The sequence below is a fragment of the Zea mays genome, chromosome 6, assembly GCF_902167145.1.
Source record: "Zea mays cultivar B73 chromosome 6, Zm-B73-REFERENCE-NAM-5.0, whole genome shotgun sequence".
NCBI classification, from domain to species: domain Eukaryota; kingdom Viridiplantae; phylum Streptophyta; class Magnoliopsida; order Poales; family Poaceae; genus Zea; species Zea mays.
The window spans coordinates 32363813-32507991 of NC_050101.1; the positions used below are offsets into that span (position 1 = coordinate 32363813).

At 46.3% G+C, this 144179-nt stretch overlaps 1 protein-coding gene across 1 annotated transcript; it reads left to right on the forward strand.

The window, feature by feature from the left end:
• Window positions 1-11439: 11439 nt before the first annotated feature.
• Window positions 11440-12043, forward strand: LOC118472290 (serine/threonine-protein phosphatase 7 long form homolog). Its single transcript, XM_035960270.1, has 4 exons — window positions 11440-11487; window positions 11580-11788; window positions 11871-12002; window positions 12040-12043. The coding sequence occupies exons 1-4, from the start codon at window positions 11485-11487 to the stop codon at window positions 12041-12043; spliced, it is 348 nt and encodes a 115-aa protein (XP_035816163.1). The 5' UTR covers window positions 11440-11484.
• Window positions 12044-144179: the final 132136 nt, after the last annotated feature.

The window sequence follows — 144179 nt, forward strand, 5'->3', positions numbered from 1 at the left end:
TAAGAGGTGTAGTGAATGCTTTGAAAAGGGGCACTTGATTAGGTCATGTCCCTACATTAAGAATGGCTTGATTATTAACAAGGATGATAGACTTTGTTTTAAATGCTCTAAGAAGGGACACTTGCTTAGATCTTGTCCCCATTTAAAACAAAAAGGCATAGGGTTAGAAAAGAAAGTTTTTACTAACCATGTAGCAAGCAACAAACAAGGAAAGAAGAAAACTTCAAAACTTGAAAAACGCCTATGCTACACATGCCGAAAGAAGGGACATCAATGCAAGGATTGTCCCATTGGTAACAATTCCACTCCTAGCTTGTCAATTAATTCTCATGTAACTAGGCAACCCAAAATTGCAACTTGTGCTAGAAAGGTAATAAGTTTACCTAGTGCTAACACAAAGAACTTCTGGGTTCCTAGATCTTTGTTGACTAACCGTGATGGACCCATCAAGCGATGGGTACCAAAATATGCTTGACAAGCTTTGCAGGAAAAAGGAGATGATATGAAGTCTTTGGGGTGCTTGAGAGAGTTCATTCAATTCTTATCAACCTAAGCCATCAATCTTCAATGATCTATATACATGATTGACCCAAGGTTATTTTTCAAATTGTTGTGTCTTAAACTCATATCATCTCGAGGAAAATATTATATGTTGTAGGAAGTGAACAGATATCATATGCGAAAAATCAAGGCCTACAGCATGGAGGAAAGCCAAAGGATGGTAACACTTATCTTTTAAGTATTTAAAATATCATTTCTTATGTGTCTTGTGTAGTCACATAGAAAAATTGAAGCACTTCAAATGTCTTTAAATTGATATTACCATTCCTTGAAGAATTTCCTCTCATATGGTAGTTTGCACATTCATCATTTCCATACTATGGCAATCTACATGTTTTAATTTATTGCTAGTATGTCATGGCATATCCTTCCTCTAATTATCTTGTTATTGCCATGATTCTAGATGTAGAGAGATATTTCATGTTCTTAAAAGAATAAGGTGTCATGTAAGGAATTCAAATCCTTAGGACACTTGTAAAAGGAAAACTCTCTCTATAACTAGAATAGTGAGACTAATGATTTCTATCTAAGTTTCTCTTTGGAAGCATGTAATCTAACATGAAAAGAAAAATCAATCCAATGTTTTATGATGTATTTCTACTTGCTCAAATTGGATATGATTCTTTCACATTTATCGCTTTCCAAATCATGAATTAGATTTATTCCTATAATCTCAAAGGATTATTTATGCTTGTTTTATAAGTTAAAATTGAGCATAACATCATCTATGGATAATCTAGTTCATGCTATGGAGTTTCCATGTTTTGGTAATCTAGCTTCTCATTCCTTATCAAAATGATTACAAAAAATGGAAACTAGTGCTTGTGTTGCTACTAACATTTCTCTTGAGTTTAATTATGAAAATCTACAAGAGAGAAAGTGCACAAGCCTCATGGGTTGAGCGTCACCCAAAGGAGGAAAGGTAAAAGCAAAGGTATGGGAACTCATCTTCTTAAGTTTGGTTCCCATCTCAATGGGTATTTAATCTAAATTATCATATTCTACCCTTGTGAGGAATAGATTCTTTATTGGACCGAAATTAACTAAGTATGCATTCAATATCATTTTCATAAATGCGCTTGTCCATTAGAATCTAATTCATGCCTTTACTATATCCATTTTCATATTGATGCGCTTCTAAGTCATGATAAAAATGTAATATGAAAAAGTAAAATTCCTTGATTGATCAAAAATGATTAAAAAGGTGCTCATTCCTCTTTTCTGTTAATGTGCACTAACGTTAAGGAATTTACTTCATGTCTATGTGACTCATGGATGATGAATTATGCTTATTTCCTATCTAAAAATCATCCATTACTATATACTCCCCTGTATTACCAACATTCTTCTTGAGTATTTTCAATAAGTTTGAAAGGAAAAAGAAGCCACTGCAAAGGGAGGACTCTCAAATGAAAGAGGAGAACATCAAGAACAACACCACCTACTTCCACGAAACAATCAATGGTGTGGTTGTGAGTACTCTAAATCTTTCATAATGAAAATACTAGGCTCAAGTTGTTTATTACAAATTTAATGAGCCTTGATCAAGATGTATAATGGTTCTCCCTATTTGTCTTCCAAGTAAATACATCCATTCAATTCATTCAAATTCTTGATGCATATCTTTAGAGGGAGCCTCTTTCTATATCTTGATTATGTTGAGACTATTACTTTATCTTAGTAATTTCATATAGTCTCTTACATGAGAATAAGTTTCTCATATAGTATGCTACTCCACATCAATCCAACTTGTTAAAATAATGTCGCCTTTATCTAGGATTGTTGCTTTCATTGCTAAAGTAGCATGCTTATTGGATTCTCCTATATTAAGCTTAATTCCTATTCCAATATGTTCTCTCTTGATCGCATCCATTGTTTGTTTGATCATAGAATAACATCAAATGACACTTAGTGCCTCATATTCTTTCCAACCGATACCTCTCTTGATATGCACTAAGTTAAAAGGAGAATTCATGATTCATTTATACAATTTGTGATCCACTTAATATATGTTAACCATGACTTAGAAAAGGATCACTAGTTGTAAGAACTCTCTCTTGTGCAAAATATTTTCACACATTGTCATTGAGCATAGGTCTTAAGCAAACAAGACTAAGGACAAAAGCACAATGAAGAGAGCGTCTACAAGTAAAGGTACAAAACGGGTAAAACTTATTCCTATCATTTGCATATGTACCTAAAATCTTCCTCTTATATACACTCTTTGCATATCTTGTATAAAAGGAAGAGAAAGCATGTCCTTTGCATTTATCCCTGCTTCATACCTAGTTTAACCTCTTAAAATTTCACTCATGCATTATTGCATCTTTAACTAGATGAAGTGGTTCTATTGTCAAAGAGCTTAAAGCTTAACCTTGTAACGAGGATAAGCTACCTTTGTTCCAAAGGTGGATGGTCCTTAAGTCTCTTTGAAATTTTTAAAGGAAAATGCTTAAAATGTTTGCAACATGCTTTCATAAGTGCATAAACTGTCTTGAGCATCACACATATACTATGACACAATGCACTTCACTTTCTCTATGATATAGACTTGTTCTCATTAACCTAATTATGTGCACTTGGCATTTAAGGCCAAAATATGTATTCCTCTCAAGGCACATATTTAGGGGAAGAAATCTATATTATATAGAACTATGATCATGCTTAATTGACATATCTCTTGATCATATCTCTTTCATTTTGGTACAAATGCATATATCCTATTATTCCCGTACCATGACTACGACTAATATGTTTCCAAGTATATTACTATGCTAAGTCGTAGATTGAAAGGGAAATGGAGTCTTCGGCGAAGACAAGGCTTCCACTCAACTCTATTGGTATTATCTACCCTTCGCCATCACTCCATACTATCTCTCCTCATTGGTATAATCTTTCACTCATATATTATTTACCAAAGGGGGAGACAACTTATAGAAGGGCTCTAATAATTCCGTTTTTGGCGATTCATGCCAAAGGGGGAGAGAGTATGAGCCCAAAGCAAAAGGACCGCACCACCACCCAATTTCAAAAACTTAGTGTTTTCCGAGAGTATTTTTCAATTGGTATCCTATTGTGTTCAAAAGGGGGGAGAAAGTAGTATTCAAAAATTGATGTCTTAAAACCCTCTTGAACTCTAAGAGGAGGATTTAATCTAGGGGGAGTTTTGTTTAGTCAAAGGAAAAGCATTTGAAACAGGGGGAGAAATTTCCAAATCTTATGATTCATTTACCTTTGACTATTTACAAAAGACTTTGAAAAAGAATTTCCAAAACATTTGCAAAAACAAAACTTGAGGTGCAAGCATGGTCCAAAATGTTAAAAACAAAGAAAAGCATCCATGTATATTTTATGAAATGAATATCTCTTATATATTTGCTTTGGTTTGTGTTGGCATCAATCACCAAAAAGGGGGAGATTGAAAGGGAAATAGGCTTTAAACCTTTTCCTAAATGATTTTGGTGGTTGAATGTCCAACACAAACAATTGGACTAATTAGTTTGCTCTAGATTACATGTTCTACAGGTGCCAAAGATTCAACTCAAAACCAATAAAAAGAACAAGACAAGGTTCAAAAGAAAGGAGCATAGAGAAACCGAAGTGCTCCCTGGTATGGCGCACCGGACTGTCCGGTGTGCCACCGGACAGTGTCCGGTGCACCACCGGACCGTGTCCGGTGCACCAGGGAAGATTGTCTTCAAACTCTTCACCTTCAGGTTTCTCAGGCGCAGCCCACTATAATTCACCGAACTGTCCGGTGCACCACCGGACAGTGTCCGGTGCTCCAGAGTGAAGCGGCTCTGAACTGGCCAGCTTCGGGAAAATGGGAGGTCGCTCCGCTAAAATTCACCGGACTGTCCGGTGTGCCAGCGTTGCAACGGTCATCTACGCGCAACGGTCGACTCTGCAAAGTGTACAGTTGAATTCAGAGTGTCAGAGCAGAAGTCAGAGGGGCACCGGACTGTCCGGTGCTGCACCGGACTGTCCGGTGCCACATGAGGACAAAGCCTCCAACGGTCGACCAGCTCCAATCTCAACGGATAGGATGACGTGGCTGGCGCACCGGACATGTCCGGTGTGCACCGGACTGTCCGGTGCGCCCATCGCCAGCAGCTTCTCCAACGGCTACAAAATTGGAAGGTGGCTATAAATACCACCCCAACCGGCCACTTCAAGGCAAGGGAGCCCAAGCAACACTCCAAGTCATCTAGTTGACATACTCAAGCCCTCCCAACCACATATATTCATTGATCCATCCTATACACAAGATTTAGACCACTACAACCAACACAAGTGCCACAAAAGAGAGAGCAAGCAAAAGAGAGCTACTCATTTGAGTTTAGCACTAGTGCCTTGTGAGATTCATCGAGAGATAGTGTGTGCTTCATCTTTGTGTTCATTTGCGCGTGGAGTTTTGACTCCCATTGAACTTCCTCCAAAGTTTTGGAGGCTTGTAAAAGCTAGCAAGAGACACCAAAGATTGTGGTGATCCTTGTGGGATCGAGAGTGATCCTTGAGAAGAAGAAGAGCTCACCGATCCTTGTGTGATCGGGGGAGAGAGGGAAAGGGTTGAAAAAGACCCGTCCTTAAGTGGACTCCTCAACGGGGACTAGGCCTTCGAGGGCCGAACCTCGGTAAAACAAATCACCCGTGTCCTTTGTGTTTATTACTTGTGATTTGTTTGTTTTCCCTTGTTCTAAGTTTTCTTGCACCATTATTTGCTAATATCATTTGGTGTTGCTTCAAGATTAAATTCCCATTTAGTGAAGCAACACGTTGCAAGAAAGAACTTGTCCTAGTGCTCTTCTCATCTAAAGGCTTCTTGCTTTGTTATTCTATAACTTATTAGTTGTATTGATTTATCACTCCCCCATTATTTAGCAATACTCTTTCCAAGCAAGAACTTAGTTTATATACTCCTATATTTGTATATCTTGTTCTAACCACTAATCAAGGGATCTAGTTGGGGGATAAAGTTTTAATTTTCAGGTTCCGCCTATTCACCCCCCCTCTAGGCGACTTTCAATGGCGCTCTGCCTCATCACGATGCCTGCACCTTCATCTCAGATCCGTCTCGTAGTTCTCGGCACCCACCAATCCCACCATTGGTACCCCTCACTCCTCCTAGTTAAAGTTGATTTTGGGATTCTACAATTTATTGTGATGAGGCTTGCTCCCAGTAGCACTCCAACAAGTTCTGTCTATACTTGAAAAGTCAAAATGATGAGAAAGTATCCATATACAATCTCCAGATGTTCAATCTCCTTTAGTTTTGTTTGCTGTGATTGATGTAAAGCAATACTCCATATTAGTGTTCCATACATTCAGGTGAAAGTCTAGGCATGGATTCTCTACTGCCATGATTACTCAATAGTTGTTTATTTCATCGCAGATCGCTTTCTAAAGCTCAAGATGTTAACAGTCAAATGTGTGGATGCTAGCAAGGACTGATATTCTGTAGCACTATGTTCTTAATTGACTCATGGGATAGGACAAACACATGTTTACTGCCATGCCATGATGATGACTCATGGGAAACAAGGAGCAATAGAGTAGAAGGTCAAGTTACAAAGGATCTCAATCTCGTCGTTATCCTTAGTGTTTGGTTAGTATGGAATCATTGAAATCGATGTGTCTTTGATGGGATTTCTCCAAGCCTGAATGATGTTCTGTCAGTTGTGAAATGTGGAGATGCTTTTGTGGAGTTTGGCACCTCTATTGACTTAGCTTAGTGATAGATACATCGGTTAGAGTTTGTTCTCAGTTTTAAATCCAAATTATTTTGCTATGTATTACATTTGTTAGAACTACTTGCATATGGGTTATTTTTGGGCAATTAATTGTGCTTGAATGGCCAAAAGACACATGTGGCCCTACAGTGAAATCTACACCATCTTTCGTTGGTCCTGGGTGGGGACCTATTATCAACACAAAAATGTCTCCTGGCCTTCTACCTGAAGGTTCACAGTTACCCTTTTTGTGTGCAAATTAATCAGAGCTAACACCAGGCTACTTGTGTAAGATATGTCTCTCGAATTTGTAACCATTAATTGATGTCTTTTGCTCTTTAGATTAGCATGACACAGTTTGGCCAACATGTCACCTCTTTTCACGTGGAACACAAAACAGGTAAATGTGTATTTATGGTACTTTAGACCCTTTCAATAAGATAACCAAAAGCACTCTCTGTTTAACCCCTATTATTTGCTCTGTAGAATTAGGTCCCAGCTCCATTATAACATATAAAACAAAAATGCTAAAGTTCAAACTTACCTCTTCTAAGGTTACGTGGTTGATCCTGATGCACCAAGTCCAAGCAAATCAAAGTACGAGAATATCTACACGGTACGTCCACACTTTTCTTTTTGAGTAGCAGCAGGTACAATACGCGCGACATGCAAGTTTTTCTTCCTATGTAAAACAGATGGCCTTGTGTGGATGCCATTCATATTCTCTGGAGATGTACTATTAAAACATATACTAGAAAGAGATCATATATTCTCCTCAATTCTCTCTAATCCTCGTGCATCCAAACAAGCTCGTGAAGTAGTTCTAAGTTATAAAAAACTAGCAGCGGATGTCATCTGATTGCAGCTACTCGTAGGGACATTTGATACTTTTTCATAGAAATTGCTAAACTTTTCCTTATGCATGTAAGAAAGATCATATATATTATGTATTTTTTAAGAAAAATAAAAAACATATATATTATGCGTCTACAAAACCACTTTCATTTATATACGTTACAAATACATGACAATTCAACATGTGTGTGATGTTTGTCGGTACGTATATATGTTTCACTACAGGAAAATGGCAAAGGTCCGTTGGCCGCCGTCGGAAACAAGGGTATTTTCGACTCTTTAAGGCTGAGGGACAGGTACCGTCGGACATAAGATTTCGGCCATCGGAAATAGCTTATGTCCGACGGTTTAGGGCTTATGTTCGACGGTTTTGACCATCAGAAATGGTCTGTTTTACTGTAGTGCTTTGGCAGTCGGAAATAGTCTTCTAGTTGTTTGCTTGTAAATTTGTTTTTCCGGTTCTAATTATCTCGTGAATCATTTATATTCTCATTTTATATATACTTTCCATTCCTACTTTTGCAAATAATTTTCTATCTGTTTGCTGGTAAATTTGTTTTTCCAATTCAAAATATCTCGTGACTCATTTATATTGAGCAGGTGTTTACAAATAATGTTCTCATCGGCTCATGCTCATGTGGTCTTTTAAGCCCTGTTTCTACATGGACGTCGGCCTCGCTTCTGCTGTCACCGCGCTCTGGACCTACATCGATGTCGCACACCTCGCGCACGTGCTCCTGCAGTTCTGCCTCATCTAGTGCGGCAAGCTTGTCCGATACGCCTGCGCCATCGCCGCGCACTACGCCTGCTCCGTCAAGGGCCTCTACTTCGACCTCTTCATCATTAGGGGTGGAAACAGAGCTTTCAATGCACGATGGAGGTGCGCGATGTGATCAATATTATCCATGCTTGATAAATAATGACAATGGTGATGGCCATGATATAGGTCAACATGGTATTGATCTTTTTTGGAGTTTTAGGCTATCATGTTGTTTGCTGGAATGGAGATATTTCATTGTTCACTTGGTTCTTGTGACAGAGTTAATTACCTTATTTCGGTGCTTTCTTAGTACCCTTTTTTCTGAGATTTGAGTTGTAAATAACACTTTCCCAATCATGTTGTCATTATAACTCAATGATATTATTAAAATCATATATAGAAGTCTATATATTACTGATGGTTGTAATGTAACGATGAAATAGCTATATTAAAATAACAAAATTTATGTATGGATAGAATTACAAATGGATTCCGAAACAATGTCTCATAACAATATAACACACATTTATATATAAGTTATCGTATTATTATACATTCCCATTGCAACGCACGGGCACTCACCTAGTATCTATTAAGAGTAACTCCAAAAGAACGTGTAAACTAACTCCTAAACAGGTATTAGTCAAGAATATTGATTTTTCTTACAACAGCTCCCTCATTCTTCCCCTAAAAAATTAGCGTCCCGCATCCACAGCCTCATATTTTGGTGTGTTCCATCCCTCCCCAATCCATTCATCAACGTATCGGATCATCCACAACCTCGCGATGACTGTACAGATTGCACCACATGTCACATTTAAAGGAACTGTTGGAGTACCCATCATGATTCACTCTTAAAACTTTTTAGCCTACTCTTAATAATCAGTTTTTTAGATAAAATTTTTAACATCCTTTTGAAGTTGTTAATAGTGTACACCACATTACAGCCCATGCCCCCGCCTCTCGAATTTTTTGTATTTTAGCCCTTAAACAGAAGTAAAATCACGTTTAGACCTAAAAAAATTTTAAATGCAGTTTTGGACCCTTAGCTCGGCGCCACAGCCTGTGGCGCCGAGGTAACACAGCTCGGCGCCACAGCCTGTGGCGCCGAGCTTCGTGACGTGGCTGTCCTGCGTGGCACCTAGCTCGGCGCCACAGATCTTGGCGCCGAGCTAGGAAAAATCCGCAAACAACCTTCTCTCTGCGCGTTTCTTGTCTTCTCTGCTCATTCGAAATCAAGCCGCCGCCGCCGCCTGCCGTCCACAACTCACGCCGCCGCCGCTTGCCCCAGCTCCGGCGCCGCCGCGAGCTCCGCCCTCGAGCTCTTCACGCCGGCCGCCCCGAGCTCCGCTGGCCGCCGCCGCGAGCTCCGCCCTCTTCACGCCGCCGCGAGCTCCGCCCTCGAGCTCGGCCCGAGCTCCGCCCGAGCTCCGCCGGCCGCCCCGCCGCGCTCCGCCCGAGCTCCGCCGACCACCGCCCGGAGTCCGGCCACCGCCCGCTGTCCGGCCACCAACCGCTCCGGCCCCGGTACCTCTCGCCCCCACTGCCCACCAGTTTTTTTTAATTTCTTAGTTTGTAAACTAGTAGTAATTAGTTAGGTATCCACTTATTTATTGTTTAGTAATTAGTTAGATATTTTGTTGTTAGTGTTTATTAAAATAGTTAGCTAGTTTGTTGCGTAGTATATTGTTAGTGTTTAGTAAATTCTTAGTGATTATATAGTTACCATTTTGTTTAGCGCATTGATATTACATGTTTTATGTGTTGGCAACTATCGTGTTGTTGTTTATTCGCAGGTTCTATAAACATCACTTTACAGGGGAGGTGCTGCCAATTTTTTTACTGACAATTGGTTTTTTTGTACGTAGGTGTTCGTCCGACTTGACCTTCTCAACCGTTAGCTGGAGTCGTACGCGTTCTCAGGTATACATAGTTTTCGTACATTATTTATAGATTATGTAATTTCGTTTGATGTGTTTATTTAATATTTACTGTATAGTTATTAGTTAATATATATTTATTACTTAGTAAGTTAGTAGGCTTAAGTATGTAGCCATTATTGAGTTAGTAATCCATTTTTGAAATAGATGGATAGCCTAGTAACACTATACCATGGAGGAAGGGTGGAGATAGATGCTTATGGGAGTGTTACTTTTGATGGTATGAAGATCGTGACCATGTTGTTCGTTGAAAGACCAACTTTTGACCAGCTTTTGGCTCGAGCTTGTGAGGAGATTAGTTGCGACATAAACGACCCTAGAATATCAATTCAGGGTTTGTTGTCCCATATTACATATGGAACAGTTGTCCGACGGTTGATCTCCATTACCTCAGAAGATGATTGGGTGATATATTTAAGAATTGTGAAGACGATGGTTCCACCATGTTTGGATGTGGTTGTTCTAAAGTTACCTGTTAGTCATTGCGAAGGTCCAGTCGAAGAAGTCGTTGTTGTGCCCGATGCTCAATCGGGTCCGCACGAGTATGGGATTTCTCGTCCTATTCCCGGCGTTTGTGGGGCTTCTAATTCGGTGGTACCCCCCCAAGAGATCCCATTGACCTAGGATCCAGTTGACGATCATCCTAGTAAGTGTCTTCGACACATTGTTCGTATCCATCATTATTTCGTTTGATTAGACTTTTTAATGTGGTTTTTCTTGCTCCGACCCGATGCAGGATCTCCACATATCGATAATGCTGATGTTCAGATTGATGTGCCTGTGTCATATAATATGGACAACATATGCAGGGCATCCAATAGTGTTGATGTTCAGATTGAGGATGAGGAGGAGCCATATGAGGCTGCACGGGCCATAGATTCTGATGATGACCGTCCGGTTCAAGAAATGACCGAGCAAGAAATTGAACTCATAAGACGTTTGTGTCCGGAGCGAGACCCTGCAGTACATGAATTTAGCAGTTTAAGTCATTCCACCCGTGCGTATGCTGAAGGACGTGACGATGAACTGCTAGAGGCTCCGGATAACGCCGACAACATTGAGATTAAGGTTGGCTTACTTTTCAAGGATCTGCCTACACTGAGACGATGGCTACAAGAATATTCTGTGAACCGGAAGAGGCCGTTCAAGGTGAGACATTCGTATGCACAGCGTCGTTACACTGTTGTGTGCGAGGTGCCAGAATGTAATTGGAGGGTATGTGCCCGAAGGCAGAAGGACACCGGAAAGTTTAAGATCACCAAAATTGTAGGTCCACACACTTGTGCCCAGACAGAGCTGAGCTCTAAGCATCGTCAGTTGACATCTACCCTGATTGCGAAAAGGATATTGGGGATATTGAAGGGTCAGCCAAACTTGAAGGTGAAGTCAATTATGACCATGACTTCGGAGCTGTTTGGTTACAGGATCAAATATGGGAAAGCATGGAGGGCAAAGCAGCGAGCATGGAAGAGTGATCACTTCTTTTTAATTTTTTTCTCCTCGTGAGTGGTTCGTGGTAGCCGGACATCGGCTTAAGCCCACGGCTGCTTACCGCTGGGACCAGGTCGAGGAGCCATTCGCACGACACCAGCGTGCTTACGTGGAGTACTCAAACGAGCTCGACGCACTTACTCCTTCGATGGTGAGTTGTCTCCTTTTTTCTTTTTACATGTCCTTTCTACTTTTATCACACGACACCAGCGTGCTTACATGGGCTTTCTAAAACTTTTGCAGGTGACTTGGCAACCGTATCTTGATCCATATTTCGCCAGCATACAGTTGAGCAGCATGTGCTCAATAGACGAGAACCTCTACCTCATGAGGTGTCCCCTCATCTGTTTTTATGCTGTTGAGTACCACTTGCCCCACAGAGTTGCTCGACAGTTCGGATTGCGCCAGGAGTTTCCGGTGGAGCCATTCTCGACTTCAATAGAACTTCATAAGTGAGTTACTACATGCACTTGTTATTCTAACTAATAATTGAAATATCAGTTAGTCGCTAATTTATGGTTCTAACTTTTGCAGGTTCGACAGACAGAGACAGAAGAAGGTCACGGACTTCGAGACGCACCATCGTGATTACATTGATGAATGGGACCACCAGGGGGATCTGAACTATGAGAATGACCAGGCGCACACAAACTACAACTTCCAGAGGTATTTGATTTGGTATTCTGGTGTGACTAGGTGCAAGTTGAAGGGACAGTGGACAGCTGCAGACTACACCGAGCAAGAATCGTCAGACGACGAAGACACAGCTTTCGACATAGCTGCTCGGCACGGGTCCCAAATTGAGGCTGCTCCAATCCTTGATAGAGTGGTAACTATTTCTTTACTAAAATTAGAGATTTCAATTCAATGGGATATGTCTAGTTTTGAGCATCCTAATGTCTTAACTTGTGATAGGGAAACTCTATGCTCGTATCTGTTGTTGAACTCGAGCGTATCTCACAGAGAACTTCAGATACTACTACGCTATCGTTACTATCAGTGAGTATCAATGTCTAACAGAAAACTTGTTTATTTGTATGTTGTAACATATGTCTTTAACCAACATTTCGATTACAGAGGGTATCACGTCGTCTTCGTCGAGCAGCGGCTCGGTGTGGATGCCGGTCTCTAGCGGGCGTTGACGTGCAGCTGCCTGTGCCTCGTATGCAGCAGGACGTTCAGCCTCCCATTTGTGCAGTTGGACCATCTACAGCAGGACTCAGCTCGTCGCGATCGACGCGGGACACGTTTGAGAACGTGGCCCAGGACGACGACGACGACGATGACGACGACGACGACGACGGCGCTGGCGCTGGAGCTGGCGCCGCAGGTTAGGTGGAGATTGGACCGTCTCAGTTGCAGGATGCTCCTACAACTCAGCCATCACAGCTGACACCACGTAGAAGGCGTCCACGAGACCCTTACACTCCAGGCACCGACGCTCTTGGGGCCAAGGGCAAGGGTAAGACTAGGAGGAAATGAATACTTTTGTGATATGGACTGTGTGATTTGGACTTATGCTGGAGACGTTGTAATATGAACTATGTTATGTGTTTTGGACTATGTGTTGGGGAACTTGTATTTTGGACTTTGTTTGTGGACATTATATGAAGAACTATGTTCTGTGGATGTTTTTATATTCGATGTTATTTTGTGATGTATTATATGTTGAAATGCTTATATGTCTTATAATATGTGATTATTTGAACTGTGGTTGTTAATAAAACAAGGGGAACTCTTGCAAAAAATTTTTGTGAACTGTAAAAAACATAATAAGCAATAAGTAACGCATCTTTAGAGTTCTAAATTATTTTTGATACGTAAATACTACATAATAGGCTACAATTCATCAGTCTGAATCACAATCTATGAGTAACTCATCTTCGGAGTCATCCGTCGCGCAATCCTCAACAACAACCTCATTCCACTTGCTGCATTGTCCTGCATCACACTTGTCACCAGTTCTTTTGTAATAATTGGCTTCTGCTTCATCTGCAGCTTGGGAGAATAGCTCATCCTCAGCCTCAGCCTCATCAGACTTCTTCTTGTAATAAGCTGCCTCTACCTCTGCGGCGGCCTATGACATAAACTCATCCTCTTCCTCTTGAGCACGTAATCCTGCCTCAGCTAGTGCTATGAGCTCACTCAACCTTGACATGTCGTCCTCCTCTTCTTCATGTAATCCTGCCTCTGCGAGGGCGATAAGCTCACTCAATCTAGATGTGTCGTCGTCCTCCTCCTCCATCAGCTCAACCGTTGCCATTTTATCCTGAACATATCTCGCATGCGCCTCATCGGCCAAATAGTTTACGCCGCTTCCAATCTCTGCAAATATAATGAGAAAATTAAGTTAGCAAAGTCAGGATAAATAAATTGTACTAACATAATTATAATATCATTTATCTCACTTACTTCCCTTGAGGCGATCAGCAAGATTATCCAACATCTGTTTCTCGGCTTGAGCCGCTTCCCATTCCCTTGCATCCTGTGCTCTCTTCTCATCTGCCGCCTTCAACCTCCTATACTCTGCACGCTTCGGGCTATCATAAAAGGCAGATTTTGCTTCCCTATGCATGTCGCGTATGCGATCGTTAATGTACGAATCAACGAGCCGAGATCCACAACGCATCTTCTGTCCCATTATTCTCTTGGACTCTATTGTGCGCATCACCTCTCCTTTGTCGTCGTAACTCTCCCAACTGCATTTCCTTGTCTCCTACAAAAAATAGTAAGTACCGCTATAACATTACATCTGGTGCAAAAAAAATACCAACCTCATCGTAATCGACCATATGTCCACAAAAATATCCAACACCAAGCTCCGAAGGAACTAATCCATACTTAGCTTCAATACCACATTTGCAGAGTACTGGATCAAATTTGACCTCTTCTGCCGCCCACCCCATGTATCTCTTTTCCTTTACCTCTGGCTCTGGCCAATGGGACAAAGGACCATACAACCACTCTCTGAAACGACACTTACGCCACCCGTATGGCTGCAAGAGAAAAAATTAGTAATTTATTGTAAATAAAAACTAGTTCATACATTTAGCGTATCAATGGGCTCACATAATCAATGTTCGGACAACAGAACTGCTTGTCATAGTCTTCGTCGATGACAGCACGGTCTCCACAATCGCATCGAGGCGGTGAGTCCATCCGTCTTTCTGTTGCTACCTCCTTCTCCGCATCCGTCATTGGTGGAGGATTCGGGGGAGGAGGTACCCAACGCTTAAAACGCTCATGACTGGTCTTTCCACTCAACCAATTAACGAAAAGAAGATATCGAGGGTCAAATTTATCAGGACCATCGATCCACTAGAAAAAGAAACACTTCTGATGTCCCTAAAATAATGGAAAGATGCACTATTACATATCTACAAAATAATGAATGCGAACAAAATTAAGTGACAAGTCATAAGCTACGTACGTCCAAAGTGCCACAAAGGTAGTAGCAGCGAGCAGCCGTGTCTGGATGTTGTGATTGATGTACCCAAGCCAGTCTGCCACAGTCACAGTTAGGCACGGGGAGTTCAGGAGGAACAGGAGCATCCTTACTAGATACGTCCGGATATAACTCCCGAGGACGACCTCTCTTCTGCCACAACGCCTCTCGGTACATGTCTTTCATCTAATAAACGATTATAATTATCACTTGTACTTATTATGCTTTATAATAAGTTTACACAAACTAATAATCGAAATGATAATATAATAGGTGTATACAAATTATTAAACTAACAACCCAATATACAAAACGAATCAGTTGGAAATCATACCTTGGCCTACGAAGTGAACCAACTCAAATCTTTCAATCTAGCAAATTTTCACGAAGTTTGGAAATGGGATGAAATGAGCTGCTCTCGGCCAGCCGCGCGGGCATTTTTATAGGAATTCGTAGCTCGGCGCCAAGATCTGTGGCGCCGAGCTACGAGGCCGCGCCGCCGCCACGTCAGAGCCAGCTAAGCCCTAGACGCAACTAGCCGTTGCGGCCACGTCACAGCTCGGCGCCATAGGCTGTGGCGCCGAGCTGTGTTAGCTCGGCGCCACGACCTATGGCGCCGAGCTAAGGGTCCAAAACTGCATTTAAAATTTTTTTAGGTTTAAACGTGATTTTACTTCTGTTTAAGGGCTAAAATACAAAAAATTCGGCCCCGCCTCCCCCTCCGCGCACCGTTTCTCTCGCCCACCTTCCACCCCATCCACCCCCTCTCCCGCCTCATTCGAGGAGCCACGACTTCCAGTCGGCGTGGGCGGACATCAACCTTGCCTGAGCCATGCTCTACCTCGACAGCATCATGTCCAGCCACAACTACGTCAGCCTCCTCCGAGCCTCTGATGGATGTGGAGCAATAGACGCCGATCTCATGAGGCCGCCGCCATCAAGCCTCCGATGCCCACAATAGGCGCCCCAGCCCGTGCCCCCACCCATCTCGCGCCGCCTCAGAGCATCTGATGCCGCCGCCATCTAGCCTCCGATGCCTGCGGAGCAACAGACGCCAATCTTGCGAGACGCCCATCTCACGCAACAGACACCCCACGCTGCGCATGCCGCCTCCGACGCCTGCGGAGCAGCTCACGCCTCCACCCATCTCACGCCGCCTCCACACATCTCGTGCCACCATCAAACCACCCGCCCGCCTGATTCGCCTCTCCGTGATAAGAAGTTTTCCCCTCCTTTGCTGCGACTCCATTTTACTGCGTTCTCTGGCTCCATCCACAAACCCAGCCGCTGGAGGTACATTTTGTTCGAATTTACATTCTAGGTGTCCGTATTATAGACAACTAAGATGCTGTTAAAATGGTGGTCTTTCACCTTTGCAGTTTGGAGGTTGATCTCCTCAGTTGTAGTGAGGAACCAACTTGATTCTTTCTTGCCGGTAGGTCCTACTAAAGGATGTGCTATATGCTTTATTCTTTTAAATATCTATACACTTGTGACTTGTACATTGAAACCACACGAAAAGAATGGACATTCATGTTTGAACGTCAACCTTGTTTTGCTGCTTCTTATGTTATGTTTGCTTGGGGAGCCGTTGTTAGCTATTTGTTTGTTGGTGAATAATTATTCTTGTGTTGCTGCCTGCTCACTTTGCTAATAGACATTTTAGTTTTCTTTTCCTATTTTTATTATTTTTTATGCTTCCAACTTATATTGTCTCTTCTTGTTTACCTTGTCCAGGTTAAGGTTGATGTTGTTTTTAAAGAGACTATTTTAAACTCTATTAAATTGTCAGGTTCGGTCATAACAAAAAAACTCAATGAGATTTTACTTGTGAAAAGTGTTCTTGTTCTTGTAGTTTAGTAAATAGCCATATTCTCTAATAATAGCTGATGTGAACTGAATCTTACTGTTGAGCACACTTTTGAGCCGGCGGACGGTCCGCGCCTGTGGGCCGGACGGTCCGCGCTTGCGCAGAGCAGTTTAGGGTTCCGAGTTTTGTGCTACGATTGTTAGCTATATTCGCGGGATTAGCTCGGAATCAGTTGTGTAAAGGGTCTAGCCCCCCTCCTCTATAAATAGAGAGGTCTACGGCCGATTTGTAATGAACAATCGAATCAATACAACTTCTATTTCGCATTTTATCCTAGGAGTAGTTCTAGTCTAGTTCTAGTTTAGCCTTTCGATCCCCAAATTCTTCGCCTCTCCTCGACTCTACGTCGATTAGAGGAGTCTAGGTCGGCCTGCCCGAGCCTAGACAACTCCTAGGATCTCTCCTCCCCGACGGGGTCCCTCCCGGGAGCGAGATCCAGGCGTCGCCGGCGATCTTCCGCCGCCCCTGCGCACGCGCGGACCGTCCGGCCCTAGGGCACGGACCGTCCGGCCGTCAGGCAGGGAACCCGAGCTCCTACACCAGGTCGCGGACCGTCCGGCCCTGTGTCGCGGACCGTCCGCGCCTGACCAGAGAGCACCGCCGCCTAGCGCCAGGCCGCGGACCGTCCGGCCCCTGCGCGCGGACCGTCCGCACCTGACCAGAGAGCACCGCCGCCGATTCTCTTGAGTAATTGGCGCCTCCAAAAAGGTGTCAACATACTTTTTGGCGACTCCGCTGGGGACAACACATCTAAGCTCATCAAATCGGCCCTCAATGGCCGGTTCAAGGGATAGCTCTGATATTTCTCCAAGCAACATCATAGAGCCGACTTGGGAAACCTTGCCGGCTGACGAGCAGCTCCAGTTCGAGGAGCACAAGGAGCGGATGATCCAAGAGGCGAAAGCAAAGTTCTTGGCCAACTTCAAAGTGGACAGGAACAACAAGGTCGTCCGACATCGGGCGACGGATCCGGCTTCGCTCCAACCCACGCCAGATATCCCCAATGTAAGTAATACCAACGATCTGCAATCTCTTAGAAATTATGTAGAAGATCAGCGTGAACAAATGCAGAACATCATAGGGGGTATGCAAAGCGATCTTAAGAGACTAGTACGTGCATTTGATAAATCTAGTATCGCCAATTTTCCTTCGCACGAGGTTGAGTTAGGAGGTAACACACGTAACACATCGGCTACAGGTTGTCACGACCAGTCACAACCCCTTTATGGGATGCCGATGGACACGTACCCTGAGCAACCGCAAATCGGCAGCAAATCAGCCGATCTGCACATGCCCGGACCGTCCGCACGTGAGCGCGGACCGTTCGGACCAACAACAGTCGGGCCGATTTTTAATGAGTTACCTAGATATGCGCCCGAACCACCACACACGACACAGAATCTAAACTACCCAGTCGGACCGTCTGCGTACAACAACGGACGGTCCGCACATAATCACGGACGGTCCGGGCCAATGTCCGGACAGTCCGCACATGACCTTTTTGAGGAGGATTGTTACCGGAATCCTCACCCGTCCCAGCAGCACTTCCCATCGCACTATACAATGCATCAACCCATTAATTCAAGATCCAGAGCCCAGGAAAGCTTTCCGGCCCCACCCAGGAGGCCGGAAAGAAACGATCAAACCTATGACCCATATAGGGCAAATGAAAATGCACCACGTAACTCAAACCAATGGGGGGAAAGACAACATGCTAATATCCAGCCAACCCACCTATGTTTGACCAGAGAGCCGGTGGTCTCGCACCGGCTGCCATTGATATAGTAAGGGAAGAAATAGCCGGGGTGTTCCGAGATAAGCTCGGAGTAAGCATGGTCCCTGGGGGGCAATCATATCAGAAACCTTATGACAGCCGATTTGATCACCACCCATACCCACAGGGAACCATGATACCCGAATTCGCAAAATTTCGGGTGATCAAGGGAAAAACACACACGAACATATATGCCAGTTCTTAGCACAATTGGGAGAATTGGCCGACACAGAGGCATTTCGCGTACGTTTATTTTCATTATCACTAACAGGAACCGCGTTTGCATGGTATGCCACTTTACCTCCTAATTCCATTTCATCATGGGGGGATCTAGAACAAAAATTTCATGATCATTTTTTCTCCGGTGACTATGAGTTGGATTTGGTAGATTTAGTGTCGTTGCGACAGACAAAAGATGAATCGGTTAATGATTACATCCGGAGATTCCAAGATACAAGAAACCGATGCTTTCAAATTCATTTAGCAGAGAAACAGCTAGTAGGATTAGCCTTTAATGGTCTGCGATATTATTTAAAAGAAAGATTAGAAGGCATCCAATTTTTTACACTAGCACAGTTACACCAGAGAGCTTTGGCTTGCGAAAGCCGGAGCAAAGAAACTGCTAAAACAATGCGTCACAACGTACACATAGTAGAATGCGACCAAAGTAGCTCAGATGACAAATCAGCAGAAGTGTACGCTGCTGAAATGGTTTGGCCAAAGCAGGCCAAATCTTCGGCTTGTGCTTCCTTACAGCCGGTTCAAAAGAAACGGCAAGAGGAGGTAAAGTTTACATTTAATGTTGGTAAATGTGATAAAATATTTGATGAGTTACTTAAAAATGGCAATATTAAAATAAATCACACTGTTCCATCCGCCGACGAGCTAAAACGTCGTGCGTACTGCAAGTGGCATAACTCATTTTCTCATGCCACTAATGATTGTAATGTATTTCGGCGACAGATTCAATCGACCATTAACGAAGGACGATTGAAATTTCAGGAAATGCAGATGGATACAGAGCCCTTTCCGATGAACATGATTGACTTCGAGGGCAAGAAAGTCCTGGTTCGACCAAATACAGCCGATAAAGGCAAAGGCAAGGAAACAATCATCGGCAATGCTAAAAAGGCCGATGGGGATGGTAAAGTTTCTTGCAGGAAAGTGGTGGCCGAGAAGACTCCCGATGTAGGGGAGACCCTGAAGGTGACCATCACAGCCTCTGGCACTGGGGGGCAAACACAGACAGGGAGACAGGCGCAAGAACCCATTCTGCGCATCGCGGACGGTCCGACGCTTCTCCGGACGGTCCGGCAAACTCCAGCGGACGGTCCGGCCATGCTCAGGACCCACAGCAACCACGTACCTTCAAACCAAGACGACCCGAGATAGGTACGTGGAAAACAAATACATTTAAAGCAGCTGGTCGGCTGATCAAGCCTGGCCCGACTTTCGATCAATTGTTGTCTAAATACGTGAAAAAGAAGGCCGGCCCCAGAGACCGGCCACCAAAGCGACCCCGCTCACCCATTCATGAGCAACGTCAGGTCAAGCCGATTGGACCACCTTGCCAATCGGATGAAATGAAAGGTCATACTGTACAACTGAGACCTAACATACCTGCATGGACACATCCACCTTATCCGCCTATGTCATATCCATATCCATATTTACCTCCACCATATGTCCCAAATCAAATGTGGGGCATGCCACCATATCCATTTGGGATGCCACAGTACCCCGCTTGGGGGGCACCCCAAACATCCGTTTTTGATAGGTTGGCGCCGCCAATGCAAGACCGATTGAGCACTGCTGAATCCGGTCATCAGGCACAGACCCAACAAGATTGCCGGACTACTCGGCCTCCTAGGCCGACCAATCCGGCAGGGGGGCATATGCCTGCAGCAACTCAAAAAACAACAAAAAAGGACATCATCAAAATAGGCACTGCAGATGTTGTCATACAGGGAGACAATAAAGGGCCGATGATTTTCGGCGAATCGGCCAACACAACCGAGAAGGATACGACTACCATCAAAACAGCCGATCCAAAATACTCCATGCCTCGATGGTGCCCAGCAGGATTGACACGATCCCAAAAGAGAAAATTACAGCGCCTAAGAGCAAAGGAGAGCCAGGAGAAGGAGGCGGAAAAGACATTTAATGACACACATCCACTATACCCGCCACCGCAAAAGAAATGGAGACCGAAGGCCGTTGAGAAAAAACAGACGGCCACAGAAATAGAAAGTCAACCTGCACCAGGCGCGGACCGTCCGGCCCCCACGCACGGACCGTCCGCCGTTCACCAGGAAGCCTCTGGACAACCTGCGCCAGGCGCGGACCGTCCGGCCCCCGCGTGCGGACCGTCCGCCGTTCACCAGGAGGCCTCCAACGACACGACAACATCAATGGAAGAGGACGACTTGCTGGGAGAAGACCTGGTCGACTACGAGGCTTCTCCAGAACGCCCAGGTATGGATGTAAATATTATTACATTTTCTGCCGATTGTACTATCAACAGCGACGATGAACCTGTTGTTGCCCAGTTTGATTTTGGTCCTAAAGAAGCCGCCTTTACTAAACCAAAGGAATCGGTAAATCATTTAAAGCCGCTCTTCGTGCGCGGTCACATTGATGGGATACCGATTGCTAAGATGTTGGTAGACGGAGGGGCGGCTGTAAATCTAATGCCTTATTCATTATACAGAAAATTAGGTAAACAAGATGACGAACTTGTCAAGACCAACATGACCCTCAGCGGTGTTGGAATTGATAGTTCGATCAAAGCCAGGGGAGTCACGTCCGTTGAATTAACCATTGGGACTAAGACCCTTGCTGCTGCATTCTTCGTCGCTGATGTAGAAGGAAATTACAGTTTAATTCTAGGCAGAGATTGGATTCACGCCAATCAATGTATACCTTCTACATTACATCAAATGCTAATACAATGGGTAGGCGATGACATAGAACAAGTACATGCTGATGTATCGGCCTGCATCGCTGTGGCCGATGCCCCTGTACTCTGGACTTATGAGACTGCTACATGTCTCACAGGAGTAGATTTTTTTGATTATCAATTCATAAGTATAGATAAGAAAGGTTTCATTCCTGTAATGCTAGAGCCGATGGAGAATCGGCTAAATCCTAAATAAAGTTTAAATGATGAATACACACAAAACTCATGAGTCTCTGGCCACGGACAGTTCGGCTTCCAAGGCCGGATGGTCTGGTCTTTCACAAAAGGGTTCGGACTTTAAGACCGAACATATATCACAACAAAAGGATAGTATTATGGATGATCCGGTCCCCGAGACCTGAAAGTCCGCCATCATACAAAGATCATCTAATTCCTCTGCGAGGAACATGATAGAGGAATTCCGAGATCTTGATAAACTAGGACAGGGGTTTACATCGGCCGATCCTTTGGAGGAGATTGACATAGGAGATGGTAAAACTCCAAGGCCGACTTTTGTAAACAAGACCCTGGAGACCGATCCTAGAAATGAGATGATCGGTCTATTGAAGGAATATTCAGATTGCTTTGCTTGGAATTACACTGAGATGCCTGGATTAAGCCGAGAGATCGTAGAGCATCGGCTGCCTATCAAGTCTGGTTTCAGACCTTTCAAGCAAAGAGCTAGAACATTTCGTCCAGATCTTCTCCCACGCATCAAGGACGAAATCCACCGGCTACTAGAAGCTGATTTTATCAGACCTTGCAGATACACAGAGTGGGTCTCCAATATTGTGCCGGTGGAGAAGAAGGAGTCAGGTAAACTTAGAGTATGCATTGATTTTTGCAATTTAAATAGAGCAACTCCTAAAGACGAATATCCTATGCCCATAGCCGACACATTAATCAATAATGCATCAGGAAATAGAATTATTAGCTTCCTTGATGGTAATGCCGGATATAATCAGATTTTCATGGCCGAAGAAGATGCGTCTAAAACGGCCTTTATATGTCCAGGCTTCATTGGTTTATTTGAGTGGGTTGTCATGACATTTGGTCTGAAAAATGCTGGTGCCACTTATCAGAGGGCTATGAATTTGATCTTCCATGAATTGTTAGGAAACACTGTGGAAGTTTACATTGATGATATTGTAGTCAAATCGGCTGAGTTTAGTTCTCATATAGCTGATTTGCGCAAAGCCTTTGATAAAATGCGTCAGTATGGTTTGAAAATGAACCCACGTAAATGTGCTTTTGGAGTGTCGGCTGGTAAGTTTTTAGGATTTGTCATACATGAACATGGTATAGAGATAGACCCTGACCGAATCAAGTCTATTCGGAATGTGGGGCCTCCGACCTCTAAGGTCGAGGTACAGAGGTTCCTCGGCAAGGTGAATTATTTACGAAGGTTTATTTCTAACCTAGCCGGGAAGATTGACGCGTTTACCCCTATTCTTCGGCTTAAGAATGATGCCGAATTCGCTTGGGGGCGGAACAGCAAGAAGCATTTGATCTCATCAAAAAATACTTATCTTCGGCTCCCGTATTAAAAGCACCACGAGCAGGAGTGCCATTTCGATTATACATTGCAGCTGAGGATAAGGTCATTGGGGCTGTTCTGACACAAGAAACTGAGGGGAAGGAGCAGGTGGTGACATATCTAAGCCGAAGGTTGGTGGATGCTGAAACAAGGTACACTTTTATTGAAAAGTTATGCTTATGCTTGTTTTATGCCTGCACCAAATGTAGATGTTATTTACTGTCTAGTCATTGCACTGTTTCTAGTCAAGCCGATGTGATCAAATACATGTTGCATAACCCAATTATGAGTGGTAGAATTGGTAAGTGGGCTTATGCACTAATAGAATATGACTTGGCCTATGAACCACTGAAATATATGAAAGGCCAAGTTGTAGCGGATTTCATTGTAGAACATCGGGTTAATGATATTCATGAGCTAGACATGCCATACCTCACTATTACTCCTTGGACTTTATATTTTGATGGATCGGTTTGCAATGAAGGGCAAGGAATTGGCATTGTACTTGTTTCACCAAGTAATGTCTCTTTTGACTTCTCTAGCCGATTGAAAACTTATTGCACTAATAATCAAGCTGAATATGAGGCCCTCCTATTCGGCTTAGAACTTTTAAATGGTATGGGAGTAAAACATGTGAAGGTATTTGGTGATTCTCAGCTGGTTATCCAACAAGTGTTAGAAGAATATCAATGTTTTGATGGTACTCTAAATAGTTACCTTGAGAAATGTTGGAGCATAATCCATTCTTTTGACGAATTCGGTATTCGGCATATTTCTAGAATTGAGAATCATAGAGCTAACAATTTGGCACAAGATGCATCAGGTTATCGGTAAAGAGAGGGAAATTTCACAAAACTGAAAATCTGATAACCAGTGCAGAACCAAATTCCCAGGTCGCGGACCGTCCGCGTGATGACGCCGGACCGTCCGGGGTTACCAGAAAAGTTCTCTTAATCGATTCGGCTGACAATGAAGCCGATGCAAGTGATTGGAGGACACCTATACTTAATTATTTACGAAATCCCAATATCAGGACAGATAAGAACATTCGGCGAACAGCTTTCAAGTATGTTTTGATGAGTGATGAACTTTACCGCCGAACGGTCAATGATATCCTGCTTAAGTGCTTGGGCCCAGATGATGCTATATTAGCCATGGCCGAAGTACATGAAGGAATTTGTGGTACTCATCAATCAGCTCCAAAGATGAAGCGGTTGTTGCGAAGGTCTGGTTTTTATTGGCCTAGTATGATAGCTGATTGTTTCAAGTACTACAAGGGTTGCCAAGTGTGTCAAAAATTCGGCGACCTACAGTTGGTCCCTGCAGCCGAATTACATCCTATCATCAAGCCTTGGCCGTTCAGAGGGTGGGGATTAGACTTTATTGGAGAAATTCATCCTTCATCATCAAAGGGGCATCGGTTTGTGTTAGTTGCCACTGACTACTTCACCAAATGGACTGAAGCCGTTGCTCTAAAGAACATGACACACAAGGAGGTAATTGAGTTTATAACTGAGCATATTATTCATAGATTCGGCATTCCCCAGACCTTAACTACAGATCAAGGTACTTCTTTTATGTCAAAGGAGGTACGTGAATTTGCTGAATTATACAAAATTAAGCTGCTTAATTCATCTCCATATTATGCTCAGGCCAATGGTCAGGCCGAGTCTAGCAATAGGACATTGATTAATTTGATAAAAAAGAAAATATCTGATAATCCTAAACATTGGCATAAGATTTTGTCTGAAGCTTTATGGGCTCATAGAATATCTAAACATAGGTCTACTAAAGTATCTCCTTTTGAGCTTGTCTATGGGCAGGAAGCAGTGTTGCCTGTGGAAATAAGTTTGAATGCTGTCAGGTTCGCCAGACAAAATGATCTAACTGCTACCGATTATTATGATTCAATGATGGATAATATTGATGAGGTGACTGACAAAAGGATGATAGCTTTGGGAGCAATAGAAAAGGACAAAATCATGGTAGTCAGGGCCTACAACAAGAAGGTCAAAGCAAAATCATTTCAAGTAGGGGACCTAGTGTGGAAGACCATTCTGCCTCTAAGGAATAAAGACCGGAAGTTCGGGAAATGGTCACCAAGCTGGGAAGGCCCTTATAAAGTAAAACAGGTGATGTCTGGCAACGCCTATTTGCTACAAACATTACAAGGCAAGGACTTGCATAAGGCTTTGAATGGGCGTTTCCTCAAACAGTACCATCCTAGTATGTGGCAGGATGCCTAAGAGAACCGATGTAATCACATCGAGTTAGTTGCTTTTGGTTTGCTCAGCTCCACCAAAAGGCAGGGGGGCATATGTTGAGCACACTTTTGAGCCGGCGGACGGTCCGACCCTGAGGCCGGACGGTCCGCGGTCCGGACAGTCCGCGCCTGTGGGCCGGACGGTCCGCGCTTGCGCAGAGCAGTTTAGGGTTCCGAGTTTTGTGCTACGATTGTTAGCTATATTCGCGGGATTAGCTCGGAATCAGTTGTGTAAAGGGTCCAGCCCCCCTCCTCTATAAATAAAGAGGTCTACGGCCGATATGTAATGAACAATCGAATCAATACAACTTCTATTTCGCATTTTATGCTAGGAGTAGTTCTAGTCTAGTTCTAGTTTAGCCTCTTGATCCCCAAATTCTTCGCCTCTCCTCGACTCTACGTCGATTAGAGGAGTCTAGGTTGGCCTGCCCGAGCCTAGACAACTCCTAGGATCTCTCCTCCCCGACGGGGTCCCTCCCGGGAGCGAGATCCAGGCGCCGCCGGCGATCTTCCGCCGCCCCTGCGCACGCGCGGACCGTCCGGCCCTAGGGCGTGGACCGTCCGGCCGTCAGGCAGGGAACCCGAGCTCCTACACCAGGTCGCGGACCGTCCGGCCCTGTGCCGCGGACCGTCCGCGCCTGACCAGAGAGCACCGCCGCCTAGCGCCAGGCCGCGGACCGTCCGGCCCCTGCGCGCGGACCGTCCGCACCTGACCAGAGAGCACCGCCGCCGGTTCTCTTGAGTAATTGGCGCCTCCAAAAAGGTGTCAACACTTACTTTTCCCGATCACCTTGGCACACCGTGGCCAAAGATACAACTATGCGCTTTCCGATTTGCATGAGCTATTTGTTTGTTGGTGAGTAATCATTATTTTTGGGGTAGTTATAGATCGCTATGCTCCACCTTAAACCTCTCGGCGACGGGCTTTCGCTTCGCTCGTCAACTTGGCCTTCTTCTTCAGAATTTGGATCACAAACTCAACGATTTACTGAATGTCATGACATAACTATAGTATATTTTACATCAGTTAAAATTAACACTTGTTTAGATACATAGTATTTTAGTAGCATGATTTTGGTCAATCCATGACGTTGGATCTCAAATTGCATTCAAATCTGCCAGCATGGCGCTCACACAAGTACAGTTGCACTACAACCCAGTTCACATGCATTAATAAAAACACACAAAAACAAATGAAAAATCGACCTCTAATTCTGCATCTCACGTCCCTCAGCTCACTTGCTGCTGCAGTAGAGTGGTTATAGACCAAAGTTTGGTGAACTCGTCGTTTCTGTCCACCAGCGAAAAACTTTAGTGCAGACCAAAGTTTTTTAGACCACAAAAATACAATGGTTTTGACAAAACTATAGTTTAAAATACAGAGTTTACATATATCAAAATACCATGGTATTATCTTGAGACTAAGGGCTAGTTTGGAAACCCTATTTTCCCAAGGGTTTTTCGTTTTCCCAAGAGAAATTAGTTCATTTTCCTTTGGAAAATTGGAAATCCCATAGGAAAATAGTGTTGCCAAACTAGCCCTAAAAATGCTACGTTCCCAAACATGCCCTTTAACGTTTCTACGGTGTGAAAGATGTGAAGTTCGTGATTGGTATGTGAAAGGGAAATGTGCTTAATCATTTCCTATAATCGATTTTGATGTTTAACGTCCATCACAAACCACGTGGACTAACTAGTTTGCTTAGTCTTCATTTCTCTCAGGTGCATAAATTTCAACACAAACCAAAAAAGAATTTAAGTTGGGGACTCAAATATATTTGGAGCAAAGACTTGAGAGTGTGCTGCCAGTGACGCACCAGATAGTGTCCGGTGCCCCAGGCCGAGCTCCACTCGAACTGGCCACTCTCGGGTTTTACCAGAGTGCGCTTTACTATAATTCATCGGACTGTCCGGTATACACCGAACATGTCCGGTGAGCCAACGGAGCAACGGTAACCTGGCACCAACGGTCGACTGCCAAAGTGAACAGTGCGCGTCAGAAGTCAGAGCACACCGGACATGTCCGATGCAACTACAGGACATAGGCTTCCAACGGTCAACCGCTCCAAAGCCCAACGGGCGTGCTGACGTGACACACACTGGACAGTGAACAGTACCTGTTCGGTGCACCACCGGACTGTCCGGTGTGCCCATTGCCAGCAAAACCAGGCAACAGCTAGGAAGTGGTTAGAGGCTATAAATACCCCCCAATTACCTCCTTCAATGGTATCCAATTTTTCTGAACTCAACATTCAATACAAGAGCAAAAGACACAACTCCAAGACACATTCCAAAGATCAAATCCTCTCCAAGCCTCCAAATCAACTCAATTCCATTAGTGACTTGAGAGAGGGTGTTTTGTGTTCTTTTGTTGCTCTTGTTGCTTGGATTGCTTTCTCCTTCCCATTCTTATTTCTCTAAGTGCTTTGTAAAGCTAGCAAGATACACCTAAGTGTGTGGTGATCCTTGCGGGGTCTTAGTGACCCAAGTGATTAAGGAGAAGCCTCGACCGGTCTGATGAGTGACCGATTAAGAGAGGGAAAGGGTTGAAATAGACCCAGCCTTTGTGTCCTCCTCAACTGGGACTAGGTTCTTTGGAACCGAACCTCGGTAAAACAAATCACCGTGTTCACGTGTATTGATTTCCACTTGATTTATTTTCCTCTTTCCTCTCTCTAAAGTTTCCTTGCTAATATTGATTTGAGTTTGCTCCCAAAGCTATCAGCATCATTTTGAGCATCCCATAGCAAGTGAAACAATCTTCCGCACTCGAATTTAATTCTAACACTAACCCCAGCCTTAGTGCAAGTTTAAGTTTGTAAATTTCATGTTTCGCCTATTCACCCCATCTAGCGACTTTCAGTCTATTGCTATTTGTTCTGACTTCTTAGCATGCTCGATCGTTTCGGTTGAATGGACTTGTGGGAACAAATCCGTTGGTTCTCTCGGTTGACTCGACTGTATGGTTGCCTCTTTGCTTTGTATCTTATGACAAGCAGATTGGCCAAGTGTTTTGTGATGTTACTATATTACTCTCATTTCTTCCTAGATATTTTTAAATAGTCTTTCCACTTCCCTTCTTATATATTGGTTGCATGGTTACACATAGTTCCACCTGATATATGTCTTTTCTAGATATATTGTTTCTGTTATATATAGAAATATGATGTACTACCTCCGTTCTCGAATATTTGTCGTCCGCTAGTTTATTTTTAAACTAAACCACGATAAATAAAAAGATCGGAGGGAGCATATGTTATAATGTATAGGAAAAGATTGGAATATTTAGATATGCACTATAGCAAAAGCTTGGAGTATCTAGATATGATGTATATCTAATAGATATGCATTATAACGAAAGCTTAAAATATCTAGATCTGAAGTATATTTAAGTTCATAATTTTGGAGAAGAGAAGATATTAATTTATAAAATCTAATGTTTAAATCTAATGCTACCAAACAGGTGCATTTTTTTAGAATGCATGGAAAGTGATGAGTAATACTGTTTTTTTTACGAAATCTTATGTCTACCAATTAGTGGTATCTTCCCAGAATGTATGGAAAGTGATAGACAATAGTTGTGTTTCCGTTCATATTTTAGCAAAGCAGCAAACTCTTCCAGTGCGGAAGAGGAAGCCATTGCCCCTGAATCAAAGGTATCAATTGGACATGATACTGTTGGCGCCGATCCGGGCGCCAATCATTGCGATGATAACCGGCGGCGGTGCTCTCTGCACAGGCGTGGACGGTCCACAGCCAAGGGTCGGACGGTCCGCGACCTGGCGCAGGGCTCGGGTTCCCTGCCTAACGGACCGTACGGTCCGGGCCTATAGGCCGGACGGTCCACGCGTGTGCAGGGGCAGCGGAGTTCGCCGACGGCGCTTGAATATCGCTCTCGGAAGGTACCCCGTTGGGGAGGAGAGGTCCAAGGTGTTGTTTAGGGTCAGCAGGCCGACCTAGAAACCTCTAACCGACGTAGAGCCGAAGAGAAGCGGAGAATTTGAGGATTGAGAGACTAAACTAGAACTAAACTAGAACTACTCCTAATGCCTAAAGTAAAACGAGAGATAAATTGAGTATTGATTCGATTATTGATGATTAATCGGCCGTATTCCTCTATATTTATAGAGGGGGCTGGACCCGTTACAAACCAAACTCCTGGGCTAATCCCGCGAATTTAGCTAACAACCGTAGCAAGAAACTCGGAACCCTAATTGGCTCTGCGCGCGCGGATCGTCCGCACCATCAGTGCTGACTGTCCGAACCGGGCCGGACTGTTCGATCATCTATTGTGGTGCTCAACATACGCTCCCCTGCCTTTTGGCAGAGCTAAGCGAACCAAAAGCAAATAACACAATGTGATCACATCGGTTTCTTAGGCATCTTGCCACATACTAGGACGATACTGCTTGAGGAAGCATCTTGGGCAAGTCTTTACCTTGTAATGTTTGCAACAAGTAGGCGTTACCGGACATCACCTATATGACCTTATAAGTGCCTTCCCAGCTTGGCGACCACATCCCAAACTTTCAGTCTTTGCTCCTTAGTGGCAAGACTGTCTTCCATACTAGGTCTCCTACTTGAAACGATTTAGCCTTAACCTTCTTGTTGTAAGCTTTGGCGACCATGATCTTGTCCTTTTCTATTTCTCCTAAGGCTGTCACTCTCTTGTGGGTTACTTCATCAATATTATCCATCATTAAATCATAATAATCACTAACAGTCAGATCATTTTGCTTAGAGAACCTGACAACATTTAAACTTCTCTCTATAGGTAACACTGCTTCCTGCCCATAGACAAGCTCAAATGGAGATACTTTAGTAGCACGGTGTTTAGATATTCTATGAGCCCATAAAGCTTTGTACAAAATTCTATGCCAATGCTTAGGATGATCTGAAAGTCGCCTAGAGGGGGGGTGAATAGGGCGAATCTGAAATTTATAAACTTAAGCACAACTACAAGCCGGGTTAGCGTTAGAAATATAAACGAGTCCGAGAGAGAGGGTGCAAAACAAACCGTGAGCAAATGAAGAGCGAGACACGATGATTTGTTTTACCGAGGTTCGGTTCTTGCAAACCTACTCCCCGTTGAGGTGGTCACGAAGACCGGGTTTCTTTCAACCCTTTCCCTCTCTCAAACGGTCACTTAGACCGAGTGAGCTTCTCTTCTCAATCAAACGGGACACAAAGTCCCCGCAAGGACCACCACACAATTGGTGTCTCTTGCCTCGGTTACAATTGAGTATGATCACAAGAAGAATGAGAAAGAAAAGAAGCAATCCAAGCGCAAGAGCTCAAATGAACACAACAAATCTCTCTCTCTAATCACTAAAGCTTTGTGTGGAGTTTGGAGAGGATTTGATCTCTTTGGTGTGTCTTGTATTGAATGCTATAGCTCTTGTAAGGTGTAGAAGTGTAGAAACTTGGATGCCATTGAATGTGGGGTGGTTGGGGTATTTATAGCCCCAACCACCAAAAATGGCCGTTGGAAGTGTGCTGTCGCATGGCGCACCGGACAGTCCGGTACGCCACCGGACACTGTCTGGTGCGCTAGCCACGTCAGCAGACCGTTGGGGTTCGACCGTTGGAGCTCTGACTTGTGGGGCCTCTGGGCTGTCCGGTGGTGCACCGGACATGTCCTGTAGACTGTCCGGTGCGCCAACTGCACGTGCTCTGACTCTGGCGCGCACTGTAGCGCATTGAATGCGGTTGCAGACGACCGTTGCGCGCGAAGTAGTTGTTGCTCCACTGGCACACCGGACAGTCCGGTGTGCACCGGACACTGTCCGGTGACTCACCGGACAGTCCGGTGAATTATAGCGGAGCACCCTTGGAATTTCCCGAAGGTAGCGAGTTCAGCGTCGAATACCCTGGTACACCGGACACTGTCCGGTGGCACACCGGACAGTCCGGTGCGCCAGATCAGGGTGCCTTTGGGATCTCTTTAGCTCTCTTTGTTTGAATCCTTTCTTGGTCTTTTTATTGGCATATTGTGAACCTTTGGCACCTGTAAAACTTATAGACTAGAGCAAACTAGTTAGTCCAATTATTTGTGTTGGGCAATTCAACCACCAAAATCAATTAGGAAATAGGTGTAAGCCTAATTCCATTTCAATCTCCCCCTTTTTGGTGATTGATGCCAACACAAACCAAAGCAAGTATAGAAGTGCATAATTGAACTAGTTTGCATAATTGTAAGTGCAAAGGTTACTTAGAATTGAGTCAATATTAATTCACATAAGATATGCATGGATTGTTTCTTTACTTTAACATTTTGGACCACGCTTGCACCACATGTTTTGTTTTTGCAAATTCTTTTCAAAGTCCTTTTGCAAATAGTCAAGGGTAAATGAATAAGATTTTGAGAAGCATTTTGAAGATTTGAAATTTTCTCCCCCTGTTTTAAATGCTTTTCTTTTGACTAAAACAAAACTCCCCCTCAATAAAATCCTCCTCTTAGTGTTCAAGAGGGTTTTAATATACTAATTTTGAAAATACTACTTTCTCCCCCTTTTGAACACAATGAGATACTAGTTTGAAAATCTTAAAATTAGGTGGTGGTGCGGTCCTCTTGCTTTGGGCTAATATTTTCTCCCCCTTTGGCATTAATCGCCAAAAACGGATACTTGAGTGAAATATAAGCCCTAACAAACTACTTTCTCCCCTTTGGCAAACGGAATATGAGTGAAGATTATACCAAAGACGGAGAGATGCTCGGAGTGACGGCGAAGGATGATTTATGGAGTGGAGTGGAAGCCTTTGTCTTCGCCGAAGACTCCAATTCCCTTTCAATACACCTATGACTTGGTTTGAAATTCACTTGAAAACACATTAGTCATAGTATATAAAAGAGATATGATCAAAGGTATATTCATGAGCTATGTCCTATGTGTGCAAAATATCAAAAGAAATTCCTAGAATCAAGAATATTTAGCTCATGCCTAAGTTTGTTAAAAGTTTGTTCATCTAGTGGCTTGGTAAAGATATCAGCTAATTGTTCCTTAGTGTTAATATATGCAATCTCGATATCTCCCTTTTGTTGGTGATCCCTTAAGAAATGATATCGAATGGCTATGTGTTTAGTGCGACTATGTTCAACAGGATTATCCGCCATGCGGATTGCACTCTCATTATCACATAGAAGAGGAACTTTGGTTAATTTGTAACCGTAGTCCCTAAGGGTTTGCCTCATCCAAAGTAGTTGCGCGCAACAATGACCTGCGGCAATATACTCGGCTTCGGCGGTAGAAAGAGTGTAACACCTACTTGTAAATAGCTAGAAAAAAAAATAATAATATAACTACCAATAGAGAAAACAGTTTCTCTTTATGTGAATTTGATCTTTGTGCATCATCATATGCGAACACCATGCCCAAAAACAATTCATAAGAAGATATGCTACTAAATCCTTGCATCATGCTGAATATTTTATTTTTGTGTGCATTTTGTAACAAGAAAATAATAAAGACCAAAAAGGGAAAAATTAAATCCTAAAAGAAATTCTTGAAAATAGAGAAGGGAAAGGGATATTATTCAATACAAATAAAATTAGCATTTAAAATTACTTCATCACAGTTGATAGGATTGGCCAGTATATAATGTGCCACAAAGTTTGAATTTGGATTGAAGTTTGGATTTGAAAAAAAAGAAGAAAAGAAAACAAGAAAATAGTAAAAACAAAAGAAAAAGAGAAGGAAACCAATGTGGGCCTCAAACCACCAAATCGGCCCATATGACCAACTACTGCGAAGCCCACTCGGGGGAATGGCGCCGACACGCGGGCCCCTCCCGTCAGCCGCGCTGGCACCTCCGCGTGCATCGTGCTCTAGCGACCGACAAGTGGGACCGACCCGTCATCCGCACGCGCGCGTGTTGGCTCGCCGTCGCGCGGGCCCGTTTGGACGGTCTCTGGAGCGCGCCTGCTTCCGTTTGTTGACACTGACAGCGGGACCCACTGGTCAGCGCTTTCTTCTCAACGGCGCGCCACCTCCCCGCCATTGCCGCGCTGACTCCCAACGAATCCCCCACCTCGGCGCGGACTCGCGGGACCATAAAGGTCGGGCACGGGCCCCCTCAACTGCCTAACCTCCCCTCACCGCGCCGCAGTCACCCTTTCCCCCGTTTCCCCCTTCTAGCCGCCCACAGAGAAGCCCGGTGAGGATAGCGTCGCCGCGGTCGAGTCCTGGCCTCGTCACCGTTGAAGCCTTGGAGAGGGACCGTGAAGCTTCACCGCGCTCCTAGAAAGAAGACCCTAGCAGCCCCGGCGGGATTGATCCTCAGGTCGGCATCAATCGCTCGTCGGAGTTAACCATCCGCCTTCACGTGGAGCCAGTGGCCGCCGCTGCATAATCCACGGTAAACTCGTCCTCATTAAGTTTGTGGCAACCCTAGGGTCGAGCAGTAGTGTTTGGAATAGAGTTTCGGGGCTCTGGGCGGGGTTAATGGTTGCGGCCGGCGGTGCACCGCCGTGGGTGTGGGCGGCGCCGCCGTGCGGGCCTGCCCTATTGGGGCGATGATCGAGCACCGTTGGATCATTGACGGACAGTCCCGATTAGGTCCAGCGTACCCCTTCGCTCGGAAGAAATCCACACCGTTGATCTCGCGTCGTGCGGTAGGATCTAGATCTGGGGTTAATTAAATCCGGGCCTTTGATTCTGAATCCGAGGGCCCCGTTTGCGTACCGCTTCGAGATCGCGCCGATCTAATCCAGACCCTAGACCTGTGATCGGACGGCTCAGATTCACCGATACCCCTTCGCGGGTCAAAGTTATAAAAGAGACCCTCGGTTTTATTAAAATGAACCCGCCGTCCATTTTTACTGTTCGCTGTGTCTCTGGAATTTTACCCCGTAGCCCCTGTGCTTCTCAATTATTGAGGCGCAGTCCAGGACATAATGAAATCAGAGAAAAGGATTATTAAATAGATTTTTAATAGGAAAATAATTACTAGAACTTTGTAAATTCATAGAAAATTCATACTAACTCCAAATTAGTCCATTCCAGTTCCTAAAATTTTGTAATTTAATTCTCTATCACCTAGAGCCTCTGTTATGTCATGAAAACAGTAAAGAAATTTATTTATCACATAATCCTATTTAAAGCACATAAAACCTTTGAAAATGCATAACTTAAAATCTATAACTCAGAAAATTATGATTCCAGTTCCTAGGTTTTTATTTTAATATGTAGATTATTACTGTGTATTTTATTTATATGTTTGGTGTAATGTTAATTTCTCTATATGCACTGTGCTTGTTTGTATTGTGGCGAGTAGAAGAACCCGTTGCTGAGGATCCTGGTGAGCAGCAGGTTGAAGTAGCTGAGCAGGAGCTCATTGAAGGCAAGATGTGCCCTTGACCACTTTTTACCCAATAATGTTCTTTAATATCACTTATCCATGCATAGGTTAATTTTGATGGGACCCAATAGGTCACCCTAGATTGTTTATCTCATTACCTTGTTTACCCCTGAATCACTTGGGTAGTTTGCTATTGCTTTATATGGTTTTGGGATAATCATTTATCACCTCTATGTTCCAATTCTTGTTGTTATTCTGTTTATGTTCATGTTGTTATCATTAATGTTAATTGGAACATAGAGCTTAACTTGAGAACCACGTGCCACCACAAGGGTTTAATGGGACGCCCTTGGCTGATTAACTAGGAAAGCTAGTGGAAGACTACCTTACCCGAAAGGGGCAAGGGCAGTAGGGGAGAGGTCAGTGCGGGGAGGTCCCTGGTTGATTTTGCTGCGATGGCGGTCAGCCAGGAACCCTGTACTGGATCTTCCCATAAACTGTAGCGGGTTTTCGGAAGCTAGTGGAACTTTGTAAAGGCCTCGTAGTGTTGCCCTGCCGCGCTTCCTAGGTAGAGGTGTATGGGATTCATGACCCCTTGGCAGATGGGTAACATGACTTGTGGGTAAAGGGTACAACCTCTGCAGAGTGTAAAACTGGTATACTAGCCGAGCTCACGGTCATGAGCAGCTCAGGACTCTCTGATGTTTAAATTATGGAACTTAAATTCAATTTTGTCATTTGCATTGCATGGGTTTATTATTAATTTGTTCTATTACTTTACTTATGGTTTGGTATTTACTTACACTTAGTAATTGCTAATAAAATTTTGACCAACTACTTAAAAGCAATGCTCAGCTTTAACCATTCTCTTTGATAAGCCTTACACTTCACATGAGCTCCCACCTTTGGTGAGTTCATGTCACATTATTCCCCACAACTTGTTGAGCGATGATCATGTGTGAGCTCACCCTTGCTGTCTCACACCCCCCCCACAGGAGAAGATCAGGTGGTTCAGGAGGAGCCGCCTAACACTGAGGAGTTCGATCTGATCTAGGTGGCGCTTCCCAGTCGACATTGGCGCCGACGATCCTTAGTTCGTTTTATCTTTATTATGTTATTTTGTAATAAGTCTTCCGCTATGTAATAAATTCTCTGATGTTTTATGACATTTATCTCTATACACTCTGTTATTATATATGTTGTCTTCTTGGCGCATGTATGAGATGCACCTGGCTTTGTTCCTTAAAGCCGGGTGTTACAAAGAGCTACGGAATTTTGCTTCTTTGAAGCCCAAGACACCAGGGACCTTCCCAAGAACTGGCAAGTCCCCGATGTGCTCTTTCTATTAATTTTACACCCCGCCCAATCGGCATCTGAATAACCAATTAAATCAAATGTGGATCCCTGAGGGTACCAAAGCCCAAACTTAGGAGTATGAACTAAATATCTCAAGATTCGTTTTACGGCCGTAAGGTGAGCTTCCTTAGGGTCGGCTTGGAATCTTGCACACATGCATACGGAAAGCATTATGTCCGGTCGAGATGCACATAAATAGAGTAAAGAGCCTATCATCGACCGGTGTACCTTTTGATTGACGGATTTACCTCCCGTGTCGAGGTCGAGATGCCCATTGGTTCCCATGGGTGTCTTGATGGGTTTGGCATCCTTCATCCCAAACTTGTTTAGAATATCTTGAATATACTTCGTTTGGCTAATGAAGGTGCCCTCTTGGAGTTGCTTCACTTGAAATCCCAAGAAGTACTTCAACTCTCCCATCATCGACATCTCGAATTTTTGTGTCATGATCCTAGTAAATTCTTCACATGTAGATTCATTAGTAGACCCAAATATAATATCATCAACATAGATTTGGCATACAAACAAATCATTGTTAAGAGTTTTAGTAAATAAAGTAGGATCGGCCTTTCTGACTTTGAAGCCATTAGTGATAAGAAAATCTCTTAGGCATTCATACCATGCTCTTGGGGCTTGCTTGAGCCCATAAAGCGCCTTAGAGAGTTTATAAACATGGTTAGGGTACTCACTATCTTCAAAGCCGGGAGGTTGCTCAACATAGACCTCCTCCTTGATTGGTCCATTGAGGAAGGCACTTTTCACGTCCATTTGGTAAAGCTTAAAGCCATGGTAAGTAGCATAGGCAAGTAATATGCGAATTGATTCAAGCCTAGCTACGGGTGCATAGGTTTCACCGAAATCCAAACCTTCCACTTGTGAATATCCTTTGGCCACAAGTCGGGCTTTGTTCCTTGTCACCACACCATGCTCATCTTGCTTGTTGCGGAAGACCCACTTGGTTCCTACAACATTTTGATTAGGACGTGGGACTAAATGCCATACCACGTTCCTGGTGAAGTTGTTGAGCTCTTCTTGCATCGCCACCACCCAATCCGAATCTTGTAGTGCTTCCTCTACCCTGTGTGGCTCAATAGAGGAAACAAAAGAGTAATGCTCACAAAAATGTGCAACACGAGATCTAGTGGTTACCCCCTTATGAATGTCACCGAGGATGGTGTCGACAGGGTGATCTCATTGGATTGCTTGGTGGACTCTTGGGTGTGGCGGCCTTGGAACTTGTTCATCTTCCTCATCTTGATCATGGGCATCTCCCCCTTGATCATTGTTCTCCTCTTGAGGTGGCTCAACTTCTTGATCTTCTCCTTCATCATTTTGAGACTTATCCTCATCTTGAGTTGGTGGAGATGCTTGCATGGAGGAAGATGGTTGATCTTGTTCATGTGGTGGCTCTTTGGATTCCTTAGGACACCCATCCCCAATGGACATGTTCCTTAGTGCAACGCACGGAGCCTCTTCATCACCTATCTCATCAAGATCTACTTGCTCTACTTGAGAGCCGTTAGTCTCATCAAACACAATGTCACAAGAAACTTCAACTTGTCCAGAGGACTCGTTGAAGATTCTATATGCCCTTGTGTTTGAATCATATCCTAGTAAAAAGCCTTCTACAGCCTTAGGAGCAAATTTAGATTTTCTACCTCTTTTAACAAGAATAAAGCATTTGCTACCAAAGACTCTAAAATATGAAACATTGGGCTTTTTACCGGTTAGGAGTTCGTATGATGTCTTCTTGAGGATTCGGTGTAGATACAACCGGTTGATGGCGTAGCAGGCGGTGTTGACCGCCTCGGCTCAAAACCGATCCAAAGTCTTGTACTCATCAAGCATGGTTCTTGCCATGTCCAATAGAGTTCTATTCTTCCTCTCCACTACACCATTTTGTTGTGGCGTGTAGGGAGAAGAGAACTCATGCTTGATGCCCTCCTCCTCAAGGAAGCCTTCAATTTGAGAGTTCTTGAACTCCGTCCCGTTGTCGCTTCTTCTTTTCTTGATCCTTAAGCCGAACTCGTTTTGAGCCCATCTCAAGAATCCCTTTAAGGTCTCTTGGGTATGAGATTTTTCCTGCAAAAAGAACACCCAAGTGAAGCGAGAATAGTCATCCACAATAACTAGACAGTACTTACTCCGCCGATGCTTATGTAAGCTATCGGGCCGAATAGGTCCATGTGTAGGAGCTGAAGCGGCCTGTCAGTCGTCATTATGTTCTTGTGTGGATGATGAACACCAACTTGCTTCCCTGCCTGACATGCGCTACAAATCCTGTCTTTCTCAAATTGAACATTTGTTTGTCCCAAAATGTGTTCTCCCTTTAGAAGCTTGTGAAGATTCTTCATTCAAACATGTGCTAGTCGGCGATGCCAGAGCCAGCCCATGTTAGTCTTAGCAATTAGGCAAGTGTCAAGTCCAGCTCTTCCAAAATCTACTAAGTATAGCTGACCCTCTAACACTCCCTTAAATGCTATTGAATCATCACATCTTCTAAAGACAGTAACACCTGTATCCGTAAAAAGACAGTTGTAGCCCATTTTACATAATTGAGAAACAGAAAGCAAATTGTAATCTAAAGAGTCTACAAGAAAAACATTAGAAATGGAATGGTCAGGAGATATAGCAATTTTACCCAATCCTTTGACCAAACCTTGGTTTCCATCCTCGAATGTGATTGCTCTTTGGGGATCTTGGTTTTTCTCATAGGAGGAGAACATTTTCTTCTCCCCTGTCATATGGTTTGTGCACCCGCTATCGATGATCCAACTTGAGCCCCCGGATGCATAAACCTACAAAACAAATTTAGTTCTTGATTTTAGGTACCCAAATGGTTTTGGGTCCTTTGACATTAGACACAAGAACTTTGGGTACCCAAACACAAGTCTTTGACCCCTTGTGCTTGCCCCCAACATACTTGGTAACTACCTTGCCGGATTTGTTAGTTAAAACATAAGATGCATCAAAAGTTTTAAATGAAATGTTATGATCATTTGATGCAGTAGGAGTTTTCTTCTTAGGCAATTTTGCACGGGTTGATTGCCTAGAACTAGATGTCTCACCCTTATACATAAAAGCATGATTAGGGCCAAAGTGAGACTTCCTAGAATGAATTCTCCTAATTTTGCTCTCGGGATAACCGGCAGGGTACAAAATGTAACCCTCGTTATCTTGAGGCATGGGAGCCTTGCCCTTAACAAAATTAGACAATATTTTAGGAGGGGCATTAAGTTTGACATTGTCCCCCTTTTGGAATCCAATGTCATCCTTGATGCCAGGGCGTCTCCCACTATAGAGCATGCTTCTAGCAAATTTAAATTTTTCATTTTCTAAGTCATGCTCACTAATCTTAGCATTAAGTTGAGCTATGTGATCATTTTGTTTCTTAATTAAAGCTAGGTGGTCATGGATAGCATCAACATTAATGTCTCTACATCTATTACAAATGGAAGTATGCTCAACGGTAGATGTAGAGGATTTGCAAGATTTTAATTCAACAACCTTAGCATGTAATATATCATTTTCACTTCTAAGGTTAGAAATAGTAACATTGCAAACATCAAAGTCTTTAGCCTTAGCAATTAAATTTTCATTTTCATTTCTAAGGCTAGCGAGAGAAACATTCAATTCTTCAATCTTAGCAAGCAAGTTAACATTATCATCTCTAAGATTGGGAATTGAAATATCACAAACATTTGAATCAACCTTAGCAATTAAACTAGCATTCTCATTTCTAAGGTTGGTGATAATATCATGGCACGTGCTTAGCTCACTAGATAGTTTTTCACATTTTTCTACTTCTAGAGCACAAGCATTCTTAACCTTAACATGCTTTTTATTCTCCTTAATTAGGAAGTCCTCTTGGGTGTCCAAGAGATCATCCTTCTCATGAATAGCGCTAATTAATTCATTCAATTTTTCTTTTTGTTGCATGTTTAGGTTGGCAAAAAGGGTACGCAAATTATCCTCCTCATCACTAGCATTATCTTCATCACTAGAGGATGCATATTTAGTGGAGGATTTTGATTTTACCTTCTTCTTTTTGCCGTCCTTTGCCATGAGGCATTTGTGGCCGACGTTGGGGAAGAGAAGACCCTTGGTGACGGTGATGTTTGCGGCGTCCTCGTCCGAGGAGGAGTCGGTGGAGCTCTCGTCGGAGTCCCATTCCCAGCAAACATGGGCATCGCCGCCCTTCTTCTTGTAGTACCTCTTCTTCTCCTTTCTTCTCCCCTTCTTGTCGTCGCCCGTGTCACTATCACTAGATAATGGACATTTAGCAATGAAATAACCGGGCTTACCACACTTGCAGCATACTTTCTTGGAGCGGGGCTTGTAATCCTCCCCCCTCCTTTGTTTGAGGATTTGGCGGAAGCTCTTGATGATGAGCGCCATTTCCTCGTTGTCGAGCTTGGAGGCATCGATGGCTGTCCTGCTTGATGTAGACTCCTCCTTCCTCTCCTCCGTCGCCTTGAATGCGACCGGTTGTGCTTCGAACGTGGAGGGGCCATCTAGCTCGACGATTTTCTTTGAGCCTTTGATCATCAACTCAAAGCTCACAAAATTCCCTATTACTTCCTTGGGAGTCATTAGTGTGTATCTTGGATTACCACGAATTAATTGAACTTGAGTAGGGTTAAGGAAAACAAGTGATCTAAGAATAACCTTAACCATTTCATGGTCATCCCATTTTTTGCTCCCGAGGTTGCGCACTTGGTTCACCAAGGTTTTGAGCCGGTTGTACATGTCTTGTGGCTCCTCCCCTTGGCGAAGTCAGAAGCGACCGAGCTCCCCCTCGATCGTCTCCCGCTTGGTGATCTTGGTCACCTCGTCTCCTTCGTGCGCGGTCTTTAGCACGTCCCAAATCTCCTTTGCGCTTTTCAACCCTTGCACCTTATTATACTCCTCTCGACTTAGAGAGGCGAGGAGTATAGTTGTGGCTTGGGAGTTGAAGTGTTGGATTTGTTCGACCTCCTCCGAGTCATAATCCTTATCTCCCTTCTTTGGTACCTGTACTCCATACTCAACAATATCCCATATGCTTTTGTGGAGTGAGGTTAGGTGATGCCTCATTTTATCACTCCACATAGAATAATCTTCACCTTCAAACATAGGTGGTTTGCCTAATGGAACAGAGAGTAATGGAGTGCGTCTAGAAATGCGAGGATAGCGAAGGGGCATCTTACTATACTTCTTGCGCTCATGGCGCTTTGAAGTAGTGGAGGCCGATTCCGAGCCGGAGGTGGAGGGTGACAAAGAGTCGGTCTCGTAGTAGACCACTTTTCTCATCTTCTTCTTCTTGTCACCCATCCGATGGGACTTGATGGAGGAAGAGGATTCCTCCTTGTGCTTGTGGGCGGACTCCCTTGAGTGTGTTCTTCCCGAGCTTGCGGACTTGTCGCCGGTCCCGAGATCCCTCTTAGAGGATGCTCCCGACATCACTTCGAGCGGTTAGGCTCTAATGAAGCACCGAGCTCTGATACCAATTGAAAGTCGCCTAGAGGGGGGGGGTGAATAGGGCGAATCTGAAATTTATAAACTTAAGCACAACTACAAGCCGGGTTAGCGTTAGAAATATAAACGAGTCCGAGAGAGAGAGTGCAAAACAAATCGTGAGCAAATGAAGAGCGAGACACGATGATTTGTTTTACCGAGGTTTGGTTCTTGCAAACCTACTCCCCGTTGAGGTGGTCACGAAGACCAGGTTTCTTTCAACCCTTTCCCTCTCTCAAACGGTCACTTAGACCGAGTGAGCTTCTCTTCTCAATCAAACGGGACACAAAGTCCCCGCAAGGACCACCACACAATTGGTGTCTCTTGCCTCGGTTACAATTGAGTATGATCACAAGAAGAATGAGAAAGAAAAGAAGCAATCCAAGCGCAAGAGCTCAAATGAACACAACAAATCTCTCTCTCTAATCACTAAAGCTTTGTGTGGAGTTTGGAGAGGATTTGATCTCTTTGGTGTGTCTTGTATTGAATGCTATAGTTCTTGTAAGGTGTAGAAGTGTAGAAACTTGGATGCCATTGAATGTGGGGCGGTTGGGGTATTTATAGCCCCAACCACCAAAAATGGTCGTTGGAAGTGTGCTGTTGCATGGCGCACCGGACAGTCCGGTGCGCCACTGGACACTATCCGGTGCGCCAGCCACGTCAGCAGACCATTGGGGTTCGACCATTGGAGCTCTGACTTGTGGGGCCTCTGGGCTGTCCGGTGATGCACCGGACAGGTCCTGTAGACTGTCCGGTGCGCCAACTGCGCTTGCTCTGACTCTGGCGTGCACTGTAGCGCATTGAATGCGGTTGCAGACGACCGTTGCGCGCGAAGTAGCCGTTGCTCCGCTGGCACACCGGACAGTCCGGTGTGCACCGGACACTGTCCGGTGAATTATAGCGGAGCACCCTTGGAATTTCCCGAAGGTAGCGAGTTCAGCGTCGAATACCCTGGTAAACCGGACAGTCCGGTGCGCCAGATCAGGGTGCCTTTGGGATCTCTTTAGCTCTCTTTGTTTGAATCCTTTCTTGGTCTTTTTATTGGCATATTGTGAACCTTTGGCACCTGTAAAACTTATAGACTAGAGCAAACTAGTTAGTCCAATTATTTGTGTTGGGCAATTCAACCACCAAAATCAATTAGGAAATAAGTGTAAGCCTAATTCCCTTTCATGATCAGATATCTTCTTTTTTTATCAAGCTAATCAATATCCTATTACTAGACTCGGCCTATCCATTGGCCTGAGCATAATACGGAGATGAATTGAGCAATTTAATTCTATATAATTCAACAAACTCATGTACCTCCGTTGACATAAAAGAAGCCCTTGGTCTGTAGTCAAATTCTGGGGAATGCTGAATCTATGAATAATATGTTCAGTTACGAACTCAATTATCTCCCTGTGTGTCATGTTCTTCAGAGCAACGACTTCAATCCATTTGGTAAAGTAGTCAGTGACAACTAACACGAACCGATGCCCTTTCAATGATGAAGGATGAATCTCTCCTATAAAGTCCAATTCCCATCCTCTGAAATGCCAAGGTTTAATGATAGTATATAATTCGGCTGCGGGGACCAACTGTAGGTCGCCAAATTTCTAACATACTTGGCACCCTTTGTAGTACTTGAAACAATCAACTATCATGTTGGGCCAATAGAACCTAGATCTTCGCAATAACCACTTCATCTTCGGAGCAGATCTATGGGTACCACAAATTCCTTCATGTACTTCGGCCATAGCTAATATAGCATCACTTGGGCCCAAGCACTTAAGTAGGATGTCATCGACCGTTCGGCGGTATAGTTCATCGCTCGTTAAAACATACTTGAAAGTCGTACGCCGAACGTTCTTATCTGCCCTAACACTGGGATTTCACAGGTAATCAACTATGGGTGTCCTCCAATCAGTTCCATTGGCCTTGTTATCAGCCGATTTTACCAGGAGGACTTCCCTAGGTTCGGTGCCCTCACCCGAACGGTTCGGAGCCCTCACCCAGACGGTCCACGACCTGGGAAATGGGCCCTACACTGGTTATCAGATTTTCTGTGTTGTGAAATTTCCCTCGCTTTATCCAATAACCTGATGCATCTTGTGCCAAATTGTTAGCTCTGTGATTTTCACCCCTAGAGATGTGTCGAATGGTGAATTCGTCAAAAGAATGAATTATGCCCCAACATTTTTCAAGGTAATGTCACACCCGGTTTTGGAAGGCAAACCGAATGCGAACCATGTACGTGCCAGGATCAGAAATTCACGTACACATCGATTACATAAATGACTCATCATAGCACAATGCTTCGAATAATAATAAAGAGTAAGTAATAATATTAAAGACTAGAGTCATTTACATAATATGAATCAAAGTGCACATAATAGAAACGTAGCCAACGTAAATAAACCCACCACATGTAGCTGACTGGGGGAGGTCGCTAGCCTAATCCTCGAACTCATCGAAGTCCTGGAACTCTTGGAGATCCACCTTGACGCCTTCCTCCTTCTTTGACACCTTGCAAGTCTTATCTAAAATACATCCTTTATTGTGTGGTTGTCCGTTATCACCTTAACCCTTATCATCCCTCGATCTTTACCTTGATGCTTATCCTGTACGTGCATTTTAAAGCCCCCTCTCCCATTTCATTTCAAGAGTGATGTCTTACCCATCCCGCTCTTGTTCGTTCCTGCTGGGGGCCTTCAGCTTCCGAAGGTCCTCAAAAACATGATTTAACAATGATTCTGGAGTATAATACATGAACAGGTACCTTCGGACTTGGATCAAAATCAAAGAGTGGAGAAGCACAAGGAATACGAAGGATGGCGCAGAGTCGAAGCTATGCGCAGGGGAGCTTCGGCATGATAGCTAGAAAGGAAACCGACTTAAAGAGGAAAAGGCTATTTAGACCTCGATGGATTACTATAGAGTTATTAGCAAATGCAAAGGGCATGGTTGTAATTTTACATGGGCAGCGTCCCGTGCCTATAAATAGATGAACAATGCTCCCGTACTGTTCACGCTGACTTGGCATTTGCTTTTGTGTCACGCTTGTACTTTTACCTTCTTTCAAGCCGAAGGTACATTTGTAATTTGATATCATTTATATTTTTCCATAGTAATAAAATAGAAATGAGTTGATAATAATACATGACTGTTTATATTATCTTTTATGTTTTATATGGTTCTTTCTTCATCATATATTGTGTTGATGAAGGTATGTCCTTCATAACCTTCGTCCGAAAATCATTATATCCCAAGGGAAATAATGCTTCGGGGGACGAAGGACTTTAACATTTAACATTTTCTATGTTGCCTTGTTCTTAACTCATAGCATTTGAGAACAAGTCCCCAATATTGGCGCCCACCTCTGGTGAATCTTTTTCGACCACCTTCGGCAAGCATTGACCTTCGTCATGCCACCGAAGAAAGCTTCAGCGACAGGGGCTGCTGCTCTGCAGCCACTGGACCCAAACCAGGAGACCCTTTCTCTTCGAGAGGCCCGAAGCCAGAAGAGGAAGGCCACCAGTCCAACGCCCCAGGAGGACGAGTTGGACCAAGAGATCAGGAACATGGAGATGCTTCATCAGCAAGTGCAAAAGAAGAAGGAAAAGATGGCTCGGCTAGCTGACCTACAAAGACAGATTGACGAAGCCACTAAAGAAGTACGTCATCTTACTCAAGATGAGCAAAACCGAAGACCCCAGCACAGAGAGCTGCACCAAGAGGGCTTCTTCAATGAGGATGAATGGTATGAAGATTTCCATCATGGAAATTTTGCTTTTGATGATGCTTCTCCTCTGTCAGCAGAACTGCAGGCTACACCTTGGCCCTCGTCTTACAAGCCGCCCCAGCTCCCCATGTATGACGGGCACTCAGATCCAAAGCAGTTTCTGATGAGCTACAAAGCAACTATATCTTCATATGGTGGCAATACCGCAGTCATGGCGAAATCTTTTGTCATGGCAGTCAAGAATGTTGCGCAAACCTGGTACTCTTCTCTTCGGCCAGGAACAATCACATCATGGCAGAAGCTAAAGGACATGCTGATCACCAGTTTCCAAGGCTTTCAGACGAAGCTGGTCACTGCTCAAGCTTTGTTCCAGTGCACGCAAGATCACGAAGAATACCTCTAGGCGTATGTCCGAAGGTTCTTGCGTCTGAGGGCACAAGCACCAACAGTGCCCAATGAAATTGTCATTGAGGCCATGATCAAGGGGCTTCGGCCAGGACCTATGACCCAATACTTCGCCAGGAAACCCCCTCAGACCCTGGAGAAATTGCTTCAAAAGATGGATGAATACATCCGCGCTGATAATGACTTTCGGCAAAGAAGGGAGGAAGCTTACAGATTCTCCGAGATGACCAGGGGCTTCGGAGGGAGAATCCATCCAAGGCACGTCAGATCAGTCCACTCTGCCCAGAATGACGACAGAGGAAGTCAACAACAAAGGCCACAATATTCCTCGCAGGCTTCGGGGAAGCAACAAAGCTATCCTCGACCCCCAGCTCCAAGGGGCAGAGGCGCCAGGGGCTTCGGTGGAAGGTTTGGGGATCAACCCAGGAAAATTTATTGCTTATTCTGTGGTGAGGACAAGGGCCATACTACAAGGATGTGCCATGTCACCATTCAGAAACAGAAGGAGATAGCAGAAGCTGCAGCCCAACAGAACCAGCCGAAGCAGGTTATGCACACTGCTTCGTATCACTCACCATACATACCAGAGTATGTGGGAAACCATTCTGTAGCTTCTCTTGCTTTGGCAAGCCAACCACAGGCATCTTGGCAACAGCCTCCACCTCCACCACCAATACAACCCGCATATTTCCGAGGCCAGCAGCCAGAAGGGAGCCAGCATAATCACCAGCAGCGGGACTTCAGGGAGGAGTCCGAAGCTCGCACAGTCAACAGCACTGTGCCAGAATCGAAGCACATCTACTAGGAGATATCCTACCTCTGAAACAGTTTTTGCATTCGTCAACATTTTCTTTTTTAATAGGGAACAGTCATTGAAAGCTCAGTTCTTTTGTTGTTTTCAATTTCTTGTAATAGCTTCATCATTATCATAGCATAATATACCTTCTTTACAGACTCACGAAGCTCAAAAAGTCAGTGAAGCACAAAAGTTGTTTTCAAGGGAATGCGGGCTTCAAAATTACATTACAAGTTTTACCGAAGCAACAAAAAGTCGTTCTAAGGAACGCAGCGTAAGTTTGCCGAAGCAACAAAAAGTCGTTCTAAGGAACGCAGCGTAAGTTTGCCGAAGCAACAAAAAGTCGTTCCTAAGGGAGCGCAACGTAAGTTTTCTGCTCAAAAGTCGTTCTAAAGGGAATGCAGAGCTTACAGCAAAAAGTCAACGCTGATTCCGCCGAAATATAAGGCGAAGCGCGAAAAGTCAACGCGAATACTGCCGAAATAGAAGGCGAAGAAGTTCAAAAGACGTTCCTAAAGGGATGCAGAACTTACAGCGAAAAGTCAACGCTGATACACCGAAAAAAAAGCGGTGAAGCCGAAAAATAAACGGCAAAGTGATTGTGTATTCCACTGTGGGAATGTGTATGTATCTTCGGCACAAATATCATTTTGCATAAGCATAACATCATCACATCATTCGCATAGCATAACATCATACATCATATTGCATCAATGGCACAAGAAGGGGATACAATGTTGATCTTCGGAAATTGTTTCGAAGAAGTTGTGCCAAGGCACAAAATAAGTTTTGAAGAAGTACAGCTTCATCAACTCTAATATGAAAGGAGATATATTGCTTATGAAGCATAAATTTTTTACGGAGATTGGATGTTTATTTTTTACGGAATATGGATATTCTTCACGAAGCATGAAAAGAAGGGAAGGTGTTTTTTTCGCCGAAGGCTCAAAAACGGTATGTACGTAAAGTTTCATGCAACGTAAAGAGTTGAGTTACAAACAGCTTATATATTACATTCAAAACTACAAGATGTTACACACTTTGTTCAACAAATATTACATTCCAAATGTTTTTACAATAATAGCTATTCTTCTTTTAAAACTGCTTCTGCAGCTTCGTTTAGTAGTCAAGTAACAGCTTCGTCCATAATAGCATCGGCCATCTTAGTAATTTCATCTTCCTTTTTTGCTTCGGGGTCGGCCAGTGAGTCGAAGGGCTCCGGGGGAGGAGATAGTTCGGCTGCAATATTGTCGGCGTTTCGACCCCGGGGGGTCCCTGGACCGACGAGTAAATTGTCGCCGCGTGTCCCAGCCCAGATGGGTCGGCGCGAGACGGAGCACGAAGGGGGAAAAAGGGAGGCAAGTGTAAAGGGGAAACCCGCGGCCTTCGTGTTTGTCCTGCGCCCAGGTCGGGTGCGCTTGCAGTAGGGGGTTACAAGCGTCCGCGTGGGAGGGAGCGAGAGGCCTGCACGCGCCGTCCCGTCCTCTCCGCGCGGCCAACCTTCTCGTAAGAGAGCCCTGGACCTTCCTTTTATAGGCGTAAGGAGGGGGTCCAGGTGTACAATAGGAGATGTAGCAGTGTGCTATCGTGTCTAGCAGAGAGGAGCTAGTGCCCTAAGTACATGCCGTCGTGGCAGCCGGAGAGGTTTTGGCACCCTGTTCATTTGATGTCGTGGCCGTCGGAGGAGTGCTGGAGCCTTGCGGAAGGACAGCTGTCGGGGCTGTCGAGTCTTTGCTGACGTCTTCTTGCTTCCGTAAGGGGCTGAGAGCCGCCGTCGTCATGGAGCACGTGGGGCGCCATCATTATTTGTTTACCGGGGCGAGCCAGATGGGACGCCGGTCTTGTTCCCCGTAGCCTGAGCTAGCTAGGGGTAGGGTAATGATGGCCCCCCCCTGTGACGTGGTCGGTCCGAGCCCTGGGCGAGGCGGAGGCTCCTCCGAGGTCGAGGTCGAGTCCGAGCCTCGGGTCGGGCGAGGCGGAGACCATCGTCTGAGGCCAAGGCGGAGTCCGAGCCCTAGGGTCGGGCGAGGCGGAGTTCGTCGTCTTCCGGAGCCGAGGCCGAGTCCGAGCCCTGGGGTCGGGCGAGGCGGAGTTCGTCGTCTTCCAGGGCCGAGGCCGAGTTCGAGCCCTGGGGTCGGGCGAGGCGGAGTTCATCGTCTTCCGGGGCCGAGGCCGAGTTCGAGCCCTGGGGTCGGGCGAGGCGGAGTTTCCTATGGCGCCCGAGGTCGGACTTGGCTGCTGTCAGCCTCTCTCTGTCGAGTGGCACAACAGTCGGAGCGGCGCAGGCGGCGCTGTCTTCTTGTTAGGCCGGTCAGTGGAGCGGCGAAGTGACTGCGGTCACTTCGGCTCCGTCGACTGAAGGGCGCGCGTCAGGATAAGGTGTCAGGCCATCCTTGCATTAAATGCACCTGCGATATGGTCAGTCGGTGTGGCGATCCGGCCAAGGTTGCTTCTCGGCGAAGACTGGGCCTCGGGCGAGCCGAAGGTGTGTCCATTGCTTGAGGGGGCCCTCGGGCGAGACGTGAATCCTCCGGGGTCGGCTGCCCTTGCCCGAGGCTGGGCTCGGGCGAGGCGAGGTCGTGTCCCTTGAGCGGACCGAGCCTTGACTTAATCGCACCCATCAGGCCTTCGCAGCTTTGTGCTGATGGGGGTTACTAGCTGAGATTTAGCAGTCTTGGGGGTACCCCTAATTATGGTCCCCGACAGTAGCCCCCGAGCCTCGAAGGGAGTGTTAATACTCGCTTGGAGGCTTTTGTCACACTTTTTTGCAAGGGGACCGGCCTTTCTCGGTTGCATTTCGTTCCGGTGGGTGCGCACGAGCGCACCCGCCGGGTGTAGCCCCCGAGGCCTCGGAGGAGTTGTTTGACTCCTTCGAGGTCTTAATGCGTTTCGTGATGCTTCGGCCGGTCTGGTTGTTCCCTCATGCGAACTGGTCGTAGCCCGGGTGCACAGTCGAGTCCCAAGTTCTCGGGCTGGTATGTTGATGTTGTCAACGGTTTGGCCGGAGCCGGGTTTGCGAGAGCAGCCCCCGAGCCTCCACACAGAGCGAGAGGACGGTCAAGGACAGACTCGACTTTTTTACATACGCCCCTGCGTCGCCTTTCCGCAAGGAGGAGGGGGGGAAAGCGCCATGTTGCCCTCGGAGGGCGCCGAACATGGTGTCTCCAGTGAGTTGCTAACGGGTAATCCGAGTGGACGCCCGTGCCCCATTCGTTAGGGGTCGGGTAGTGGCCCGGAGGCGCGCTCCAAAAGTACCTGCGGGTGATTTGCCGGACCCGGTCCCCTTTTGACGGGGTCCGAGGGCTCAATGCCTCCCTCTGGTGGGATTCCGTTACAAAATCGTTCCCGTTGGTCTCGGAAATGTCCTAGGGTACCTCGGGAGCGTAGCCCGAGCCTTGGTTATGTATCGAACGTACCCAGGGTCATCCCTCGCTCTGCGTCTGAGGCGGCTGTCGAACCCTTCGAGGGCCAGCCTACGAACCCCTGATCAGTAGTGGGCACGAAGCCCGCGTGGCCTGAGGCGGCCGTTGAACCCTTCGGAGGGGCCAGCCTTTGAACCTCTGATCAGTAGTGGGCGCGGAGCCCGAGTGCTCTGAGGCGGCTGTTGAACCCTTCCAAGGGGCCAGACTTCGAACCTCTGATCAGTAGGGGGGCTCGGGGCCCGTTTCCTTCGCGGAGAAGGTTCCCTTTCGGGGTTTCCCCTTTCCTGGTCCCTGTTGTAAGATAGAGAAAGAGGAAAAGGGAAAGGATACGAAATCAAACGACGTGGCACACCTTTTTTGACGCGGTCCTTATGGAGGAAGCGAAGCGTCGCCTGCCAAAGGTGCCACTTGTCCTGCCGCAGAGTTAATGCGACGGGACGAGTGGTTCGCGGGGCAGCCGTTGCGCATGCGCGAGCCGTTCGAGGAACGGAACACGGGCGCGTCGTCTTCACGCCGTGGGAGTGGGTTCTCTCGCTGTCCCAGGAGGGGACGTGAGCTTGGCTGACGAGTTGACCGCTGCTTCCGCCCGCCTGCCACCGCCATTACTGCCGGCCCATTTCTAGCCTTATCGACCGTCGCGCCTTCTCCCGCGGCTGACTGACCCGTGACCGATGTGCTCGGTTGGCACTGTAGGGTCATGTGCAGGGTCGCCTCGAGTCGCGGTATCGGTTCCGCAGTCGAGAGGGCGCGGTACTGGCACAAGTGGCGGTGCAGTTTCTTGCACGTAGTAACTGGCGCGCCGGTTACATGACGTGTTGGCCTGGACCTCCATGCTGGACGCGTCGAAGTCGAAAGGGTGCGCCCCCTTGGTGTGGTTGCATGCCGCCTGCATGGCGGCCCGCCCTTTCGCCCGCTGGTCTGGGCGAAAGTGGAGGAATGCTCGTAACCGCTGGGCAGTTGTGCGCACCGCGCGCGGCGGTTTGGCTTTTTTCTGCCCTGGGCCAGCTTGCATGACGCGTGGGACCCAGCCCCCGTGTCGTAGGGGGAGGACCTTGGAGCGTGTTGGAGAAGACTCAGCCCGCGACGGCTGAGGACGCAAGTGGGGAGAGTTGCCTTTAAAAGGAGGGTGACCCCCTTGAAAGGCAACCATGTCTTCACGCTCCCCTCATGCATCGCGTCTTTCCACCTTCCGAGCCCCTGGATGGGGGGCACCCGCAGTTCTTCCGCCTTGTCGTCATTGGAGGAACGCAACTTCGCGGAAGTTGGTACCTTTCAGCCATCGTTCGGCTTCAAGGATTATCATCAGGCAGCCCGGCCGCATCCCCTCGCCGGTGGTCACCCAAGACGGTGACCACCAGTTCGATGGTGGGGAGAAGCGAGCCGGGCTGCGATCTTGGTCCCGCCCTCAGCTTCAAGGATCTTCATCATCCTGGCTGGGGCGGAGGCCGGGCTGAGCCGGAGCTCTACCTCCCGCGCGGGTTCGTGGGTCACCTTCTCCCTCAGCATCCAAGGGAGAGGGCGCTCACCGGCCTAGCGGGAGGGTCGGACTTCGACAACGTGGGGCTGGTCGGTGGCGAGCGCCGTCAGCTTCAGCGCATTGGGCTCGCTGGCTCAGCTGGCTCTGGCTCGGCTCCCAGTGCTTGTCACCCCGCAGGCTCTCCGGTGTGGAGGTTGTTCATACCCGCGGGGGCGGAACCGGAGTTCCATTTGTAATGGCACCTTGAGTGTCGGTGTCTTGTTCATTGTGGCTGTCGGGGCCTGAATATGTATGTATTTTTGTCACGGAGACGTGTTTTTTCCTCATTTCGAGCACTAGGACTCGCCTGTCGGCTAACTGAACCGCTTAACCAAGTGTGAGTTGCCTCGTGCGAAGGTGACGAGTGAGGTATCTGTATCCCGGAGGCGTAGGAGTCCCTTGGCTCGGTCGGCCTTGCCTCCCGAGGCTTCTCTTGCTTAGTTAAGGGAACCCTCGGTCGCTCTTCGATGAGCCGAAGCCGGAGGCAGCGGTGTTAGCATGGATAGAGGCAGAGTTGGCTCGAAAAGAAGACTTCGTCGTCCGGAGCCTGGCCGGGCCGTCCACTGGCGGGATCGACGCCGGAGTCGAGTTGCCGAAGCCACGAGCCGGGCTGGTGTCCTCGGGGGACAGCTGGCTGAGGCTTCGGGGCGGCCGGCCGAGCCGTCTGCTCGGGCCGGATTCCTGGAGGAGACCCTGGCGGCGATGGCCCTGGCGGCGATGGCCCGGGCGCGATGCTGACGTCATCCTTCGGAGTGGAGACCCTCCGACCGTGTTGCCGTCCGAGGCTCGGTCGGACTTCGCCGAAGGTGGAGTTGATGCCGAGGGTGCTGCTGCTCCTCCTCCGTCGACGTCTGAGCCTGCAGGATCGGTTCATCTTGTAGTGTGCGTATGTTTTCTGCGGCCGCCGAGGCCCAAACATACTGTCGTCGTGTTGTAAAGTTGCGTTTCTTTTCCTCTTGTTTCGAGTATCTGGACTTATTTGTCGGTAACAAAATTGTTTGTCCGAGCGAGAGTTAATTTTCACGGAAGGTGATGAGTGAGGTATCCGTATCCCGGAGGCGTAGGAGTGCCTCGGCTCGGTCGGCCTTGCCGCTTACGTGTACTCTTACTCGTCCGTAGGATTCTGCTATTGATATAGTTGAGAAGGCACGAAAAATCGTTTCGGCAGAAGAGTTTTCGAGCGTTAAGACTTGTTCGGTCCGCGGAATCGCTTATCCGAGCATGAGTTACTTATCGCAGAAGGTGATGAGTGAGGTATCCGTATCCCGGAGGCGTAGGAGTCCTTCGGCTCGGTCAGCCTTGGCTGCTTACGTGTACTCCATCGTTTTCAGGATCCCACTTTCGAAGTAGTCGAAAAGCACGAAAGACGTTCTGGCAGAAAAGATCTTTTCCAAGGAAAATTTTAACGCGGAGGGGGTTCCCCCCTTCTAGCCCCCGAGGGAGGGTCGGGCTTTGCCGAGGCAAGGCTGACTCTTCCTTGATGGTTAGACTTTGTATGTGAACGAGGTGTACGAACGACTTGAAAGCATCTTAAGGGTAGAAGCGACGTAGCTGTCGGATGTTCCAAGCGTTGCTGTAGACCTCGCCTTGACTGTTGGCCAGCTTGTATGTCCCGGGCTTCAGAACCTTGGCGATGACGAACGGCCCTTCCCAGGGAGGCGTGAGCTTGTGCCGCCCTCGGGCGTCTTGTCGCAGCCGAAGCACCAAGTCGCCCACCTGGAGGTCTCGGGACCGAACCCCTCGGGCATGGTAGCGTCGCAGGGACTGCTAATACCGCGCCGAGTGTAGTAAGGCCATGTCCCGAGCCTCTTCCGGCTGGTCCAGTGAGTCTTCTCGGTTAGCTCGATTGCTTTGGTCGTCGTAGGCCCTCGCCCTTGGGGAACTGTATTCTAAGTCTGTGGGCAAGATGGCCTCGGCCCCATAGACTAGAAAGAACGGTGTGAAGCCCGTGGCTCGGCTCGGCGTTGTCCTCAGACTCCAGACCACCGAGGGGAGCTCCTTCATCCATCGCTTGCCAAACTTGTTGAGGTCGTTGTAGATCCATGGCTTGAGTCCTTGCAGAATCGTGCCGTTGGCACGCTCTACTTGTCCATTCGTCATGGGGTGAGCCACGGCGGCCCAGTCCACCCGGATGTGGTGATCCTCGCAGAAGTCCAGGAACTTTCTGCCGGTGAACTGGGTGCTGTTGTCGGTGATGATGGAGTTCGGGACCCCAAAGCGATGGATGATGTTGGTAAAGAACGCCACCGTCTGTTCGGACCTGATGCTGTTTAGGGGTCGGACCTCGATCCACTTGGAGAATTTGTCGATGGCGACCAGCAGGTGCGTGTAGCCCCCGGGTGCCTTCTGTAAGGGACTGACGAGGTCCATACCCCACACAGCAAACGGCCAGGTGATGGGTATTGTCTGTAGAGCCTGAGCGGGCAGGTGGGTCTGCCTTGCGTAGAATTGACACCCTTGGCAGGTGCAGACAATTCTAGTGGTGTCAGCCACCGCGGTCGGCCAGTAGAAACCTTGTCAGAAAGCGTTTCCAACAAGGGCTCGAGGCGCTGCGTGATGACCGCAAGCCCCCGAGTGTATTTCTTGTAAGAGCTCCTGGCCTTCGGCGATGGATATGCATCGCTGGAGGATGCCTGAGGGGTTGTGGTGGTAGAGCTCCTTCCCGTCCCCCAGCAAGACGAACGACTTGGCGCGCCGCGCCAATCGCCGAGCTTCAGCTCGGTCGAGGGGCAGCTCTCCTCGGTGGAGATATTGCAGGTACGGGGTCTACCAGTTTCGATTAGGCGTGACCCCGCTCCGCTCTTCCTCGACGCGCAGTGCCTCACCCTCGGGGGCCGAGGGTGCCTCAGGCTGAGCCGAGGGTGCCTCGGGCTGAGCCAAGGGTGCCTCGGGCTGGGCCGAGGCCTCTCGGGCTCAGGCGTGTCGTCGGTCTTGACTGAGGGTTGATGTAGGTCTCGGGAGAAGACGTCCGGGGGAACCGTTGTTCGCCCCGAGGCTATCTTAGCCAGCTCGTCCGCAGTTTCGTTGTATCGTCGGGTGACGTGGTTGAGCTCGAGCCTGTAGAACTTGTCTTCCAGGCGCCGAACCTCGTCGCAGTAGGCTTCCATCTTCGGGTCACGACAGTGGGAGTTCTTCATGACTTGGTCAATAACAAGCTGCAAGTCACCGCGAGCATCGAGGCGTCGAACCCCTAGCTCGATGGCGATGCGCAACCCGTTGACCAGAGCCTCATACTCAGCCACATTGTTGGACGCCGGGAAATGGAGGCGCAACACGTAGCGGAGGTGTTTCCCAAATGGTGAGATGAAGAGCAGGCCCGCGCCCGCTCCTGTCTTCATCAGCGACCCGTTGAAAAACATGGTCCAGAGTTCTAGTTGGATCGGAGCTGCCGGAAGCTGGGTGTCGACCCATTCAGCCACAAAGTCCGTCAAGACTTAGGACTTGATGGCCTTCCGAGGGGCGAACGAGATTGTCTTGCCCATGATTTCCACTGGCCACTTTGCAATCCTACCCGAGGCCTCTCGGCACCGGATGATCTCCCCCAGGGGGAAGGATGACACCACAGTCACCGGGTGAGACTCGAAGTAGTGTCGCAACTTCCGCCGCGTCAGAATCACCGCGTACAGCAGCTTCTGAATTTGTGGGTAGCGGATCTTGGTCTCGGACAGTACCTCACTGATGAAGTAGACCGGCCTCTGGACGGGCAATGCATGCCCCTCTTCTCGTCTCTCAACCACGATCGTGGCGCTGACCACCTGAGTGGTAGCGGCGACGTAGATCAAGAGGGCTTCTCCGGCAGCGGGGGGCACCAAGATGGGCGCGTTCGTGAGGAGTGCCTTCAGGTTCCCGAGGGCTTCCTCGGCCTCGAGGGTCCAAGTGAAGCACTCGGCCTTTCTCAAGAGGCGGTACAGAGGTAGGCTTCTTTCGCCGAGGCGCGAGATGAAGCGGCTCAGAGCCGCAAGGCATCCCATGACCCTCTGTACGCCTTTCAAGTCCTTGATGGGGCCCATGTTGGTGATGGCCGCAATTTTCTCCGGGTTGGCCTCGATACCCCGCTCGGAGACGATGAACCCCAAGAGCATGCCTCGGGGGACTCCGAAAACGCACTTCTCGGGATTGAGTTTTATACCTTTCGCCTTGAGACACCGGAATGTCGTTTCGAGGTCGGAAAGGAGGTCAGAGGCTTTCCTCGTCTTGACTACGATGTCATCAACGTAAGCCTCGACCATTCGACCAATGTGTTCGCCAAACACGTGGTTCATGCACCTTTGGTACGTCGCACCCGCATTCCTCAAACCAAATGGCATGGTAACGTAGCAGTACATGCCAAAAGGTGTGATGAAAGAAGTCGCAAGCTGGTCGGACTCTTTCATCCTGATTTGGTGATACCCTGAGTAGGCATCGAGGAAAGACAGGGTTTCACACCCAGCAGTGGAATCCACGATTTGATCGATGCGATGCAGAGGGTAGGGAACCTTCGGACATGCTTTGTTTAGACCAGTGTAGTCAACACACATCCGCCATTTCCCTCCTTTCTTTCTCACAAGCACAGGGTTGGCAAGCCATTCGGGATGGAATACCTCTTTGATGAACCCTGCAGCCATCAGCTTGTGGATCTCCTCGCCTATGGCTCTGCGCTTTTCTTCATCGAATCGGTGCAGAGGCTGCTTCACGGGTCGGGCTCCAGCTCGGATATCCAGCGAGTGCTCGGCGACCTCCCTCGGTATGCCAGGCATGTCCGAGGGACTCCGCGCAAAGACTTCGGCGTTTGCGCGGAGAAAGTCGACGAGCACTGCTTCCTATTTGGGGTCGAGCTCGGAGCCGATCCGGATCTGCTTGGAGGCATCGTTGCTGGGGTCGAGAGGGACGGATTTGACCGTCTCTGTTGGCTCGAAATTGCCGGCATGGCGCTTCACGTTTGGCGCCTCCTTGGAGAGGCTTTCCACGTCGGCGATGAGGGCCTCGGATTCGGCGAGGGCCTTGGCGTACTCCACGCACTCCACGTCGCATTCGTACGCGTGTCGGTACGTGGGGCCAACGGTGATGACCCCGTTGGGGCCCAGCATCTTGAGCTTGAGGTAGGTGTAGTTGGGGACGGCCATGAACTTGGCGTAGCATGGCCTCCCTAGCACTGCGTGGTAGGTTCCTCGGAACCCGACCACCTCGAACATGAGGGTTTCCCTTCGGAAGTTGGAGGGAGTCCCGAAGCAGACGGGCAGATCGAGTTGTCCGAGGGGCTGGACGCGTTTCCCGGGAATGATCCCGTGAAAAGGCGCCGCGCCTGCCCGGACTGAGGACAGATCGATCCGCAGGAGCCCAAGGGTTTCGGCGTAGATGATGTTGAGGTTGCTGCCTCCATCCATGAGGACCTTGGTGAGCCTAACGTTGCCGATGACGGGGTCGACAATGAGCGGATACTTCCCCGGGCTCGGCACGCGGTCGGGGTGGTCGCCCTGGTCTAAGGTGATGGGCTTGTCGGACCAGTCTAGGTAGACTGGCTCCACCATCTTTACCGAGCAGACCTCCCGGTGCTCTTGCTTGCGGTGCCGAGCCGAGGCGTTCGCCACTGGCCCACCGTAGATCATGAAGCAGTCGTGGACCTCGGGGAACTCCTCTGCCTTGTGATCCTCCTTCTTGTCGTTGTTGTGGGCCCTGCCACCTTCCGCAGGTGGCCCGACCTTGTGAAAGTGGCGCTGAAGCATGACGCACTCCTCGAGGGTGTGCTTGACGGGCCCCTGATGATAGGGGCACGACTCCTTGAGCATTTTGTCGAAGGGATTGGCACCTCCGGGAGGTTTCCGAGGGTTCTTGTACTCAGCGGCGGCGACAAGGTCCGCGTCGGCGGTGTCTCGTTTCGCTTGCGACTTCTTCTTGCCTTTCTTCTTGGTGCCGCGCTATGTTGACGCCTCGGGGACATCTTCCGGCGGGCGGCCCTGGGGCTGCTTGTCCTTCCGGAAGATGGCCTCAACCGCCTCCTGGCCAGAGGCGAACTTGGTGGCGATGTCCATCAGCTCGCTCGCCCTGGTGGGGGTCTTGCGACCCAACTTGCTCACCAGGTCGCGGCAGGTGGTGCCGGCGAGGAACGCGCCGATGACATCCGAGTCGGTGACGTTGGGTAGCTCGGTGCGCTGCTTCGAGAATCGTCGGATGTAGTCCCGGAGAGACTCTCCCGGCTGCTGGCGGCAGCTGCGGAGATCCCAGGAGTTCCCAGGGCGCACGTACGTGCCCTGGAAGTTGCCGACGAAGGCTTGAACTAGGTCGTCCCAGTTGGAGATCTGCCCCGGAGGCAGGTGCTCCAACCAGGCTCGAGCGGTGTCGGAGAGGAACAGGGGGAGGTTGCGGATGATGAGGTTGTCATCGTCCGTTCCACCCAGTTGGCAGGCCAGTCGGTAGTCCGCGAGCCACAGTTCCGGTCTCGTCTCCCCCGAGTACTTTGTGATAGTAGTCGGGGTTCGGAACCGGGTCGGGAACGGCGCCCGTCGTATGACTCGGCTGAAAGCCTGCGGACCGGGTGGTTCGGGCGAGGGACTCCGATCCTCCCCGCTGTCGTAGCGTCCCCCACGCCTAGGGTGGTAGCCTCGGTGCACCCTCTCGTCGAGGTGGGTTCGATGGTTGCGGTGGTGGTGCTCGTTGCCGAGGCGACCCGGGGCCGCAGGCGCTGTGTTGTGCGTGCGCCCGGTGTGGACCGAGGCCTCCCGCATGAATCGAGAAGTCGCGGCGCGATGCTCCGAGGGGGTACCCCTGCCTTCGGGAGGCAGAGCTTTCGGCTCGTCGGACCGCGGCATCCTCCAGGAGATTCTTGAGCTCTCCCTGGATACGCCACCCTTCGGTGGTTGATGGCTCTGGCATCGCGCGGAGAAGTATCGCTGCTGCAGCCAGGTTCTGGCCGACCGCACTGGAAGCCGGTGGCGGCCTTGCCCTGACGTCGTCGGCAATGCAGTGCTGGATGCCCTGGGGTAGATGGCGCGCTTCTTCGGCCGGAGCTTGGCCTACCCATTCCTGCCCGATGTCCCGGCGGAACAGCTCAAGTGTTCCTGCTCCCTCGTCGAGCCTGGCCTGCATCTCGCGGATTTGCTCGAGCTGTGCGTCCTGACCCCCCGCAGGGACTGGGACCACATCTAGCTCCCGAATGATGTCAACGCGAGGCGTAGGCCTAGGGGGATCACCGTTTTCCGGTATACCAAGATGGTTGCCTTCGCCGGGACCCCCTAGATCGACGTGGAAACATTCATGACTTGGGCCGCAGTCCTCGTCGCCGAAGCTGCGGCTACCGTCGGAACAGTCGGAAAGGTAGTAGTCGCATGCGGTCATGAAGTCCCGCATGGTACTGGGGTTACCGAGTCCGGAGAAATCCCAACAAAAGTCGGGCTCGTCATCTTCCTCAGAACCCGAGGGCCCGTAGGTCGAGACGGCTGTCAGCCAGTCCCAGGGTGACCGCATACCGTACCCCGGAGGGTTTGGACACACCTCTATGAAGGCTTCCACTAAAGCGAAGTCGCTTGGTGGGTCGAGGCTGAATCCAAAAGGCACGAGATGGGAATCGGTCGGTACCTCTTGGTCGACGGGCGGTGACGAAGTCGCGTCAGGGGCAGACTGCACCGTCGTCTCGGGTACGAGGGTGACGCCCAGCAAGTCCTTTGCGAGCGTGCTGGCGTTGTTCGTCCGCTTGGAGTTGGTGTGTTGCGGGGAAACGGCGCTCGTCTTCGTCTTAGACGCGAGGTCGATGCCCGACGTGTCCCCCGTTGGGGCGCCGGCGCCATCGACTCGCTCGACAGCCGACGAGGTGTCGCCTCCTGCTTGGCCTTGGTTGCCCCGCCTCCTCCTCCGTTGGCGGGGGAGGCGACGGGACAAACTCGAATGTTGTTCTTCCGCCACGTGGGGAAGACGTCGTCAATTCCGCCACCGACGGGCGGGTTGTCGGCCGCAATTGTCGCTGTCACGCGACGGGGGAAGGAGTATCATGTCGTAGCTGCCGTCGAGGGACATGAACTCAAGACTCCCGAAACGGAGCACCGTCCCAGGCTGGAAAGGTTGCTGGAGACTACCCATCTGGAGCTTGACGGGAAGTTGTTCGTCAACATGCAGCAGGCCCCTACCTGGCGCGCCAACTGTCGGCGTTTCGACCCCGGGGGGTCCCTGGATCGACGAGTAAATTGTCGCCGCGTGTCCTAGCCCAGATGGGTCGGCGCGAGACGGAGCACGAAGGGGGGAAAAAGGGAGGCAGGCGTAAAGAGGAAACCCGCGGCCTTCATGGCAGCCGGAGAGGTTTTGGCACCCTGTTCATGTGATGTTGTGGCCGTCGGAGGAGTGCTGGAGCCTTGCGGAAGGACAGTTGTCGGGGCTGTCGAGTCTTTGCTGACGTCTTCTTGCTTCCGTAAGGGGCTGAGAGCCGCCATCGTCATGGAGCACGCGGGGCGCCATCATTATTTGTTTAATGGGGCGAGCCAGATGGGACGCCGGTCTTGTTCCCCGTAGCCTGAGCTAGCTAGGGGTAGGGTAATGATGGCCCCCCTGTGACGTGGTCGGTCCGAGCCCTGGGCGAGGCGAAGGCTCCTCCGAGGTCGAGTCCGAGCCCCGGGTCGGGCGAGGCGGAGACCATCGTCTGAGGCCAAGGCGGAGTCCGAGCCCTGGGGTCGGGCGAGGCGGAGTTCGTCGTCTTCCGGAGCCGAGGCCGAGTCCGAGCCCTGGGGTCGGGCGAGGCGGAGTTCGTCGTCTTCCGGGGCCGAGGCCGAGTTCGAGCCCTGGGGTCGGGCGAGGCGGAGTTCGTCGTCTTCCGAGGCCGAGGCCGAGTTTGAGCCCTGGGGTCGGGCGAGGCGGAGTTTCCTATGGCGCCCGAGGCCGGACTTGGCTGCTGTCAGCCTCTCTCTGTCGAGTGGCACAGCAGTCGGAGCGGCGCAGGCGGCGTTGTCTTCTTGTCAGGCCAGTCAGTGGAGCGGCGAAGTGACTGCGGTCACTTCGGCTCTGTGGACTGAAGGGCGCGCGTCAGGATAAGGTGTCAGGCCATCCTTGCATTAAATGCACCTGCGATATGGTCGGTCGGTGTGGCGATCCGGCAAAGGTTGCTTCTCAGCGAAGACTGGGCCTCGGGCGAGCCGAAGGTGTGTCCATTGCTTGAGGGGGCCCTCGGGCGAGACGTGAATCCTCCGGGGTCGGCTGAGGTCGTGTCCCTTGAGCGGACCGAGCCTTGACTTAATCGCACCCATCAGGCCTTCGCAGCTTTGTGGTGATGGGGGTTACCAGCTGAGATTTAGGAGTCTTAGGGGTACCCCTAATTATGGTCCTCGACAAATATAAAACGTAAATAAGCCCGAAGTCACAAAAATAAAACATAAAGTCAAAAGCAATTACGCAATACCTATCCGCCTTTCAAGTTCTACAGTCTTTTCAGCTGCCTTTGCTGCTTCTCTAGCATCGTGAGTATCTTTTTCACTTTTCTTTATAATTTCGTGGGCCATCCCTCGGCCGCCATTTTCCTAGATGTCGGTGAAAAACTTTCCACCAACTAAGCTTGCTTCGGCCGAGGGTCCTTTTGTATCTTCAATAGATAAGGCAGTTTCGTTTTGCGCCAAAGATTTTACATGTTCGCAACCTATCTTCTCCAAAATGGCCGCAATTCCTCTAGCACTTGAGAAGGCGCAGACATCCCCACGACCGCTCAAAATTTCCTCAAAAGCTTCGGCTTTGTTGCTGATCCAGTCAATTGGGCCCTTAGGATCGCCTCTTACGAAGTGTCCTCGCTGGAGTACGCGCCAACATTGGCGAAGCTAGTTTTTATTCTTCCCACACATTCTATGGATTTCATAACATTTTTCTCTTGAAGAGCGAAGTTCTACAACCGTTTTCTCCCAATAGTTTTTCCAGTAATCACTGGCGTCTCGGTTAGCTTCGGCGATAGCACATTTTAATTTTGCCTCTGCCAGCTGTTTCCGAAGATCCTCAATTTCACATTTTTGGGCTTCAGCTTGGGCTTGGGAAGTAGCTTCGTCTTCTTTTATTTTATTCACCAATGAGTTTAATATTTTATCTTTTTCAAGACCTTCGTTCCTTAGCTCAATTACTTCGGAACGAAGGTTGTTCAAAGCTATGGTACATCCTTCGTCTTCAGCACTTTTTTGCGCCCTGAGGGCGTTGCTAAGAATAAGGCCCTGCAAAAGGAGTGCGGTATTAAGTATAAGCAAATGGAAAAAATTTGTTTTTAAGTACAAAAACCTCATTCTCTCACCTTTAAGCTATTGTATGCTAAGCTGTCGGCCAATTCATCTTTTGATAGCACCGAGAGCCCGTCTTCTAGTGTCGGGAATCCGAAGCTTTTGCCCATCTCCTGGCAGACAGAGATCTCCTTGCTGTCTAGGAGACAATACAAGAAATCTTCTTCTCCGCTGCCATTGAATATCAATGCCCCTTTCGGGTATTTCAGTTTCTGGGCATAGTATTGAGCTTCTCGCTTTTCTTCTTTAGATAACCTTTTTCCCGAAGCATGTCGTACAATATAATCAAGAACTTGGCAAGATGCTTCGGGAGTAGGAATAGTAGTTTTTTTAGACTGAATTTGCTCTGCAGTTTCTTTTTCTGTTTCCTCTTTTCTGGTTTCCAAGGATTTCTCCTTGATGGGCTCTGAAGGCCCAGCTTCGGTCTCAGTCTGGCTCTTTGCAGCTTCAGCTTCGGATAGTTTTGTCTCAATTTGCTTTTTGACGCTTCGGCAGTTTTCCTCGGAGTGGTGCTTGAAGACTTTATTGTCTCTAGCACGTCTAGTACATTGACCATCCTTTTTCTCTTGGGAGTTGCCGTGAGATCTTTTTGTGCCTTCGGCACTGTTATTTCTGCCGAAGGGCTTATAACTTCTAATATCTTTGTTCTCTCGGCCTCTATCTCTTCAATATCATCGGCCTTCGGCATCATAGTCGACTCTTCATTCTTCTGTGTAAGAGCAGGTCCTTCGGCTTCAATAGCCGAAGAGGTCTCACCACCAAATTCGGGCACTGTGGCCGGTTCAATGAAGCGCGGTCGGTGAGTAAGGACCTTCACCTTTTTCCTCTTCGGTGTAGGCTCGCTTGGAGCAGCTGAAGCATCATCTTTCCTGGAAGTTGCACTTTTTATTTTTTGCCCCCGTGACGGGTAGCGGTAGTCAGGATACATGGATCCGATGGCATCAAAAACTCTATTTAGTCTCTTCTTTTTCCGTCTTTCGAAGGCCGCATATAGCGCATTATCTTCCGCTTTGGAGTACGACCCAAGCAGTTCATCACTTGTAGCTTCGACGCATTTCAGCCAATCGTCATCTGGCTCAATAAACTGGTCTCCAAACCTGAAGGTATATTTTAGTCGAACCAAACCACCTTCGTGGGAGTTACTGATGGTTTCTTTCGGCATCTCCCAGTTGACTACCAATAGCCATATCCTGTAAGCCACATGCTCTTGGACTAAGTCCCTTGTCCCGATGAAAGAACAGACTTTGCCGAAGGCCTTTCGACATTCTTCGGCCGCTTCATCAATTTCTACCTTCGGTTTACGGAGGTCGAAGCGTTGCTAGATAGGGCGCATGATGATATCTTTAATATCCTCTCGTGCCTTCAAATCATTTTTCACATAAAACCATTCCCTCATCCAGTCTCTGGGCCAGGTCTTCTGAAAGGTTGGCACGGGGCAGCTTGACGCAGAGCGAGCAACGAAGCTATAGCAACCAAAGTTGTTGTGATACTGCTCTTTACCCCAGGGCTTCGTCTCATATAAAAGTTCGTGCATGCTGCAGAAACTTTTTGCATTTGGCTCCAAGCCCTGACTCCTCACAGCCCATACGAAGATTCCCATTCTTATGATGGCTTTGGGAGTAATCTGGTGAAGAAAAATCTGGAATATCTTCAAAACTTCAACCACAAAACTGCTTAGGGGGAACCGAAGCCCAGCCTTGAAGAAGCTTCGGAAGATCACGACTTCATTTTCTTCAGGAGTAGGAGAAGTCTTGTCTCCGTTGTCAACCCTCACAATGGACACATCTCGTAAATATCTTCCCCTCATATTGTCAAGATGGCTCTGTTTAATAGTTGATTTTCCAAAAACTGCATGGCTTGGTCGCCAGGGTCGATCTTCGGAGTCTTCCCCGCCAATTTCCACATCATAATTGTCACTATCACCAGTGTCTTCAGATAAACCTTCTAAAATCTCCCTAGTGATCTTCTCTGTATTTGTCTCTGCTATTAAATTCAATAAAGCCAAGATTCTTCTCCTCAGAAAGGCTCAGCCTCATTTTAGCAACAACTTTTTTATCTTGAGACATCTTCGGAAATGCTGAAAAAGTGCTCTCAAAGCCGAAGCTTAGAAAATTTAAAAAACCAAGCAAGCGTTGGTGTGTAAGAGCTAAAAATTGGGAAAGCAAGAGCAGATGGCAAGAAAGCGTGCCAAATGAGCTCGTGGTGTGCTCTTATTTATACGCCTAGTGCGTTGAAAACTGGAGGGCCCCGCTTGTCAGTGACTATTGCTATTCTAGCAAAGGGAAGGTGTTTTTTTGGACCTTTGGCTTAGAGCCTTCGTCCATATCGCAATCTGAATTTATCATTCTAACAAATTAATATTGCGAGGGGCTACTGTTGGGGGCCTTCGGCTTCCGAAGGTCCTTAAAAACATGATTTAACAATGTTTCTAGAGTATAATACATGAACAGGTACCTTCGGACTTAGATCAAAATCAAAGAGTGGAGAAGCACAAGGAATACGAAGGATGGCGCAGAGTCGAAGCTATGCGCAGGGGAGCTTCGGCATGATAGCTAGAAAGGAAACCGACTTAAAGAGGAAAAGGCTATTTAGACCTCGATGGATTACTATAGAGTTATTAGCAAATGCAAAGGGCATGGTTGTAATTTTACATGGGCAGCGTCCCATGCCTATAAATAGATGAACAGTGCTCCCGTACTGTTCACGCTGACTTGGCATTTTCTTTTGCGTCACGCTTGTACTTTTACCTTCTTTCAAGCCGAAGGTACATTTGTAATTTGATATCATTTATATTTTTCCATAGTAATAAAATAGAAATGAGTTGATAATAATACATGACTATTTATATTATCTTTTATGTTTTATATGGTTCTTTCTTCATCATATATTGTGTTGATGAAGGTATGTCCTTCATAACCTTCGTCCGAAAATCATTATATCCCAAGGGAAATAATGCTTCGGGGGACGAAGGACTTTAACGTTTAACATTTTCGAAGTTGCCTTGTTCTTAACTCATAACATTTGAGAACAAGTCCCCAACATTGGCCTTGTTATCAGCCGATTTTACCAGGAGGACTTCCCTGGGTTCGGTGCCCTCACCCGGACGGTCCACGACCTCGAGAATGGGCTCTGCACTAGTTATCAGATTTTCTGTGTTGTGAAATTTTCCTCGCTTTATCCAATAACCTGATGCATCTTGTGCCAAATTGTTAGCTCTGTGATTTTCACCCCTAGAGATGTGTCGAATGGTGAATTCGTCAAAAGAATGAATTATGCCCCAACATTTTTCAAGGTAATGTCACACCCAGTTTTGGAAGGCAAACCGAATGCGAACCATGTACGTGCCAGGATCAGAAATTCACATACACATCAATTACATAAATGACTCATCATAGCACAATGCTTCGAATAATAATAAAGAGTAAGTAATAATATTAAAGACTAGAGTCATTTACATAATATGAATCAAAGTGCACATAATAGAAACATAGCCAACGTAAATAAACCCACCACAGGTAGCTGAATGGGGGAGGTCGCTAGCCTAATCATCGAACTCATCGAAGTCCTGGAACTCCTGGAGATCCACCTCGACGCCGTCCTCCTTTGACAACTTGCAAGTCTTATCTAAAATACATCCTTTATTGTGTGGTTGTCCGTTATCACCTTAACCCTTATCATCCCTCGTTCTTTACCTTGATGCTTATCATGTACGTGCATTTTAAAGCCGCCTCTCCCATTTCATTTCAAGAGTGATGTCTTACCCATCCCGCTCTTGTTCGTTCCCTTTTCCTCTATCACGTTGCAAGTCTTAGCTTTTGCTCGATATCACCCTTACCTTCCTAATATCTAGATCTTTCCATGATGCTTATCCTATGCCTACCTTTTGAAATATCATCTTTCCCATCTCGATTTGAGAATGGTGTTTTACCTATCCTGACCTTGGTTGCATTATCTCCCTGTCGATTCCAATCCTTGCTTTAGCTCCATCCTTTATTATGCTCATGCCCCTACCCTCCATGTCTTGTTATTCCCCTTGCCTTTCGATGGCCTTAGAGTAGTTATTCCCTTTTCAAGAAAGACCACCATTTAATTAAAAGGAACACATAGCAATGAGATGTTTGTTGTTGTATGCTTGTGCTGTTTGTCTTTGTGTTATTATTGATTTGCTTTTTTGTGATGAGTGTTGATGTGTTGTGGCCATTGGTTCGCAATGACATTAGTTTACTAGTTGAGTGCCATAGAGTTAGGTAGCTGGGTGCTCTCCCTTTTCTCTCTTTAATCCATCTATGCTTACCTTTTCTATATATACCCTTCCCTCTTGCGCCTGTCCGGTTGGCATCATCCAACTCCTCTCTTAATCAGTCAAGATCAGAGTCGACAGCATCTTCACCAAGGGCATATCAACGCTTCTGTTAAGGGGGTTAGCCGCTAACCCCAATGAAGACAATGCGATCAACATCAACTGACAAGATCAGAGTGGCGCAGCGGAAGAGTGTGTGGGTCCTAACCCATAGGTCCTAGAATCCTCAATAATTGTATCAATTGGTCCCGAGCATCCGAAGGTCAAAGCAACCAGTCCACAAGTTAAAGTTGCCAGATTCAAAATTGAGTTAGAAGAAGCTATGAAAGACCAATGAGCCGATCCCATTTTCTTGCTAGCCTCTTCTTGAATCTCGAGGGCAAGATTCTGTTAAGGGGGTTAGATTTGTAACATCCTGAATATTTGGGGGGTATAAAATTTCTTTTCTAATATCCATCAAATTCAGGTGTTACCTCTCTTTTCTTTACTTTTCTTTTCTTTTTCATAAATAGGGAGGAATTATTTTATTTTATAACAATGTGTAAGCCTAGTATAGTAAAACCCTAGTGGTGCCTTGATTGTCGCAACATGCTGAAGCATATTTTCACTTGTTTGATGAACGAGTTTGTGAAGTATGCGTTTAATAAGGAATTCCATTCGAGGTAGTAGAAAATAGAAAAGGGGCCTTGCTTCTCCAATCTCCTTAGCCTGCCCAGCCCCACACCACAGCCGACCTGCGCGCGTGGCCTAACTCCACCTCCCCGCAGCCTGCCTTTCTTCAGTCCACCGTGCCAGACGCGCCCCCTCACCGTCCCAGCAGCGGTGTGCGCCCACACCCGCGAGCTGGCCCACGCGCCTGCGTGTTTTCTTTCTCGCGCAGCTAGCTGCGCCTGCTCGGCTGCGTAGACGCGCAAGTGCCCACCGACCCGGTCAGCCGCGCAACTACCTCCGCTCTATACGCGCCCGCGCTGAGGAACTCGCCCCCACGTCGCTCAGTTCTTAAGCCCAAGAACAACTCCCTGCGCGCAATCGCATAGCAGCCGATGAAGCCCCTCGCTGCCCTCACCTTGCTGCTGCAACCAATCTCCTCCCCCTGCGCGCGCACATGATGCCTGAACCGCAGCTGCCGTCTCGGCGTGCTAGAGCGGTCTCTCTGACGCTCGTTGCCGGAGCACTTCGCGGCCGCGCGCCCTGATGACCGCAACTCGCACGCTGTGGTTCATCCCGCACCGTGCGTCGGAGTTCTCTGCCACTATCCACGTTCCATCCTCGCCGGCGAGCCTCCGCGTCTCCGTGTCTAGTTGAGAAATCTTCTCCTCCAATTCTACCTCCGATAGCCATGCTCTTCTTCCTTCTCACCCGCGTAGCCCCTCTCCCCTTCCCTTGGCACACCATCGCGGCAGCCTCGGTTGGCTGCGTCGCCATGGCCGTGCAGCTGCGTGCCCCAGCCGCAACCTGCCTTCATCGCCGCTAGTGGTCAACCCCCGTCAGCGAGCCCGGCCACCGGTGCCGCAGCCCCTACGCGATCTGCCCCTTTGCTGGCAACCTCCCTCGCCTACATGCTTGGCGCGTCCGTTGCTCCATGCGAGTCGTCTTGAGAAAACAAAAAGAAAAAAACGATGTAGGCCCCACACATGCACGACAACATCCTCCATGATCCCTTGCAGGCTGCATGCACTTGTCCATTTGGTTGCAATGATAGGACAGGACGAGATGGGACGATCCCTCAAATAAGGTTGTTTGGTTCAGGGTCAATAGTTGGGATAGGACTATCCCAATACTATCCCCAGTTATCCCTCAAAATTGGAGGGACGAGAGAGGACGCCAGGGGACATCCTTGTCCTGGCTGTCCTGAAACCAAACACACTCGCTTCATGGTTACAAAACTGCATGGGTCCCACGTCCATCCCGTTCACCGCATGCAATTTCCCACTACCCCACATGCAGGAGTGCATGTCGTCACTAGAAATCGTAAGAGGGTCCCACTTGCATGCACTTAACGAAATTTTCATAGCGTGAATAGAAATTTGGCGGGGTCCCACGTAAGATATGATTTCCCTGCATGCGACTAACAAAGGGAAAACTACACACAGTTCTGCGCCTACGCACACTGAGTTCCTCTGTGTGTCTCATTACCGTCCAATGAAATCACGCCGCATCATATTAAATCCGAGGTTTAATAAATACACGTTATAAATTATGTCGTAAATCCATTGTGTACTGTTTCTTTTGCGTTAGCTCCGTAATAATGTTGTGTACTGTAACACCCAGATTTAAGGGACAAAGCCAGGTACATCTCATACATGCGCCAAAGAAGACAACACATATAATAATAGAGTGTTTAGAGATAAATGTCACAATATAATCAGAGTACTTATTACATAGTGAAAGTCTTACAATATAAAAGATAAATATAAAACGAACTAAGGATCATCCTTGGTGCAAGTCAACTCGTAAACGCCACCTAGATTAGATCAAACTCCTCACTTTGTGGCTCCTCCTGAACCACCTGTTCTTCTCCTATGGGGGGTGTGAGACAGCAAGGGTGAGGTCACACATGATCATAGCTCAACAAGTTGTGGGGAAACCAGTGGGCATGAACTCACCAAAGGTGGGAGTCCATGTGATGTGTAAGGCTAATCAACAACAGGGGTTAAAGCTGAGCAATGATTTTAATTAGTTGGTCAAAATTTTATTAGAAGTTACTAAATGTAAGTAAATACCAAACCTTAATTAAAGTAATAGAACAAAATTAATACATAATCCCATGCAATGCAAATGACAAATTGAATTTAAGTTCCATAAATTAATCATGCGAGAGTCCTGAGCTGCTCATGACCGTGAGCTCGACTAGTATACCAGTTTTACACTATGCAGAGGTTGTACCCTGTACCCACAAGTCATGTTACCCATCTGCCAAGGGATCGCGACTCCCATACACCTTTACTAAGGAAGCGAGGCAGGGCAACACTACGAGGCCTTTACAAAGTTCCAATAGCTTCCGAAAACCCGCTATAGTTTATGGGAAGAGCACTTGCAAGAATCCCCCGTCTGACCGCCATCGCAGCAAAATCAACGTGAGAACCTCCTTGCATGCAACTCCCCTACTGCCCTTGCCCCTTTCGGGTAAGGTAGACTTCCACCAGCTTTCCTAATTAGTCAGCCAAGAGCGTCCCATTCCACCCTTGTGGTGGCACATGTTTCTCAAGTAAGCTCTATGTTCCAATTAACATTAATGATCTTGACATGAACATAAATAAAATAACAAAATAATTGGAACATGGATATAATGAAATATTAACCCAAAACCAGGTAAAGCAATAGCATAACTACCTAAATGATTCAGGGGTAAACAAGATAAAAAGGATAAACAGACTAGGGTGACCTATTGGGTCTCATAAAAATTAAACCTATGCATTGAATCATGATAATAAAGTATATTATTGGGTAACAAAAGTGGATCAAGGGCACAACTTGCCTGGGACTTGAGATTCCAGTTACCACGATGATTCTTTAGATCCTCGAAACCTCGCGCTAGTCGTAGAAATACAAACAAACATGGTATAGATAAAATAAACATCACACCAAACATAAGAACAAATTGAATAATAATGATCTACGCGAAGCTACGAGATCGTGGGAACGAGAACCACTAAAATCGGAGTTACAGTTAAGGAGTTATGATTTTATAGATGATTTATGTGACTAAAATATTAAACTATATTATAAATTGGTTAATATAAATCATATAAGAGGTTATTCTATAAATAATTATCTCCACTTTATTCTAAGTTATAAATTTATCATAAATTATATTTTGGTAGATAATGATGAGCACATTAACAAGACTAACCAACATAAATTAAATAAAGATCTAATTATAAAATAATGTGACATGGCACAATAAATGTTGTTATTGCATAGTAAATATTCATACGATACTAACGCAACTGGAACGAGTCAATTCGAAATTAAACCGAAGGAGTTATGATTTTCTGAAGATTCTATGTGTTTTGTACAAGATTAAATAGGATATAAATTTTAATGTGACATTCATGTCAAAACAGAGACACTAGATGATAAACAATAATATTATAAAATTATAGGAACTGGAATGAATTAATTTGGACAAAGTATGAATTTTATATGAATTACACAAGTTCTAGGAATTATTTTTGTGTTAAAAATCAATTTCAGATATTATTTATATGGTTTTTCCTTATTCTCTGAACTGAGCGCTAAAAACAGATAAGTCCAGGGTCTAACGCGAAAGAAACCCAAGACACAGACTTACCCCGTGGTGGATGGCGGGTTGGTTTCTTAAACACTAAAGGTTTCATCTGCAAAATGACGCGGCGAAGGGGTATGCATCAAATCTGGCCGCTGGATCAAGCACGCACGCCCCAGATTAAATCACGCAAACAGCGAACCAGTATCAGGTGCCAGCCGCACGATTCGAGATCCATGGACCATAATGTCACACCCGGTTTCAGAAGGCAAACCGAATGTGAACTATGTACGTGCCAGGATCAGAACTCACGTACACAGCGATTACATAAATGAACATCATCGCACAGTGCTCGAATAACAACATAAAAGAGTATTAACTTATTACATCACAGAGTCAGAGACATCCACATAGTCTTCAACTTAACGGGTAAATCAAAGTGCTAAGCGAAACGCAGTAACGATAAGGCCTTCACAGGCAGCTGACTGGGGGTTGCCGCCAACCCACACCTAAAACTCGTCGTAGTCTTGGAACTCCTGGAAGTCTCCTTCCACGACTTCGTCTTCTCCTGAGGGTTGCAATGTGAACAACCTGGTGTTTTGTGGTAAAGCAAGGATGAGTACACATCAACGTACTCAGCAAATGCCCCGTTTGGCTGTAGTGGACTAGCTTTTATGTGGGGTTAGGCTCAAGCAGTTGCTTTTAGTTGGTCAGGTATTTATTGTTAGTAGAAGCCAGATTTTATCATCAAGCCCAAGTTATAGTCCCAAAAGTACTGTAACACCCAATTTGTAAGAGATCATGTAAAAGGAGAAAAGTATTTTCCTTTATTTATATGTGTGTATTGCATCTATTTGTCATCACATCTGAACACCACCTTTAAAAACAATCCATAAAAAAATATATGCCACGAAAATATGCATCATGCTGGGTTTTCATTTTTGTGTGCATTTTATGACAATATAAAGATAATGTGACAAGAAAAATAATAAAATCCTAAAGTGGAATTTTAGAATTTAAAAGAAATCCTAGAATGGAGAAAAAGAGAAGAAAACATTAAACAAATAGGATAAAATAAAAATATAAATGAACTAAAATTTGGTTCATATTGTTATAGACATTTAACCTGAATTTGAACTTCACACATGGATTCAAATGGGGAATTCAAATCCAAAAGAGAAGAGTAGAAAAGAAAATATAAGATAAAAAGGATAAAAGAAAAGAGAGAAAGAGAGAGAGCACTATAGCGTTTGGGCCCAATCCGGTCGGCCCATTTCCCCCAATCCCTCTCCCGCGGCCCGTTCTCCTATCTTCTCACCCGCACGGTGGTGTCTCTGGCGCAGCGGGCCCACTCGCAGCGGCCGTCCTCGGTTCCGCGTGCGCTATGGCCGACCCTCTGGCTGTCTGGCGGGACCCACTGGTCAGGTGGTTGGGACCGCTCGGAGTTGCGCGCCGACAACTCGGGTCCATGGGTCGGTCTCCTTTTTCCCTCTGTGCCATTGACGCGTGGGACCGAGGCTACTGTGGATCTTCCCTAGCATTCGCCACGCGCAGATGGCGTACCGGCCCTGGCCGAGATCCCCGCTGGGACCAGCTGACCTCGTAACCGCCCGTCCCGCCTGGCTACAAAAGCCAATGCCCTGCCGCACCTGCCGCTAACCTTTTCCGCCGCGCTGATAGCCTAAACTACTTCGCCGCCCTGCGCTGGTTACAGAGGAAGTCTGCTCAGGAGAGTTCCGTCGTTGAGAGTGTGTTGGCCGCCGTCGTCGTGCGCCAACGGTGTTCTCCGAACTCGTGCGGTTCCTGTGTGGTGGCCACCATGGAGCGCTGAGCATACTCGTTGTGTCACCGTGCGACTGGAATCTGGTGCTCGTCGTCGGGTCTCGTCGCGGGCATGATCGAGGTGAGAATTACTCCATACAGTTGGCCGTCACCTCTCCTTCGTATATTAGCCTTCGAATTGAAGTATGGCGTATTGGGTTGCCGGGGCGCAGTGTGCCGGGGGGTGCTCTGCCATGGGAGTCAATGGCGCCGCTGCCTGCTGGTCGGCAGGATTGGGGGGAGGAAGGAGTATAGCATGTTCGTTAGATTAAGATCTAGCGGCTAAGGTCAGATCGGGAGAGATGGTGACAGAAACCGTTGATCCTGGGATGTACGGTTGGGGTTCGATCTGGCATAGCTGTTCATGCGGTGTAGTGTGGTCCATTGGATCGGTTGTAGAGGGATGGGATTAGATCGCAGTTTTATTAAATCATGGCCGTCAGATTCGGATCTAACGATGGGCGCTGCGTACTGGTTCACTTAATGCGTCATGTAATCGTGGCCCTCGGAATGCGATCCAATGGCCAGAATCCATCCATACCTCTTCGGCTGTGCATCTTTGCAAAAGAGACCCCTAGTTTAAATGGAATCAACCCTCCGTCCTACTACTCTGTGCCCTGTGTCTTAGAAATGTTACCCCAAGACCCTTGAACTTTCCAGGAATTGAGGCCCAGCCCAGTAGTGGTTTAAATCGATTAAATAAATTAGAAATTGGATTTATAATATGAAAATAAACCCTAGAACTTGTAAAACTCATAGAAATTCTATTTTAAGTCCAAATTAATCCATTCCAGTTCCTAAAATTTTGTAATTTTATTCTCTACCACTTAGAGTCTCTGTTTTGTCATGAAAACAGTAAGAAATTTAATTCCTCACTTAATCTATTTTAAACACATAAAACCTTTAGAAATCCATAACTTAAAATCTGTAACTCCAAAAATTATGATTCCTGTTCCTAGGATTTTATTTTAATATGTAGATTATTACTGTGTATTTTGTTTACATGTTTGGTGTGATGTTAATTTTCTCTATATACTGTGCTTGTTTGTACTGTGGCGAGTAGAAGAGAACGTGACTGAGGATCTTGGTGAGCAGCAGATTGAAGTAGCTGAGCAGGAGCTCATTGAAGGCAAGTTGTGCCCTTGACCACTTTTTACCCAATAATGTTCTTTAATATCATTTATTCATGCATAGGTTAATTTTGATGGGACCCAATAGGTTACCCTAGATTGTTTATCTCATTACCTTGTTTACCCCTGAATCACTTGGGTAGTTTGCTATTGCTTTACATGGATTTGGGATAATTATTTATCATATCTATGTTCCAATTATTTTGTTATTCTATTTATGTTCATGTCAAGATCATTAATGTTAATTGGAACATAGAGCTTAACTTGAGAAACACGTGCCACCACAAGGGTTTATGGACGCCCTTGGCTGATTAATTAGGAAAGTTAGTGGAGGACTACCTTACCCGAAAGGGGCAAGGGCAGTAGGAGAGTGGTCAGTGTAGGGAGGTCCTTGGTTGATTTTGCTGCGATGGCGGTCAGGCAAGAACCCTGCATTGGAGCTTCCTATAAACTGTAGCGGGTTTTCTGAAGCTAGTGGAACTTTGTAAAGGCCTCGTAGTGTTACCCTGCCTCGCCTCCTCGGTAGAGGTGTATGGGAAGTCGCGATCCCTTGGCAGATGGGTAACATGACTTCTGGGTAAAGGGTACCACCTCTGCAGAGTGTAAAACTGGTATACTAGCCGAGCTCACGGTCATGAGCAGCTCAGGACTCTCTGATGATTAAATTATGGAACTTAAACTCAATTTTGTCATTTGCATTTGCATGGGATTATTATTAATTTTGTTCTATTATTATTTATTATGGTTTAGTATTTACTTACACCTAGTAATTGCTAATAAAATTTTGACCAACTTATTAAAAGCAATGCTCGGCTTTAACCCCTATTGTTGATCAGCCTTACACATCACATGAACTCCCACCTTTGGTGAGTTCATGTCACATTATTCCCCACAACTTGTTGAGCGATGAACTTGTGTGAGCTCACCCTTGCTGTCTCACACCCCCCACAGGAGAAGATCAGGTGGTTCAGGAGGAGCCTCAAAGCGAGGAGTTTGATTTGATCTAGGTGGCGTTTCCCCCAGTCGACTTTTGCGCCAAGGATGATCCTTAGTTCGTGTTATATTTATTTTTTATTTTGTAAGACTTCCGCTATGTAATAAATACTCTGATTATTGTGACATTTATCTCTATACACTCTGTTATTATATATGTTGTCTCCTTTGGCGCATGTATGAGATGCACCTGGCTTTGTTCCTTAAAGCCAAGTGTGACAGAAGTGGTATCAGAGGAAATGTTGACTGTAGGACGAAACCTAGATAGAAATGGACAAAACCCTTACCTACTTACCTTATTCTGATTCATTCTATACTTATCTTACTCTGATTCTTTCTATACTCATCTTGTCTTGATCCTGTCTCACCTTTTGCTATCATACTCTGATTACTCTTATCTTTTCTGCTCTAAGACAAGATGGATTTCACACCTTGGAATCCTACATGTATGAACTTTTTTTTGAGATAGGAAACCCAAGACAAAATTAAAATTATTTTCTCTATTAAAAATGTTGGTTGATTGTTCTGATGATCAATGCCTGATTTGCTTCTTTGATTGATTGAAATAGTATAGATGGGCATCTTAGCATGTACCACCATAAGGTAATGTATTAGAGTTAGTAGGTGACACACTAATCTACTTAGCTAATAAATTCCCCAAAGTAACATGCCTCATAATTACATGCCTTGTCTACAATCCTTTCTTTCGTACCCTGTGTTTCTAACCCAGATGGGCTACCCCTATAGTGTTAGAAGAGAGCACTATAGATGTGATATTTGGTATGTCATGGTTAAGAAAGGCAAAGGCAGTATATACACTATGCTAAGGGAACCATAGAACTCACCAGTTCCAAAGGAGAAAGATTTGAAGTTGGAATTGCAGTAACTACTGCTACCAGACTAACGACATTCTTAGTAAATGGGAACTTTGTTGGTGACAACATCTGTGTGGTTAGAGATTTTTCGGATGTCTTCCCAGAAGAGTTACCAGGGATGCCACCATATAGGGAAGTTGAGTTTGTCATTGATCCCTTACCTGGGACTACCCCTACTTTCAAACGACCATACATGATGTCTGTAGAAGAGTTAAAGGGACTGAAGAAGCAGTTAACGGAATTACAAAAGGCTGGGTACATACGTCCGAGTTCCTCGCCTTGGAGAGCAACGGTTCTATTTGTATAGAAGAAAGATGGATCGCAAGGGATGTGCGTGGATTATGGGACCCTTAATGATGTCACTGTGAAGAACAAGTATCCGTTACCCCGCATTGAGGATTTATTTGATTAGATGAGAGGTGCAAGGGTATTCTCGAAGACTGATCTCCGATCGGGTTACCATCAAATGAAGATTAGGCCATCGGATATTCCCAAGACGAATTTTTTGACTCGATATGGATTATATGAGTTTACTGTTATGTCATTTGGATTAACTAATGCACCAGCTTATTTGATGAATTTGATGAATAAGGTGTTTATGGAGTATTTGGACAGATTCGTCGTGGTATTCATCGACGATATTCTTATCTATTCCAAGAGTGATAGTGATCATGAGGAACATCTGAGATTGGTGCTAGAGAAGCTATGAGATAATCAACTCTACGCCAAGTTTAGCAAATGCGGGTTCTGGATTAACGAAAGTCATTCCTTGGACATATCATTTCTAATAGAGGAATATCAGTGGATCCTGCTAAAGTCAAAGAGATAGTGGCGTGGAGCATACCCACTATAGTTACTGAGGCCCGAAGTTTCTTGGGACTTGCAGGATATTATCGAAGATTTATTAAAGGATTTTCTAAGATTGCTAAGTCTATCACCTCGCTTCTGGAGAAGGGAAGAGAGTTTAAGTGGGATGAGAAGTGCCAAGACAGCTTTGATCAATTGAAGAAGAGACTGATGTCGCCACCAGTGTTGGTTATGCCAGATCTACAGAAGGGGTTTGACATTTATTGTGATGCATGTGGGTAAGGCTTGGGATGTGTGTTCATGCAAGAAGGACATGTGATCGCCTACGCGTCTCGTTAGTTGCGGAAACACGAATTGAACTACCCCACACATGACTTAGAATTGGCAGCCGTTGTGCATGCGCTTAAGATTTGGAGACATTATATTATGGGAACCAAGTGTCAAGTATACACGGATCATAAGAGTTTGAAGTATATATTCACTCAGAAGGATCTCAACCTTAGGCAACACCGTTGGTTAGAGCTTATTAAGGATTATGATTTGGATATTCACTATCATCCGGGCAAGGCAAATTTATTTGTAGTTGCCTTGAGTCGAAAGGAGCATGTTCATTCAGCTGTTGTTGCCCAGCTACCTGATGAGATTGTTGAGGATTTCAAGAAACTTAACCTGGGGATAGTTGCCCACACTTAAGGAGTTACTATTGATGTGGAACCTACTTTGGAGCAAGAAATCCGCAAAGGACAAATTAGTGATGCTAAAATACAAGAGATCAAGGATCTGATTACTAAAGGTAGAGGTTCAGAGTTTACAGAGGATGAGCAAGGCACCATATGGTTCAAGGACAGGATATGTGTTCCTGATATTGAAAGCCTTCGTGAGACTATTTCGAAAGAAGCCCATGACTTGGATTATTCTATTCATCCTGGGAGTATCAAGATGTACCAGGATTTGGAGTAGAAGTACTGGTGGTAAGGACTGAAGAGAGATGTGGCTGCACATGTGATTATGTGCGATGTGTGTCAAAGAGTTAAGGCCGAACACCAAAGGCCAGCTGGACTACTGCATCCACTGAAGATACCCGAATGGAAGTGAGAAGAGATTGGTATGGGTTTTACTACTAGATTACCTTGCACCTTGAAGGGATATGATTCTATATGGGTTATTGTGGATAGACTGACCAAAGTGGCTCATTTTATTCCGGTTAAGACTACTTATCAAGGGTCTCAATTGACAGAGTTATATATGGCTCGGATTGTGTGTTTACATGGAGTATCAAAGAAGATCGTTTTGGATAGAGGATCACAGTTTACCTCCAGATTTTGGAAAAATCATGAGAATATGGATACAAAGTTGAATTTTAGTTCGGCCATCCTCAGACTGATGGATAGACTAAAAGGGCTAATCAAGTATTGGAAGATATGTTGAGAGCTTCTGCCCTTCAACATGGTGGAAGTTAGGATAAAAGTCTACCATATGCTGAGTTCTCATATAATAATAGCTATTAGGCCAGTCTGAAGATGTCACCGTTCGAAGCTTTATATGGGAGGAAGTGCAGGACTCCTCTATATTGGGATCAGACTGGAGAAAGACAGTTCTTTGGGCCTGAACTGATTCAAGAGGCAGAAGAACAAGTCTGTATCATTCGAGAGAATTTGAGGGTAGCTCAAACCAGGCAAAAGAGCTACGCTGATAATAGAAGGAGGCCACTAGAATTTGAGGAAGGTGATCATGTGTACCTCAAGATGTCACCACTTCGTGGAATGAGGAGATTCAAAGTTAAGGGCAAATTGTCCCCTCAATATATTGGACCATTCTGAGTTTTTAGGTGAGTTGGGGAGATGGCATACCAACTGGAGCTACCTGCTAGTCTATCGGATGTGCACAATATATTTCATGTATCTCAGCTTAAGAAGTGTCTCCGTGTCCCTGAGGAACAGTTACCAATGGAAGAGCTCAGTGTTCAGGGTGATTTGACTTACACGGAGTATCCTATCAAGATTCTCGACACACTGACTCGTGTCACAAAAAAACAAAGTTATAAAGATGTGCAAAGTGCAATGGAGTCACCATGGAGAGGATGAAACTACCTCGGAGAGAGAAAAAGAGCTTCGCATAGTTTTCCCCATCTTTTCCCTCGTTCCTCCTAAATCTCGAGGACGAGATTCTTGTTAAGGGGGGTAGGATTTGTAACACCCAATTTGTAAGAGATCATGTAAAAGGAGAAAAGTATTTTCCTTTATTTATATGTGTGTATTGCATCTATTTGTCATCACATCTGAACACCACCTTTAAAAACAATCCATAAAAAAATATATGCCACAAAAATATGCATCATGCTGGGTTTTCATTTTTGTGTGCATTTTGTGACAATATAAAGATAATGTGACAAGAAAAATAATAAAATCCTAAAGTGGAATTTTAGAATTTAAAAGAAATCCTAGAATGGAGAAAAAGAGAAGAAAACATTAAACAAATAGGATAAAATAAAAATATAAATGAACTAAAATTTGGTTCGTATTGTTATAGACATTTAACCTGAATTTGAACTTCACACACATGGATTCAAATGGGGAATTCAAATCCAAAAGAGAAGAGTAGAAAAGAAAATATAAGATAAAAAGGATAAAAGAAAAGAGAGAGAGAGAGAGAGAGCACTATAGCGTTTGGGCCCAATCCGGTCGGCCCATTTCCCCCAATCCCTCTCCTGCGGCCCGTTCTCCTATCTTCTCACCCGCACGGTGGTGTCTCTGGCGCAGCGGGCCCACTCGCAGCGGCCGTCCTCGGTTCCGCGCGCGCTATGGCCGACCCTCTGGCTGTCTGGCGGGACCCACTTGTCAGGTGGTTGGGACCGCTCAGAGTTGCGCGCCGACAAATCGGCTCCATGGGTCGGTCTCCTTTTTCCCTCTGTGCCATTGACGCGTGGGACCGAGGCTACTGTCGATCTTCCCTAGCATTCGCCGCGCGCAGATGGCATACCGGCCCTGGCCAAGATCCCCGCTAGAACCAGCTGACCTCGTAACCGCCCGTCCCGCCTGGCTACAAAAGCCAATGCCCTGCCGCGCCTGCCGCTAACCTTTTCCGCTGCGCTGATAGCCTAAACTACTTCGCCGCCGTGCGCTGGTTACAGAGGAAGTCTGCTCAGGAGAGTTCCGTCGTTGAGAGTGTGTTGGCCGCCGTCGTCGTGCGCCAACGGCGTTCTCCGGACACGTGCGGTTCCTGTGCGGTGGCCACCATGGAGCGCTGAGCATATTCTTTGTGTCACCGTGCGACTGGAATCTGGTGCTCGTCGTCGGGTCTCGTCGCGGGCATGATCGAGGTGAGAATTACTCCATACGGCTGGCCGTCACCTCTCCTTCGTATATTAGCCTTCGAATTGAAGTATGGCGTATTGGGTCACCGGGGCGCAGTGTGCTAGGGGTGCTCCGCCATGGGAGTCAATGGCGCCGCTGCCTGCTGGTCAGCAGGATTGGGGGGAGGAAGGAGTATAGCATGTTCGTTAGATTAAGATCTAGCGGCTAAGGTCAGATCGGGAGAGATGGTGACAGAAACCGTTGATCCTGGGATGTACGGTTGGGGTTCGATCTGGCATAGCAGTTCATGCGGTGTAGTGTGGTCCGTTGGATCGGTTGTAGAGGGATGGGATTAGATCGCAGTTTTATTAAATCATGGCCGTCAGATTCGGATCTAACGATGGGCGCTGCGTACTGGTTCACTTAATGCGTCATGTAATCGTGGCCCTCGGAATGGGATCCAGTGGCCAGAATCCATCCATACCTCTTCGGCTGTGCATCTTTGCAAAAGAGACCCCTAGTTTAAATGGAATCAACCCTCCGTCCTACTACTCTGTGCCCTGTGTCTTAGAAATGTTACCCCAAGACCCCTGGACTTTCCAGGAATTGAGGCCCAGCCCAGTACTGGTTTAAATCGATTAAATAAATTAGAAATTGGATTTATAATATGAAAATAAACCCTAGAACTTGTAAAACTCATAGAAATTCTATTTTTAGTCCAAATTAATCCATTCCAGTTCCTAAAATTTTGTAATTTTATTCTCTACCACTTAGAGTCTCTCTTTTGTCATGAAAACAGTAAGAAATTTAATTCCTCACTTAATTTTTTTTAAACACATAAAACCTTTAGAAATCCATAACTTAAAATCTGTAACTCCAAAAATTATGATTCCTATTCCTAGGATTTTATTTTAATATGTAGATTATTACTGTGTATTTTGTTTACATGTTTGGTGTGATGTTAATTTTCTCTATATACTGTGCTTGTTTGTACTGTGGCGAGTAGAAGAGAACGTGACTGAGGATCTTGGTGAGCAGCAGATTGAAGTAGCTGAGCAGGAGCTCATTGAAGGCAAGTTGTGCCCTTGACCACTTTTTACCCAATAATGTTCTTTAATATCATTTATTCATGCATAGGTTAATTTTGATGGGACCCAATAGGTTACCCTAGATTGTTTATCTCATTACCTTGTTTACCCCTGAATCACTTGGGTAGTTTGCTATTGCTTTACATGGATTTGGGATAATTATTTATCATATCTATGTTCCAGTTATTTTGTTATTCTATTTATGTTCATGTCAAGATCATTAATGTTAATTGGAACATAGAGCTTAACTTGAGAAACACGTGCCACCACAAGGGTTTATGGACGCCCTTGGCTGATTAATTAGGAAAGCTAGTGGAGGACTACCTTACCCGAAAGGGGCAAGGGCAGTAGGGGAGTGGTCAGTGTAGGGAGGTCCTTGGTTGATTTTGCTGCGATGGCGGTCACGCAAGAACCCTGCATTGGAGCTTCCTATAAACTGTAGCGGGTTTTCTGAAGCTAGTGGAACTTTGTAAAGGCCTCGTAGTGTTACCCTGCCTCGCCTCCTCGATAGAGGTGTATGGGAAGTCGCGATCCCTTGGCAGATGGGTAACATGACTTGTGGGTAAAGGGTACCACCTCTGCAGAGTGTAAAACTGGTATACTAGCCGAGCTCACGGTCATGAGCAGCTCAGGACTCTCTGATGATTAAATTATGGAACTTAAACTCAATTTTGACATTTGCATTTGCTTGGGATTATTATTAATTTTGTTCTATTATTATTTATTATGGTTTAGTATTTACTTACACCTAGTAATTGCTAATAAAATTTTGACCAACTTATTAAAAGCAATGCTTGGCTTTAACCCCTATTGTTGATCAGCCTTACACATCACATGAACTCCCACCTTTGGTGAGTTCATGTCACATTATTCCCCACAACTTGTTGAGCGATGAACTTGTGTGAGCTCACCCTTGCTGTCTCACACCCCCCACAGGAGAAGATCAGGTGGTTCAGGAGGAGCCTCAAAGCGAGGAGTTTGATTTGATCTAGGCGGCATTTCCCCTAGTCGACTTTTGCGCCAAGGATGATCCTTAGTTCGTGTTATATTTATCTTTTATTTTGTAAGACTTCCGCTATGTAATAAATACTCTGATTATTGTGACATTTATCTCTATACACTCTGTTATTATATATGTTGTCTCCTTTGGCGCATGTATGAGATGCACCTGGCTTTGTTCCTTAAAGCCAGGTGTGACAAGTACCTCCTCAGAGAGGAAATACTAGAATACATAATTAAAGTCACCATCCTTAACCATCATCATTAAAGTCATCATCTGAGGTGTATCCGGAGTATCTCTAATCAAAGAGGATCCCAAGGCTGCTCTTAACCGTGAGCACGGCTGATATATCAGTTTCACTACCCTCTGCAGAGGTCGCACACTTTACCCATGAGTCATGATTCCCTTTCTGCCTGGGGAGAGCTAATCCCCATTGATCACTCCCTAGGTGGTCTGGCAGGGTATCACTACGTAGCTGTTACAAAGATTCCCTAGAGGTCATAGCTGCCCGTTAGGTTTCTCCAGTTTGATAAACACAATACCCCTCCCCGCAGGAGAGTGACTAACAAAAAAGCAAAACGAAAGAACCTCGGCACTCAGCCTCGGCAGAGCAAGCACTGTGCCTGGACCCCATTGACGACACGACGGCGAAGCAACTACACCTCTAGTTCCTCTAATTAATTAGCTAAGGGCATCCCATTTCACCCTCATGGTTGCACTGTTATCCCGGGTGGTCTCTCAACGAACAGGTCCTTACGGAGAGGTACTCGGGAGAAACAGCCCGAGTCCCCTTAAATGCCACAAGTATATCATCATATCTAGAATAAAATCATAGTATCATCCTTGTATCTCATCATGTTCATTGATTAAAGTAAAGCGCTAGCATGTAGCTAACCATAGTAACCCAAAAGGTAAATCAAGGACCAGGTAAATAGAAAGCTAGTAAATCCTTAGGTTGTTCATAGTATGCGAGACAGTGTATTATAAAATAAATGGGACATAATGGGTCAGAGGACACTTGCCTTCACCAAGCTGCTGCTCAGGGACTTCTTCTGCAACTTCCTCGGGAAACACAGTCTGCCCGTTGTCTACGCAAAGTAATTATTCATTCTATGCACTTGGGAAATAACAAACAAAAACAATATGCCAAACATGTGCAGCAGAGAGATCACAGATTCACAATAGAAAAGGATTGACAATCTGGTGTTCCCTAGGTCTAGGGTAGATGACTATACAAAGTGATTCATTATCCACTAACCAGGTCTATGTCAGTGGTGGGGTTAAATCATTACATGGTGTTAAGTCCATAAACCTAAGTGCTCCAACTTTGATTAGAGTCTACTATCTTTACTTTATTTCAATTAGGGTTCCAATAACATTACTTTTACACTAAAGATCAACTATTAATTGGGACATAAACACAGCAGGGAAACATTGTTTAAACAGGTAGATAAAAATATTATGAACATTTTGCAATTTGAAGCACCTAATTTGGAGTTCATATGACAAAGTTATGAATTTTACAAGATTAGGGATTAAAAATACTCTTTAAATACTTATTCCTGATTAAATAAAAGGTCCGAGGACCTAACTGCGAAATTCCAGGGACGGCGGGTTAATTTGCAGAAAACCGGGGGTCTCTTTAAGAAGTTTGCGCGGACGAAGGGGTATCGGGCTCCTCCGGCCGTTGGATCTCGGATCGACGCCCGGGATTAGATCGGCGGGCGGGCGCGCGAGCGCGCGGAGGCATGAGCGGCTGACAGGCGGGGCCGGGCGGGCAGAGCGGGCGCGGGCGGCTGACAGGCGGGGCCGGGCGGGCAGAGCGGGCGCGGGCGGCTGACAGGCGGGGCCCGGTCGCCAGGAAGGCGGGGTGTGGGGGGCGGCATTGGGCCGTCAGATTTCAGACGGACGGCCAAGATTAGGCTCGGGCTATTTAGAAAAAGGACCGTCCAATCTGAGACGGACGACGGGGATCGGGCGGCCAGCTTCGGTCCTCTTCTCCGGCCAGCAGAGGCGGCGGCGCCCGCACCCGCGGCGGGGGAGCTCGCCGGAGACAAGGGGCACGGGGGCTCCGCGGGTCTTAGGGCGATCGGGATGGTCTGGGAGATTGGGGAAGGCGTGGGGAACCTACTGGCGGGGGCTAAGTCGCGATAGGGGCACCGGAGGGGGGCGGCCCACGGCGAACTGGCTCAGCGGCGGCGCCAACCGACTCCGACGAGGAATTAAGCGCAGCAGGGAGCAAGGGAGGGAAAGGGAGAGGGCGGGGGAGGTTCCTTACCTCAAGGCGAACCCCAGGGACCTCTCGGTGGCGGCGAAGGCGCGACGACGGCTCGGGTCGACGGTGGCGAACAACGGCGGCTGCGCGGAGGACGGTGGGTGAGCGCGGGCAGAGGAAATCAGGGAGGGAGAGGGGAAATTGGAGCGTGTCCCGAGTTGTGGATGTCGAGGCAAAGCTCACCGTGGCAGAGGGCACGGCGGGGCTCCGATGTCGACGGGGAAACGGGCTCGGGACGGCGGCGGGCAACGGCGGCGGCGCTCTGGCGTGCGCGCAGCGTGGGGGAGGTTGAAAAGGGGTTCTGCAGGTGCGCAAAAGGGGGAGGGAGAGGGTGAGCGAGGCTCTGAGGCTCAAGCGGCCGAGGGCGGGGCGGTTGCGAGCTTTACGCGCGACGTGGGCGCGGAGACCTCGGTGCGCGCAGCTCGGGCGGGCGGTTACGCGGGGACGAGGGAGCTGACAGAGGGGGGCCCGCGAGCAGAGAGAGCGAGGGAGCGGGTGCAGTCACGGGGAAAGCGGCCATGCTGACGGGCGGGCCCGCTAGGACAGAGAGAGGAAGGGGGGGGGGGAAGGGCGCGCGCGCGGGATGGGCCGGTTGGGCCAAAAGGCCGAGGGGGGCAGGGGGTATGGGCCACTTTTCCTTTTTCTTTTATTTTAGCAATTGTTTTCCCTTTTCTTTTTATTTACCCCATTTGATTCAATTCCAAATATGCCACAAATTCAAATTAGCACCCTCAAGTATATGCATCAAACAAAAAGTGAAGTTTAGGGTTTAACATGATGCAACATTTCATACTCCCTTGGAGTTTAGCCTACTAGATTATAATTACACATAAAAATAGCCACTCTTCTTCTATAGAAAAGAGAAAGAGGAGATTGGGAAAGGTGTGAAGAGAGGAGTAACACCTGAATTTGTGAATATGAACAAAGAAATTTTATACCCCCAAATTCAGGGTGTTACACATAACGTCCCATGCCCAGATCTAACCCAAACCCTAGGATAACCGATCAATGGTCGAGATCGGGCCGAGTTGAATAGGTACGAGCCTCTAATCTAGACCGTTGCTTTGACAATCGACGACGCAGGCACAACAACTATCAATCCACCAGGGAGCGGGGGCGCCAGTAACCAGGGGCGGCAGAGCCATTGCCGACCAGCCACCACCCCACGCCCTAGTGCTCCAAACTACAACCCAGCGCGTGTAACACGTAGAGGAGATCAAGGCAGAGTTAGGGCGAGGGGTTTTTACAAAGGAAAACGGTGGGCGCAAAGCTGTCCGCGGGCCAGGCGGAACTCCATCTCTGGTGAGCAATTGCCGCCACCCGGAATGAACTTTATCCATAATGATTTTATGACCAGCTTCCCCGAACCATGAGGAACCTCCACGGCCGCCCCACGAGAGCAGAGGACCGATCGAGGCGAGGTCCGGGTACGGCGAGCGATTCATAGCACCACAGCAGTCAGCGCGCAGCAGAGGCGACACGCGGAGGAACCAGGGCCCACCGGCTTCCGCTGCGCCGAGAACGTGCGCGACGGCCGCAGATCACCCACCCGGTCATAGGGGCCCCCACCATTGCTGGGGAACAGAGAAGACACGACGTCGAGTGCCGAGGGGAAAAGGGCGCCCGGTAACGAGCCCGCGACGGCATGGCCGACGGGTGACGATGGCCGCCTCCACCAGTCGTCACACACTCGCGATTGTTTCTATGTTGGGTCTATTGCGGTACGCGGCCACCAAAGACCTTCCAGCTCAATCTGTGCCACGCCGTTCTTCTTCCCTTGGCTGCCTAGCACCATGCCGTGTGCAGGCCGTAGCAGCGCGGTACCGGCGACCAGGGAACTGCTGCCCGGGGAAGAGCTCGGTCGTGGGAGAAGAATGGAGAGGAGAAGGAGGCAGCCGACATGGTACTTAATCACTGGAGCCATAGATTTTGCGAAGTTTGGCGGCGAGAGACTCACCCGATCTCAACAACCCCGATGACTTGGCTGTAGATTCCGTGGAGTTCGCAGGCGCCGGAACAGAATCCCATAGGCTTGAGGCAAAGAGGTGGTGCTGACTAAAGGGCCCCACGCGCCATACACACAGGAGAAAAATAAAAGCGCGTGGGAATGATGGGCCGGCGGGGAAACAATTCTTTTGAAGCTGGGTCGGGTTCCTGTGAATTGGGCCCAAAGCACGACTTTTCTATTTTCTTTCTTTTTCTTTTCTTTCCCTGTTTTCCTTTCTCTTTATTTTGGTTTTCAAATTCAAATTCAAATTTTGTTGCCTAATTCTTACTCATATGAGATACCCAACTAAATGTGAAGAGCTTTATTTATTTAATCTATATTTTCCTTGTATTGTATAGTATTATTTCTTCTCATTCTCCAAATCCTAGAATTTCCAAATTAGGTCTAACTTCCAAATTTGAATATTATTGTGTTTCTATAATTTTTTTTATTATTATTATATGCACACACAAATAAACTCCAGCATGGAATGCACTTTCACATATTTATTTATTTATTCATTTATCATTTGACCACTTTATTTCCTTTAGTTGATTATGCACAAAGAAAAGTAGATCAGAAAATCCTCAAAATTCTAGCATGGAAGTATATTTATTTATTTATCCTATTATATTTCTCTTATACTAATTTTGGGCATTACAGGTACACAATAAAAATATTAGTTTGTCGTAACCCATATTTTATTTATTTATTTAACTATTTGTTTATCTGTTAGTTATTGAAATAAATTTCTAATTAAAACTAAGTTATAGTTAGTTCTAATTTGCACTTTTAGAAATTTATATTAATTTTATTATGCTATATCAAAGGTTTCTTTAACTAATAATTGCTTAGTATAAACGCGATATCGGATAGTTATTCTCGCGTGTTGCGCACGTCATCGTGCTGTTTCCACGTGTGGCGCTCACCATCGACGTTTGTAAGTGTTGCTCGCACATGTCGTCGGCGTGCTATCGTGTGCGTTGTTTCGCGTGCTATTTCGCGCTTTGTCACGCGTCGTCACACTGTCTGCGCACTGTTCGCGCGTCACACTGTTTGCGCGCTGTTCGCATGTGATGTGGTCGTAATCGCGTGCTGATTCGCACGTCGTTCGCTGGTCGCGTGCACTATTTCGGGTGTCGTTAGCGTGTTATGTCGCGCGCCGTTTGCACGCTGTCGTGTTGTTTCGCGCGTCGTAAATTCGCCTCACTTGGAATCTCTCGCTTTAATTAAACTACTGGTTTAACTAACAATTGTTAGTGTGGCAGATTAATTGAAACTAAATGATAGATATTATTTATATTTGATAATGTTGAATTGAATGTTATAGTTAATACTTATTTAGCGTAAACGCTCTCGACCATAGCTTCGACCGTCGTGTTTCTTATCTTCGCATAACCGTAGAAGCGCTCTCTTATTTTTATAATGCTTGTTTTGATAATATTTTATCTTGTATGGTGTAACGTTCTTATGCAAGTATATGTTTGCTTGTGCCTGTTTGTATTCGTTGCGCGTCGCGAATAGATCGTGAGCTATTCCCGAGCTTCAAGGAATCGACGACCAAGTGGTCAGGTTCTTCGAAATTGAAGACCCTGAGCATCTGTTTGGTGAAGGCAAGTGTCCTCTAACCTATTATATCCTACCTACTTATAATTCACTGTCCCGCATTACTTAATTGAAACCTAAGGATTGACTAGCTTTGTATTTACCTTGTCCTTGATTACCTTTTGGGTTACTATGGTTAGCTTCATGCTATTGCTTTACTTTAATCAATGAACATGACATGAACATTTATGATATGATGATGTTATCCCTATGATGATCTTGTGATACTTTAGGGGACTTAGGCTGTTTTCCTGAGTACCTCTCCGTAAGGACCTGTTTGTGGAGTGACCACCCGGGATAACAGTGCAACCATGAGGGTGGAATGGGACACCCTTAGCTGATTAGTTAGAGGAACCTGAGGTGTAGTTGGCTTCGCCGTTGGGCTGCCAATGGGGCCGGGCACAGTACTTGATCTGCCGAGGCTGGTAGCAGAGGTTCTTTGATTTGGTTTTGTTAGTCACCCTTCCTTTGGAGAGAGGTATTGTGTTTATCAAACTGGAGAAACCTAACGGGCGTCTATGACCTTTGGGAAATCTTTGTAAAGGCTACGTAGTGAGACCCTGCTAGGTCACCTTGGTAGTGATCAATGGGGAGGCTAGAACCACAGGCAGAATGAGAATCATGACTTGTCGATAAAGTGTGCGACCTCTGCAAAGGATTAAAAATTGATATATCAGTCGTGCTCACGGTTATGAGCGGCCTTGGGATCCTCTTTGATTAGAGATACAGATGATCTGAGATACACTGGTTCTATTAATGGTTTTGGTTTGATGATGTTCCTCGATGAGGAAATGAGTCACGAGTTGGTTATATGATAAAACTTGGCTTCCATTAATAGTAAATACCTGACCAACTAAAAGCAACTGCTTTTACCTTAACCCCACATAAAGCTAGTCCACCTCAGCCAAATGGGACATTTGCTGAGTACGTTGATGTGTACTCACCCTTGCTTTCACAAAGCACCAGGTTGCCTTTGGTGCAATCTGTGCTCAGGTAAAGAAGGAGGAAGGCGTCGAGGCGGATCTTCAGGAGTTCCAGGACTTCAATGAGTTCAAGGATTAGGCTAGCGACCTCCCCCAGTTAGCTACCTGTGGTGGGTTTATTTATGTTGGCTACGTTTCTATTATGTGCACTTTGATTCATATTATGTAAATGACTCTAGTCTTTAATATTATTACTTACTCTTTATTATTATTCTAAGCATTGTGCTATGATGAGTCATTTATGTAATCGTTGTGTACGTGAATTTCTGATCCTGGCACATACATGGTTCGCATTCGGTTTGCCTTCCAAATCCATGTGTGACGGGTAACTATTTAGAGTACCATCAAAACATTGATACTCTTCTAATACCTATTGGACAACCAGATGAGAATCACCAAATGCCTTCACATGTTTTACTCCCATACAACTTAAAAGCTCCAAGCCAAACAAAAGGGCCTCATATTCGGCTTGATTGTTAGTGCAATGAGTCTCTAATTGGCTAGCGAAGTCAAAGTAGGCGTTACTTGGTGAAACAAGCACGATGTCAATCCCTTGTCCTTCATTGCAAACCGATCCATCAAAGTATAGGGTCCAAGGAGTAACAGTGAGGTATGATATATCTAGTTCATAAGTATCCTTAATCCGATGTTCTACAATAAAATCCGCTATGACCTGGCCTTTCATAGATTTCAATGGTTCATAGGCCAAATCATATTCTATAAGTGCATAAGCCCATTTAGCAATGCTTCCACTCATAATTGGCTTTTGGAACATGTATTTGATCACATCGGTTTGACTGGAAATGGTGAAATGACTAGACAACAAATAACATCTACACTTGGAGCATGCATAAAATAGGCATAAGCATAACTTTTCAATGAAAGTGTACCTCATTTCAGCATCCACCAGCCTCCGACTTAGGTAGGTTACCACATGCTCCTTTCCTTCGGTCTCTTGCGTCAGAATAGCTCCAATAACTTTATCTTCAGCTGCAATGTATAATCTGAACGATACTCCAAAAGCACATTTACGTGGGTCTATCTCTATACCATGTTCATGAATGATGAATGCTAAGAACTTACTAGCCGACACTCCAAAAGCACATTTACGTGGGTTCATTTCCAGAACATACCGACGTATTTTATCGAAGGCTTTACACAATTTAGCTATATGAGAACTAAACTCAGCCGATTTGACTATGATATCATAAATGTAGACTTCCATAGTGTTTCCCAACAGCTCATAAAAGATCAAATTCATAGCCCTCTGATAAGTAGCACCGACATTTTTCAGACCAAATGTCATGACAACCCACTCAAATAAACCAATGAAGCCTGGACATATAAAGGCTGTTTTAGACACATCTTCTTCGTCCATGAAAATCTGATTATATCCAGCATTTCCATCAAGAAAGCTAATAATTTTATTTCCTGACGCATTATTGATCAAGGTGTCGGCTCTGGGCATGGGATATTCATCTTTAGAAGTTGCTCTATTCAAATTGCGAAAATCAATGCATACTCTGAGCTTACCTAATTCTTTCTTCTCCACCAGCACAATATTGGAGACCCACTCTACGTATCTACAAGGTCTAATAAAATTAGCTTCTAGCAGCCGGTGAATCTCGTCCTTTATTCGTGGGAGTAGGTCTGGACGAAATTTTCTAGCTTTCTGCTTGAAAGGTCAGAAGCCGGAATTAAGAGGCAGCCAATGCTCTACCATCTCTCGGCTTAACCCTAGCATCTCAGTGTAATTCCAAGCAAAGCAATCAGAATATTCTTTCAATAGACCTATCATTTCATCTCTAGGATCGGTCTCCAGGGTCTTATTCACAAAAAGTCAGCCTTGGAGTTTTACCATCCCTATATTGATCTCCTCCAAAGGATCGGCCGATGTAAACCCTGTCCTAATTTGTCGAGATCTCTTAATTCCTCTATTTTGTCTCCCACGGAGGAATTAGATTATCTCTGTGTGACGGCGGACCATCCGGTCTCGAGAGCCAGACCATTCGCGACACTAGTTTTATGCTGTGGTGGTCGCTCGGCCTTAAAAGCCGAGCTGTTCTATGACAGACCAGACCGTTCGGCCTCAGAGGTCGGACCGTATGCGACCAGGGACATGTTCACCATGTGTGTACTCATCATTTAAACTTTATTTAGGATTTAGCCATTTCTCCATCAGCTCTAGCATTACAGGAATGAAACCTTTTTATCTATACTTATGAATTGATAATCAGAAAAATCTACTCCTGTGAGACACGTAGCAGTCTCATAGGTCCAAAGTAAAGGGGCATCAGCCACAACAATACATGCCGATGCATCAGCATGTACTTGTTCTACATCATCGCCTACCAATTGTAGCAACATCTAATGTAAAGTCAAAGGTACACATTGATTAGCATGAATCCAATCATCGCCTTCTACATCAGCGACGAAGAACGCGGCAGCAAGGGTCTTGGTCACGATGGTTAACTCAACGAACATGACTCCTTTGGCTTTGATCGAACTATCAATCCCAACACCGCTGAGCGTCATGTTGGTCTTGACAAGTTCGCCGTCTTGCCTTCCTAATTTTCTGTACAATGAGTACGACATTAAATTTACGGTTGCCCCTCCATCTACCAACATCTTAGCAATCGGTTGTTGGAACTTTCTCTCCTGGGCAAATTGATCCAACGGGAGAGTGGAAAGAGTGTTTGCAAAGTTTGTCGAGGGATAGCAAAAGCTTCGTTAATATCTCATGTGAGGGCACTGTACGGGGGTATTTATAGGTACTCGAGGGGCCGCCTGTCCCTGTCAAAGACATTTATACCCTCTAGTATCCGGCTTATCCCCAGAATATTCCCATGAGGGGAGGTTACAGATAGTCATTAAAGTAAACCCTATTACAGACACGGCCTAATCAGACCTGAACTCGTGGGGCCCAGCATCATGGGCTGAATCACACATGGGCTTTCCCCGGCGGTGTGGATGCGGAAAGCTCGTTGATACTAAGCGGGGCCTTCGTTTGCGACACCGGAGCGAAGGGGGTCACACCGATCTTCGTCTGGGTCACGCCCTTGGCTTGTTCCGGCGTGTTGTGGATGTAGCCTTCGTCTGAGCAATGGAGGAGACGCAAGCGTAGAGCGAAGGGTGGCGTGTTCGCCTTCGCCCCAACATTTGCCCTTTGAGGGACCAGTTCGACTAAGTCAGCTGGTGCCGAAGACTTCACTAGATGGTGAAGACGCGGCCCTCGCTCGAAGTTGTCTCGCGGGGGGTTTTGAAATGTGACCGTTGGTGGACGTGTTACTGTTGGACTGTGGGTTGCCCAAGGCGTCGCTTTCTGCCTATAAAAAGGCGACCGCGGCCGGCCTGGTCCCGTCTTCCGCTCGCGCTGTAGAAACCCTAGCTTTCCTGAACTGTTCGCTTGCCCTCCTTGCTCTCCCACTTTGAAACTCTGGCCCGCATCAAGCAGACCGCGCGCTGCCGCCGACGGTACATTCCGATGCCTTTTTCTTCGTCTGCTGCGAGTGCATCGTCGGCCGCGTCGTCGTATGAGGATACGTTGAGCGATTTTGCGGTGATCGAGTTGCAGCCTAGCCATACCGTAGAGTTTAGCACCTCGAGGATTTCCTCGATCCGCGTGCTAGAGATGCAGCAGCTTGGGTACTTTGGCGATGGCGCCGGGCGAGTGCCGGGTGCAGAGGAGATCCCCGAGCCTGAAGGCGAGTTGGCTGTTTTCATGCCTTTTTTCGTCACCGGCCTTTGCCTCCTGGCACAACGCTTCATGGTAGAGGTGTTGCAAAGGTTCGAAGTGCAGGTTCACCAGTTGACGCCTAACGCCGTGGTTGCGCTGACGAAGTATGTGTGGGTGGTTACTTCTTATGGCGGGCAGCTATGTGTGGAGGTCTTCACCAAGAATTATTGCCTGCATCATTGGCAGAAGAGGAAGATAGGAAGTAAAATTGCTCAATTTGGGTCGTGCACCTTCACGCTGAGGACTGGAAAGATTTCGACAGAGGTCGTGGAGATAGTCCCTTGCGCCAGGAACAAGTGGGGCAACTGGTGGGATTATTGGTTCTATGTTTCTCCTGGTGATGTCGAAGACCTGCCTGGCCTGCCTCCGGCCATTCTTTGCTCACATTGTTATGTTGCGTTCCCTCAATTCGAGGTAGCGGAAGATGACAAGGACGAGGGGGCCCTTCGGTATGCTGCCCGCTTGAGTAGCGGACCTGATTTGGTTGAGGAATTCATTGGGTATGGGGTGTGGCCCTTGGCACATGGATGGGTGCTGGGCGAAGTGTGCCCTCGGCGGATGCCGACACTAGGCGACCGGTTGGTGCGAAGTCCTGCCTTCACTGTGGATCTGCGTGGTCGGAACTCGGCCGCGTTTGTTCATGAAGTGGAGGCCAAGGCCATGAAGATTGTGGGGAAGTATGTTCCAAAGACGGAGACCTTAAGGAGTTGGGATATCCATGGTTCGAATGTTCGGTTGAACCGCGTCTTTGAGTTGAACCGTTTGTCGTATGCCGGCTATCCTGGGGATGAAGACGCCGATGCTGCTGCTCGCTAGGGAAAAAGGCAGTGGCGACGGTTGACGAAGGCCCGTCGCGGGGAACAGTGCCGAGCGCGGCCACCAAGAAGAGGAAATTAGGTACAACAGTCGAAGGGTTGGGGGCTTCCGAACGTTTTGCTGCGGAATTATTGGAGACCTGTGTAGTTCCGAGGGAGAGGATGTCTTTGCCCGAGCTCCGAGAGTCTTCTGCGTGAATGCTAAAAGTCACCGGAGGTCGCTGGCCTAGAAATGTTCCGATTCCCCGGGCGGCTGGTGAGGACATGTTTACATCTTGATTAGCTCATGAGATGAAAATATTTCCTTGCGGACATAATGTTGCTACTGTTGTGACGATAGTGATGGAGAAGGATCGCCAAGACGTGTCGCGGAAGTCTTGGCCCTTCACAAGGGTTGGTGACCCGTGGCGCGAGGTCAAAATGGCGCGGGCGAGCACGAAGACTGCAACTCCCGGGGCCAGCATGCCTCCGCCTATCGCGCTGGGACCCAGCGCGCTACCTTCCTTGCCCACGCAAGAGCAAAGGCGTGTGTCGCCAACGCATTCTACCAAGGCGGCGGTGGCCGAAGTCTCCCTGGATATTTCCGTGGGAGACTACATGATGGGCGGGGTCGCTATATTCGACGCCCACACAGGGCGGGGACCTGCCGGTGAGTTTTTTGGATGAAGTCTTACTTAACCGTGGTACAGGAGCAGAGTCTGGGCAACTGGCTGTTGTCCCGGCATTGGCGGCGGCTAGCGATGTGGCTGTGGGTGCAGAGGGGCCTACATAGGATCTGTGGGCCAGGTTTTGTGCCAGCGGTGAAATTGCTTCGGTCGCCGCCGCTAAGGACCTGGCGGTCTCAGCTGTGCAGCAGCTGAAGCACATGAGTAATCTTTGCCTATGGGTATGTTTTCATATTGCGACTTCGAGATTAACAGTGCTTTGTGCCAGGTGACCGCCTTCGCCGAACATATTGCGTCAGGGGCGCTGACCTCAGAGTTTGCTGCCGAGAGGTGGCTAATAGAGGGGAGGATTGAGCGCCTCCGAACGCAACATACCGAGGCGGTGCGAGATAAATCAGCGGCGGAGAACAAGAGCCACAACCTGCTTGAGAAGCTGTCGGCGGCGGAGGCTGAGAAGGAGGACCTCGGCCGCCAGCTTGCCATGGAAAAGGAGAACACAGAGAGGGCCCGTGCAGAGGACCAGGCCGCCCGTTATAGGGCCCACACGGAGACCCAGGCTGCTCGTGCCGAGGCCAACCTTGCTCTCTAGCGCGCTACCGATGCAGAGTCGGGGCACAGGAGCCTTCGCAGCTATCTGGACAGGGCGGAGACCTCCACTCGTACAGGCATCGACCGAGCACATAATTTGCTTGTGGACGCGTACCGTGAGCTGGGTGCACGTACCGCCCCTTTTTACTCGTCTGGCGAGGAGGTGGGCCTTTGCTTCCTCACGTGGTTGCATGAGGAACTGGAGATCCTCCCGGCTATCGTGACAGGTCTCATGTCCTTCACCTCGCTCATCACCTGTGAAGGCGCTGCGAATGCCTTGTCCCGCGAGGGGTGCAGGCACTTTGAAGTGTTTGATCGTTCCAATGAGGACTTCGACTGTGGGATCTTCTAGGTCGAAGACGAGGTGCTAAAGCGGTCTGCTGGGGCGCTTTACGACAGGATGTGGGGCCCACACAACCGCGATACTACTCGGGAGAGGTCGGATCGGGCACTTGAGCAAGTGCGTGATGTGTGTGTGTGCGTGTTTTTTTAATATGGATATTTATGTGATGTTTCGGTAGATGGCGAATGATGAAAAAGTCGACGACTTCGGAGGCCTAGAGAGCTCGGTGACCCATGCAGAAGATGTGAGGATGGAGGCTGGCGAACAACCAGCGTCGCCGACCGGCCCTCACGAGGATCCTACGGTGGAGGCCGTCCTGCTTGGCAAAGACGCTCCGGCGGCGACCGTGACGGCCACCAAAGACCCTGTGGTGCTGACCGCTCCTTCGCAGGTGGCGGGGTCGTGTTAGGGGTGTTGTGTTTAGGGCCTTATCTGTGTGATACTGAAAGTCGGTTGCTGCACAGGTTCCGACGTTTGGGCCTGCGCAAGCAACCCCTACTGATGATACTAATTTTGTGGCGGCCTCAAATGCAGTGCCTACTAATGATAGTTTGTCTGGTTCTGAATCTGGGTCTTGGTCGTCTGATGGTGGTGAGTTTGGGAGCCCGTTTTCCTAGACTGAAGAGTTGTCGGATGAAGATTTGGATTATTTTGCTGCTTTAGATGTGGCCGCGGCGGAGTCCTCGCCGCAGCTGGAGGTGCGCGAAGCGTTGGATCCCCCGGCCGGCGCGAGGACCGAACGCTATCGACGAAAAGTAGTGTCAAAGCATAGTCTTGGCGAGATGTCGCGAAGTGGTAGGCACCGTCGGATGCGGATGGAGCGAACCCGCCTTCGGGTAGATCGGGGTGGCCAACGAGATTTGTTGTCCTCGTCGTTTGGGACGAGTATTGGTGAGGGGGATCTACGGAATCTTTTTGAGGGTGAGGAGTTGAAAATGATGTTGTTTAATTATTGGGAGGCGGGTCTCATCCCAAAGGCTGAGCCGATGTAGTGTGTTTGGTGCCCTCGCTCTTGTCTTGCGGTAGTGAGTGAAAACGCTGCCCTCCCCCGGCTCGCAATAAAGAGGGAGGGGAGAGTGTGATTGTGTTTATTTGTGCGGTGGGGTTGGTGACCCCTCTCTATGTGTATGTAATCTGTGAATATTGTTTATTGTTTGTGTAATGTGGTTGGTTACCCTTCGCTTGCCAGTGCGATGTTGTTGAATGATGTGGGGAATTTGTGTGTTGTGACTGTCCGGCTGCACCCTTAGGCGACTTTTGCACGGATTTGTCTTTTGGTAAAGACTTCGTATCGTGCACTTGTTGTGCTTGTCCGACTACACCCTTAGGCGTCTTTTGCGTGGAGTTGTCTTTTGGTAAAGACTTCATATCGTGCACTTGTTGTGCTTGTCCGGCTACACCCTTAGGCAACTTTTGCGCGGAGTGGTCTTTCGGTAAAGACTTCGTATTGTGCACTTGTGCTTGTACGGCTGCACCCTTAGCCGAGTTTTGCGCAGAGTTTGTCGCGCGCAAGGGTAGTCTCCGCTACCTGTCGCAGTGACTTCGAATCGGTCGAATGCCGAAGGCCGTCGGAGCGGTCTTTTTCGACATGGTGATTCTTGAAATTTTTTGCGGGGGCTTTTCACTGGTATATTACATGGCTCTGCCTCATTAAAAACCTCACCCCCAGGAAGAAAAGAGTGCGGGCCTGAACAACATTGTTTGCAGAATTACAAAGGCACGTAGGCCCTGGGACTTAAACAAAAAATTTCCGGAGATTATCAATGTTCTAGGAATGTTCTAGGTCTTCGCTGGATGATGTTGCCAACCTGTAAGCACTGGGGGATGCCTTCGTCTTGACTATGAATGGTCCTTCCCACTTCGGCTCTAGCTTGCCCCGTGACTTTGTCCAGGTGGTTCTTACGAGTACTAGGTCCCCTTCGTTGAATTCTCTTGGGACGACTGTGTTGTCGCGTTAGGCCTTGGTTTGAACCTGATATTTGTCGAGGGCCTACAGGGCGAGGACGCGGTCTCCATCGATGAGATCTTTGCAAGTTGGTTCGTAGACATCGGGGACGGCTGATTTGTTTGTTTGGGGGGACCCGTGCTTTAACTCTTGCGGCGTCATGGCCTCAGATTCATACATTAGGCGGTAGGGTGTGAACCCGGTTGCCCGACACTCTGTCGTGTTCAGGGCGCATACAACTTCAGGTAATTGGTCAGCCCATTTGCCTTTTTTGTCGTCAAGAAGCCTTTTCTTGATGGCACTAAAAATCTTGCCATTGGCACGCTCAACAACACTGTTGGATTGTGGGTGGTACACAAAGGCGAAGACAGGCTTGGTGCCGATGGAAAAGCAGAAATACCTGAAGTATTGGCTGTCGAACTGTTTGCCGTTGTCGACTATGAGTTCGGACGGGACTCTAAAGTGGTAGACAATGTTTTGCTAGAAGAATTTTTGGGCAGTCTTCGATGTTATTTTGGATACTGCCCTGGCCTCAATCCACTTTGTAAAATATTCGACGGCGACGAAGGTAAACTTGAGGTTCCCTTGAGCTGTAGGTAGTGGTCCAACGATGTCCAGCTCCCAGCGTTGAAGTGGCCATGTATGGGTGATGAGCTTGGTTGCAAAGGGCTGCCTAAGCGAGGGGAGAACTTTTGGCATGCTTCACATGACCTTGTGACTCGATTGGCAGTGCAAATTATTGCGGGCCAGTAAAATCCCTGACGAATCACCTTGGCAGCGAGGGCCCTAGGTCCTGAGTGGGAGCCGTAGGTTCCGTTGTGGACTTCGTGGAGGATTTCTATGCCTTTGGTTTCAGCTATGCACTTCAGCATGGGCTGGCTGATCCCCTTTTTGTACAGCTGACCCTCGACTAATGCGAAGTCCCTGCTTCTGTGCTTTAGTCGTTTGGCCTCATTGCGATCGGTTGGATGGTAGTGGCCTTGAAGGTACAATGTTATTAGGGCCCTCTAGTCTTCGGACATGATGAGGTTGACGATGCGGTGGCCTTCAGTGTCCTGAGTTATTTGTAGACCTTTGGGGTTGCGGACAGCTGGCGCGCCGATGACGTGGTAGAACACGTCGGAGGGCAAGGCGTCGCCCTTGGCCGCTGCTTTGGCCAACACGTCGGCCTCTTCATTCTTATTGTGGTCGACATGCTGCAGGGTGAAACCCTTGAATTGTCTCTCGAGACTATGGACAGCTGTGAGATACTGCATGAGCGTGGGGTCTTTTGTCGAGTACTCCTTCTCAACCTGGCCGGCGACTACTTTGGAGTCTGTCCTGATTATGCATGTGGTGACACCGAGTGCTCGTAATTTGCGAAGTCCCAAGATGACAGCTTCATACTTTGCTATATTGTTAGTGCATCTGTCAGACTCCAAGGCGAAGCTGAGGCGTGTTGCGTATCTATACTTGACGCCTGTGGGCGATGTTATGATCGCCGCAGCGCCTGCCCCCACATGGCACCACGCGCCATCGCAGTGGATGGTCCAAACTTTCTCTCGGGATTCTTCTTGTTGCCATGTTGGTCCTATCCAGTCAACGATGAAGTCTGCCAGGACTTGTGATTTGATGGTTGTTCTGGGTTCGAAGGTGATGTGGTACCCGGAGATTTTGGCTGCCCATTTGGTGATTCGGACGGATGCCTCTGGGTTCCTAAACAATTCTCCCAAACCCCTGTCTGAAGTGACCCGTACTTCGAATGCCTCGAAGTAGTGGCGCAGTTTGCGCGATGCCATGATGACTGCGTATGAAATTTTTTCTAGTTCAGTCATGTTGCACTTAGAAGCCATGAGAACTTCGGAGACATAGTACACCGGGCACTACCGACTTGTGCCCTCTCTGTCCTGCTCTTGGACTAACGCTGCGCTGACTGCACATGGTGAGGCCGCAATGTATAGAAGAAGAGGCAACAAAGGATCAGGGCTTGTGAGGGTTGCTGTAATACCCAATTTGCAATTTGTAAGAAATCATATGAAAGGAGAAAAGTCATTTCCTATATTCTATGTGTGTGTTGAATCTACTTATCATCACATGTGAACACCCTATTCAACCACAAATAAATAATACAAAGATATACCATTAAATCATCATCATGCTGGTGTTTATTGGTTTGTGCATATGTCTACAATGGTATTGATAATAAGAATACATAAAAGAAGAGAATTAGTTCTAACCCAATTTGCACTCTAGAATTTAGAAAAGGGGGAAAGAAATGAATACTATACAATACAAATAAAATCATAATTAAATAACCTCAACACAGTTGGTATGATCAAAATAAATAATCAGTCAGTGTACAAATGTGTCACAAAAAAATTGGATTTAAATTGAAGTGTTGAATTTGAAATTCAAAATGAAGAAAAACAGAAAAGATAAAAGAAAAAGGAAAAGAAACCTAACTGGGCCTAACCTCTCCAATCTGGCCCAACTCCACTTACTCTGACGCGCAGCCCACTTTACTCCCTCCCATGCTAGCACTTTACGACGGGGACACTAGCATGCGGGCCCTATCTGGCAGCCCTCCCGCATCGCTCACTCGCGTTTCGCCGACTTGTGGCCCCCACCGGTCAGGTCGATCTCCCTCTTCTCGCGGACGTACCGTTGCAACCTCCGCGCGGAATCCGGGAGTTGGACCAGGTCTGCCACGTCGTGAGGATAAGAACCCCCCGGACTCTCTATAGTATCCCCTGCATGACCTATGGGCTGAAGCTCCGCACCGCTCTAACCACCGAGAACCGATTTCGCCATCTGTGAAGAAGAGCCGAGAAGAAAACCGCCGCCGCACGCAAGCTTTGGGTCTCCGTCGTCTGACGCACCGAGGATGTGACCTTAGGCTTCCTGGGTCTTGCAGACGGGTGGTCGTGGCCGCATTGGGGGGAATTCGCCGTCGACATTGGCTAATTGCCCGCCACGGTGTCATCCCCACCGTGAAGCCGCCTGAACTCGTGGGCAGAGCCATCGCCAGATCATACCGAGGTAATAAGCCCACCAACGGATTCTCCTTGACCCCTTATACGCGTGGAACGTCTTGAGTAGGGGAATTAGTGCTCAGAGCGTCGAATTCTGTGTCTCCGGCGAGAGCACCGCCGTCTGCGCTCAGGCGCCACCGGCTGGGTGGCCGCGTGTGAAAGGATGAGCCCTGGTCGTTGATCTGGCCACAAACGGCCCCGATCTAACCGTGCGCACCCCTTCGCTCGATAGAATAAGGCCCGTTGATCCGAGATCGGACGTTCTCTGGGGCATTAGCATCATATTAAATCAACGACGTAGATCTCTGAGTTGATGGCTCTAGGCGCATACCGGTTCGTTTGAACTGGTTTTAATCTGAACCCTAGGATCCTAGATGTGTGGGCGACACTAGATCGGGGGCGTAAGAATCTCGGGCCATGGATCCCTGATCCAAGGGCCGTGGTTGCTCGCCATTTCATTAATGCGCTGATGTAATCTAGACTGTAGGAAGACGATCTGTCGGCTCTAGTTGGTAGATACCCCTTCAGCCGACAGCTTTACTAAAGAGACCCTGCGCTTTACATATATTAATCCGCAGTCCATTGTGCTGGGTGATCTGAGTCATAGGAATTCTTGCGCAGAAGACCCTGTGCTTCCCTGTATTTGAGGCGCCGTCCAAGAATTAAATAAAACAGGAAAATAGATTTAGAAATTGATTTCGTGTATAAATAATGGCTAGAACTTATAAAATTCATAGAAAATTCATTGTTAATTCAAATTAACCCATTCCAGTTTCTAAAATTTGTAATTTTATTCTCTATCACTTAGAGTATCTGTTTTGACATGAAAACAATATTAAAATTTATTTCTCACTTAATCTTATCTTAAGCACATAAAACCTTTGGAAAATCATATCTTAAAATCCATAACTCCAAAAATTATGATTCTTGTTCCTAGGATTTCATTTTAATATGTAGATTATTACTGTGTATTTTGTTTATATGTATGGTGTGATGTTAATTTTCCCTATACACTGTGCTTGTTGTATTGTGGCGAGTAGAAGAGCCTGTGACCGAGGATACTGGTGAGCAGCAGATAGAAGTAGCTGAGCAGGAGCTCATTGAAGGCAAGTTGTGCCCTTGACCACTTTTTACCCAATAATGTTCTTTAATACCATTTATTCATGCATAGGTTAATTTTGATGGGACCCGATAGGTCACCCTAGATTGTTTATCTCATTACCTTGTTTACCCCTGAATCACTTGGGTAGTTTTGCTATTGCTTTACATGGTTTTGGGGTAATCATTTATCATATCTATGTTCCAATTCTTTTGTTATTCTATTTATGTTCATGTCAAGATCATTAATGTTAATTGGAACATAGAGCTTAACTTGAGTAACACGTGCCACCACAAGGGATTAATGGGACGCCCTTGGCTGACTAATTAGGGAAGTTAGTGGAAGACTACCTTACCCGAAAGGGGCAAGGGCAGTAGGGGAGTTGCATGCAAGGAGGTTCTCGGGTTGATTTAGCTGCGATGGCGATCAGACGGGGGATTCTTGCAAGTGCTCTTCCCATAAACTGTAGCGGGTTTTCGGAAGCTAGTAGAACTTTGTAAAGGCCTCATAGTGTTGCCCTGCCTCGCCTCCTAGGTAGAGGTGTATGGGAGTCGTGACCCCTTGGCAGATGGGTAACATGACTTGTGGGTAAAGGGTACAACCTCTGCAGAGTGTAAAACTGGTATACTAGTCGAGCTCACGGTCATGAGCAGCTCAGGACTCTCTGATGATTAATTTATGGAACTTAAATTCAATTTGTCATTTGCATATGCATGGGATTATTATTAATTCTGTTCAATTACTTTATTTAAGGTTTGGTATTTACTTACACTTAGTAACTGCTAATAAAATTTTGACCAACTACTTAAAAGCAATGCTCAGTTTTAACCCCTGTCATTGATTAGCCTTACACATCACATGAACTCCCACCTTTGTGAGTTCATGTCCACTAGTTCCCCACAACTTGTTCAGCTATGATCATATGTTAGCTCACCCTTGCTGTCTCACACCCCCCATAGGAGAAGAGCAGGTGGTTCAGGAGGAGCCACAAGGCGAGGAGTTTGATCTGATCTAGGTGGCGTTTCTCAGTTAACATTGGCGCCAACGACGATCCTTAGTTCGTTTTATATTTATTCTTTTATTTTGTAATAAGACTTTTTCTATGTAATAAATACTCTGATGTTTTGTGACATTTATCTCTATACACTCTGTTATTATATATGTTGTCTTCTTGGCGCATGTATGAGATGCACCTGACTTTGTTCCTTAAAGCCCGGTGTGAAAGAAGTGGTATCAGAGGAAATGTTGACTGTAGGACGAAACCTAGATAGAAATGGACAAAACCCTTACCTACTTACCTTACTCTGATTCATTCTATACTTATCTTATCTTGATCCTGTCTCACCTTCTGCTTTTCTACTCTGATTACTCTTATCTTTTCTGTTCTAAGACAAGATGGATTTCATACCTTTGAATCCTACATTTATGAACTTTTTAAGAGATAGGGAACCTAAGACGAAATTAAAACTATTTTCTCTACTTAAAAATGTTGGTTGATTGTTCTAGTGATAAATGTCTGATTTGCTTCTTTGATTGATTGAAATAGTATAGACGTGCATCTTAGCATGTACGACCATAAGGTAATGAATTAACTTTAGTAGATGACACACTAATATACTTAGCTAATAAATCCCCCGCAGTAACATTTCTTGTAATTACTCGCCTTCTCTACAATTCTTCCTTTCTTACCCTGTATTTCTAACCTAGATGGGCTACCCCTATAGTGTTAGAAGAGAGCACTATAGACGTGATCCTTGGTATGTCGTGGTTAAGAAAGGCAAAGACAGTTTATACATTGTGCTAAGGGAACCGTAGAACTCACCAGTTCCAAAGGAGAAAGATTCGAAGTTGAGATTGCAGTAACTACCACCATCAGACTAGTGGCATTCTTAGTAGATGAGAAGTTTGTGGGTGACAGCATCCGTGCAGTTAATGATTTTCCGGATGTCTTTCCAGAGGAGTTATTAGGGATGCCACCAGATAGGGAAGTTGAGTTGGTCATTGATCTCTTACCTGGGACTGCTCCTTTTTCTAAACGGACATACAGGATGTCCGTAGAAGAACTAAAGGAACTTAAGAAGCAATTAACAGAATTACAAGAGGTTGGGTACATTCGTCCGAATTCCTCACCTTAGGGAGCGCCAGTTCTGTTTGTACAGAAGAAAGATGGATCGCAAGGGATGTGCGTGGATTATATGACCTTTAATGATGTCACCGTGAAGAACAAGTATCCATTACCCCACATTGAGGATTTATTTGATTAGATGAGAGGTGCAAGGGTATTCTCGAAGATTGATCTCCGATCGGGTTACCATCAAATGAACATTAGGCCATCGGATATTCCCAAGACGGATTTCTCGACCCGATATGGTTTATATGAGTTCACTGTTATGACATTTGGACTAACTAATGCACCAACATATTTTATGGATCTGAAGAATAAGGTGTTTATGGAAAATTTGGACAGATTCGTCGTGGTATTCATCGACAATATTCTTATCTATTCCAAGAGTGACAGTGATCATGAGGAACATCTGAGATTGGTGCTATAGAAGCTACGAGATAACCAACTCTATGCCAAGTTTAGCAAGTGCGAGTTTTAGATTGGCGAGGTGCCATTTCTTGGACATATCATTTCTAATGGCGGAATATCAGTGGATCCTGCTAAAGTCAAGGAGATAATGGAGTGGAGAGTACCCACTACAGTTACGGAGATCCGGAGTTTCTTGGGACTTGCTGGCTATTATCGGAGATTTATTGAAGGATTTTCTAAAATTGCCAAGCCTATGACCTCGCTTCTGGAGAAGGGCAGAGAATTTAAGTGGGACGAGAAATGTCAAGACAGCTTTGATCAATTGAAGAAGAGATTGATGTCACCACTAGTGTTGGTTATGCTAGACCTACAGAAGGGATTTGACATTTATTGTGATGCATGTGGCCAAGGCTTAGGATATGTGCTCATGCAAGAAGGACATGTGATCGCCTACGTGTCTCGTCAGTTGCGGAAGCATGAATTGAACTACCCCACTCATGACTTAGAGCTGGCAGCCGTTGTGCATGCGCTTAAGATTTGGAGACATTATATCATGGGGACCAAGTGTCAAGTATACACAGATGATAAGAGTTTGAAGTATATATTCACATAGAAGGATCTCAACCTTAGGCAACGCCGTTGGTTGGAGCTTATTAAGGATTATGATTTGGAGATTCACTATCACCCGGGCAAGGCAAATTTGGTTGCAGATGCCTTGAGTCGAAAGGAGCATGTTCATTCAGCTGTTGTTGCCCAGCTACCCGATGAGATTATTGATGATTTCAGGAGACTTAACCTGGGGATAGTTGCTCACACTGAAGGAGTTACTATTGATGTGGAACCTACTTTGGAGCAAGAAATCCGCAAAGGACAAATTGGTGATGCTAAAATACAAGAGATTAAGGATCTGATTACTGAAGGTCGAGGTCCGGAATTCACGGAAGATGAGCAAGGTACCGTATGGTTCAAGGACAGTATATGTGTTCCTGATATTGAAAGCCTTTGTGAGACTATATTGAAGGAGGCCCATGTCTCGGATTATTCTATTCATCCTGGTAGTACCAAGATGTACCAGGATTTGAAGCAGAAATATTGGTGGTATGGATTGAAGAGAGATGTGGCTGCACATGTGGCTATGTGTGATGTATGTCAAAGAGTTAAGGCTGAACACTAGAGGCCAGCTGGACTGTTGCACCCACTGAAGATACCCGAGTGGAAGTGGGAAGAGTGTAATACTCAAACTTGTATAAAAGGATTATATGGTGATATCCTCATTTCATGTGCCATATTTGCATCATAAAAAAAGAGCACACATATAATTGAGAGTGATTAATTAAAACAAATGATACTAAAAGAAAAGAAAAGTGCATCTTGTTGGAGTTTATATGTTTGTGCATTAAATAAAATAATAAGGATAATAATAAGATAATAATTACTAGATGCTTGAATCCTAGATTGAGAATTAGGGTTTGAAATAAGAGAAGGGAAGAAATGAGAAAAATACTACATAAAATAAAATAAAAATCAGAATAAATAACTTTCACACTGATATTATTAAACTACACATTTCAAAATGAGGACAAGTTTATCACAAAGTTTGAATTTAAAATTTTATTGAAGAATGAACTTGAAATGGGAAAAGGAAAATGGAAAATAAAAAGAAAAACAGAAAGAAAATAGAAAAGCGCGTGCAGCCCAGGAACTGGTTTCGGCCCACCTCGATCCACTTCGCGCTAGCCCAAGTCCCACCGCTGGCGCTCGCTTACGCGCGGGGCCCACTTGTCGGTTTCCTCTGGTAACTGCGTGCTCACTGGCTTGCGGGCCCTTGTTGACAGGCGCCCACCTCCCCCTTCCTTCGCCGCTCGGCTCGGGCGAGCTCGGTCGCGGCGGGCAATGCGGAATCCGTTGTGGGCGCGCGCGAACCAATCCCGGGCAACGGCGTAGCCGAGCCCCTATCCTCCCTTTTTTACTCCGTCAACGCGCAATTAGCCCCCAACCAAACTAATCTCCATCGCCGCCGTAAGAACCGTGAGGGCCGAGTGCCGCCGCACGGAGCAAGCCTTACCCCTCGCCGATCTGGGCGCGTTGTCGTGCTGTGGTGAATCACGGGTGCGTGGTAAAGCCGTTCAAGGCCTTGGTGGGTGTTGCTGGGCATCGGAACCGGACGAATCCCTCGCCGTTGTTGCACCGACGCCGCGGACCACGCTTCGCCGTGGACTGCACGCCTGCGCGCACGATTCCCGGTATGAGTTGCCCATCCATGTCCACCTTCCTTCCCCCTTCCTTTTGGTGTAAGTTCGCTCTGTTAGGTCGGCAGAACACCAATTGGCCAGATTCCGGTCATGGCGCCACCGTATTGACAGGCGACGCCGTCGCCGTCGGTGTCGTGTGGGGGTGATGCCCCCGGGACCGTCTGATTCGGGATAGACGCGTAGGATTAGATCCCACATAACTCTTCGGCGTGGGGGGTTCGGGAGCGTCGGATCGCCATCGTGCGGGCAGGGCGCAGTCGTGCGTGTTTTTCACCTAAACCGTCGATCTCCAAATCTACGATGGTCATCACATACCGGTTCGGGGAAACACAAATCTAATCTGGCGCGCAGGATATAGATCGGACGACTGTTAACACCGCATACCCCTTCGCGGGTATATTTTGTTAAAGAGACCCCGGGGTTGTACCTATTCAACCCGCCGTCCTCATTTCCTATACTCCGAGTCTCGGTAAACTTACGCCAGAACCCCCTGACTTTTCTGGAAATCGAGGCCCAGTCCAGAGATGATTAAAAACAGAGAAATAATTATAGAAATTCGTTTTTAATACAAAAACAAATCTAGAAACTTGTAAAATGCATATAAAATTCATTTTAGCTCCAAATGGAACCATTCCAATTTCTAAAATTTTGTAATATTATTGTCTATCATTTAGTGTCTCTGTTTTTACATGAAAACAGTAATAAAATTAATATCTCATTTAATTCTATTTTAAGCACATAAACCTTTGAAAATTCATAACTTAAAATCTATAACTCCAAAAATTATGATTTCTGTGCCTAGGATCTTATTTTAATGTGTAGATTTTTATTGTGTATTTAATTCACATGTTTGGTGCAATGTTAATTTTTGCTATAATATGTATGTATTGTGTTGATGCGAGTAGACGAGCAAGCCACCGTGGAATCTGAGGTTCAGCAAGTAGAAGTAGCTGAGCAGGAGCTCATTGAAGGCAAGTCGTGCCCTTGATCACTTACTTTTTCCCAGCCATGTTCTTGTTAATTATAATGATCTTCATAGGTTAATTTTGATGGGATCCAATAGGTTACCCCAATTTCGGTTATCTTTATACCTTGTTTCCCACTAAAATATTTTTGGGTAGTACCTGCTATTGCTTTATGTGGATTTGGGTATGGAGATACACTATTCATAATTACACTTTTCTTATCTTTTTATTATTACTGCTCATGTTAAGATCATTATGTTAATGGGAACATGGAGCGACCACCCGGGAAAACAGTGCTACCACAAGGGTATAATGGGACGCCCTTGGCTGATTAACTAGGAAAGCTAGTGGATGACTTCCTTACATGAAAGGGGCAAGGGCAGTAGGGGAGTGGTCAGTGTAGGGAGGTCCTTGGGTTGATTTTGCTGCGATGGCGGTCAGGCGAGGGATTCCTGCACTGGAGCTTCCTATAAACTGTAGCGGGATTTCTGAAGCTAGTGGAACTTTGTAAAGGCCTCGTAGTGTTACCCTGCCTCGCCTCCTCGGTAGAGGTGTATGGGATTGGCCATCTCTTGGCAGATGGGTAACATGACTTGTGGGTAAAGATGTGCAACCTCTGCAGAGTGTAAAACTGGTATACTAGCCGTGCTCACGGTCATGAGCAGCTCGGACCTTCACATGATTAATTTATGGAACTTAAATTTAATTTAACATTTGCATCGCATTTGGGATTATTTTACTATTACTTTATTTATTATTAAGGTTTGGTATTTACTTACACTTAGTAATTGCTAATAAAATTTTGACCAACTTATAAAAGCAATGCTCAGCCTCAGCCTCTATTTTGTTGATCAGCCTTACACTTCACATGAATTCCCACCTCTGGTGAGTTCATGCACATTATTCCCCACGACTTGTTGAGCTATGAACGTATGTGAGCTCACTCTTGCTGTCTCACACCCCCCCCCACAGGAGAAGAATAGGTGGTCGAAGAGGAGCCGCCTAACACTGAGGCATTCGACTTGATCTAGGTGGCGTCTCCCAGTCAGCTTTCTGGCGCCAAGGATAGATTTTAGATCCTGCGATATTTATCTCTTATTTTGTAAGACTTCCGCTATGTAATAAAGTACTCTGATTATATTGTGACATTTATCTCTAGACACTCTGTTATTATATATGTTGTCTCCTTTGGCGCATGTATGAGATGCACCCGGCTTTGTTCCTTAAAACCGGGTGTGACAGAAGTGGTATCAGATGAAATGTTGACTGTAGGACGAAACCTAGATAGAAATGGACAAACCCTTCCCTACTTACCTTCTTCTGATTCATTCTATACTTACCTTACTCTGATTCTCTCTATACTTATCTTGATCTTGTCTCACCTTCTACTGTTCTACTCTGATGATTCTTACCTTTTTTACTCTGAGACAAGATGGATTTCACACCTTGGAATCCTACATGTATGATCTTTTTAAGAGATAGGAGACCTAAGATAAAAATTAAAATTATTTTCTCTATTAAAAATGTTGGTTGATTATTCTGATGATCGATGCCTGATTTGCTTCTTTGATTGATTGAAATAGTATAGACGGGCATCTTAGCATGTACCACCATAAGGTAATGAATTAGCTTTAGTAGGTGACACACTTAGCTAATAAATCCCCCGCAGTAACATTCCTCGTAATTACTCGCCTTGTCTACAATTCTTTCTTTCTTACCCTGTGTTTCTAACCCATATGGGCTACCCCTATACTGTTAGAAGAGAGCAGTATAGACGTGATCCTTGGTATGTCATGGTTAAGAAAGGCAAAGGTAGTTTATACAATGTGCTAAAGGAACCATAGAACTCACCAGTTCCAAAGGAGAAAGATTTGAAGATAGAATTGCAGTAACTACCGCCACCAGACTAGCGGCATTCTTAGTAGATGGGAAGTTTGTTGGAGACAACATCCGTGTGGTTAGAGATTTTTTGGATGTCTTCCCAGAAGAGTTACCAGGGATGCCACCATATAGGGAAGTTGAGTTTGTCATTGATCCCTTACCTGGGGCTGCCCCTACTTTCAAACGGTCATACATGAAGTCTGTAGAAGAACTAAAGGAACTTAAGAAGCAATTAACAGAATTATAAGATGCTGGGTACATTCATCTGAGTTCTTCACCTTGTGGAGCGCCGGTTCTATTTGTACAGAAGAAAGATGGATCGCAAGCGATGTGCGTGGATTATAGGACCCTTAACGATGTCACTATGAAGGACAAGTGTCCATTACCCGCATTGAGGATTTATTTAATCAGATGAGAGGTGCAAGGGTATTCTCGAAAATTTATCTCCGATCGGGTTATCACCAAATGAAGATTAGGCCATCGGATATTGCCAAAACGGATTTCTCAACCTGATATGGATTATATGAGTTCACTGTTATGTCGTTTGGATTAACTAATGCACCAGCTACTTTATGGATATGAAGAATAAGGTGTTCATGGAGTATTTGGACAGATTCGTCGTAGTATTTATCGACGATATTCTTATCTATTCTAAGAGTGAAAGTGATCATGAGAAACACCTGAGATTGGTGCTACAAAAGCTAAGGGATAATCAACTCTACGCCAAGTATAGCAAATGCGAGTTTTGAATTGGCGAGGTGCCATTCCTTGGACATATCATTTCTAATGGAAGGATATCAGTGGATCTTGCTAAAGTCAAGGAGATAGTGGCGTGGAGCATACCCACTATAGTTACGGAGATTCGGAGTTTCTTGGGGCTTGTAGATACTATCGGAGATTTATTGAAGGATTTGCTAAGATTGCTAAGCCCATGACCTCACTTATGGAGAAGGGAAGAGAGTTTAAGTGGGACGAGAAGTGCCAAGAAAGCTTTGATCAATTAAAGAAGAGATTGATGTCGCCACCAGTGTTGGTTATGCCAGATCTACAGAAGGGATTTGATATCTATTGTGATGCATGTGGCCAAGGCTTAGGATGTGTGCTCATGCAAGAAGGACATGTGATCGCCTACGCGCCTCGTCAGTTACAGAAACATGAATTAAACTACCCCACTCATGGCTTAGAATTGGCAGCCGTTGTGCACGCACTTAAGATATGGAGACATTATATCATGGGGACCAAGTGTCAAGTATACACGGATAATAAGAGTTTGAAATACATATTCACTCAGAAGGATCTCAACCTTAGGCAACACCGTTGGTTGGAGCTTATTAAGGATTATGATTTGGAGATTCACTACCACCCAGGCAAGGCAAATTTGGTTGCAGATGCCTTGAGTCGGAAGGAGCACGTTTATTCCGCAATTGTTGTCCAGCTACCCGATGAATTAGCAAAAGATTTTGAGAGGCTCAACCTAGGAATTGTTACACATACGGAAGGAGTTACCATTGATGTGGAACCTACCTTGGAGCAAGAGATCCGCAAAGGACAAATTGGTGATGCTAAGATACAAGAGATTAAGGATCTTATTACTGAAGGTCGAGGTCCAGAATTCACGGAAGATGAGCAAGACACTGTGTGGTTCAAGAATAAGATATGTGTTCCTGATATTGAGAGCCTTCGTGAGACTATTTTAAAGGAGGCACATGACTCGGATTATTCTATTCATCCTGGTAGTACCAAGATGTATCAGGATTTGAAGCAGTAGTACTGGTGGTATGGACTGAAGAGAGATGTGGCTGCACATGTGGCTATGTGCGATGTGTGTCAAAGAGTTAAGGCCGAACACCAAAGACCAGCTGGACTATTATACCCATTAAAGATACCCGAATGGTGGTGGGAAGAAATTGGTATGGATTTCATTATTGGATTGCCTCGCATCCCGAAAGGATATGATTCTGTATGGGTGGTTGAGGATAGATTGACTAAAGTAGCTCACCTCATTCCCATCAAGACTACTTACAAAGATTCTCAACTAGCAGAGTATATATGGCTTGGATTGTGTCTCTACACGGTGTACCAAAGAAGATCGTTTCGGATAGAGGATCACAATTTATCTCCAGATTTTGGAAAAGTTTTCATGAGAATGTGGGTACGAAGTTGAATTCTAGTTCGGCTTACCATCCTCAGACTGGTGGACAGACTGAAAGGACTAATTAAGTATTGGAGGACATGTTGAGAGCTTGTGCCCTTCAACATAGTAGTAGTTGGGACAAGAGTCTACCTTATACTGAGTTCTCATATAATAATAATTACTAGGCTAGTCTGAAGATATTACCGTTTGAGACTCTATATGGCAAGAAATGCAGGACTCCTCTATATTGGATCAGACTAGAGGAAGACAGTTCTTTGGACCTGGACTTATTCAAGAGGCAGAAGAACAAGTCCGTATAATTCGGGAGAATTTGATGGTAGCTCAGACCAGATAAAGGAGCTACGTTGATAACATAAGAAGACCACTGGAATTTGAGGAAGGAGATTATGTGTACCTCAAGGTGTCACCACTTCGTGGAATGAGGAGGTTTTAAGTCAAGGGCAGATTGTCCCATCGTTTTATTGGACCATTCAGAGTTTTTAGGCGAGTTGGAGAGATGGCCTATCAACTCGAGCTACCTGATCATCTTGTGGATGTGCATGATGTCTTTCATGTATCGCAGCTGAAGAAATGTCTCAGGGTACCTGAAGAGCAGCTACCAATGGAGGATCTTAGTGTTCAAGATGATCTAACTTATGCAGAGTATCCCATCAAGATTATTGATACACTGACTCATGTCATGAGAAATAAGGTTATAAAGATGTGCAAAGTGCAATGGAGTCACCACAGAGAAGATGAAGCTACTTGGGAGAGAGAAGAAGAGCTTCGCATAGATTTTCCCCATCTTTTCCCTAGATCTTCCTAAATCTCGAGGACGAGATTCTTTGTAAGGGGGGTAGGAATTGTAATACTCAAAATTGTATAAAAGGATTATATGGTGATATCCTCATTTCATGTGCCATATTTGCATCATAAAAAAAGAGCACACATATAATTGAGAGTGATTAATTAAAACAAATGATACTAAAATAAAAGAAAAGTGCATCTTGTTGGAGTTTATATGTTTGTGCATTAAATAAAATAATAAGGATAATAATAAGATAATAATTACTAGATGCTTGAATCCTAGATTGAGAATTAGGGTTTGAAATAAGAGAAGGGAAGAAATGAGAAAAATACTACATAAAATAAAATAAAAATCAGAATAAATACCTTTCACACTGATATTATTAAACTACACATTTTAAACTGAGGACAAGTTTATCACAAAGTTTGAATTTAAAATTTTATTGAAGAATGAACTTGAAATGGGAAAAAGGAAAATGGAAAATAAAAAGAAAAACAGAAAGAAAATAGAAAAGCGCGCGCAGCCCAGGAACTGGTTTCGGCCCACCTTGATCCACTTCGCGCCAGCCCAAGTACCACCACAGGCGCTCACTTAGGCGCGGGGCCCACTTGTCGGTTTCCTCTGGTAACTGCGTGCTCACTGGCTTGCGGGCCCTCGTTGACAGGCGCCCACCTCCCCCTTCCTTCGCCGCTCGGCTCGGGCGAGCTCCGTCGTGGCGGGCAATGCGGAATCCGTTGTGGGCGCGCGTGAACCAATCCCGGGCAACCATAAAAGGGGCATAGACGAGCCCCTATCCTCCCTTTACTCCGTCAACGCGCAATTAGCTCCCAACCAAACTAATCTCCATCGCCGCCGTAAGAACCGTGAGGGCCGAGTGCCGCCGCATGGGGCAAGCCTTACCCCTCGCCGATCTGGGCGCGTTGTCGTGCTGTGGTGAATCGCGGGTGCGTGGTAAAGCCGTTCAAGGCCTTGGCGGGTGTTGCTGGGCATCGGAACCGGGCGAATCCCTCGCTGTTGTTGCACCGCCGCCGCGGACCGCGCTTCGCCGTGGACTGCACGCCTGCGCGCACGATTCCCGGTATGAGTTGCCCATCCATGTCCACCTTCCTTCCCCCTTCCTTTCGGTGTAAGTTCGCTCTGTTAGGTCGGCAGAACACCAATTGGCCAGATTCCGGTCATGGCGCCACCGTATTGACAGGCGGCGCCGTCGCCGTCGGTGTCGTGTGGGGGTGATGCCCCCGGGACCATCTGATTCGGGATAGACGCGTAGGATTAGATCCCACATAACTCTTCGGCGCGGGGGGTTCTGGAGCGTCGGATCGCCATCGTGCGGGCAGGGCGCAGTCGTGCGTGTTTTTCACCTAAACCGTCGATCTCCAAATCTACGATGGTCATCACATACCGGTTCGGGGAAACGCAAATCTAATCTGGCGCGCAGGATATTGATCGGACGACTGTTAACACCGCATACCCCTTCGCGGGTATATTTTGTTAAAGAGACCCCGGGGTTGTACCTATTCAACCTGCCGTCCTCATTTCCTATACTATGAGTCTCGGTAAACTTACGCCAGAACCCCCTGACTTTTCTGGAAATCGAGGCCTAGTACAGAGATGATTAAAAACAGAGAAATAATTATAGAAATTCGTTTTTAATACAAAAACAAATCTAGAAACTTGTAAAATGCATATAAAATTCATTTTAGCTCCAAATGGAACCATTTCAATTTCTAAAATTTTGTAATATTATTGTCTATCATTTAGTGTCTCTGTTTTGACATGAAAACAGTAAGAAAATTAATATCTCATTTAATTCTATTTTAAGCACATAAAACCTTTGAAAATTCATAACTTAAAATCTATAACTCAAAAAAATTATGATTTCTGTGCCTAGGATCTTATTTTAATGTGTAGATTTTTATTGTGTATTTTATTCACATGTTTGGTGCAATGTTAATTTTTGCTATACTATGTATGTATTGTGTTGATGCGAGTAGACGAGCAAGCCACCGTGGAAGTAGCTGAGCAGGAGCTCATTGAAGGCAAGTCGTGCCCTTGATCACTTACTTTTTCCCAGCCATGTTCTTGTTAATTATAATGATCTACATAGGTTAATTTTGATGGGATCCAATAGGTTACCCCAGTTTCGGTTATCTTTATACCTTGTTTACCACTGAAATATTTTTGGGTAGTACCTGCTATTGCTTTATGTGGATTTGGGTATGGAGATACACTATTCATAATTACACTTTTATTATCTTTTTATTATTACTGCTCATGTTAGGATCATTATGTTAATGGGAACATGGAGCGATCACCCGGGAAAACAGTGCTACCACAAGGGTATAATGGGACGCCCTTGGCTGATTAACTAGGAAAGCTAGTGGATGACTTCCTTACCTGAAAGGGGCAAGGGTAGTAGGGGAGTGGTCAGTGTAGGGAGGTCCTTGGGTTGATTTTGCTACGATGGCGGTCAGGCGAGGGATTCCTGCACTGGAGCTTCCTATAAACTGTAGCGGGATTTCTGAAGCTAGTGGAACTTTATAAAGGCCTCGTACTGTTACCCTGCCTCGCCTCCTCGGTAGAGGTGTATGGGATTGGCCATCTCTTGGCAGATGGGTAACATGACTTGTGGGTAAAGATGTGCAACCTCTGCAGAGTGTAAAACTGGTATACTAGCCGTGCTCTCGGTCATGAGCAGCTCGGACCTTCACATGATTAATTTATGGAACTTAAATTTAATTTAACATTTGCATCACATTTGGGATTATTTTACTATTACTTTATTTATTATTAAGGTTTGGTATTTACTTACACCTAGTAATTGCTAATAAAATTTTGACCAACTTATAAAAGCAATGCTCAGCCTCAGCCTCTATTTTGTTGATCAGCCTTACACTTCACATGAACTCCCACCTTTGGTGAGTTCATGCACATTATTCCCCACGACTTGTTGAGCTATGAATGTATGCGAGCTCACTCTTGCTGTCTCACACCCCCCACAGGAGAAGAATAGGTGGTCGAAGAGGAGCCGCCTAACACTGAGGCATTCGACTTGATCTAGGTGGCGTCTCCCAGTCAGCTTTCTGGCGCCAAGGATAGATTTTAGATCCTACGATATTTATCTCTTATTTTGTAAGACTTCCTCTATGTAATAAAGTACTCTGATTATATTGTGACATTTATCTCTATACACTCTGTTATTATATATGTTGTCTCCTTTGGCGCATGTATGAGATGCACCCGGCTTTGTTCCTTAAAACCGGGTGTGACAAAGAGATTGGTATGGATTTTATTACTAGATTGCCTCGTACCCAGAAAGGATATGATGCTGTATGGGTGATTGTGGATAGATTGACTAAAGTGGCTCACTTCATTCCTGTAAAGACTACTTATAAAGGTTCTCAACTGGCAGAGTTATATATGACTCGAATTGTGTGTTTACATGGAGTACCGAAGAAGATCGTGTCTGATCGAGGTTCACAGTTTACCTCAAGGTTTTGGAGAAGCTTTCATGAGAACATGAATACCAAGTTGAATTTTAGTACGGCTTATCACCCTCAGACTGATTGACAGACTGAAAGGACCAATCAAGTATTGGAAGATATGTTGAGAGCCTATGTCCTTCAGCATGGAGGAAGTTGGGATAAGAGTCTACCTTATGCTGAATTCTCATATAATAATAGTTATCACGCCAGTCTGAAGATGTCACCTTTTGAAGCTCTATATGGCAGGAAATGCAGGACTCCTCTATACTAGGATCAGACTGGAGAAAGACAGTTCTTTGGGCCTGAATTGATTCAAGAAGCAGAGGAACAAGTTCGTATAATTTGAGAGAATTTGAGGGTAGCTCAAACCAGACAAAAGAGCTATGCTGATAATAGAAGAAGGCCACTAGAATTTGAGGAAGTAGATTATGTGTACCTCAAGGTATCACCACTTTGTGGAATGAGGAGATTCAAAGTCAAGGGCAAATTGTCCCCTCGCTATATTGGACCATTCAGAATTTTTTAAGGCAAGTTGGAGACATGGCCTATCAACTCAAACTACCTGACAGTCTATCGGATGTGCACAAAGTATTTCACGTGTCTCAGCTTGAGAAGTGTCTCCATGTCCCTGAGGAACAATTACCAATGGAAGAGCTCAGTGTTTAGGGTGATTTGACTTACACGGAGTATCCCATCAAGATTCTTGACACTTTGACTCGAGTTACAAGAAATAAGGTGATAAAGATGTGCAAGTGCAATGAAGTCACCATGGAGAAGATGAAGCTACTTGGGAGAGAGAAGAAGAGCTTCGCATAGATTTTCCCCATCTTTTTCCTAGTCCTTCCTAAATCTCGAGGACGAGATTATTTTTAAGGGGGGTAGGATTTGTAATACCCAATTTGCAATTTGTAAGAAATCATATGAAAGTAGAAAAGTCATTTCCTATATTCTATGTGTGTGTTGAATCTACTTATCATCACATGTGAACACCCTATTCAACAACAAATAAATAATACAAAGATATACCATTAAATCATCATCATGCTGGTGTTTATTGGTTTGTGCATATGTCTACAATGGTAATGATAATAAGAATACATAAAAGAAGAGAATTAGTTCTAACCCAATTTGCACTCTAGAATTTAGAAAAGGGGGAAAGAAATGAATACTATACAATACAAATAAAATCATAATTAAATAACCTCAACACAGTTGGTATGATCAAAATAAATAATTAGTCAGTGTACAAATGTGTCACAAAAAATTGGATTTAAATTGAAGTGTTGAATTTGAAATTCAAAATGAAGAAAAACAGAAAAGATAAAAGAAAAAGGAAAAGAAACCTAACTGGGCCTAACCTCTCCAATCTGGCCCAACTCCACTTACTCTCACGCGCAGCCCACTTTACTCCCTCCCGCGCTAGCTCTTTACCACGGGGACACTGGCGTGCGGGCCCTATCTGGCAGCCCTCCTGCATCGCTCACTCGCGTTTCGCCGACTTGTGGCCCCCACCAGAAGGTCGGTCTCCCTCCTCTCGCGGACGTATCGTCGCAACCTCCGCGCGGAATCCGGGAGCTGGACCAAGTCTGCCACGTCGTGAAGATAAGAACCCCCCGGACTCTCTATAGTATCCCCTGCGCGACCTATGGGCTGAAGCTCCGCACCACTCTAACCACCGAGAACCGATTTCGCCATCTGTGAAGAAGAGCCGAGAAGAAAACCGCCGCCGCACGCAAGCTTCGGATCTCCGTCGTCTGACGCACCGAGGATGTGACCTTAGGCTTCCTGGGTCTTGCGGACGGGTGGTCGTGGCCGCATTGGGGGGAATTCGCCGTCGACATTGGCTAATTGCCCGCCGCGGTGTCATCCCCGCCGTGAAGCCGCCTGAACTCGTGGGCAGAGCCGTCGCCAAATCATACCGAGGTAATAAGCCCACCAATGGATTCTCCTTGACCTCTTATACGCGTGGAACGTCTTGAGTAGGGGAATTAGTGCCCGGAGCGTCGAATTCCGTGTCTCTGGCGAGAGCGCCGCCGTCTGCGCTCGGGGGCCACCGGCTGGGTAGCCGCGTGTGAAAGGATGAGCCCTTGTCGTTGATCTGGCCACGAACGACCCCCATCTAACCGCGCGCACCCCTTCGCTCGATAGAATAAGGCCCGTTGATCCGAGATCGGACGTTCTCTAGGGCATTAGCATCATATTAAATCCACGCCATAGATCTCTGAGTTGATGGCTCTGGGCGCATACTGGTTCGTTTGAACTGGGTTTTAATCTGAACCCTAGGATCCTAGATGTGTGGGCGACACTAGATCGGGGGCGTAAGAATCTCGAGCCATGGATCCCTGAACCAAGGGCCGTGGTTGCTCGCCATTTCCTTAATGCGCTGATGTAATCTGGACCGTAGGAAGACGATCTGTCGGCTCTAGTTGGTAGATACCCCTTCGGCCGACAGCTTTACTAAAGAGACCCTGCGCTTTACATATATTAATCCGCAGTCCATTACGCTAGGTGATCTGAGTCATAGGAATTCTTGTGCAGAAGACCTGTGCTTCCCTGTATTTGAGGCACCGTCCAAGAATTAAATAAAACAGGAAAATAGATTTAGAAATTGATTTTGTGTATAAATAATGGCTAGAACTTATAAAATTCATAGAAAATTCATTGTTAATTCAAATTAACCCATTCCAGTTTCTAAAATTTTGTAATTTTATTCTCTATCACTTAGAGTCTCTGTTTTGACATGAAAACAATATTAAAATTTATTTCTCACTTAATCTTATCTTAAGCACATAAAACCTTTGGAAAATCATATCTTAAAATCCATAACTCCAAAAATTATGATTCCTATTCCTAGGATTTCATTTTAATATGTAGATTATTACTGTGTATTTTGTTTATATGTATGGTGTGATGTTAATGTTCCCTATACACTGTGCTTGTTGTATTATGGCGAGTAGAAGAGCCTGTGACCGAGGATATTGGTGAGCAGCAGATAGAAGTAGCTGAGCAGGAGCTCATTGAAGGCAAGTTGTGCCCTTGACCACTTTTTACCCAATAATAATCTTTAATACCATTTATTCATGCATAGGTTAATTTTGATGGGACCCGATAGGTCACCCTAGATTGTTTATCTCATTACCTTGTTTACCCCTGAATCACTTGGATAGTTTTGCTATTGCTTTACATGGTTTTGGGATAATCATTTATTATATATATGTTCCAATTCTTTTGTTATTCTATTTATGTTCATGTCAAGATCATTAATGTTAATTGGAACATAGAACTTAACTTGAGTAACACGTGCCACCACAAGGGATTAATGGGACGCCCTTGGCTGACTAATTAGGGAAGCTAGTGGAAGACTATCTTACCCGAAAGGGGCAAGGGCAGTAGGGGAGGTTGCATGCAAGGAGGTTCTCGGGTTGATTTAGCTGCGATGGCGGTCAGACGCGGGATTCTTGCAAGTGCTCTTCCCATAAACTGTAGCGGGTTTTCAGAAGCTAGTGCAACTTTGTAAAGGCCTCGTAGTGTTGCCCTGCCTCGCCTCCTAGGTAGAGGTGTATGGGAGTCGCGACCCCTTGGCAGATGGGTAACATGACTTGTGGGTAAAGGGTACAACCTCTGCAGAGTGTAAAACTGGTATACTAGCCGAGCTCACGGTCATGAGCAGCTCAGGACTCTCTGATGATTAATTTATGGAACTTAAATTCAATTTGTCATTTGCATATGCATGGGATTATTATTAATTCTGTTCAATTACTTTGTTTAAGGTTTGGTATTTACTTACACTTAGTAACTGCTAATAAAATTTTTACCAACTACTTAAAAGCAATGCTCGGCTTTAACCCCTGTCATTGATTAGCCTTACACATCACATGAACTCTGACCTTTGTGAGTTCATGTCCACTGGTTCCCCACAACTTGTTGAGCTATGATCATGTGTGAGCTCACCCTTGTTGTCTCACACCCCCCCACAGGAGAAGAGCAGGTGGTTCAGGAGGAGCCACAAGGCGAGGAGTTTGATCTGATATAGGTGGCGTTTCTTAGTTAACATTGGTGCCAACGACGATCCTTAGTTCGTTTTATATTTATTCTTTTATTTTGTAATAAGACTTCTGCTATGTAATAAATACTCTGATGTTTTGAGACATTTATCTCTATACACTCTGTTATTATATATGTTGTCTTCTTGGCGCATGTATGAGATGCACCTGGCTTTGTTCCTTAAAGCCGGGTGTGACAGTTGCTAAGTCGGACATGTTTTGTTTGAGCGACTCAAAGGCCGCCGCCTGCTCTAGTCCCCAGGTGAAGTCTTTTGCACCACGCATGTCTTGAGGAAAGGTAGACTACGCTCTGCGGATTTGGAGGTGAATCTGTTCAGGGCAGCCAATCTGCTTGTCAGTCACTAGACATCCCTGGTGGACTGCGGGCGACACTAGATAACCAAGTATCTTCCCCTAGCGAACTCTGAAGACACACTTCTCAGGGTTGAGCCAAAGTCATGCATTGCACATAATGGAGAATGTTTCTGTGAGGTTGGCCAGGTGATCCTCTTTGCTTTTGCTTGCGACGACAATGTCGTCTACGTAGGTGAAAATGTTGCGGCCTACTTGACTTTCGAGGACCCTCTTGGTGAGGCGAGAAAAGGTTGACCCAGCGTTTTTAAGTCCTTCTGGGATTCGGACGAAGCAGTACGTGCCGAAGGGTGTGATAAAGCTTGTGCTGGCCTTGTCCTCCTCTTTCATGTAAATCTGGTGGTAACCCAAGAAGCAATCAAGGAGGGACATCACTTCGTAGCCTACTGCACTATCGACTATTTTGTTGATCCGTGGCAGGGGATTATTGAGGCTTGTGAAGTCTATGCACATGCGCCACTTGACGCTCTTCTTTTGCACCATGACCACGTTGACGAGCAATGTAGGATAAGCGATTGGCTCGATGAATTTGGCTTCCAATAGGCGGTGCACCTCGGCCTTGGCGGCTTCAGTGTTCTCATCGAACATTTTGCGCAGTCGTTGCTTTTTTGGGCGCACCGAAGGGTCGATGCCCAGGCCGTGCTCGATGATGGTGCGGCTGACCCTGACCAAACCGAGGGCGGACCAAGTGAAGACATCCTTGTTTCGGGAGAGACAAGAGATGAGTTTTTCCTCATCTCGCGAGGTCAGGTCTTCGCTTATTACGACCATTTGTTTAAGTGTTGCCGGGTCGAGGGGTACCGCCTTCGTTCCGTCGTTGCTTTGGAGCTGCACTTTGACTTTTTCGTCTGCGATTGGGTGGGCCCCTTCAAAACCTTCGCGCTGTGTCGTGAGGTAGTGTACGTTTCGTTGCCCTGGAAGAAGTCCCTCTCAATGTTGCGCGCTGTCTGCTGGTTGCCATAAACTATGATCACGCCTTGCGAACCTGGGATTTTCATGCAGAGGTAGAGTCCATGAATGGCCGCCTCAAACTTGTTGATGGAGCCCCGACACATTATGGCGTTGTACGGGTAGACCATGTCGACAATATCGAAAGTGACCTGCTCACTTCGTGCATTGGGTGCTACGCCAAATGATAGGGGTAGCTCTATCTTGCCGACGGGGAAGGTGCCCTTGCCGCCAAAGCCGTATAGTGGGTTGTCCAAAGATTTGAGTAAGCTGTGGCTTATGCCCATGCGATCGAAGGCATGCAGGAAGATGATATCAGCTTGACTGCCGTTGTCGACCAGGACTTTGTGTAGGTCCCAGCCTGCTACACTATAGTTGATCACCATGGCGTCTGCGTGAGGAGCGCTACGCAAATCAACGTCTCTGGCATCGAAGGTGAGTGGTACATGAGACCACCTTGTTTGCACTACTGGGCTAGTGAGAGCGACGTGGTTCACACTTTGGTAGTCGTCCCTTTTCTGTCGCTTTGTTTCGAAATCCACGCTGGACCCTGCGGTGATCATGTGGATGACTCCGCGATATGGCGGTTCGACGAAGTATTCCTGCTTAGGTGCTTGTGGGGGGTGGTTATGGTGTGGTGGATTTGGGTGATGCGGAGGCGGTGGTGGTAGAACCTGCACTTCTTGATAGTGCTGGTACGCGTGGTTGGGTGGATGCTGGATTTGCTCATTGTGCTACGGTTGCTGGTGGTGGTATGTGTGCGCGACGACCCTCTGGATGTTGGCTAGTTGTTCTCTGGACATTCTGTCCCTGGTGGCCTTGGTTTCTGGACAATCCCTTGTTGGGTGCGCGCAGTCCTCACCATGAAACAGACAGTAGAATCTGTGCGGCTGCTGCGTCCGTCCCTGGCCTCTCCCTCTGGTGCCATTGCCGCGGCCTTGAGGGGGGGTATTCCTGACGACGAGCAGTCTCTCCGGTTGGGTGCCGATTGGCTATGTTGTGCACCTGTTGGTGACTGTGGCTGTCCCGTCCGGAGTCTGGCTGCGATGGCCTGGTCCAGGTTCTGCTGGACTGCGAAGGGTCCTTAGGCTTCCTATGAGATTCAACCTTGCGTTGATGCAGCTCTTTGGACCTGGCATACTTCTCGAATAGTTGATATAGCTCCTGTAGATTTTTGGGTGGGTCCCTGATGCAATGACTGTACAGGACGCCAGCCCAAAGACCGCTGATGGTGTAATGGATCGCGATGTGGTCGTCAACTGATGGCAGTTGCGACATGAGCATCACGAATTTTCTGTAGTACTCGCGAAGGGTTTCCTTCTCTTGTTGCTTGCAGAGGGATAACTCGGCCAGGGCGTCGGTATCAGGTCGGTACCCTTGAAAGTTGAGCAGGAACTTGTCGCTGAGTCCTTTCCAGGAGTCAATGGACAGTGGCGGTAACCTGGTGTACCAAGTCAAGGTCGGGCCTTCGAGCGTGATGATGAAGGATTTGGCCATTGTGGCGTCGTCCCATCCAGACGATGCAACGACAACCTGGTAGCTCATGTTGTATTGTGCTGGGTCGGTACTGCCGTTGTATTTGGGGTAGGTGCTAGCCCTGAAGTTGGCGGGCCAAGGCGATGCTTGGAGTTGCGAAGCCAAGGGGCTTCGCTCGTCGAGGTAGTTGATCCCCTGAAAATCTACGACGGGTGGAATGAAGGGGCCACGCCGTGGCATGAATGGGTCTCCGGCTTGAAAGCACTGCTGGAGGGGTGCTAGCGAGCCATGCTGCAGATTGTACTGGCCCTGACCTTGCATGAGCGTGATCTCTTGCTTTAGCTCCCAAGCTCTCTGCTCCTCATCTTGTATCATCTGACGCACCTTGGCTTGCATAGTGACACGTTGGCGCTTGGCCTCGAGGATTTCTTTTTGCTTTTGGAGGTTGTGGTTCTTGATGCGCAGGGCCCACATCTTTAGCTGGTCTTCGGCTGAGATGCTGATGACTTCTCCGTCTTCTATTGTGTCTTCGCCCTCTGGTGGAGCAAAGCCTGGTGGTGGTGCTTGCGGTACGCCTCCGGAGCTCTAGGTGCGTAGGTTGCCTTCAGGGGTGGGATGGTCTTGGCGCTGTCTTTTGCTGACAGCTTCATCTTCGAAGGCCTCTTGGGGGTGTTGTCCGTGAGGGCCTTGCCTTTTTTCTCCACCAGTAGCGTTGCCTTCGCCGCTTCGTCGATGGATGGGGCTGCCTTCGAACTAGCTCGCTTGGGGGCCATCGCGGGTTGTTTTTCATAGCACGAACAGTGGGCGCCAAATGTTGGAACTTGCTCTCTTGGGCAAGTTGATCCAACGGGGGAGTGGAAAGAGTGTTTGCAAAGTTTGTCGAGGGATATCAAAAGCTTCGTTAATTTCTCATGTGAGGGCACTTTATGGGGGTATTTATAGGTACTCGAGGGGCCATCTGTCCCTGTCAAAGACGTTTATACCCTCGAGTACCTGACTTATCCCCAGAATATTCCCACGAGGGGAGGTTACAGATAGTCATTAATGTAACACCCTAGGTGTTACCTGAGGCCCTGGCTCAATACATGCACTTATGGCCTATTATCACATGTGTTTAAATGGGGGAGAAGGGGCACCAAAACCTTAGAAACCATGGATTTATTAAGGAATGATCATGACAAAAGAAATACCCAAGATTTTCATACATCTTCACCTTGGAAAAAGAGGCTCAAACCCTAGACCCCCTCTTGAGCCATTAGACCTCCAAGCATGGGATTAGTGGGAAAGCTATGCAAATGACCCTTTCATGACTTAAACCCTTTACCAAAGTTGAAGTACATTTATATATCTACAAGAAATAGTTAGGAAAGTATTCCAAAAAGGCCCCACAAAAGTCTCAATTTCAGCCCCCAAGTGAAGAACACTCAAGAGCAACCATTTTTTCTCTAAGTTAAAAATCAGCCCTCTTCCAAAGATAAGGGATGTTCACCTAGTTGCTGGCGCCAAATCCATGAGGACCAATTGACAAAAGGGAGCCAAATTACCTAAGGCACACATTGGAAAAGTTTGAACCGAAGCCAAGACCTTTTGGCACGAGTTGACATCCGTTTTGTCTTAGGGTGAACAGTGCCGACAGACCCAACTTGGCGCCCGCATATCTCCCAAGCTACGGCATATCTTCCCTTGGAACTCACATTAACTAGGTAGCCCTAGGTGTAGGGAAGAGATCTCACAAAAGTCTTATGGCGAGATTCGCACGTTTGGCTGCTCAGCAAGGTCTAGAACACGGGCAAAAGGAAATGGCCACGTGTTCGACGCGCCCTGGCGACGCCAGAGCACGCCCCGACGCTCGGCCCCACGCGCGCCGCGCCGCGCCAAGCAAGACCCCGTGCCCGTGCCCGTGCCCGCGCCCGCTCCTATAAAGCCAACCCCGGCCTTGACCGTACATCCCCGCTCGCTCTCAACCCCGTCGAAGCGCAAGTTCACCGGCAATCGCTCTACGCACGGTGTGCCAGCGGCCGCCCGAGACCCAACCACCGTAGACCGGCCACCCTAGCCATTCCCCGCCCCGTCCGACCCTCGGGATAGCCTCTACGGACCTCGGTGAAGCTTCCAGAGCCAGGAATTAAGCTCTACCTCGCCGGAGACACTGGATCAACATCGCTGGACTTCACCCGACCGCCGGCGCACGTAGACCAAGCTCCACGGTGAGCCCTTCTTCGATTCCTTGCAGTGGTAGCACCCTTAGCCTCCCGTGAAGCTCCCTGTGCGGTTTAATTGAACTCTACCACCGTGAGCAGGCCGGAGCATACGCCGCCGACGAGCCCGCCCGCCTGCGCACGTGGCCCGACCGATTCCGGCCATCACCGTCGACGAGCCGTACTTCGACGTGACCGCCAGGACCTCCTGGAGCTAACCCCGCCCTTCGCCGGACCTCCCTCGCCGCCGGTAAGCCACGCCACCCTATTTATTCCCGCGGTTACTGTTTTAAAGGGGGAAGGGAGCTCGGGGAAAAAGAAGAAGCCGAGTTTTTTTTGAATAGTCAGTGACTCATGTGAATAGTTCCACAGGGGTATAAGTTAAAGACTTAGTTTCGGAAAAGCCCAGGGATCTCGGTGTAAACTGGTTTTTTCATAAAACCTTTAAACATTATTCATTTAAATGTAGACAGAGCTTGTAAAATTCGTAACTTCAGTTTTATCCAACCAAATCTGGTCAAATTAATTTTGCTAGGTTCTAAATAATATGGACTACTTAGAAAAAATACCAAACACCCTAAGTATTGCAGGAAATTTTAAAGTTTAGATTTAAATAGTAAACTGGCCAAAAGCTAAATAAAGAAGGGAAAAATAGCTACACTTTTAGACTGGGGTTAAGAAAAATCAGAGAGGTACTAAACCACTACCTAGCCTGTTTAAAAATAATAAACCCCTCAGTACACCTGATTAGGGAAGGGTTTGCCATTTAAACTCACTTTGAATCAAAGTTAAAGAAAATAGAAAAGGGAGTTTAAAATAAGAACCAGGGGGCAACCACATTTTTGCTAGTTTACTTCATTCACATAGTTCACTGGAAAATTTTGCTAAGCCCTCTGTTAGCATAAAAGAAATGCACCACAATTTATTTCATGAAAACAATGAGAACTTAGAAAAATCATAGAAAAATAATCGTAAAAAGAACCCACCCCAATCCTTGGGATAACTAATAATATGCTAATATGAATCTAGGAAAAATGTAAGTTCTGTTGTTTGATATTTTTCAAATAACAAGTTAGTTATAAGTACCTTTTTTACTTTAAACTTTGGAAAATCACAACTAAATATCTAATGGGTCTTTTTCTATGATTTTTAACACAGAGGCCTATTATCATTTAGAAATCATGGCAAAAATAAAATTCAGTGCAGAAACCTCAGCTAAAGCAGAGCTATAGAGTAAAGTGCCTTTTTACCCTTACTTTTGTCATTTTTGCACAAGGAGTATTGGAACTGTTTTCAACCTCAAATTTATAGAATGAAACCTAGAGGTCAATATTTACCCACTGTAATTTTTATAACATTTTTGGAAAATTCTAAATTGCCATGGTAGTTCAAAAATACTTAATAAGAAGCACAATAGGAGGAAAAAGGGGAAATTTTGGGAGAACTTAATAAGGTATAACTAAATCCTTCTAAGAGTCCCATAGAACCTAAAAGATGTAATTAGAGGTTTTAAGTTCATTCAAAACCCTAAAGATGAAGGTATGAAACACTTAAGGTTTAAAAACTCGATTCAAATCTTCTGCTTCTCGCAGCTAATGAGATTGCTTGATCCATGCTGCTACATTGAGTAACAAGTGGAAATGTGTTGATTTGGCAAAATATGTTGATTGCTAAATGTTGATACCATGTATGATTAGCTAGGTACACATTTAGTCTTAAGAGAGTCACACTAAAAATTTGAGCAGCTAAAACTTGATTTTAGACTCAGCTAGTGCTTTTTGGCAAACCAAACCCCTCAGCCAAACAGCTGCATGTCTAGAGGTAGAGGAGTAGACTCCTCACACCGGGTAAGTCTAGCTGAGTATTAGTATACTCAGCCTTGCTTGTGGCATAATTTTTACAGGTTCTCTGGAGGACATGGTTGCTGGCGTGACTTGGCCGTCCATCTTGCCCCGGGGTGGACAGTCGAGTGGGACCCTACCTCGGCAGAGGAGGAGCATGAGGAGTGATGGGCCAGGCTTCCCCATCTCTCCGTTTATTTACCGTTAGTTATATTCCGCTGCATTTCAGACAATGATCACTACCTTTGATAAACTCTGATGATGTTGTAATAAATTTAATTACTCATTAACGTATGGTTTTATGCTTTATTGTATTTGCTCTGTGCCTCACCTTCGAGTGAGTACGTGGTACTTGATCCTGTTAGTGGCCTCGTCGGACTAGATCCGAGGGACTGACGTTTTATTCCTATTTAAGTGTGGTCTAGCCTCCAAGGCAGGACTTAGGCACTTAAGATGGAATAATTTGGGCGGTTCCACCACAGCTGGTATCAGAGCTTATTCCACCACAGAGGAATCAATAAACCGTAATCACCATCCTTTTCAAAAAGTAAAACTTGTTAGAAACAAATGTTGGATAGATCGGTAAGACGATAAGGATGGACATAGATCGTGAAGCCTTAGGATACTAGATGGGTAGCTAGGTGGCTATTTGAATGTGCCCTATGGGCTACTCTAATAATGGACGGAGATTTCTCTATCCCTATAGGTTGATGTGAGGTCGCTTAGGATGAGCATGCATGCATCATTTTATTCAACTACTTGGTAAGTGGTCAAGAACTTTTAAAAGCTATAAGGCATGCTATTAAAAGATTAAGTATACTCCAAGACCTCAATGTAACCTTAGAAAAGCCAAGCACTAATTCCCTTTCATTTTTGTAATTATTTTTCCTTTTTCGCTTACGCTTACCCTTACACAGATGACTTCTCCCGAATCCTCGGAAGGAGGGAACACACATTCCCACACGGACGGACTTGCACGCGAGGGCTTTCCCCGCATTTTGTGGGAAGTACTGCAGGGAGCCAGGTATACTACGCCTCCCCAGTATGCGGTGCAGTTGTTTGAGGAGCACCGAGTACCCCGCTGTAGGGTGAGGATGACCCTAGAGCCTCATCCCTTGCAGCCAGGCTGGAGTTCGTTGGACTTCGAGTCTTTCGGATTCAGGGCTGAAGATACCATCGAGTCCATTGCTCTCCACGGGCTGACGACCTTTTGTGGCTTTCACCCCTTGGAGCTGTCAACTCATCCCATTGGCTTATTCCCCGCTGAAAAGGAGGACGACCCAATATGGAAGGATCGAGTGGAGCATGCCAAGGATGTGTGGGCTCTTTACCCAGGGCAGACTGCTCACCTGACAGTGCGATGCATGAATGCCCTATATCGTCTGCAAGCAGTGTGAGGTGAGGCAATGTCCCAGGTGATGGGCTTGGTGGAGTCTACCAAGATCACCCTGGATAACAGGGAGGACCTTGTGGTAGACCTGTCCACTGAGCTGGTGGAAAAGGACCTCCAGTTAGAGCAGATGGACACCCAGATCCAAGATCTTGAGGAGCAAGTAGGAGCCAGGAAGAACACCATTGAGGTTCTCGAGGATCAGCTCCTAACTACGCAACAACAACTTGAGGAAGCCAACCAGCACTTGGATATGCATCATCAGGAAATTCAAGACATGGAGGCAGAAGGAGCCGACGAGGATGTCGACATCGAGGGAGGAGAGGAGCCGGAGCCTGCATCCAGTTTGGACACTGCTGGCTCACAAAGACCAGCTTCCCCTAAGTCTAGTGTTGCCTCGTTTGCCCATTAGGTTTCAGAAAATTGGGATAGAAGTGTGCGGCAGTAGAACTCCTCGAAACTAGCTTAGCTTTTGCACCTAGAAGGTACTAGGATAGAGAGAGTCGAGTATTTTGAACACTGCTGTAACTGTTAGAAAACTCTTTTGGTTTGATGGATGATGGATGATGTCTATTTTGAGTATGAAGGGAATTTATGTCCTATGGTACCTCTTATGAGAATGCAAGGAAATGTTTGACATTTTACAGACTTTGTCCTTTAAGAAAATCTCTTAACATGTGCAACCCCTGATTTCCCAAGTATGATATTATGAGCATCTTGAATTTCAGATGGCAGGAAGAGCGCGCCATGGACAGAATGAGCGCATTCCTCCACCACCGCCGCCGCCTCGTACCATGCAAGAACTGATGGCTCAGCAGAATGAGATTCTGTGACAGTTAGCTCAGCGTCAGCCACCACCCCAGCACTATGGTGGTGGTGATCACCATTAGCGTCCCCCAGCAGCGGCCACCTATCAGGAGTTCCTCAGCACTCAGCCGCCATTGTTCACTCGGGCAGAGGATCCCCTTGATGCTGATGTATGGCTCAGAGTGGTGGAATCCAAGTTCCCACTACTTAATGGGGTTTCTTCAGATGTGGCCAAGGTCCGTTTCGCCACCCAGCAGCTTCGCGGACCCGCACGAACATGGTGGGACCACTTTCTCGCTGTGCAGCCGGTTGATCACGTGGTGGAATGGGGAGAATTCAAGGCAGCATTCAGAGGACATCACATACCAGCAGGCATCATGGACCGCAAGCTCAATGAGTTTCTAGCACTCACCCAGGGGAGTCGTACAGTGTTACAGTACGCCCAAGCCTTCAATGACCTGTGTCAGTACGCGGGCTATCATGCTGACACAGATGAGAAGAAGAGGGACAGGTTCAGGAGGGGCCTCAGTACTAAGCTCCGCGACCGTCTCAACATAGTCAGGGCCAACAGCTACAATGAGTTAGTCAACATGGTCATTTCTCAGGAAGATTGCATCACAGCTCGCCAGGCAGAAAAGAAGAGGAAGACCCATATGGCAGGACCTTCAGCTCAGCCTCAGCGCTTCAGGATTGTGTCTGACACTCAGAATAGGGGGCCTCAGTAGCAAGGACGATGGGTGATCCGACCACAGCAGCAGCAGCAGACACCCAACCGCTCTCAGCCCTCAGTTCAGAGGAACAACAACCAGCCACAGCAGCAGTACCGTTAGGCCAATGACAACAGATGTTTCACTTGTGGCAGCACTGGACACTATGCCAAGAATTGCCCCAAGAACCAGTAGAGGCACGGGCAGAATTCCAATCAGCACCAAGGCAAGAGGCAGAAGGTGCAAGTGAGGCAAGGCAGGCTGAACTTCACCACTATGGCTGACATTCCAGAGGGAGCACCCGTCATGACTGGTATCTTTTCCATTTTGAATTATCCTGCAGTCATTATTTTTGATTCAGGTGCATCACATAGCTTTATCAGTGCAAAATTTAGTGTCAAATGCCAGTTGCCTTTTCATCACACAAATGGGGGCATTACAATTTCAACACCAGTAGGCAGGGTTGCCACCTATCAAATCAACAGGCATGTGCCTATAAAATTTGGTAGTCTTGTAATTAAAACCACCCTCCTTATCTTGGGATTAGATAGTGTGGATATCATTTTAGGAACTGACTGGTTATCAAGGCATCAGGCAGTAATTGATGTCGCAGCAAGGGCCATTGAGATACACTCACCTACTTGTGGTGAAATCACGTTATATTTGCCTAACCAGGGTTGTACCCGTTTCTGTGCCTTCACCTTGATAGAATCACCTGTCGAGAGGATTCCAGTGGTCTATGAGTACCCCGATGTTTTTCCAGATGAATTTCCAGGGATGCCACCCGACCGAGACATAGAGTTTGCAATAGAACTGCAACCCAGAACTACCCCTATATCCAACAGACCCTATAGGATGCCTCTAGCGGAGTTAGCAGAACTGAAGAAGCAGTTACAAGAGTTGTTGGACAAGGGATTCATTCGCCCAAGTACTTCTCCATGGGGATGTCCAGCCTTGTTCGTGAAAAAGAAGGATGAGAGTTTGAGATTGTGTGTTGATTACCGCCCTCTCAATGCGGTAACAATCAAAAATAAGTATCCATTGCCCCGCATTGATGTACTGTTTGATCAGTTGGTGGGAGCCAAGGTATTTTCCAAGATAGACCTTCGCTCCGGCTGTCATCAGATCAAGATCAGGGCCAGTGATATTCTGAAGACGGCTTTCTCTACCCGATATAGACTTTATGAGTACTTGGTGATGTCGTTCGGGCTGACCAATGCCCTGGCTTATTTCATGTACTTGATGAACTCAGTGTTTATGCCAGAGTTGGACAAGTTTGTGGTGGTCTTCATTGATAATATTCTGGTCTATTCAAAGAATGAAGATGAGCATATTGAGCATTTACACATCGTACTTCAGCGACTGCGCGATCATCGCTTATATGCTAAGTTGTCCAAATGTGATTTCTGGATGAGGGAAATGAAATTTTTTGGTCACACCATTTCTCAGGATGGGATATCTGTTGATCCTGAGAAAGTACAAGAATTGATGAATTGGAAGCCTCTTACCACCGTGCGACAGATTTGGAGTTTTCTAGGATTGGCAGGATATTATCGACGATTCAATCCAGATTTCTCCAGAATTGCCAAACCAATGACTGAATTGTTGAAGAAAGGATTAAAGTATGAATGGAGTCAGAAATGTGAAGATGCCTTTCATACATTGAGGCAGCATCTGACAACAGCACCCGTGCTAGCACAGCCTGACAACACCAAATCTTTCGAGGTTTATTGCGATGCTTCAGGCACTGGATTGGGATGTGTCTTGATGCAACACAACAGAGTTATTGCCTATGCATCCCAAGCACTCAGGCCTCATGAGCAGAATTACCCCACACATGATCTGGAGTTAGCAGCCGTAGTTCATGCTCTGAAGATATGGAGACATTATTTGATGGGAGCACATTGTAATATTTATACTAACCACAAGAGTCTCAAGTATATTTTCACTCAGGCTGATCTTAATATGAGGCAGAGAAGATGATTGGAATTGATCAAAGACTATGATTTAGAAGTGCATTACCATCCGGGCAAGGCCAATGTTGTGGCAAATGCCTTAAGTCGAAAGGCCCAGTGCAACTGTGTAACTATGGACTCCAAGGTCGCCACTCTGTGTGACGAGTTGTGTAAGCTAAACCTAGAAGTTGTTTCCTCAGGTACCTTGAGTTATATTTCAGTAGAGCCCACTCTGCATGAGCAAATAGTCATGGCACATATGGGTGACAAGGGTGTTCAAGTCATTAAGGATATGCTCGAACAAAGGGTGGATAAGTACAAATGCTTTCATCAGGACAGCAAGGGAGTTCTATGGTTTGAAGACCGATTGGTTGTTCCTAAGAATCCCAAACTCAGGAAGAAAATATTGGATGAAGCTCATCTTTCCAAATTTTCCATGCACCCCGACAGTAACAAGATGTATCATGATCTCAGATCTTTGTATTGGTGGACCAGAATGAAGAGGGAAATTGCTAAGTATGTATCTGAATGCGATACTTGCCAAAGAATCAAGGCTAGCCATTTGAAGGTAGCGGGTACCTTACAGCCTCTTCCCATACCATCTTGGAAATGGGAGGATATTTGCATGGATTTTATTGTGGGATTGCCCAACACATGCCGACACCACGATTCTATTTGGGTCATTTTTGATAGACTGACCAAAACAGCTCATTTCTTGCCAGTACATACCACCCACAGGGCAGAAAAGTATGCAGAAATCTATATTGACCAGATAGTGCGTTTGCATGGAATACCAAGGACCATTGTGTCAGACAGGGGAGCACCGTTCGTAGCACGTTTTTGGGAGCAGCTGCAAGAATCACTAGGAACTCAGGTGATAAGGAGCTCAGCATACCATCCTCAAACCGATGGTCAGACAGAAAGAGTAAATCAGATTCTGGAAGACATGTTGAGGGCATGTGTGTTACACTATGGTAAAAATTGGGATAAGTGCCTTTCCTTGGCGGAATTCTCGTATAACAACAGCTACCAGTCTAGCCTAAAGATGGCACCTTTTGAGGCCCTGTATGGGAGGTGTAGGACACCGCTAAATTGGTCACAAGCTGGAGAGAGGGAAATATTTGGGCCTGATCTAGTACTTGAAGCCGAGAGTAAAGTCAGAGTCATTAAGAAGAACTTGGAAGCTGCTCAGGCCAGACAGAAGAGCTATCATGATGAGGAGTAAGCCTCTATAATTCGAAGCGGGGGATCATGTATACCTTAAGGTGTCACCCACCAAAGGTGTTTAGAGGTTTGGAATCAAGGGCAAGTTAGCTCCTCGCTATATTGGGCCCTATGAGATCAAAGAGACTTGTGGACATGTAGCATACAGTTGAAGTTGCCACCTCATATGTCAGCAGTTCATGATGTGTTCCACGTATCTCAGCTACGAATGTGTGTCTGCTTACCCATGGAAGTGCTATCTGAACCAGAATTGGAGATAGAGCCAGACTTGTCTTACCAAGAGCACCCCGTCAAGGTATTGGACCGAAAAGAAAGATCAACTCGAGCTAGGTCAATCCAAATGTATAAAATTCAGTGGAGCAACCATTCAGAAGAAGAGGCTACGTGGGAGACTGAGGATTTTCTACATTCTCGCTTCCCTGACTTTCTGCCTAAAGGAGTCGATACGTAACCAAAACACCCACCCCCACCTGCCCTTTGAATCTAATTATAAGAGAAACCTAGTTAGAAGGAGTAGAGCAACTGGTGAAAATAACTCTAGAAGGACTTCCTTCTGAAGTTGCAAAGAGGATGACATTCGAAGAGCAGTTAACTAGAGAAATTTGGTTAAAAGAAACTGCAACACACCAACACACACCTTCTTGGTACCCCTCTAAAGGATCCCTACCCAAATCTCGGGGCGAGATTCCTTTAGGGCTGATTTGGTGACAAGGGGATCATGGGGGGATTGGAGAGGATTGAGGGGGAAATGAACTAATTTCCCCCTCAATCCCCTCCAATCCTCTCGTGATCCCTGGTCACCAAATCAGCCCTTAAGGGGGGAGGGCTGTAACACCCCAGGTGTTACCTGAGGCCCTGGCTCAATACATGCACTTATGGCCTATTATCACATGTGTTTAAATGGGGGAGAAGGGGCACCAAAACCTTAGAAACCATGGATTGATTAAGGAATGATCATGACAAAAGAAATACCCAAGATTTTCATACATCTTCACCTTGGAAAAAGTGGCTCAAACCCTAGACCCCCTCTTGAGCCATTAGACCTCCAAGCATGGGATTAGTGAGAAAGCTATGCAAATGACCCTTTCATGACTTAAACCCATTACCAAAGTTGAAGTACATTTATATATCTACAAGAAATAGTAAGGAAAGTATTCCAAAAAGGCCCCACAAAAGTCTCAATTTTAGCCCCCAAGTGAAGAACACTCAAGAGCAACCAATTTTTCTCTAAGTTAAAAATCAGCCCTCTTCCAAAGATCAAGGATGTTCACCTAGTTTCTGGCACCAAATCCATGAGGACCAATTGACAAAAGGGAGCCAAATTACCTAAGGCACACACTAGAAAAGTTTGAACCAAAGCCAAGACCTTTTGACATGAGTTGACATCTGTTTTGTCTCGGGGTGAACAGTGCCGACAGACCCAACTTGGCACCCGCATATCTCCCAAGCTAGGGCATATCTTCCCTTGGAACTCACATGAACTAGGTAGCCCTAGGTGCAGGGAAGAGATCTCACAAAATTCTTATGGCGAGATTCGCACGTTTGGCTGCTCAGCAAGGGCTAGAACACGGGCAGAAGGAAATGGCCACGTGTTCGACGCGCCCTGGCGACGCCAGAGCACGCCTCGGCGCTCGGCCCTGCGCGTGCCGCGCCGCGCCAAGCAAGACCCCGTGCCTGTGCCCACGCCCGCGCCTATAAAGCCATCCCCGGCCTTGACCGTACACCCCCGCTCGCTCTCAACCCCGCCGGAGCGCAAGTTCACCGGCGATCGCTCTGCGCACGGCGTGCCAGCGGCCGCCCGAGACCCAACCACCATAGACCGGCCACCGTAGCCTTTCCCCGCCCCGTCCAACCCTCAGGGTAGCCTCTACGGACCTCGGTGAAGCTTCTAGAGCCAGGGATTCAGCTCTACCTCGCCGGAGACACCGGATCGACGTCGCTGGACTTCACCCGACCGATTCCTTGCAGTGGTAGCACCCTTAGCCTCCCGTGAAGCTCCCTATGCGGTTTAATTGAACTCTACCGCCGTGAGCAGGCCGGAGCATACGCCGCCGACGAGCCCGCCCGCCTGCGCACGTGGCCCAACCGATTCCGGCCATCACCGTCAACGAGCCGTACCTCGACGTGACCGCCAGGACCTCCCGGAGCTAACCCCGCCCTTTGCCGGACCTCTCTCGCCGCCGGTAAGCCGCGCCACCCTATTTATTCCCGCGGTTACTGTTTCAAAGGGGGAAGGGAGCTCGGGGAAAAAGAAGAAGAAGCCGAGGGGGTTTGAATAGTCAGTGACTCATGTGAATAGTTCTGCAGGGGTATAAGTTAAAGACTTGGTTTTGGAAAAGCCCAGGGATCTCGGTGTAAACTGGTTTTTCATAAAACCTTTAAACATTATTCATTTAAATGTAGCCAGAGCTTGTAAAATTCATAACTTTAGTTTCATCCAACCAAATCTGGTCAAATTAATTTTGCTAGGTTCGAAATAATATGGACTACTTAGGAAAAATACCAAACACCCTAAGTATTGCAGGAAATTTTAAAGTTTAGATTTAAATAGTAAACTAGCCAAAAGATAAATAAAGAAGGGAAAATAGCTACACTTTTAGACTGGGGTTAAGAAAAATCAGAGAGGTACTAAACCACTACCTAGCCTGTTTAAAAATAATAAACCCCTCAGTACACCAGATTAGGGAAGGGTTTGCCATTTAAACTCACTTTGAATCAAAGTTAAAGAAAATAGAAAAGGGAGTTTAAAATAAGAACCAGGGGGCAACCATATTTTTGCTAGTTTACTTTATTCACATAGTTCACTGGAAAATTTTGCTAAGCCCTCTGTTAGCAAACAAGAAATGCACCACAATTTATTTCATGAAAACAATGAGAACTTAGAAAAATCCTAGAAAAATAATCCTGAAGAGAACTCACCCCAATCCTTGGGATAACTAATAATATGCTAATATGAATCTAGGAAAAATGTAAGTTTTGTTGTTTGATATTTTTCAAATAACAAGTTAGTTATAAGTATCTTTTTGACTTTAAACTTTGGAAAATCACAACTAAATATCCATTGGGTCTTTTTCTATGATTTTTAACACAGAGACCTATTATCATTTAGAAATCATGGCAAAAATAAAATTTAGTGCAGAAACCTCACCTAAAGCAGAGCTATAGAGTAAAGTGCCCTTTTACCCTTACTTTTGTCATTTTTTCACAAGGAGTATATGAATTGTTTTCAACCTCAAATTTGTAGAATGAAACCCAAAGGTCAATATTTACCCACTGTAATTTTTATAACATTTTTGGAAAATTCTAAATTGTCATGGTAGTTCAAAAATACTTAATAAGAAGCACAATAGGAGGAAAAAGGGGAAATTTTGGGAGAACTTAATAAGGTATAACTAAATCCTTCTAAGAGTCCCATAGAATCTAAAAGATGTAATTAGAGGTTTTAAGTTCATTCAAAACCCTAAATATGAAGGTATGAAACCCATAAGGCTAACAACGGAAACCCTAGTATACCCTTATTTTAATATTGTTTCACTATGCTTAGTGTTTCTAAAATGCCATATCATTTATATGCATACATCTTATTCATTGCATTCGATAGACTATAATCTCGCTGACGGGGAGTACATCCTTGTTCCGGAGCAAGGAGTTGCTCAGGAGGTAGCCCAGGAGCCAGCACCAGAGCCTGCCATCGAGGATCTGCCTGCCCCAGCTTTGGAAGGCAAGCCCTGGTTTTACGCATAACCAATTATATATGCTATTTTACTGCACTTAATGTTTGTAGGCTTGTATTGTGCACTTAAGTGTAGGAGTTGACTGAAACCTTAGTTGCATGAACTCAGGTTATCCTTTGTGATGGATACTAGTATGCTAGGTCGAGTAGCTGCTTTGCTAATTAGGGATCGCGGTAGATGTCGAATGATTTTTCTAGCACTCGCGCGAGGTCAGGAATTGATTGTATCCATTTTATATCGGAATGATGATGGTCTGTTGACAATGGTCCATGGGGATGCATTGTCTACGAGACGGAAATTGGAATAAGGATTAAGGTGTGGTACCATGTGTCAAGCGTTTGAACGTACTAAGCACATGCCGAGAAATATGGTAAATCGGTAAGCCTAGTACTTGAGTGAACCTGGCAGCAGACTTTACCCCTCACGCGACCTGAGACGTGGTCTCCCATTCCGGTTATGGTGGGTACAAGTGCGGTCACTGCACGACGGCAGTCGGGGTCAGTGAGGCATTGTACGCCAAGGCGGTGAGTCCTGATCTGTTGACGTGGAATCGATGGGGACGGTTGATGTGTGTGGGGACGGAGTGCCTCACCGCGTCGTGTGTTTAGGTTTACCTTGCAAGGTTTAAAAGCTCAATTCGAATCGTCTGCTTCTCGCAGCTAATGAGACTGCTTGATCCATGATGCTACATTGAGTAACAAGTGGAAATGTGTTGATTTGGCAAAATATGTTGATTGCTAAATGTTGATACCATGTATGATTAGCTAGGTACACATTTAGTCTTAAGAGAGTCACACTAAAAATTTGAGCAGCTAAAACTTGATTTTAGACTCAGCTAGTGCTTTTTGGCAAACCAAACCCCTTAGCCAAACAACTGCATGTCTTGAGGTAGAGGAGTAGACTCCTCACACCGGGTAAGTCTAGCTGAGTATTAGTATACTCAGCCTTGCTTGTGGCATAATTTTTACAGGTTCTCTGGAGGACATGGTTGCTGGCGTGACTTGGCCGTCCATCTTGCCACCGGGGTGGACAGTCGAGTGGGACCCTATGTCGGCAGAGGAGGAGCATGAGGAGTGATGGGCCAGGCTTCCCCATCTCCCCGTTTACCGTTAGTTATATTCCGCTGCATTCCGAACAATGATCACTACCTTTGATAAAGTCCGATGATGTTGTAATAAATTTAAGTACTCATTAACGTATGGTTTTATGCTTTATTGTATTTGCTCTGTGCCTCACCTTCGAGTGAGTACGTGGTACTTGATCCTGTTAGTGGCCTCGTCGGACTAGATCCGAGGGACTGACGTTTTATTCCTATTTAAGTGTGGTCTAGCCTCCAAGGCAGGACTTAGGCACTTAAGTTGGAATAATTCGGGCGGTTCCGCCACAATTAAAGTAAACCCTATTACAGACACGGCCTAATCAGACCTAAACTCGCGGGGCCCATCATCATGGGCCTTCCCCGGTGGTGTGAATGCGGAAAGCCCGTTGACACCAAGAGGGGCCTTCGTCTGCGACATCGGAGCGAAGGGGTCGCACCGGTCTCCGTCTGGGTCGCGCCCTCGGCTTGTTCCGGCGTGTTGTGGATGCAGCCTTCGTCTGAGCAACGGAGGAGACGCAGGCGTAGAGCAAAGGGTAGCGTGTTCGCCTTCGCCACAACATCGATATTCCATCAATATGGCCGTGCACGAAAAGCGGCTTTAGATGGTTGACCGATTCTTTTGGCTTAGTGAAGGCGGCCTCTTTAGGACCAAAATCGAATTGAGCGACGATGGGTTCATCATCACTGACAATAGTACAATCGGGAGAGAATGTGATAACATTTACATCCATACCTGGGGGCTTTCGAGAAGCTTCATAGTCGACCAGGTCTTCTCCTAGTAGGCCATCCTCTTCCATGGGTGTCGACACGTCGTTGGAGGTGTTCTGGTGTAGTGCGGACGGTCCGGACTCGAGAGTCGGACGGTCCGTGTCATCCGCGGATGGTCCGACCTTTATAGACGGACTGTCCGCCGTACCTGCAGAGAGCTGTGAAGTTGGTGTCTCATTTTCTGTCTTCGTGACCGTTTGATTTACTTCAACGACCTTTGGCCTCCACCTCTTTTATGGTGGTGGGTACTGCGGATGTGTGTCATTAAATATTTTTTCTACTTCCTTTTCCTTGCTCTCCTTTGCTCTCAAGCGTTGCAATTTTCGCTTTTGAGATCGTGTCAGTCTCGATGGGCACCATCGAGGCATGGAGTATTTTGGATCGACTATTTTTATGGCGGCCGTGTCTCCTTCTTTGCTTGTACTGGCCGCTTTACCAAAAATCATCGGCCCTTTATTATTTCCCTATATAACGACATCTACTGTACCTATTTTGATGATGTCCCTTTTTGTCGTTCTCTTGGTTGCTATAGGTATAGTAGGTATATGCCCCCCTACCGAATTGGTTGGCCTTTGCATCCGAGTGGTCCGGCAATCTTGCTAGGCTTGTGCTTGGTGACCGGATTGAGTGGCGCTCAATCGGTCTTGTACTAGAGGTGCCAACCTGTTGAATACAGATGTTTGGGGTGCCCCCCAAGTGGGGTACTATGGCATCCCAAATGGATATGGTGGCATGCTCCACATTTGATTCGGGGCATATGGCGGTGGTATGTATGTATATTGATATGGCATAGGTAGATATGGGGGTGGAGGTGTCCATGCAGGTACGTTATGTCTTAACTGGACAGTATGTCCTTCCATCTTTTCCGATTGGTGAGATGGTCCAATCGGTCTTATTTGCTGTCGCTCCTGAGTGGGTGAGCGAGGTCGCTTCGCTGGCCGGTCACTTGGGCCGGCCTTATTTTTCACATATTTAGACAACAGTTGGTCGATGGTTGGGCTAGATCTGACCAGTCGACCAGCTGCCTTGGACATGTTACTTTTCCACGTTCCTATTTCTAGCTGTCGTGGTTTGACAGTACGTGGTTGTCGTGGTTCCTGGGCGTTGCCGGACCGTCCGCTGGAATGATCCGGACTATCCGGTTGTGTCTCGAACCGTCCGCTTCTGTGCGTCGAACTGTCCATGATGTGCATAATAGGGGCTAGCGCCTGGTTTCCAGCCTGCGTCTGTCCCCCAGTGTTGGAGGTGGTGATAGTAACCTTCAAAGTCTGCCCTCCATCAGGAGTCCTTTCTGTCACCACTCTCCTGCAAGAATTTTTCTTATTTTCATCGACCTTCCGTGCGTCACCGATGATGACCTCCTTGCCTTTGCCCTTATCGGCCGCACTGGGCCGAATCAGAACTTTTTTGCCATCGAAGTCAATCACATTTATTGGGAAGAGCTCCGTGTCCACCTGCATTTCCTGAAATTTCAATCGTCCCTCGTTAATGGCCGATTGGATTTGTCGTCGGAATACATTACAATCATTACTGGCATGAGAGAACGAGTTGTGCCACTTGCAATATGCATGACGTTTTAGTTCGTCGCCGGGTGGAACAATATGATTTATTTTAATGTTCTTATTTTTGAGTAATTCATCGAATATCTTGTTCCATTTGCCAACATTAAATGTAAATTTAACCTCCTCTTACTATTTCTTTTGAACCGACTGTAAGGAGGAACAAGCCGAAGATTTGGCCTATTTTGGCCAAACTATTTCAGCAGCATATACTTCTGTTGATTCGTCGTCCGAGCTACTTTGGTCGCACTCTACTATATGGACATTGTGACGAATAGTTTTGGCAGTCTCTTTGCTTCAGCTTTCATAGGCCAACGCTCTCTGGTGTAATTGTGCTAGCGTGAAAAATTGGATGTCTTCTAATCTTTCTTTTAAATAATACCGCAATCCATTAAAGGCTAATCCCACTAGCTGTTTTTCTACCAAATGAATTTGAAAACATCGGTTTCTTGTATCCCGGAATCTCTTGATGTAATCATTAACCGATTCATCTTTCCCTTGTCGTAGGGCCACTAAGTCTACCTAATCTAGCTCATAATCAACGGAAAAGAAGTGATCATGGAAATTTTTTTCTTTTAAATCCCCCAAGATAAAATAGAATTAGGAGGTAATGTGGCATACCATGCGAATGCGGTTCCTGTTAAAGATAATGAAAATAAATGCACACGGAATGCCTCTATGTCGGCCAATTCTCCTAATTGCGCTAAAAATTGGCCTATGTGTTCGCGTGTGCTCTTTCCTTGGTCATCCGCAAATTTTGCGAATTCGGGTATCCTGGTTCCCTGTGGGTATGGGTGATAGTCAAATCAGCTATCGTAAGGTCTTCGATATGACTATCACCCATGGACCATGCTTACTCTGAGCTTATCTCGGAACGCTATGGCTATCTCTTCCCTTACTATATCAATAGCAGTCGATGGGAGACCGCCGACTCTTTGGTCGAATATCGGTGAGGTTGTTTGGATACTGGCATGTTGTCTTCCCCCCATTGGTTTGAGTTTTGTGGCGTATTAATATTTTCCCTATGTGGTTCATCGGATCGGTTGTCTCTTTCCGGCCTTCTATGGATCGAAAAATGCTCACCCTTATGTGTCTAGAATGTTGTATTATGGTGCTGGGGTGCTGTAGGTGAAAGTTGCCTAGAGGGGGGTGAATAGGCGAAACCTGAAATTTACAAACTTTAAACACGCACTATGGCCGGGGTTAGCGTTAGAATAAAATCGATGTATGAAAGATAGTTCTCCTTGCTTAGAGTTCCTCAATCAATGCCGATAACTTTGGGAGCAAACTCAAATCAATATTAGCAAGGGAATTTTTAGAGAGAGGAAATAGGGGAAACAAATCAAGTGGAATTCAACACAAGTGAACATGGTGATTTGTTTACCGAGGTTCGGTTCCAAAGAACCTAGTCCCCGTTGAGGAGGCCACAAAGGCCGGGTCTATTCCAACCCTTTCCCCCTCTCAATCGGTCACTTAGACCGGTTGAGCCTTCTCCTTAATCACTTGGGTCACTAAGACCCCGCAAGGATCACCACACACTTAGGTGTCTCTTGCTAGCTTTACAAAGAACTTTAGAAGAATAAGAATGGGGAGGAGAAAGCAACCCAAGCAACAAGAGCAACAAAAGAACACAAAACACCCTCTCTCAAGTCACTATGCAATGGAGTTGATTTGGAGGCTTGGAGAGGATTTGATCTATTGAATGTGTCTTGGAGTGTAGTCTTTTGCTCTTGTATTGAATGTGAAGTTCAGAAAACTTGGATGACTTGAATGGAGGTGGTTGGGGGGTATTTATAGCCCCAACCACTATTCTAGTTGTTGCTGTCGATGGTGCATCAGACAGTCCGGTGGTGCACCGGATAGGGCACTGTTTACTGTCCGGTGTGTGCCACGTCAGCACACCGTTGGGGTTTGGAGCGTTTGACCATTGAAGTCTTCTGTCCTCTAGCGGCACCGGGCATGTCTGTGCATTTTGACTTTGCAGCCTGACATCTGGCTTCTGTACTGTGCACTGTTGATATGACTTTGCAGTCGACTGTTGCCCTCAGTTGACCGTTGCTCTGTTGGCTCACCGGATAGTCCGGTGAATTATACCGAAGTGGCTTCCTGAGAAACCCGAGAGCGGCCAGTTGGGAAGGTGCTCGGCCTAGACACCGTGTCCGGTGCGCCACTCGCAGCACCAATTCTAGTCTTTGCTCCAATCATTGGTTGAGTCCCTAACTTAATTTCTTTCTTGGTTTGTTGTGAACCTTATGCACCTGAGATAATTGACGACTAGGCAAACTAGTTAGTGTAACACCACAAAACCATCAACTAAAAATAATACATTTATAATATTAGTGGTAAATATAGTAATGAATTTTTCTTTCAAGTGTTTGATTTTTATTTACCTTTAGAATAATTTTTGTTTGCTCATATTTGATTTATGGTTGCTTTGTAGATTTTCTTTTATAGCAAGAGCCCAAGTAATTAATATGAAAACATTGGTCCAAAGATAAATATTTTAGTTATAAATAAGTTTGGTCTAATTATTATGATTTTTAGAACTATTTAAAAATATATTTATTTATATTTTAATAGAAAATAAAAAAGAATTTGAAACCCTAGTCGCCGGCCGAAATCGCCCCAAACTGCCCATCAGCCGCGCCCACCTCCCTCCCCTCTCTCCTACTAATGCGCGGGCCCCACCCGTAGGGGGCTCTCCTTCCCTGGTCGCGCTGCTGTGCCGCTCGGCTGCTCGACAACCGAGCCGACCCCGACCCGCGTCCCCTCGCCTCCTCCGAACCGGAAACGGTCGCCGCCATTAATGGCTTTGAAGCCGCCGACCGTTCTCTCCCTCTCCCCTCGGCGCCTCTCCCTCTCCCTCCCTATAAAAGCCGACCGAGCTCTCTCCCTCTCCCTTCACACGAGCTCGCTCTCCTTCCCTCGTTCTCTCTCTCTCTCTCTCTCTCGTGTGACGCCGCCGACCGCCGGAGCTTTGCCACTGCGCCCTACACGCCAGAGCCATGCCCCGTCGAGCCGCCACGCCGGAGCTCGAGCCTCGCCTCGCCGTCCGTGCCCCTTGCCGAAACCCCCTTCCCTGCTCCCTGCCCGGTCGATCCCCATCCCCCCTCCCCCCGTCGAGCTCCTCCCTGCTCACAAGCACTAGCCCAAGGTAGAAGATGACAGTTTTGCGTTTTGGCCCTCCAGTTTTCGAGAAATTATTCCTGTATTTATGCAGTACAAATGTATCAAAAAGAAGTCCTAAAAATCTTATGTGCTACTCCTCAAAGTAAACATCTAATTTGGAATCAACCCCGACAATAGTATTTTGAATATGGACATTGTTTTTATAATTTAAAAAAATACATAGATTGTCATTTTTGTGATTAGGTACTAGAATCCTTTTTGATTAACTGATCATTTTAGCATATAAAATAATATTATGTTAGTGATTGTTTAAGTATAGTTTTTAATGATATAAGGAATTAAAATAAGTACTAGGTCCCATTTTTCTTGGTCATGTTAAAATCTAGATTATTACTAGTCATGATAAATGTGTTCATACATGTAGCACTTAATTACTTAGAATTAGTAAAATATTTATTTATGTCAAAATCACCATGATTATATTACTAAAGTCCAAAATTAGTAATCTACATCAATTCTTAGAATATTAATGTTAGGTGATTTAGAAATAAACATTTTTAGCTATATGTATAATTTTTATTTAGAAAGGAAAGGATAAAACCCAAAGGACTATTATTAAGTAATAAAGAAAATAATTAATAATTATTTTCCATGAAGTTTGTTAAGACATTTTAGCTACATTATACTAGATAAACTAGCATTGTAGTCACCAACTCATATTTTCACCAATGATAACTCAAAGTGGAATATATAGTGGATTAATAAAATATTTATGCTTTAGACATATCTATGAGTATAGTTGTGTGATATATGAATGTGTATGTAATGGTGAATGATTACCCATGTAATGGTGTATGTTTATTTATTTGGCGTACGTATTCTTTTGTATGTACGATACGCAAATCGATGCTAGAAGTTGACTGTGAGGTAGACGAACCAAACTCATTCGAGGACAACCCATAGGACACTTTCGAGCAAGGCAAGTGGATTTTCCCTCTGCATTTCTATTTGTACCCAAATAATGTATATAATAATGTTTACTTTATGGATATATTGCATAATTTGTTGGGATTTGCCTAAATAAGGATTTCCTAGAATTACCAACCCTATTCCTTGAATTATCCTGGGATAAATACTATGCTTAGCAATTTTTGCTACTACTCAACTTGATAAATATGATGTCACTCTTTTAATGACACTGTGTTCCAGAAATGTAGTTTTATTTACGATGTTAACCCGATGGTTAAACAAGAACATTTTGTATTAAATGGAACATGGAGTGACCACCCAGGATAACAGTGCAACCACGAGTGCTATAATGGCTATGGCTTTGGTAATTAGCTCTATAGACTTAGTGCTTAGCAACCCTACCTAAAAGATTGGCAAGAGGGGGCGGCAGTGATTTGGTGGTAGCTCATGTTAACATGGGGTGATAGTCTTGGCTAAGTTACCTCACCTTGAGGGGCCATCAATACTAACGTGGAAACCTTAGCGGGTGGCTTTGTACTAAGAATATTTTGTGAAAGCCTCATAGTGGACCCCTAGCCATTCACCTAGGCAGTGTTTATGGGTCCAATCAACCCAGGCTAGATATGATACACGGCTTGTGGGTAAAGTTGTACCACCTCTGAAGAGTGTAAAACTGATATGTCAGCCGTGCTCACGGTTAAGAGCAACCTAGACCCTCACATGATAATTGAACTTAATCTGATGATCTACCAGTGGTTTGATATAATCTTATGCCTTTGATTAATTAGGATATTTGGGATACACACTTATTAGTAAGACAAATGTTGCTAATAAAATATTGACCAACTAAAATGCTTACCACTTATCCATAGCCTACCTTGTTAACTTGCATTTTTCCCCACTTGCTGAGCCCCGACCATAAGTGAGCTCACCCTTGCTAATATTTTGATTAGAGGGTGATGACGAAGACTTCGTAGATGACGTTGATGAATTTTGAGTCTAACGATGTGCCAGTCACCTTTATGTGGAAGAGTGTCCATGTTTAATTCTGCGTACTTTGATTATGATACTTGTTAAGATACAATGTTCAGGATGATGTAATAAAGTTACTCTACCCTCTTTTACGCCTTTATTGCATTGTCTTTTTATATATTACACTTGTGACGTCAACATATGTGTTGAAAATGGATCCTGGCCCACATATGCTATGCATTCGGTTCTGCCCCAGAACCGGGTGTGACAGTTAGTCCATGTGGTTTGTGATGGACATCAAACACCAAAATCGATTATAGGAAATGTTTTAGGTACATTTCCCTTTCAGCAGGATATGATGGGAAGTTTTGCTGGGACGGATGAGGATTCATGTAACAATCCTCCTAAAAAAACTCTGCGTCGGACCGTCCAGTTGGATACGCGGATCATTCGCCGGCATGCGCGGACTGTCCGGGCATGTGGCTGGGGTTCCGTTGTTGTATGCGAACCATCCGACGCTGTATGCGGACGGTCCGACTAGGTAGTTTAGGGTTTGCGCAGTACGTCGTGGCTCAGGCGCATGTCTCGGTAACTCATTAAAAAATGAGACCGGTCGCCGCTGGCCTGGACGATACGCGCTCATCTGCGGACGGTCCTGACATGCACAGATCGGTGAATTTATCGCCGATGTGCGTAGGAGACTGTTGTTTCCCAGGGTACGTGTCTATCGGCATCCCATAAAGGGGTTGTGACTGGTCGTGACATCCTATAGCCGATGAATCACACGTGTTTTTTCCTAACTCAACCTCGTGCGAAGGAAATTTTGCAATGTTAGATTTTTCAAACGCACACACTAGCCCTTTATAATCTTTTTGTATACCCTCTACAATATGTTGCATTTGCTCTCGTTGTTCATCTATGTAAACTTTTAGAGATTGG

Coding starts and splice junctions, on each gene's coding strand:
- LOC118472290 (XM_035960270.1), top strand. Junction 11,789..11,870: donor ACTTCAATAGAACTTCATAA/GTGAGTTACTAC, acceptor TAACTTTTGCAG/GTTCGACAGACAGAGACAGA.